The sequence below is a fragment of the Eubalaena glacialis genome, chromosome X (genome assembly GCF_028564815.1).
Source record: "Eubalaena glacialis isolate mEubGla1 chromosome X, mEubGla1.1.hap2.+ XY, whole genome shotgun sequence".
Classification (NCBI taxonomy): domain Eukaryota; kingdom Metazoa; phylum Chordata; class Mammalia; order Artiodactyla; family Balaenidae; genus Eubalaena; species Eubalaena glacialis.
The window spans coordinates 11551611-11695789 of record NC_083736.1 but is presented as its reverse complement, the minus strand read 5'-3'; the positions used below and the strand labels follow the sequence as shown (position 1 = coordinate 11695789).

Here is a 144179-nt window from a genome sequence, read left to right as displayed (position 1 = left end):
TGACCATTTTCTTGATTGCCTCTAAGATTCCTGTCTTAATTCCTGATCTCTGCTCACACACAAGGTTATAGAAATATTTTCCTAAATTTTCTTCTAATACTCAGAAAGATTTCATTTTACATTGGGATTTATTAACCTACTTGGCATATAATTTTACAGGTGGTTTAAGGTCAGAGTTTATAATAGTTTACTTCCAAGTGGATAGCAAAATAATGCCAACAGTTAATAATCTTCTTTTTTCTACTGAATTGTAATGCCAGCTTTTCCAGTATTAACTTCTCCTATATTCTTGCATATGTGTTGAGAGTCTTTACTATGTTCCATTGTTCTGGTTACTATTTCTCATGCCATTGACATTCTGTTTTGATTACTATAGATCTATTATAAGCTTTATATGGTAACACAAGATCCCTCCCCCTGATTATTCATCTTCTGAAACATAAATTCTGTTAGCAAATCTCACTCAGTTCTTCTTCCACCTAAGTTTTTAAAATACTTGTTCTAATTGGAATTAGAAATGTCTTTCTTTTGGATTCTGATAGGAACTGTTCTGCGTTTACGTAAATGTTTGGGAAATAATGACATCTGTATAACTCTAAGTCTTCCCAAAAGTATTTACATGGCATGTTTCTCCATTTATTCAGGTGTTGTGCCATGTCCTTCAATAAAATATTAAGTTCCAGGAATTCTCCAGCGGTCCAACAGTTAGGACTCTGCACTTTCACTGCTGAGGGCCTGGGTTCGACCCCTTGTGGGGGAACTAAGATCCCGCAAGCTGCATGGCGCAGCCAAAAAAAAAAAAATTTAATTCCTTATCCTTACTGAAATAGTCGTAGGTATTGTATAGTTTGAAGTAACATTGTAAATGCAATTTGTTATCCATTTCAAGTTAGAAACTGATGCTTTATACCTGTCTTGTGCCCTGTTCCTACATATTCGTTCCTATATGCATAGTGAGGAACAGGTCAGCAGGTGGACCAGGCCAGTTATTTGCCAGGGAGCACCTCTTCCATCGCGGAGTTGTATAATGTACAGTTTGATTACTGGGTGAGGAATAGTACAAAATGCCCAGGCATTAACACAGACCCCGTGCATTGGGCCCAGTGTCTCCAGACTGCCAGATCAGCCGAGTCTGAGTATTGTCCTAGGCAGAGTTCTGTGCTACCAGAATGGGGACATTTCCCAGAGGCCCCTGGAATCTTGCTAACAAGCCCTAAACTGACTATGGCAAAGGTTCACATCATCTCTTGAAAAAGTCTCTTCTCTGTTGGTTTTTGAAGCTATTAAGTGTGTGTGTGTGTGTGTGTGTGTGTGGGTGTGTGTGTGTGTGGGTGTGGGTATGTGTCTAATATAAAGCCATTTTTCGAATCTACCATAGGGAGAAAAATCAGCAACCTGGTCAAAACTTGATTTAAAAAAAAAACAGACTAAAGAAATTTAACCTAAATGTCTAAAAACATATAAATGTTTTTTAACATTTTTAACATTTTTATGTTAAACATATTTTATGTTAAATAAGCTATAGTAAGTACATCCATATAGAGGAATCTGATACATCTATACAAAAGAATCTTATTCAGTCTATATAAAATATATTTCTAAGAACATTTCATGACATTGCAAATGCTCATGCCAACATATTAAGTTCAATAGAAACCTTTCAAAACTGCATATTTAGTTTGACGTCATTTTGGGAGATAATGTGAGAGACGGAATAGGTGGGAATTACATATATACTAATATGTGTAGAGGGATCATAGTACTTTTTACATGTGTGTAAAAGTATTATACTTCCTTTTATTTTCCAGATTTTCTATTGAATACAATAAACATAATCAGATGGAAAAAGAGAAACCTTATTTAAGATGCACTGCCTTTTACATTCATACTTAACAGGATAGGTAAAGATATTTTTCCTTTAATTTTGTCTTTTTTCCCCTCATTTACAATATATATTAGTTTCCTCGGACTGCCATAACAAAGTACCACAAACTGGGAGGCTTAAAACTACAGAAATTTATTCTCTCACAGTTCTGGAGGCGAGAAATTTGACATCAAGGTGTCAGCAGGGCCACGTTCCCTCCGAACGCTGTAGGGGAGGATCCTCTTTGCCTCTTCTAGCTTCTGATGGTTGCCAGCAATCCTTGGCTTGTAGACACATCACTCCAGTCTCTGTCTCCATCTTCACATGGCTCTCTTCCCTGTGTCTGTGTCCAAATTTCCCTCTTCTTATAAGGACACCAGTCATTGGATTAGGGCCCACTCTAATCCTCTATGACCTCATCTTAACTTGATTCCATCTGCAAAGACCCTATTTCCAAACAAGGTCACATTCACAGATTCTAGGGGTTAGGACTTCAACATATCTTTAGGAGGGACACAATTCAACCATAAGAGTCCACCCTCTGGCTCCCCAAAATTCATATCCTTCCCACATGCAAAATACATTCACCCTATCTTAACATCCCCCGAAGTCTCTTTTTTCTTTTTCTCCCTCTCTCCTACATTCTTGTGCTTGTTTCTATAAACTAAATGCAAGCATGACTGTGATACAACTCTATTGGACAACCAGCGCCCATATAACCAGACTTCTATTGACTGAAATTAAAGCAGAATAGATCAATCCAGACTTTTGCTCCCAGACAAAATCACTATTTCTGTCAGCAGTATAAAGCCCAGGGTGAAGTCCTTACTTGGTGAAGCCCTCGTCTCTCCCAAAAAACCACGGAACAATTTTATCAAGTGCTTTCTAGGCTCACACATATAATGTGGATCAGCCATCCAAGCCACTGAGCATTACTTTGACTATTTGGCCACCAAGCAGTGCTCCCTGATTTTAAAATCACGCTGCTCAGCCAGATGTTTCCATGTCTGCAGAAAAATTAACATCTCCCCTTCCAGAAGGGAGTTATAATTCACAGTTCAGCCCTGACAACAGCATGAGCTAATTAACCAACCTTGGAAACAAAATAGAGCCGTTTTTATTTTATTTTAAACCTGTTTAATGAAAATGATATGCGTAGCTGCTGAGGCAGTAGCCACTGCCAGGAAATTATTATGAACATAAATTAGCAGCGTAGTTTGTCTAACCCAGAGGTAAGCAAGTTTTCTGATTGACTTGTTTTTAAAACAGAAATCAAAGTCGTCGAGGCAAAAATTACATGCAAAAATGCTGAGGCATTGATACAGAACCCGAAAAGTAAAGTTTGGGGAAATTAAGGGAACAGACCACGATGTTGGATTCAAGTCATAGGTCCCAAATTTGACGGAAATGTAGCGTAGGAGGAGGAAGAGTAAACTCCACGTCAGAAAGCACTAAAATCCACTCAGTGGCACCAATTCTATGTGCCCTCGTGTGAGCAAGGCAAGCTCTCCCAGCTGCGCCACCTTCATCACTTGCAGGGCCCAGTGCAAAGTGAAAATGCAGGTCCCCTGGTTCCAAAGCTAAGAATTTCAAAAAAGTTGCAACAGAGCGTGAAACCAAACACAAGGCCCTTCTAAGCACAAGACCCTGTGTGACCGCATGGGTTTTACTGTCTCTAGGTTTCAATCTTTTAATCAGTGAAATGGGAAAACACAAAATTCCATTTGCCTGGCCTCCTTCATGGGGTGTTTGGGATGATGGATTGAGATATCTGTAAAAAAAAAAAAAAAAAAATGCTTTGCAAATTTGAAACCCCTTTATCCAGAGCAGAGGCCATGGAGAGTCTGGAAACACAAGCAGGGGCTCTCCTGGATACTTTCCGTCCACTTCCAGGAATTTAATAAGGACAGCCAAATACTTCACCTATACTTAGTGCTTAATAAATCACACAATTGAAATGGAGCTCGTACTTAAAGGTTTCCACTGAATCCAGAGAAACCAGTTGACTAAATGCAATGTGGTTTCTTGGATTGGATCCTGGAACAGAAAAAGGAGAGCAGTGGGAAAACTGGTGGAAACCCATAAAAGCTCTAGAGTTTAGTTAATAGTAGCATGCCACTCTTAATTTCTCAGTTTTGATAAAAGTCCCACAGTGACGTAAGACGTTAACATTAGGGGAAGCTGGGTGAAAGTTGTGCAGGAACTCTCCGTGCTAGCTTTGCAACTTTTCTGTAAATCTAAAATTTTTCCCAAATAAGAAATTTATATAAAAAGTGAAACTGGTCCAGTTTGACTGAGAGGAAATGATGATTCTTACTTACTTGAAAGCAAAATAACAAGATTAGCTTCTATATTAAAATGTGGAAACCTGTCCTAAGTTCCCTCGGCAATCATTTTAAGTTACATATACCTAAATATATACATACATATAGATAGATAGAAAGAAAGAAAAGGGGGCAGGGGAGAAAAAAGACTGGATGAATGAGAATAACTTGAAATTTTGCTGCAAGTACGCAGTAGTCTACATATTTCTAACTTAGCGGTTCTACTTTCATTCCAGAATCTTCTTCCTTGAGCAGGCATCACTCCATATTCTTTTCATATTAACTTTCTTTTTCTGATTGCAAGATTAATTCATGCTTGTCCTAGAAAATACATATAAAAATACAACCCCCCCCCAGAACTATCTATAATCCTATCACTTAAGTCAACACGGTCAGCGTTTTGCCTCATTTTTGCCACTCTCTTGTGTGTGCATGGGAACATAAGCTATATTTTAGAATAATGGAAGCCATTGTATATAAACCAGCATTTCCAAGATTATGTTCCATGGAACATTGGGATCCATGAACAAAAAATTGGGGAACACAGAAGACCACATCCTCCCTCTAAGAGATTCACTCTGCAAAGTAGCGTAGAGAAAGCCATGAGGAGTCCTGCGTAACTTTTTAAACTCGGATTTCTCAATGTATGAATTCTATTATTAGCCCAGCAAATACTCCTTGGGAAACTCTGGTATAAATAGCTTGGTTCCAGATTTTTTTCACTTAACAAGACGTTATGAGTATTTTCTCATGTTACTAAAAGTTAATTGCAAATATTTTAGGTTTTCTTAATTTTTTTTATTGAAGTATAGTTGATTTACAATGTGTTAATTTCTGCTGTACAGCAAAGTGATTCAGTTATACATATATACACATTCTTTTTCATATTCTTTTCCATTATGGTTTATGACAGGATATTGAATACAGTTCCCTGTGCTCTACAGTAGGACCTTGTTGTTTATCCATTCTCTATCTAATAGTTTGCATCTACTAACATCCCTCCCCCACCCCCCCCTCCCCCTTGGTAACCACAAGTCGGTTCTCTACGTCTGTGAGTCTGTTTCTTTTTCGTAGATAGGTTCATTTGTGCCATATTTTAGATTCCACATATAAGTGATATCGTATGGTACTTGTCTTTCTCTGTCTGACTTACTTCACTTAGTACGATAATCTCTAGTTGCATCCAGCAAATATCGTTCTAATGGCGACAAACATTACATCATATGAACGTTCCATTATTTGTTATACCAGCAATCCACAAAAAAATTTCCAAAAAGAACTAGATAGAAAATATTTGAGGCTTTGCAGGCCTTATGGTATCTATCCAATGACTCAAGTCTGCTGCTAAAGCATGAAAGCAGCCATAGACACCACATAAACAAACAAGTGGGTTGTGTTCCAACAAAACTTTCACATAATTTTCACTTGTCATGAAGTATTATTCTTCTTTTGAATTTTTTTCAACCATTTAAAAATGTCAAAGACTTGTGGTTGCCAAGGGGCAGGGGGTGGGGAAGGGATGAATTGGGAGTTTGGGATTAGCAAATACAAGCTACTATATATAAAATAGATAAACCACAAGGTCCTACTGTATAGCACAGGGAAATATATTCAGTATCCTGTAATAAACCATAATGGAAAAGAACATATATATGTATAACTGAATCACTTTGCTGTACACCGGACACTAACACAACATTGTTAATCAACTATACATCAATTAAAAAATAAGCTTAAAAAATAAAATGTCAAAAAAAATATTCTTAGCTCACAGACTGCACAAAAACAGGTGGTAGGCCATATTTGGCCCACAGGCCATAGTATGCCCACCCATGTTTTTTCCCCCAATTAAAAAAAATACTGTATTAGGTATTTGGAGAAATAAATCTTTGTCTGAACTTCTGATCAATTCCTTTGGCTAAATTCCTAATAAATTCCTAGATCTGAACAACTAAGCTAGGGAATATGAATATCAGGTCCTAAAAGCATATTGCTAAGTTGTTCCATAGAAAAGAAGTACAGCGCTCAACAGCAGGGTCCAAAAGTGTCTGTCTCTCCGTAACCATGCTAGTTTTGACTATTATCATTTTTTAACTTCTGACAATTGGATGAATAAAAATTAGTATCATGTTTTACGATGCATTTCTCTGATCACTAGTGAGGCTTGACAGGTTTTCATATTCACTGACCATGTGCGTTTCCTCATTTGTGACATATCTGTTGTGTGCCTTTATCTCATTTGTTACTGAAATATTCTTTGTTTATGTTGAGGTTGTTTGTTAAAGTCATAGGAGTTCTTTATATACTGAGCATATTAACTCTTCTTATTCTTGGCAAATATTTTCCTAATTTGTTGCACTTTTGATTTTGATGTTTTCAGTCGTAGAGATGATTTTACATTTTATAGATTGATTGTAGATTGAATATAGATATATAGATTATAGACTGATATAGATTTATAAATCTATTAGTTTATCCACTTTGGTTTCTTCCTTTGCTTTTATGCAACAAAGTCATTTCCTACTTAGAGATCATTTGAAAACCAAATTTTCTTCTGAATTTTATTATACTTTCATGTCTCATCATACCTTCATATCATATTCATAACTCTTCATATCATCTGATATTCATTTAATGTATGGTGTGAAGTGAGGTCCTAAACTGTTTTCTTTCCAAATTGTTTTTTTCTGATTTTGACTTTTCTACTACCATTTATTACATAACCCACCCCTCTGTCACTGATTTGTGAATATTCTTTTCTCTTATGTAAATACTGGGGTCTAAACAAGGGTAAAATGGGATGTATTATATAAGGGTAAGTACGGGGTGGGGGCCGTTTCTAAGCCATCCGCTTTATCTGTCTGTCCTTTCTTACACCAGCTCAGCACTATTATGATTTTAGCAGATATTTGAACATCTGTTAGTATTAAAATGTATGATAAAATACCACTCCAAGTTCTTACTTCTCAGAAGAAATTAAAGGGCATCTTGGGAGTATTTATGTTAGGAAAGAAAAACCCAGCATATGACTGAATAATATCAGCAGAAACCACACACAGATACTTAACATCAAGTTTTGAAAAGATCCAGGTGAGAACCAAAAAAAAAAAAAAAAAATTATCTGAGAGTAAGAGTGGCAGACACACGCTGTCTTGGGACAAATTGTCTCCCCATTTCCTTTAAGCCTGTAGATAACCTCAGTCAATTCTTGATCCTTCTGGTTAAATCTGCTGCCAAAATGTGGCTAGAACTCCATGGATCATCAATCCTGTATTAGCCATGACTTTAGCCTTGTCCCCAACCAAACGCATTAGCAGAATCTTAACAGAAAGTGTGCTCTGTGTAAACAGCATCTCTCTCTTCCTTCCCTGGTCATGTTCCTTGGGTGGGTTGTAAACACAGAGATCCTCCATGTGTCAGCAGGGGGAAGAAACACAGCAGCTAAAGCTCAGCTGTGTTGTGTAGACGTGGATGGGCACACTACCACCCGCAGGCCAAGTCTAGCCCACAGCACCTTTGTGGACATAAAGTTTTAAGAACACAGCCCTGATAGTTCTTTCTCTTGTTGTCTATGCAACGGCAGAGTTGAGTAGTGGCAACAGAGACTGTGTGGGCTGCAAAGCTGAAAATATTCACTCTCTGGCCCTTTAGAGAAAAAGTTTGCTGATTGTGCCATGGAACAGCTGCTTCTCCCGTAGACAATCGCCTTGCTGATTGTCAAGACAGACGCTTATTTCTCTTTTACTTCCACCTCAGTAATTCCTATCTGCATTTAATTAGAATCGAATCCAGACCTCAACCATTCACACAGAAGACCTGAGGGTAATGCAGTCACAACTTTTAATTTCCCTCCACTAGTCTGCAATCAGCAATGAAATTCAATCTGATTGTCAAGGTCTGAGACATGTTCAAGCTAGGACTAGGAAAAGAAATCAAGGTATAAAAACTGAGAAAAGGGCAAGGTGCCTCTTTCGTTGTGCTATTTCTGATGTATAAGAGAAGCCTAGTCGAAGGTGAGAATAGCAGTGTGGAAATGTCCAAGTTTCAGGCTGTCTAAAATAGATGCATTATTTTTCAGTGCATTGGTTCTGTCAGTCTGAAACCTCTTCAGGTAAGAGCCGAGACATTTACAGGCCTTTGCCATCCACGAGGTAATTGCTGGCTCTAGTCCAAGAGGTTCAGTTCCTGAGCCATAAATTGAGTGACGCTTTGTACCAATAAGCTTGTGTTTCCACAGCAGCGAATGAGAACAGCAAGCCAAGCGGATGATAACAATGGTCTGGGCTTACGCTCTGTCTCCGACTTCTAAGTTCGAAGCGTGTCAATTGTTATTCAAATCACTTTCTACAAGCTCAGCCACAACCCTTAGTGAACAAAATGATAGGAACACTTCATTTATTCTTCTTTACCAGAAAAGGAGGTATTCCGTATAGGTAAAGTTTCCAAAGAAATAAATGTGGAGTTCGGAATTCTTTTAGTCATAATCACTTTGGAAATATTTTTTTCCAAAATGTACTACTTTACTTTGTACGAAATGCAAAGCGCCAGATTGTTTTTGTGACCAAGGGCCATCACTGGGCATATTTAAGACTCTGTCAAGAACCATCCTTGCCCTCAAGGAGTTTATAGTCCAGGCGTCAGCAAACATTTTCTCTAAAGGGCTAAATAGTAAATATTTTAGGTTTCGTGGACCACATACAGTCTTTGTTGCATGTTCCCTTATTGTGGAGAAATACAATTCTAGCTGGGGGCATTAGGCTTTTTGGAGGATCTGAGTGAGTCCTCAAAGGATGAGTGACACTCTTTGTTTTCACAGGTAAATATATATCCAGAATATATAAAGAACTCTTACAACTCAACAACAAAAAAGACAAACAAACTAACTGAGAAGAGGGCAAAGGTCTTAAACAGATGTTTCTCCAAAGAAGATATACAAGCAGCCAATAAGCACCTGAAAAGATGCTCAACGTTATTTAGTCATCAGGGAAACACAAATTGTTATGTTAGTGAGGTGGCTTTTGTCTTACACCTAAGGATGGGGGCTGGTTGCCAGGAGAAACAACCATGTGACTAGAGGGTTAGAACTTTGAAGCTCACCCCATGACCTCCAGGGATGGAAGAGGGGCTGGGGATTGAGTTCAATCACCAATAGCCCATGATTTAATCATTCGTGTCTAGGTAACAGAGCCTCCATAAAAACCCAGAAGGACAGAGTTCAGAGTTTCTGGGTTGGTGAACACGTGGAGGTGCTGGGAGAGTGGGGCGCTCAGAGAGAGCACGGAAGCTCCACACCCTTTCTCCATACCTTGCCCTCTGCATCTCTTCCATCTGGCTGTTCCCGTGTTATAACCTTTTGTAATCAACCAGTGACCTAATAAGTGAAATGTTTCTCTGAGCTCTTGGAGCTGCTCTAGTAAATTAATGGAATCCAAGGAGGGGGACACTGGAACCTCTGATCTGTAGACAGTAGATCAGAAGCCTAGGTGACAACCTGGACTTGGGGCTGGTGTCTGAGAAGGGAGTGAGGGGACAGTCTCTGTGGGAATGAGCCGTAATTTGTGAGATCTGATGCTGTCTCCGGGTAGACAGTGTCAGAGTTGAGTTGAATTGTAGGACACCCAGCTGGTGTCCAAGAATTGCTTGGTAATGTGGGAACCACCCCCCCCCCAACACACACACAGACACGTTGGAATTGGATGCCAATTCTTTCCCTGTTTTTCTAGGAAGGTTTTACTTTTCCTGTTTCTTAGTCCACCTGGAATTGATGTTTGTTTATGGTGAAAATTAGGGCTCTAACTTTAGAAATAAGGAGGATAGCAGATAAGATTATCGCTGGATTTTGCATTTTGTTTGGTTGGCTGGTTGGTTGATGGGGTTTTCAAATTCGGTTTTGTCTTCGGAGGAGTGAGTTCTTTGTTTTTATTCTAATTTTTTCAATTATCTGCGCCTATGTTGCTGTGGAGAATGGTTTTAACTGCAGATTCACAACACAATTGATTCAAGAGTAATGTTCAGAACCTAATATTATGGCCCCTTTCCTTTCCAAGGACGTCTCTTATGATTCCAGACTTGGTCCAGTGGGGACTTGAACAAGAGTGTACATCCGTAGATGTGAATAAAGTCAAGCTCAAGTCAAAGAAAAGGAAGGGAAGATGCCTGAGTGGTGACACCATGATGGCATGGGCATTTACAACACTCAGCAACAATCCAGATCTATGCCCATAGGACTGGGTTTGGGGCCAAGTTGTTGGGGGTACCATCAAAGTTGTTCTTGGTTTATGGTGCACATAGTGGGGATAAAATGTTGCCTGACAAGTTCATCCTTGTTCATAGTGAGTCTTAATTCACAAGTTTCAACGAGGAGCAACAGAATAAGAGTGACGGATGCTCAGAGACCACAGGAAGCACCTAACTGCTTAGAGCTTTCAACTCCCTGGGCCACTGGCTGGAATCCCCATGCAGACTAGGAAGGTCAGAGAGGAGGAAGTGAAACTGTGCTCAGTCCTTGGGCACATCTGGCCCAGCTGGCTGACAGAGTCTATGTGTCTCTCCTTTATTCCTTCAGCTTATGCCTCCTCCTACGAGATTTAGCTCCAGCCCACTTCATACCCATCTTTTTTTATTTTTTAAATTTCTTTTATTGAAGTATAGTTGATTTACAGTGCTGTGTTAGTTTCTGCTGTACAGCAAAGTGATTCAGTTATACATATATACACATTCTTTTTCAAATTCTTTTCCATTATGGTTTATGACAGGATATTGAATACAGTTCCCCGTGCTCTACAGTAGGACCTTGTTGTTTATCCATTCACTATCTAATAATTTGCATCTACTAACATCAAACTCCCAGTCCATCCCTCCCCCACCCACCTCCCCCTTGGTAACTGCAAGTCTGTTCTCTATGTCTGTGAGTCTATTTCTGTTTCATAGATAAGTTCATTTGTGTCATATTTTAGATTCCACATATAAGGGATATCATATGGTATTTGTCTTTCTCTTTCTGACTGACTTCACTTAGTATGATAATCTCTAGGTCCACCCATGTTGCTGCAAATGGCATTATTTCATTCTTTTTTATGGCTGAGTAATATTCCATTGTGTGTGTATATATATATATATATATATATATATATATATATATATATACACACAACATCTTCTTTATCCATTCATTTGTCGATACACATTTAGGTTGTTTCCATATCTTGGCTATTGTAAATAGCGCTGCTATGAACATTGTGGTGCAAGTATCTTTTTGAATTATGGTTTTCTCCAGATATACATCCAGGAGTGGGATTGCCGGGTCATATGGTAGCTCTATTTTTAGTTTTTTGAAGAAACTCCGTACTGTTCTCCATAGTGGCTGCACCAATTTACATTCCCACCAACAGCGCAGGAGGGTTCCCTTTTCTCCACACCCTCTCCAGCATTTATTGTTTGTAGATTTTTTGATAATGGCCATTCTGACCGGTGTGAGGTGGTACCTCATTGTAGTTTTGATTTGCATTTTTCTAATAATTAGTGATGTTGAGCATCTTTTCATGTGCCTGTTGGCCATCTCTATGTCTTCTTTGGAGAAACGTCTATTTAGGTCTTCTGCCTATGTTTCTATTGGATTGCTTGTCATACCCATCTTTATCCCATTGTCTTGCTTTATCTTCATTGAAGCACTTTTTGAAAATATTGAGCTTTTTTTTAACAGCTTTCCATGTTGTTATGGGTTGAATTGTGTCCCCTTGAAAGAAACAATGAAGTTTTTTTTTTTTTTTTTGGCTGTGTCGGGTCTTCGTTGCTGCGTGCGGGCTTTCTCTAGTTGTGGCGAGTGGGGGCTACTCTTTGTTGCGGTGCATGGGCTTCACATTGCGGTGGCTTCTCTTGTTGCGGAGCAAGGGCTCTAGGCACGCGGGCTTCAGTAATTGCAGCACACGGGCTCAGTAGTTGCAGCATATGGGCTCAGTAGTTGTGGCCTGTGGGCTCTAGGGTGCGCGGGCTTTAGTAGTTGTGACACACGGGCTCAGTAGTTGTGGCACATGGGCTTAGTTGCTCCGCGGCATGTGGGATCTTCCCGGACCAGGGATCGAACCCATGTCCCCTGCATTGGCAGGCGGATTCTTAACCACTGTGCCATCAGGGTAGTCCCAGAAACATTGAAGTCTTAACCCCAGATACCTATGGATGGTACTGGAGTACAGTAGGCCCTTAATCCAATATGACCGATGCCCTTATAAGAAGAGGGACCTTTGGACATAGACAAAAACACAGAGAGAGAACACAGCCATGTGAAGACAGAGGCAGAGATTGGAGTTATGCTGTCAAAAGCCAAGGAATGCCTGAGACTAAAAAGCTAGGAGGAGCCAAGGATGGATTCTTCCATAGAGCCTTCCTGAGGGAGCATGGCGCTGCCGACACCTTGATTGAGGACTTTTAGCCTCCAGAACTGTGAGAGATTGATTTCTGTCATTTTAAGCCACCAAGTTTGTGGTATTTTGTTACGGCAGTCACAGGAATCGAATCCACATGTTTACAATCTACCCAGGCCCTGGCCACATCCGGCACAAACATGAAAACGAGGGCAAAGACAGGTCCTGTATCTCCGATACTTAGAATAGCGCCTAACACATAGTTGGCACTCAGTAAATGTTTCTTGGAAGGAAGGGGCTGTAACAAGCTTTGGCACCTGAGAAGATGTGGTGCCACCTCCTGTGTCTGTACCCCCTTCCTCTTGCCTGTCTTCCCGTCCCTTGACTCTTGGCAGTCTATCTCAAGACTAACAGCTTCGAGCTGTGCTGTCCAATTCGGTGGTGCATTTGGCTTGCTGAGCACTTGAAATATGCCTCAAGCACTGGAGGAACGGAATTTTTTATTTTCTAGCACTTTAATTAATTGAAATTTAAATATAAAAATAAATGCTCGATTCAGTTACTGGAAAATGTTTAAGTATGCTTGGAACATCTGGGATATGTGAATCCACTTCTTCAACTGTTATTTTTATGAAAACCAAATGCAAACTAAGGATGTCAGATAAAAATTCAGCCTCCAAATTGAGATGTGCTTTGAGTGTAAAATACACACTGGATTTTGAGGATTTTGGATGAAAAACAGAATATAAGGGTTCTCATTGATAATTTTATATTGATTACATTTGGAAATGATAATATCTTCAATATATTGGGTTAAAATAGATTGTTAAAATTAATTTCACCCGTTTATCTTTATTTTTTAATGTGACTCCTAGAATATTTAACATTACAGAGGTGCCTCACACTGCATTTGTATTGGAGAGAGCTGGCTTAGAAGTTAACAGTTCTGCAATCAGAGCCTGGTTTGAGTCTCCACTTACTAGGTTTGTGAATTGGGGCAAATAATACACCTTTCTGAGTGTGGTTTTTGTCATCTATGGCTTGCAGGGTCTTTGTTACGCTTGAAAGAGATAAATAAGGCAATTTGTACAATGAATGGCATAGAAGGGCTCAATAAATGGTAATTCATTTTGAATTGTATTATAATTATCACTTTTCCTGATGGGAGCATTAAAATGTTTCCACCTCTTCTGACCTGCTACGGTAACCTCCCTGTTAAAAATTATCTTACCTTGACCCTGGCTGGCTAGCTAATTTGCAGAACTCAGTGCAAAAGGAAAATATGGGAAAAAAAAAAAAGGAAAAAGTGCTCTTAAAGCCATTAACATATAAAAAGTTTTCCTTCCTTCACCATTTCGCTCTCAACCTGTGGCGGTGGTATTTGCTATCCCATGCTGGGCTCCCCCAAGCATTCCTCCAGTATCCATGGGGTACTCGTGATGTGAGTGCAGATCCTCCCAGGTGACGGGGACCCTGGCCTTGTAACTTGGTGCGGTCACACACGTGTGTGCACCACCCCTTGGCTGCCACGTTCCCCCTCGAGCCCGCCACCAGGCCAATGGGACGGGCTGGACCAGGAGCCAGAAAGTCAGTCCATCTCCCCTTCCAGGGAACCACCACCACATCCACAGTGGCTGGGCAATGCCCCTAAGGGATAAAAGGCTCCACGCAGGACACACTCAGCACCCGGATCGTGGCGGATGCAGGGGTGCCCTTCCTCCCCCACCCCCCTCCTTCCCTGTCCTGGGCGGTGATGACAGCCACCAGCTCCCGCCCCGAGATGGAGATGTCGTTTGGCACGACAGGTTCCAAGCTTCCTCCATCCTCCAGAGCTCCCAGGGATCAAGCTGAAGCTGGGGCTTCCTTGTCCTGCATCCTCGCTTCCCACCTCCTGGGAGCACTTCCGTAAGAAATCACTTGCTCTCAAATTCTCGTGTCAGGGTCTGCTTCTGGGGAACATGAGTTAAGACAAACCTTCCTTTTACTGCTTTTAGATAATAATATCATTTTTGAGGACTGCCACGTACCAGGCATGATGCTGGTCTCTTCATCCCATGAAGCAGTCCGTGTATCTTCCTTGGTGTGGAGAAGAGCAAGCAATGATGATTTGCTTGGAAAGAAAAGCACAAATGTAAAAGAGCAGTCATCATTCGCAGAGCAGAATACTTAAATTAAGGGAGTAATGTGACACATCTTCAATTAGCAAGGCTCCTCAGACAGAATTGCCCAGTCATCAGTACACTGTTTTCAGTGTTATTCAGGCAGTCAGATGGCGCTCCTTAGGACTTAAAGAAGCTGAAGATTTTATTTGCTGCCCTTAAGCCAAAATATTCTTAAGATAAACATACAGACCCACTTAGACATGACCATATGTGACACCAAGAAGCAGAATCATTTATTTTGCTCTAATGGAGTAAGTGAAAGAAATTCCACTGGAGAAAAAAATACACTAAGTGTAAAGGCAGAGTGCACTCTTTCTTTCTCTTAATTAAAAGCCACATTTTATTCAGATGAGTAATACCAGTTATCCTAGAGAGAACAGAAGAGAAAAAAAATCCTCTCTTTTAAGCAGGCAATTGGATCATCAAAGAATTTCTTTGATTTCCAAGAGTCTACTTGAATTAGAGAATTATGTCTTAATGCTCTTCAGTCCTGTCATCATCCAGAAAGTAATTTTTCTCTTTTAAAATGAAAGCACGATTTTTCCCTTTTCAACAAGAAAAGTTAGCAGCTGTACCCACAAGAAGGTGAAAATGTTGAAAAAAACGTTTTTTAAAATTGGGCGTAGGTATATTTTATCTAAATCATGACAACTTACAAAAGTTCTGTTATGTTCATCTAATAAGTCTATATTTTAGGAAACTTGGAACATGTAATCGCATGCAAACTGTATGATACAAGGTCAAGACAATTGAAAACCCTATTTAATCCATTAGGTAGCTAAATATAATATTAAAATGTTATTATAATTCCAACTAATTTCCATGTATTTCTATGGAAAATTCATCCAGAATGTTCATATGATATGCCCCAAATCTGGCTTCTTGGCAGTAGCATCCTGAAACAGTAGGTCTAGAAGGGGTACAGTAGACAGGTAGTCCAAGAAAAAATGTTTGTTAATTATTTACATCTGCATAGGTATTACATAGATATTTTTAATGTAGTTTTTTGAATACATACTAAACTTTCAGGGTACTAAGTTCAAAGTTATAAAAGGGCATACAGCAAATGTCTGCACTCACCATGTCCCTACCCACCCATTTCCTCTCCCATGTTATTAGTTTCTTGCATATCATGCAAAGGTTTTCTCTGCACACCCAAGCAAATGTGAATCCATTTTTTCCTTCTCTTTTTATGTCCATATTGTATACCGGAATGTCCCTTGCTTTTTTGCACTTAATGATAATGGTCTACTTTAATCAAAGGCTATTAATGAAGTCTTTGAACCTCAAATTTAATTCGGTATCATAAGAGAAGATTCCCAAAGTGACAACCACCGGACAACCAATATCCAAATTACCAAAAGCAAATGTCTGAGCTCAGCTTAGCCTAGAGACTCAGAAATATGTGCACACCGAAGTGTGTGATCTGAAGATATGAGCAAAAGAGCATTGGCTCTGGGGTCAAGTAGATCTGCGTTAGATTCAAATCCAGTCTCTGTGTGTGTGCCCACCTTGGGCAGTGGGGATAATGGTGTCCACCTCCGTGTCCCTGGGAGGAGTAGAGATGAGATGCATATTCACATTAGGAAACCATATCAGGATCTGATGTGTCAGCCCATAGGCACCCACCCCAGCATCTTATAGCCCTCTCTCTGGAAGTTCTAGCACCTCCTCCCACCAACCTCACTTCTGGCCAAGTAGGGAGCTTCTTTGCTGCCCCTCCCTTTCTTGCCAACTTGTCGCACTTCCTTACCTTCCTTCACGACCCATTAACTGAAGAGATAGCTCATGAGTAGGAGGTCCATGAATAGAATTCTTCCAGCGCATCCATTCAGGGGGGTAACAGACACAAATAAAGTACATATTACCATAAAAACTAAAAAGCAAACAAAGAAGAGATAAAGAAAGAGAACACTTTGGGGATGGTAGCTGAGAAAACCTCTCTGCGGAGGTGACATTTCAGGGTCACCCAAAAGATGACCAGTTAATATCAGACTAATTCTCATGCTGAAAATAATTATAAATGTTGAACAAGGTACAGAAAACAACCATTTGAACGCACTGCAGGGCGTCCAAGCCAAGCGGAACTAGAAGCCTTGAGAAAAGAGGAGCCCAGGAAGTAAGCTCCACATTCACCCCAGCTTTTCCCTGACAGCACTTCACACTCATGGCCCAAGTGGACAGAAGATGTGTTACTGAGCTGACGAGATGGAGATCACAGCTTGGAGCTGCCAAAGTGGCTGGAATTTGAGAGGAAGTTTCAGAGAGACTTTGAGCCCCAAACTCTGCGCAAAATTTCCCCTCAAGTAATTGACTGCCTCCGTAGCTGTCTATGCACAGGATGAGACTCTAGGAAACCCATCAGAAAACAGCAACTGACAGGTTAACGAACCAGGCAGAGGTGGCAGCAGTCACACGGTACTAGGAAGACAGAAGTGGTGGCTGCAACTCTACCAAGGTAGAGGGGCCTTGATAAACACCCTAGGCCTGGTAAACACTCCTAGGTCATGAGCTAGCACATGGAAATATGCTCTAGGATTAAGGGGAAAACTGAAATAGACCATCCCTCACAAAACCTAAAAACTGAGACTTGATAAGACCAAGGTAAGCCACTGGCACTTTATCTGCCTGCCAACAGAAAAGTTAACCCTCTTTGGAAGAGGAGAACATCATTCAGAGCCTCTACTCTTTATTGCCCACAATATCCAGTATCCACTAAAAAATTACAGGCCATGCTAAAAGTAAAAAACAGGAGCAATTGACCAAAATCCAAGAGAAATAAAATAAGCAATTTAAACGGAATGGTGGGTGATTCATGATATTAAAATCTTAAAATAATTAAGATTAATTAAAATCTTAAAATAATATGGAGGGACTTCCCTGGTGGCACAGTGGTTAAGAATCCGCCTGCCAACGCAGGGGACACAGGTTCGAGCCCTGGTCCGGGAAGATCCCACATGCCGCGGAGCAACTAAGCCTGGGTGCCACAACTACTGAGCCCACGTGCCATAACTACTGAAGCCCACATGCCTAGAGCCACAACAAGAGAAGCCACCGCAATGAGAAGCCCGTGCACCACAATGAAGAGTAGCCCCGCTCACTGCAACTAGAGAAAGCCCGTGTGCAACAACAAAGACCCAACTCAGCCATAAATAAATAAATTTATTTTTAAAAAATAATAATATGGAAAAGATGAAGATTCAATAGATGGGTTTAACATTAGGTTAGATACAATTGAACAGAGGATGACAGATGAGTAAATATATACAAATTGATGCACAAAATATAAAAAGATAGAAAAGAGCATAGTAGCTGTGTGGGACATGGAGAATAGGCGTAATACATGTGTAATTGGACTCCTAGAAAGAAAAGAGATAAAGAGAATGGAACACAACCAATGTTCTAAGCAAAGCAATAACAGCTGAGAATTTTTCCGATATTGATGAAACCAGTGAAAGATACCAACCCACAGATTCAAGAAGCTCAGTGAACTCCAAACAGAATAAATACAAAAACAAACCACACGTAGGCATATCATAGTTTAACTGTTGAAGTAGAGGCTTCATGGTGTGTTTTTGATCTCTGGTCAGGACAAACATCTCCCTCAAGGGAAAAGATGAGAGCTAGTACAGTCTATGTGTATCAGATGAGAATATTGCAATAGAACAAGAAGGTTACTATTACATGTGAGAGAGAAGTAGGGCAGGGGGAGGGGGAGCAGACAGATGATTGAAGGAGTGAAGTGTTCAACAAGGTATAAGAGGATGGGATCCAGAGCTCAAGTGCAATGGTTGGAGGGAAGAGAACCACAGCAACCCAGTGGTGGGTCCTATATATTTGTAAGTGTGTGTGCATACGTATGTGGAGTGGGCTTGCAAAAATGGAGTCATTCTATACATACTGTTTTGTATACTACTTTTTTAACTTTATGCATTATGAAGGACTGTAGTAAATGCTTTTAGGGCCTCTAGCCCTTACCGCTTCAATGCCTGTAACCCAACTTCTTACATCATCTCCTGTATCTCTTTTCCCAAAAGGCTCTCTGTGGCATTGTAGTTGCTTTGACCACCCACGGGCAGAAGTGCCAGGGAATTAATGCCTCCTGGGAGCAGCTCTCAACAAATGACTGATGGGAGTTGGTAAGTAAAAATACCCCAGTTCCCTTGCTCCTGAGCTGAGGTAACTCTGAGATATGTTGGGGGTTTTTTTTTAACATCTTTATTGGAGTATAATTGCTTTACAATGGTGTGTTAGTTTCTGCTTTATAACAAAGTGAATCAGCTATACATATACATATATGAGATATGGTTTTATACTGGCTGCCAAAATCTCATCAGTTCCCATTCATGGTACGTAACTTGTTAACCCTTCACTGCCTGCCTCTCCATTCCCTTCTGGTCGCTTCCCCACTCTTTACTAGAGTTTCCTTCACCCTGCAAATAAACTACTTGCATTTGAATTCTTGTCTCAAGAGTCTTCTAAGGGAATCCAAGCTAAGACGTCACCTGTCCATAATAGCAAGGTGAAAAAGGATGTTATAAAGATTAAAGGAAGAGATATGGGAACATATGTATATGTATAACTGATTCACTTTGTTATACAGCAGAAACTAACACACCATTGTAAAGCAATTATACTCCAATAAAGATGTTAAAACAAAAAAAGATTAAAGGAGTGAATATCTATAAATTAGAAAATTGCCAGATTATAATTGGCACTGTATGAGTTTGCTATCATTATTACTATTATTATTATTACTACAATCTCTATGTTTAATGGTTGGGAACCTCACTATTAATAATTGTCCTCAAATGCCTCCTACCTTGTTTCACTAGGGAATAGTTTATTCACCAAGCAACTGGAATGCGCCATCATTTCCATTCCTGTAGGCTACAGCAGGCCTTTATCCTTAGCAGAATTCTTAGAAACTGAATCGCCTGTATCTGAATTACATTTTTTGTTGTTGTAATCATTCTCCAAAGCCGTCACACTCCTCTCTCACTCACATATGAGGCATGCATTATTAATTAAATGACGTTATTATAGCCAGTAATTGAATTACCCCAGAGTTCCTGCCTGCAGTAATTAACATCTATCAAAATAAAAGAGGAGGAGTTCTGTTGCCCTTATTACAAATGGTTTGGTTTCATGGGGTTTTGATCAAATTAAATAGAATCAAACTAACAAGTGATTGAATTAAGTGAAAGGCATCATCCTTGCATTGCCCTTATTTGTTCCCAAATATGACTGAATATTGAGAGTCCACTTTAGAGTCTACACATTTTTCCTTAACAAACTTCTTCCTTCTAAGTGCAGACTCAGGAACGGGACTACACTTTTAAATTGATGAATGGTATTCTCATCAGGCTATATTTAGGAGCTGTTTTACACACAAGAAACTAGTTAAAAGTAAGTCAAGAACAACCAATTAAATCTAAAAACGATTCAGCAGCCACTGTACCAATTATGGGCATAACCAAGGAGCAGTTTGTAAGCAAGAATACTCATAATATCAGAATGGTGTCAGAGTCGGTCAATAGCTATCAATTTCGATTAGTGTAAAGCAAAACAGTAATGCGGGGAAGCGCTGAGCAGGCCACAAACTGAATCAAAGGGAAGTTTTCTCATGAATAGGCAAACAGATGGTCTCTCAAACAGCCACATGATTGTATACAGAAAAATCAGTAAGAAGAAGACAGACCACCCCCAAAATAAAAGAGCTTTCTACCAAATCACATCCCCATGCGTATTCGGAGCATCATGAACCACAAAAATGAAATGAAATCTATATTTGTAACAATATTCATGACAGCTGTGGACTTCAACAGAAACATAGACTACTTTTCTCCTCTACCTGAACTCACAAAGACAAAACCTGCCTTAACTGGAATCTTCCTCTCTTTAGACACTGTTGCGTCACTCCGGTGCACAAACACGCCTGCAACTGCAGCCCTCACTCGTTGGTTGGCTAAAAGCAGCTTAGATGAACTTGTTCTAGCCTAGACTGCCTGGCATACTCCCATTTAAGGCTGTTGTGCTAGCTGAATTAAGAATAGTACCCTTTTCCTTCTCAAAAGTGTCCTCGTTTGGAAGATAAATTATTTGGTCCTATGGTGTCCACATTGAAGGATTCCAACATATATTTTCATTCTCTTCTGATCTGACATAATAAACACTTCTGAATCCCAGTTAGCATTCCTGAACGTCTCCAAATTTCCTTTCAGATGCTAGACCTCTCAGATGCTAGAGCGTGGTAGGCTTAGAGAATAGATTAGGAGAGAAGAAAGGGATTAAGAAATGAAAGAACACCTCCTGATCCTCATACGAATTTGAGATAATTTATACAAGTTTCTTGACAAGGTTTGTCTTCTCTTAATATGTAAATGACAGCCTACTAGATAGAAGGCATGGATGAGTAGCATGCCTTTATTCTGAACTAAAGGCAAAGCATTATTATGGAGCTGAGGTGCTTCCATGCTTAAAATTTCTTAAATAATAAAAGGGGGTTGTCCTTAAAGAAAAGTGAGTTTCACACATACAAACAGCACTTGAATTTGATCATAAATAATTTAAAAATCAAACTACAGAAATATCAGATGATGGAGCAATAAGATCAGGTAGGTATAAGAACATTCTAGAAGTCAGTAACCTCACTTTGTCCTCAATATAACAGTATTCTATCTGGCATTTACCTGCCTCAGCAGGATCTTCTAAACAATCATCCATCAAGATGATAAAGTATTGAAAGAGGCTGGCTAAAGGAAGTGGTGGGCTCTCTATACCCCGAGATATACCAGAAGAAAATAAATAACCACCTCTCCTGAGTGCTATGGACATTAATCTTCTGAACCAGCTGATTTTTCAAGTTACTTTCCAGCCATACAAAATCTATGATTCATTGGAAATTTGAAATCTTCTGTAAGCCATAAGTTAACACAAATGGTATAGCATTAAGTACATCCAGGGAAAATGCGACCTTGTGTAGACCTAAATTTGCAAATGGCCAAATTAGAAAAATAGCTCATGAAATTAAACAATAAAACGCTTTACTTCTTAAAAATCCATTCTCGTTACTCAAGAAATATGTGTTCACTGGGGAAAAGTTGGAAGACACAGTTATAGCAAATAAGAAAATCATTCAATTCCAATATGGTTAACATTTTGGCTTTTGTCTTATGTACAATTGGATGATGAATGTATACTCCCATGTAACTTCCACCAGAATCAAGTAGTAGAATATTTCCATTTCCCCCAAAAAGGTCCCTGGTGGCTCCTTCTGGTCAATCCCCACCCTCCATAGGCAAACATTGACCTGATTTCTGTCACTGTAGATTAGTTTTGCCTGTAAACTGCATAAAAATGGAATCACACAACAAAATGTTCTTGAGATTCATTCATGTTGTTGCATATATAAGCAGTTAACTCATTTCTTTTATTGCTTAGCCATTTTCCACCATATAAATATATTGGTATTCCATTGTGTGGCTATACCCCCATTTTGTTTACTCTACCTCACATTGATAGCCAAGGGTAAGTAGAATGTAGACTCAGTGGTAGAGGAGAGAGCAGTTAAGTATCAGTTATGGCCTCAAACCAGCTGCAGAGATGAAAGCTATAGTACTCACTAACTTTCCTCATTAAGGATTTTGCAGGAAGAGAGACCAACCAGACTTGGAAAGAAGCCGTTCCCAGAACTTATTATAAGATGCAAGGACATCCGGGACTTCCCTGGTGGTGCAGTGGTTAAGAATCCGCCTGCCAATGCAGGGGACAGGGGTTGAGCCCTGGTCCGGGAAGATCCCACATGCCACGGGGCAACTAAGCCCGTGTGCCACAAGTACTGAGCCTGCGCTCTAGAGCCCACGAGCCACAACTACTGAGCCCACGTGCTGCAACTACTGAAGCCCACGCACCTAGAGCCCGTGCTCCGCAACAAGAGAAGCCACCGCAATGAGAAGCCCGAGCACCGCAACAAAGAGTAGCCCCCGCTCGTGGCAACGAGCCCAATGCAGCCAAAAATAAATAAATTTATATATATATATATATATAAAGATGCAAGGACATCCAAGTGGCACAAAGGATGGTGTGGTCTGGCACAAAGGATGGATGCTCTGAGGCACCAGCCAGATCCCCATTAAGGACGGAAGCACTCATTTCTCCAACTGCTGGAAGTGCTAGTGGTTGATAGCCCTCAGCTGAAGAGTGTTGACTCACCCAAGGTTATGGTCCCTCCCTGGGAGAAGCCAGCAGCCAATGAGTGATCAGATTCAGGGTATAAAAGCCAGGCCTCCCTTACCTCATGGCAGGGTAGTTCTAAAGGGCTATCTTGATTGCAAGGTTCCCTGAGAGGCCGACTGAGGCAGCTGTTGCAGCTCTTCAATTTTTCCCTCTGCTTAATCATACTTCCTTCACTTCTTACAGGTATTGTTCCTTCCAGCTCTCTCCCATAAAGCTTCTGCATGCAAATGTCACAGTCTCAGAACCGTTTCCTCGTGGAATATGAATCGTAACAAGCAAGTTTTCAAGTAAGGTAAAGTCCTCCAGTTTTGTTCTTCCTTTTCAAGATGGTTTTGATAATTCTAGGTCTGTTGCATTCACATGTCAATTTTAGAATGAACTCACCTATTTCTACCCAATAGCCTGTTGGCATTCGGATTGGAATGGTGTGGAGTCTGTGGATCAATTTGGGGCTGAGGTTAATCTTTTTCCGTATGGATATCCGGTTGTTCCAGGGATATTTGTTGAAAAGATTATCCTTTCCTTCAGTGAATTACCGTGGCATGATCATGTCATCTGCAAATAAAAACAATACCATGTTAGATGCAAAATATTATATAGAGAGTGGAGAAACAAAAAGGACCTACTGTATAGCACAGGGAACTACATAAACCATAATGGAAAAGACTATGAAAAAGAATGTATATATATGTATAACTGAGTCACTGTTGTACAGCAGAAATTAACACAACATTGTAAATCAATTATACTTCAATAAAATAAATTTAAAAAATGATACAATGTTGAATAGAAGTTGTGAGAGCAGGTATACTTGCCTTCTTTTCAATCTTTGGAGGAAGTGTTTGCTCTTTCACCAGTGAGTATGTTAGCTGTAGGTTCCCCCACCATGACCACCAAGTTGAAATACCATCTTTATTAAATACCAAATTCCCCTATATTCATGGGCCTATTTCCAATGATCTGTCTTTTTCTACAACAGTATCACACTGTTTCATCACTATAGTTTTATTGATCATTTTTATATCAGGTAGAGCAAGTTTTTCTTTTTTATTATTTTCTTGGTTATCGTCCATTTGTTTATTCTTCTAGAGAAATTTTAGAATACTATTTATTTGTGCAATTTTTGTTGTTGTTCCTCTGTTTCTTTCTTGATGTCTATGTTAGTCAAATATTGTTTTATTATTCCATTTTAATTCCTTTATAGACTTTTTATCTATAACTGTATTATTTTTAGTAGTTATTCTAAACATTACGATATGCATCCTGAACTTATCAGAAACTATGCAGATTTAACATTACACCACTACACATAAAATGTAAAAACCTTGTAACACTCGAATTCTATTAACCCCTCCCTTGTTATTGTTGCTATATATATTACACTTATATATATTATTAATGCCAAAGTAAAATATCACTTTTGCTTTAAAGAGTCAGTTGTATTTTAAAGAAATTAAAATTAAAAACAAAAAGAAAGAGCCTTTTACATTTATGCAAATATTGATCATTTCCAGTGCTCTTTATTTCTTCTTCTGTATTTGAGATACCATTTGATGCCATTTTCCTTCAGCCTAAAGAAATTCCTTTTTCATTTCCTGCAGTTCAGTTCTGCTTGGAACAAATTCCTTCAGTTTTTGTTCTTGTCAGAAAATATTTTTAATTTTTTCCTTTCATTTTTAAAAAACACTTTCTCCAGATATAGATTTGTGTTGGGTTTTTATTTATTTATTTTTTACCGAATATAGAATTCTGGTTGAGTTTTTTTTTTCTTTAGGCTCTTTTAAAATGACATTCCAGGGACTTCCCTGGTGGTTCAGTGGGTAAGACTCCACGCTCCCAATGCAGGGGGGCCAGGTTCAATAACTGGTCGGGAAACTAGATCTCACATGCATGCCACAACTAAGAAGCCTGCATGCTGCAACTAAGAGTCCACATGCCGCAACTAAGAAGTCCGCATGCCACAACTAAGACCTGGCGCAGCCAAAATAAATAGATATAAATAAATAAATAAATAAATAAATAAATAAATAAATAAATAAAATGTCATTCCAGGAACTTCCCTGGTGGTCCAGTGGTTAAGACTCTGTGCTCCCAATGCCAGGGACACAGGTTCAATCCCTGGTCGGGAAACTAAGATCCCTCATCCCACATGCCACACGGTGTATACCACACGGGTGCAGCCAAAAATAAAATAAAATGTCATTCCATTGTCTCTGGGTAGCTACTATATCTGATGAGAAGTCAGACATAATTCATACCATTGTTTTCTGATGTATCTCCCTCCCCCAAACTGCTTTTAAGATTTTCTCTTTACCTTTGGTTCTCAGCAGTTTGACTATAATGTGCCTAGGTGTAGTTTTCTTTGTAGTTTTCCTACTTAATGTCCACTGAGCCTCTTAGACCTATAAAGTGATGGTTTTCACCACTGGGAAATTTTCAGCCATTATTTCTTCAGATATTTTTTTCTGCTCCTTTCTCTCCAAGCCTTCTGAGGTACCAATTACACATATGTAAGACCATTTGATATAGTCCCACCTGTCACTGAAGGCTGCTCATTTTTTTTCAATCTTCTTTTCACCTTATTCTTCAATTTGGATAATTTCTATTGATCTCTCTTTAAAATACATTTATCCTTTCTTCTGCCAATTCCAAGCTGCTGTTAAGCCCATCAGTGAATTTTTCATTTCTATTATTGTATTTTACAGTTTTAGAATTTCATTTGGTTCTTTTTTAGGTTTTATTTCTCTGCTTTAGTTTCCCAGCTGCGTACTCATTATAATAATTTTTTATTGAAGTTCTTGGATGTGATTATAACAACTCCGTCAAAGTTCCTGTGTGCAAATTTTCATCTGTTTCTATTCACTGCTTTTTTTCTGACCTTAGGTCACATGTTTCTGCTTTTTTGCATATCTTGTAATTTTTATTATATATTGGACATTGTAGGTGACATGTTTTAGAGAATCTAGACTCTGTTATCCCCTATGAAATAGTGTTGATTTTTGTCTTAGCAGGCAGTTAAATTAGTGGCTGATAACCTTGAACTTCTGGAGGCTTGGTTTTACAGTTTTATCAGAGTGCATCTGTTTTGATTTGTCCTTAGTCTTAGGATTAATTTCTTAGTCCTGTTACAAAGTTTTCACACCCTGGGCACAGCTTTTCTGGAGTTTCAGTGGAAAATCCAGAGTACTTGTCTCCCTTGTTGTGTGAGCAGGAGCTTAAATCTCTGCCCACATTTTTCAGCTTTCCAGCTGTTGCTTTCCACCAGTATGCTTGGGTGCTCCCTCCTGATTCAGGGATCAGCCTAGGATGTCAGAGGAGATTGTACACACATTTGTATGCATATATGAGATGCATTTGTAGGATTTAAGGGGAGATTACATGCAGCCACCTCTGTGACTCCCTCCTTTCTAGAGTTTTACCACTCAAATTCCAGCCAGTCTTGCATCTCCTAATTTGGTCTTCTGACATCTCTAGCCAATATGATGTCAGCTTTCTGTCTGTGTTTTAGCATAGACTGGAGAACGCCTTTAGAGAAAAAGCTATATAAACTTGGATCTTACCCAGTGCAGTTCCCTTGTTTCAAGAGTCAAATCCAATTTCTGCAGCCTTTTTGTCACTTTATATTGCCTTCAAATAGTTATTTTGTTAATATTTTATCAAATGTTTACAATTTATATATGTAGGAGTGTTCGTCCGATCCAAGCGACTCTGCCATCACTAAAACTGAAAATCCTCTATACATACTGTTTGGTAACTTGCTTGTTCACCTAACAATTTAGCTTGAACATTTTCCTTTACGGTTAGGATTTTCTTCCACAATGTAATTTTTCAGATTTAAGCATAATTTTTTCAAACAAACCTCACTACGTTTGTGTCTGAATCATGGAAACTGCTAAAACACATAACTTTAGTTTCCTCATAAGATTATGATGACAGTCTGGTTTGAGGTGCCATGGAGATGCTGAGAAAATATTAGGTAATCTTTTGTGGAAATTCGGAATTTCACAAACTATTCCACTGAGAGTTCAAATAACTTGTTTGTTATTTCTCTCTTCTGGCTGTACATTAACTGATAGACCAACCTTAGGGATATTGAAAAAACTGTGACTCAGATTCTAAATGGAAACCCCCTCCAAAAAAGTAAATGTTCCTTGCACCTCTCAGATATTTTCCATTTCTCAGCATGTGCTCCCTTTACCCACTAGTATTTTCCTCATGGGAGCTCTAGGAAAAGGTGTAAAGAAGAAAAAATGGACACTAATGGCAACCCTTTACCACACATCAGAGCCCACCATTACTTTATATTTCAAACACGATCTATGATTTACAAACACAGTAAAACAAGAGAGCTTGACAGGATGTACTAAGTCTGTGGGGAACTCTTCATATCTAATACTGACTTATAAAACCCTATCTATCTATTTAGAGACAAACTGGGGTGCTTCTCTTAATATACTCTTTGGCAGCTCTCACCACTTAGAGTAGATAAAAATCTCAAGCGTTAGTTATCACCTCTGACAAGATTTATTTTCAGGGTTTTTTTGTGTGTGTTTTTTTTAATTCCAGAGTTTTCTAGGCAATTCCATCTCCTGGAAAAGAAAATATCTCTTTACAGTTCATGCCTGTGTTTATTATTCACCATGGAGAGTAAACAGCTGAAATGAAATGACTACAAAATCAGGTTTCCCTTTAGTCATCAGAATGTGGAACACAGCTTTTCCTGGATTATTATTCTGCTATTGGGGTTTCAGAAGTGGAGCTGTGGTGGTCTTTACTCAGGACACCTGAGCCCTTGCCTTAAAAATCTAAGCATACTGGAAAATATAAGATTGCCTAGGCCTCAAATCATTAAATCCTCAGCATCAGAATCTACAAGCATTGAGCTGCAGTTCTCTGTCTCTTGGATAGAAATGCTGGCTGAAAATTCAAGTAATAAATTTGACAAATTATGCCATCATACTTATACTAGGCTGTTCTTAAAAGAAGCATATATTTTGAGGGACAAAATGCATGTTTGTCTTTATTATGATCAATACACTTTCAGTTAGCCACATATGCTGATGAGCGTCTTGGACCAAACACACCACCACCTAGAGGTAAGGTAGCTGAATTGCAGGTGAGGTGGTCATTTTGTTTTGTTTTGTTTTGTTTATGGATGAATAAAACACTTTTAATTTGAATCTTCAAACTTTAAGTTACCACTTTGTCCATGAGGAAAATCAGACATCTCTCTGGTGACCACTAGAGTAGCCTGTACTCTCTGAATTTTTCAGGAGCTGTAATCCAAGTCCTGTGATTCTTAGAATTTTCCCAGCCTGCTCTCAGGAAGAGGCTTGATTCTTATGTACCAGAAGGATCTATAAGTACTCACCCAGCAACAAGAAGCAGGCTGACATAAATAAGAGAGGTGGAAAAAAGGTGCAAATAACATTTCAGCCAAAGGCAAAATGTACTGAATAGGTAATTAGTGACATTTGAGAAGCAGGAGGAATAAAAATGATTGAAAATGAAGGTCATTATAGGAGAGGTAAGGACAACTGATTGGGTAAACGAGACCCCCAAATAGGTAAAAATAGATGGAAGTTGGGCTCATCAATGTTATGTAATACTCCCACATGAGTTATAACAGAGAGAGAAAAATCTGAGATGGTTGTGGATAAAGATGAAAGACAAGCCTGGGCCTTAGACAGCAACCCAGTATAAATGCTGTACTGCCACAAAGTAGTTCACATCAGTTTGCTTTTCCTGAAAGTGATGCCCATATGTAATTGAGAGAATGGACAGAAGGAAACACCTCATTTTTTCTTAAGGAGTTTCTGGGTCCTGTGTAGGTCTACAATGTAAAATGATATAGCTAACAAATAAGGGTCTGGAAGAAGATTCACTTCCTAAAAAGGAAGGCATATGGCATTTAAGGAATTCCAGCTGTGAACCAGGAGCTTTACATGGTATTTCACTTAATTTTCTTATTAAAAGAAAGTGTGTTATATTCATTTTAAACATATGAAACTGAAGTTTGAGTATCATTTATTAAGCTCTTACTATGTGCAATGCATATGTGCACTTTACAAACATTATCTTATTTTATCTTCACAATAACTCTTCAGATAGGTGGTCTTATCCCCAGTTTACATATAATGCAAGTAGTAGCTGGGATGACCCTTCCTTCTGAGATATATATAAGCTTGGTGTGAACCAAGCTTGGTGTGGTTCATGAAAAACCAATGCTAGTAGCCCCTTGATTTCTAAAACTTCTTTGGGGGCTTACTTTCTCATTGTTTCCCCTGCCTCTGAGCTCCTGCTTTTGCTGGATGAATTTAGCTTAGTGACTGTCTGACCATTCCATTTTTTTCCCTTTTCTATTCAGTTCTACTCTAAACATTGGACCCATTCACTTTACTTAATTCACAGGCGAACACAAACACATACATGTAAACACACACACAAATCCAATCAAGCCATTTGTGTTTACAGCAAATTTCACCAAAGATTCAGAAAGATGGAGTAAGTGTTCAACATGGTAACAGAAGTAAAGGAACTATTACTACCACTCCGTGTTCCTAGAATCCTTTTGGCTACACTTCGTGTAGCCCCAACCTTTCTTACTGGCTCCTCTTCCCCCTTGTTCCTTACTCCTTCTCATCAGGGCCAAAAATAAATTAATAATTTCTCCCAAAATGACTGGCCCTCCCTGTAGTCTGCATTTCCTTTCCAGACCCTTCTCTGAGGCCTATATTTCCATAGCCAAATTTTCCATCAGGGTATTTTCCCAAGCAAAGAAAGTTCTGTCCCCAAGAGGAATTCTGGTACCAGATAACAAGAAATACAGATAAGGGAACCAAGGCTTGAAGAAGTTTAGAAATTTGCCCCAGGTTAAGCAGGTAGTAAGTGACAGAATCAAGATTCTTTCTTTAGAGCTGCACTGTCCAGTACAGAAGCCACTAGCCTCATGTTGCTACTTAAATTTACATTGTACTTAATTAAAATTAAATAAAACGAAAATGTTAGGTCCTCACTCTCACTAGCCGTATTTCAAGTGCTGAAGAGCTCATGTGGCTGGTGGTTATTGTACGGGACAGTCCAGATATAGAACCGTTCCATCATCCCAGAAAGTTCTGTCGGACAGTGCTTCTTCAGATGCTGTACGGTTCCCAGATTCTGCTATCTCTTGCCCAGATGCCACCATTGGAGATGGGCACAGATCCATCGTTTTTATGTTGGACTGCCATCTGCTGTGCCATTAGAAATGCGAAGAAACACAATACAGAGTTACAAGTATGGAGTCTTTGAAAAAATCAGCCTCGTTTCTCTGTCAACGGTGTGAAGGCTGCCTCTCACGCTGCACGGGTGTCCTACCTTTAGGCGAGGAAATCGCCAGACCATGCTCTCCCGACGTTTCCACTGGCCCTGGAGGACAGTTGAGATTACTTGTCCTCCATAAACAAAAGTTTCCCTTCATAATCAAGGCACTGGCCACTTTATGAACCTTACAGAAGCAGCAGGTCTTTTAAAGAGTAGTTGGGTTTCCTGCTCTCCCTACCCCCTTCAATGATCAAGCACAGTGCTCTCTGAGAGGAGGAGCTCTTAGTGGTGTCGCATTGATAATAATGTGCCTAGCCCCTCCCTCTATAACAGTCCGCACTGGATTCTTTCTGCTTTCTCTCAATTCTCTTGAATTCTCTGATTCAGTTACTCAAACTGCCACCATTTCTGTGTGTGTGTGTGTGTGTGTGTGTTGAGTCCGTGCGCACGCGCGTGTTAATCAAGAGGGTGACATAATCAGATATGCCTTTTTTTTTTCACTTTTTTAAATTGAAGGAGAGTTGATTTACAATATTATGTTAATTTCAGGTATACAGCATAGTGATTCAGTCTTTTTATAGATATACTCCATTATAAGTTATGACAAAACAATGGCTATAATCCCCTGTGCTGTACAATATATCCTTGTTGCTCAAGTCTATTTTATACATAGTAGTTTGTATCTCTTAATCCCCTACCCCTATCGTGCCCCTCCCTATTTCTTCATTCTGAGCTTTGATAGCAGGAGGGATGATTCATCGGGATTGAATGCCTTTAAGCCAGTGGTTCTCAACTTGGCTACCCAGGGCAATCACCTGGGGAGCTTGGAAAACTCCCGATGCTCAGGCTTTCTAAAAAGGGAAACTGAAATACAGCTGGCGTCTAGAGAATCCTCAGTTAGAGAATCCCTATGCAGTGGACACTTTTCCATTCATAATACAACTTTTCTGCCTCAAAATGAGTCTTTCTCGCTAGCACCCAACCCATTCTGTAACTGAGTCCATGGTCCCAGCATCTTGCCTTATACACTGTAGGTACTCAGTAAGTGTTTGAATGTGAGTGGCTAATGTGTAGAAGGATTCCTATTTTCATAGTTTGACATTCAAAGATAGTTTTAAAGGTCTACTTTTTACTGTCAAAAAAGTCCCTTTTGTAACAATCAAATTAGTTCAGTGGCACATCTTTGCATACAAAAGTGGTAAAGTAGAACTTAGGGACGTTATTTAAATTAGCAGAAGATGGACCCTGCAAGCTGTCTAATTAATGCATTGGGAATTAATGTCATTCCAATTTTAAGTAAATTTTCTGAAGTAAGTGGAAGAGCCTACTGAAACTTTCTTCCACATATCTGTATGAATTTTGCTCTCAAATACCTATAAACTAACCAGAAGACCAAAGAAAATAGAAACAGATGTTACTTTTTTTCCAAGGGGATTTCCTTGAAGAACCCCCGGCAGTTTCAGAGCTGTGGGGGGCCCTGGCATTTATTAGAACTGCCTGTAGGTGGTTTTTCTCAGGCTTAATCACAGAAGTTTCAGGAGCTCAGAACTGATAATGATTCAAAGATGTGCATCAGGGACCCTGTAGAAAGAGGCAACGGTTATTCCCAAAGAGGAGGATCTTTCCTTCCTCCCTTTTGCTTATATTTTCTGTCATACAATAAAAATCTACTACTAGGTAATAATAAATTTACATCTACCAGCTCAGTAGTGAACACTGGGAGTTCTGTTTTTATTCAAGTGGAAATTAGGACGTTTTCATCTCTGTTCAAAGGTGGATTAAGTGGTCAAACTAGTGCTCACTACTTGTTTGGAATCCTCTTTATTGGGAGCTTTCTGCAAATTTAAATCTTTGATGATAAATATTAATCCATGATAGAATATTTTGTCCATCACACAAAAATTTCCAGTTGTGGATTCCTTTATGCATTCTTCACAGTTAAAGAAAGACTTCAAAATGGATCTTGAAAGTAGCTTAAGAAAACAATCTAAATATTGAAATTCAGTATGCCAGAAAATCTATCGATAATGGTAAAAATGTGGAAACAAACATCCCCCGATAGAAGAGTGGTCTAGCAAATTATACTATAGCCATTTGAAAGAATATTTTGAAGCCATTTTAAATGTCGATTATGAAGGATAGCAACCTGGAAAATGCATATCAAATAATGTTTTTTAAAAACAATATACAATCAACACCACACTGTTATGCCACTTCATAACCACTAGAATGACTAAAATCAAAAAGACAGGTAATACGGGACTTCCCTGGTGGCACAGTGGTTAAGAATCGCCTGCCAATGCAGGGGACACGGGTTTGAGCCCTGGTCCGGGAAGATCCCACATGCCGCGGAGCAACTAAGCCCGTGCGCCACAACTACTGAGCCTGCACTCTAGAGCCCTCAAGCCACAACTACTAAAGCCCGCGCACCTAGAGCCCGTGCTCCGCAACAAGAGAAGCCACCGCAATGAGAAGCCCACGCACCGCAACAAAGAGTAGCCCCCGCTCGCCGCAACTAGAGAAAGCCCGTGCACAGCAAAGAAGACCCAATGCAGCCAAAAATAAATAAATTTATTTTTTAAAAAAAAGGTAATAACAAGTGTTGGTGAGAATGTGGAGAAATTTGAATACTCATACATCGCTGATGGGAATGTAAAATGGTACAGCCACTTTGGAAAGCATTCTGGCACTTCCTCAAAAGTGCCATGTGACCCAGCAGTTCCACTCCTAGATATATACCCAAAAGAATTGAAAACAAGTGTTCAAATACTTGTACACAAATGTTCATAGCAGCCCCATTCACAAGAGCCAAAAGGTGGAAACAACCCAAATGTCCATCATCTGACGAATGAGTTAAAAAAAATGTGATCTATCCATACAATGGGATGTTATTCAGCCATAAAAAGGAATGAAGTACTGATACATGCTACAATATGGATAAACCTTGAAAACTTTATGCTAAGTGAAAGAAGCCAAACACAAAAGACCACACATTGAATTAATCCATTTATATGAAATGTCCACAATAGGCAGATCTATAGAGACAGAAAATCTCCAGAGCTGGGAGGATTGAAGGGAAATAGGGAGTGACAGCTAATGGGTACGGGATTTCTTTGGGCAGTGATGAAAATGTTCTCAAATTGATTGTGGCAACAGTTACACAACTCTGTGAATATACTAAAAACCATTGAACTGTATACTTTGAATGAGTGAATTGGATGCTATGTGAGTTACATCTCAATAAACTTCTTGTTAAAAACACACCTAGTTATATGCACACTATGACTAGAGAAAAGCACACGCGTAGAGAAAAAATTCAAAGTTTAAAATGTTTTGTAATGTGATTATATAATTATAATGACAAAAGTTTTTAATGAATCCAATTAATGGAGAGCAATTAGCACAGGGATTTCCAAGTTAATTTTGTGAGCATTCCATACAGTCTTCAGTGAAGATTCATTTTATCAGTTTCAAGCCAGACTTAGAACATCTGGAGACGAGGACTGAGGGAGTAGGAGACAACTCTCCCTAAAAGTCAAACGTAGGTGATAGATTAGAAAGATGACGGGCAAGCACACACTAGGTCTGCATTCATATTAGCCGAGCAGAGGTTTCTTGGGTTATAACCTGAGCCCCTTCTCTCTTCTCCCTACACCCGCCCTTGCAGTTTCATTCTCTCCTGTAACTGATTCCTTCTGAAGTCATGACCCCCAAATCTATTTCCAGCACGGAGCTCTTTCCTGACTTTCAGACTCCTGTAGCTATCTGCCTCTTGTTAATAATAAGTTTATTAATAAACCGTGTTCATTGCTATTAACCGTCTTCTCTTAGAATCAGCACTTGTAGGAATATCTCTGACTTTTCTTTGACCCAGTGCAAGCTTGTTTATTTGAACACTCCACCTCAACACAAGGGTCATGCTAGTGGTAAGGTGCGAGGGCAGCGTGCAAGGTGGGGGAAGGAATTTAGCAGTCTTCTGGAGGACTCTCCTTTGAATTTCCACTTGGAATCCAAAACGTGTGCATGTTCCAAGACAACTCCACCCTGCAACCTCTTTCCCACTCCTGCCATCAAATCATGAAGTATTAACATTGAGATTGTCAAGAATAGGGTCAAACAAATGATCTCAAGGATGCTGACAAGAAGCCATAAATGCCCCAAAATAGAAGGAGACGTATTTTGGAGATAATTTGCTCCCTGGCACTGTGTTAATGTTTCACATGCATTAGCGCATTTAAACCTCACATCAACTGCAAAGCGAGTGCTAATAATATTCATACTTTCAGATGGATTCAGGCAGGCATAGTAAGTTGCTCAAGGTTACACAACTAGGAAGTGAGAGAATGAGAATTCGAATATAGGCAGGCAGACTCCACAGCCTCACTGCAGATCAGAGTTCCTTCTCCTCGGTACTAGTGACATTTGGTGCCAGATAATACTGTGCTATGAAGGCTGTCCTGTGCATTGCAGGATGTTTAGCAACATTGCTGGCCTCTACCCACTAGAAGTCAAAAGCAACACCCCAGTGGTGACAATCAAAAATGACTCCTAGGGGCTTGCCTGGTGGCGCAGTGGTTGAGAATCTGCCTGTCAATGCAGGGGACACGGGTTCGAGCCCTGGTCTGGGAGGATACCGCATGCCGCAGAGCAACTGGGCCCGTGAGCCACAATTACTGAGCCTGCGCGTCTGGAGCCTGTGCTCCGCAACAAGAGAGGCCGCGACAGTGAGAGGCCCGCGCACCGCGATGAAGAGTGGCCCCCGCTTGCCGCAACTAGAGAAAGCCCTCGCGCAGAAACGAAGACCCAACACAGCCATAAATAAATAAATAAATAAATAAATAAATAAATAAATAAATAAACCCAAAGTTTAAAAAAAAAAAAATCTGCATGTGTGACAACTAGTTTCATAAGTATTTACAATAGAAAATTTTAAAAAATAATAAAAAAATTAAAATAAATAAAATTTTAAAAAATTAAAAAAAAAAAAAAGACTCCTAGGGGGTAAAACTACCTCCAGTTGAGAACCACTGCTATAGATGGGGAAAAGAACAAACCTAGCTTCGAGATTAAATAAATTCCCGATCTATGATAACTAGTAAACAGCCAGCCTGTATTCAAAATCTAGGATGACCTCATGCCATATGCTATTATGCTACATTGATCAATATAGCAGAAAAACCAAGAGCAGAGGGAAAAAAAAAAAGGAGGAATAAAAGAAAACATATAAGAGTATTCTTTTGGAATGATTTGCTTTTATTTAAAGCAAAAGAAACAGAAAGGGTCCCTAAAGACTATTAAACACACTGTTACGAGTGTTCAAGAAAGAGCCCCTAAGCTACTTAAGCTTAACTAAGAGTAAGCAGGGACTTTCTGTAACGCAGTGTTTCCCAAACTCGGCTACATATAAGAATCACCTCGTGAGCTTTGAAAATACTGATAACTGAGTCCCAGCCCCAAGAGATTCTAATTTAAATGGTCTGGGATGTGGCCTGGGTTTGGGGTTTTCTAAAGCTCTCCAAATGCTGCTAGCGTGAATTCAAAGCTAAGAACCACTGCTATAAACGATTCAACTAGTACTTTATTTCTATGGGTCTTACCAACTATGCATATTCAATTGATTGCATTTGTTTAGCTTAAAAGAAAACCAATGGTTACCTAATAAATGGAGTACATACATTATTCTCAACAATTATTGAGCTACTGATCATCAAATTTGTAGATATTCATAGCATTCTATAGGCAGAAAGGAAAGTATTCTCTAGTTCCTAACCTTTTGGTCATCTTGTCTCCTGTCATCATTTCCAATAGAAAATGAGCAAAAAAAGATGGAAAGGTTATTGAGTATGTCATAATTGTTTACAACACTGTAAACATGTGATGGAAGAATTTTTTAATTATTGGGTAAAATGTGGTTTGGAATTTTTTCAGGGCTCTAAATACTTTCTTTTCGATTATTCCAATATGTTTGATGAAATTATTTTTCTAAAAATTAACCTTGTCCCCACCATCATGAACAATCCGGAATTCAATAGATGTATCAGTTTCCAATGTGCGATTTAGTCAGATAACAACAGGAGATTGCAGGTTTTCATTAATATAGCTTTCAAACTATGGAAAAGATAACCATGAACTCAACTTTCTATCGCAATGAGAAGCCAATCTTTTCTAATCTAGACACAACACTGCTATTCACTCCAAATATACACCCTTTCATTCCCTGGACAATCTACACCTGCCCATAGTAAGCAATAAAAGAATACAGACCTTCCCATCATTTCTGCAGTACTCATGATCATTTCTAACCACGGTGAACAAAAATTTGTCCAGCAATTTGCATTGATGCTTAGAAGATGGTCACTTCTCATACACTCATCTAAGTGTAAGTCGCTTCTCACACACGATCCATGGAGTCTGCAAGGTTCTTCACAACTAAGCAAAGGAAACCAAAAATTAGGTCCCATTGCAAGTTCTCTTTCAACCACTACTCTGAAGATTACAGGGTGGGTTTGCTTATTTTCTCTCATGGTTATTGACAATTTTGTTGTGTATTTTTTGGAATAAAGAGAAGGCTTGGAAGTATAATAAGTTTTCCCAGACCCAGGAAGTCCATAAATACCTTCAAGAGTAGGGTGGAATTCAAAAATTATGGTAGAAACTCTCTTCAAAAGAATGGCTATACACCCAGTGTGGCCACCGTTGAGTTAAAGTCTTACTTTAGACACAAGAACTAAAAGAAAATAGCACTGGCCCTGGGTAGCAGAAATAACTGAATTTATATGACACATATATTCCCAGAGAGTTAAGTGTTATTTAATTTAATTAATTACATTTAATTCCATTTTAATTGAACAAATGGTCCACTCTACTACAGTTCGTTATTTTGCAAAAAAAAATCAGGGGAGGGAGCATAAATGCGTAGTTCTTTTGAGTCTCCATGGCATCTAGCAACCTGCTTTGTATGTTAAAAATATGCCTTATATGTTCAAAATCTGTGCTATTTATTAGTTGGCTAAGGGAAAAGATCCTTGAATCATGTAAATTATTATTCTCTAATTTGTTTTGTACAGTTTCTGCTTTGCCTTGTTCCATTGTTCCTTTCTAAACTGGAGGTAAATTTGTACCAGGATGAAGTCTATGAATGGAAAGGATGAAGTGACACAGGAAAAGAATGAAGCAGATGCAAGGGTGGGCTTTTGATGACTATTGATGGAATGACTCTGCTTTCAGTTTCCATTGAGTTGTTGGCATTGCCTGGATTTACAACTACTGTGCTTTGTTTCTTTTTTTTTTTTAACTGAAGTATAGTTGATTTACAATGTGTTAATTTCTGCTGTACATCAAAGTGACTCAGTTATATACACATTCTTTCTTTTTTTTTTGTATTCTTTTCCATTATGGTTTATCCCAGGAGATTGGATATAGTTCCCTGTGCTATACAGTAGGACTGTGTTTTGTTTCTGAGAGCCAGTATTTTACTTTCCCTGTAGCAACATGTCTCTTGTGCATAGGTCATTTCCCTGAGACCTCAGTGTATCCAGGAAACAGCCAAGAGCTGAGAAAGAAGCCAAAATACCTTTGAGCAACCAAAATAGATATGGCTGTGTCTCCACTGTCCAAACACTTACACAAAGCCAAAAGCCCTTTGGAGCTCTCTGCACATAATTGCAGTAAACTCGATTGTGTGATTTTCTAACAGGGCATATTAGAAGCAGCAAATCTGTAGGGAGATTAGGAAAGAAAGGCTGCCAAAGACTGAGACACTGGCAACCACAAAAATGACACCTGATAGCCTGCAAGAGAGAAAAAGACCAAACAGCAAAAAAGAAAACCCATCAAAACACGAATCAAGGAAATCAAAACTCAGCAGAGGTTAGATCATGCCATGTAGAGGCAAATAACCCTATACCTGAACTACACACGAAGACGTCATTGTATTCTAGGGTGGGAGAGAAATTGACATTCATCACGGTAAATGTGAGATAGAAAGAAAAGAATAGGATATGTGCAGGAAACTGTAGGAGAAGGCAGGAAAATATGCAATACGTTTTAGAAAGATTTCTAGCCAAAATGGTTTTGTTATTGTTTTTGTGTTAAGAGGAATAAGAATCAGTTAACAGAAAAAAATCAGATTCATAAGTCATTTATGTATGCCACTTCTTCCCTAGCATACTGGATTCACTAGGCATTACTGTATTTCAAACAAAGCATGGAAATCTCTTTAGACGTGTCAGGTTCTGCAAATATCACTATGACAGCAATAATGTCATTTAGGAAGGAGAGAGGCACACACAGAGATAGAGATACAGAAAGAAAGAGACTGCTAACTCTCTGACATGTCAGGAGTTAGTACCGTTCCATCTTTCTTGCCATTTTTTCACAGCCACATATGCTCTCGATTTCAACATAGTTATTAACATGACACATAATTCATTCTGCTTTTAAATATAAAAGCATTAGGGCTTCCCTGGTGGCTCAGTGTTTGGGAGTCCGCCTGCCAATGCAGGGGACACGGGTTCGAGCCCTGGTCCGGGAAGATCCCGCATGCCGCGGAGCAACTAAGCCCGTGCACCACAACTACTGAGCCTGCGAGCCACAACTACTGAAGCCCGCGCACCTAGAGCCCGTGCTCCACAACAAGAGAAGCCACCGCAATGAGAAGCCCGCGCACCGCAACGAAGAGTAGCCCCCGCTCACCACAACTAGAGAAAGCCCACGCTCAGCAACGAAGACCCAACACAGCCAAGAATAAATAAATAAATAAATTTATAAAAATTTAAAAATTAAAAAAAAATAAAAGCATTATTATCATTCACTAGACCATGCACTTATATAATATTCATAATGTTCTTTTTTTTTTAATTTTTTTTTGTCTGCACCACGCGGCATGCAGGATCTTACTTCCCGGACCAGGGATCGAACCCATGCTCCTTGCAGTGGAAGCGTGGGGTCTTAACTACTGGACCACCAGGGAAGTCCCCATAATGTGCATTTTGATGCCTGCCTGATATTCCACGTTCCTAAATCGCTTCCAATTTCACTAATTATCCATGAACAGTACTGCAATAAGCATCTCTACATATATAGCTATGATGGCCTTTTATTGTTTTGAATTCCCCTCAAAATGCAATTAGAAATAGATCTAAAGTAAAGTAAGAAACATATGTGAAGAGTGACCTACTTTACAAGGCTGCGGTAAAAAGAAGGTTGGGACACTCATCAAAGCCCTCTTCCCAGATAAGCAGAAATCTAACCTCTCACCTGGAGCCTGCTTCCTTCCACTGCCCTGAATTGTCCAAGAACCTAGAGACTGATTTCAGTCAACCTCTTCACAGAGAAAACTAGAGACTCTGGCCGCCACCTGGTGGACACTTCATGACAGCGGCTGTTGCTTCAGATCTGCTGTCCTGTGGCACAGATGATCCCATGCATCTAAGGAGCACGTATCTATGGCTCTTACACGTTAAGCACACATTGCCCAGCTGGGAAGAGGGTCTGGTGGGCATCACTGTTCCTCTAGTAACAGATGAAGATAGACTTGGAGAAGTAGTGACGTAAGGTCACACAACCAGTAAGGGACAAAGCCAGATCTTCTGTCCCCTAGAACAATTCTTTGTCCATTTCATGAGCTCTTGTGTACAATATCCATGCCAAGCAAAATCTGAAAACGTTGGGAGGGCACTATGAACCTGATTTTCTCTAAGTCTCTAAGAGGGATAGTGCACAGTATCTGTAGGTGGATGTGCTTTACTGCTGTGTCATGACCTGTAAGATATCTTGTGAGAACAGAAAACATGCCATATGTGAAATGATGCTCTCAAAAGCCCTTACACATTGTTGGGCGCCAATGATTTTAGCCGGGTGAAGTTAACAGTATTATTTAGAGATTAACTTTTACCTAATCCTGAGCTTGTTGAAGATAAAATAACTTTTAAAAACAATGTGAAAGAAGAGAGTTGGAAACTCAGTCAACAAAAAATATACTATGGAACTTTTGATGTACAGTTACACTCATTTACGTGTGATGACATATGTCACTGTAGCGTGTGGCCGTGAGAATAACACACTTCCTTTTACTTTAAAAGTGTTTCTCCGTCAATAACTATGTACAGTGTGCCCTCTGCTGGATGAAGATGGGTACTATTTTGTAGGTTTATCCATAGACATAATACAGTGCTTTATAATCGTAGCTATTTAAACAAAAATTTTTATTACTTGAATTCTGGATTACCTTTCAGAAATTAGTTGGTTCTATCCCACACCAATCCCCTGGTCCTCTTTAAAAATTACTGATAAAGAATCTCATCTACCAAAGATTCAAAACACCATTAAAGGTAAGCTCAGGAAAAATTAAAGGAAGTTTCCCACATCTCAGAAAATACATAAGAAGCCCTTCATTATAGTATTTAAGTTTGCAAATATCCAAATAACCACAATTATTGTCCCATTTCATTTCTTTTTTTAAATTTTATTGATGTATAGTTGATTTACAATGTTGTGTTAATTGCTGCTGTACAGCAGTTATCCATACATATACATTCTTTTTCATATTCTTTTCCATTATGGTTTATCACAGGATATTGAATATAGTTCCCTGTGCTATGCAGTAGGACCTTGTTGTTTATCCATCCTATATATAATAGTTTGCATCTGCTAATCCCAAACTCTCCCACTCCATCTCTCCCCCACCCTGTCCCATTTTATTTCATTCTTGCATTTAACCAGTATTCATTCCCAGGTAGTATGGTAGGCTGTGATGACACAGAACCAAATGAGGCCCGGCCCTAATTCTTAGGAGTTGTACCATTGAATGGAAGATGGTTTTATGTGTTCTTATACACAGGAACGAGAGTAGCATACACATGCTTAGATGGATTAGTCTAGAACAAAAATGGGAGGACATACACTCAATATAAAGAGTGGTTATTTTTATACCATACGATATCACTTATATGTGGAATCTAAAATATAACACAAATGAACTTATCTATGAAACAGACTCACAGACCTAGAGAACAGACTTGTGGTTGCCAAGGGGGAGGGGGGTGGGGGAGGGAAGGACTGAGAGTTTGGGGTTAGCAGATGTAAACTATCATATATAGGATGGATAAACAACAAGGTCCTACTGTATAGCACAGGAAACTATATTCAATATCCTGTGATAAACCCATAATGGAAGAGAATATTTAAAAAAGAATGTGTATATGTATATAACTGAGTCCCTTTGCTGTACAGCAGAGATTGGCACACCATTGTAAATCAACTACACTTCAATTTAAAAAAATAAAATAAAAATAAAAAGACCTAAGAATAAATCCAAAAAAAAAAAAAAGTGGTTACTTTTAAGTAGTGGGAGTATCTCTTGTTGTTTTCCTTCATGCTTAAGCACATGTGTTTTTCTAGCCTTGTATTTTTGTTCTTGTGTTTGTTTTCTTGTGTTTTGTGCATTGAGCCCAGGTTACTTTTGCAGTTTGGGGAGGGAAAATGTGGTAATTGCAAAGAAGGAGGCAATAGTATGAAACACTGCAGAGAGGCCAAATGAGAGTGGAGAGTAAACAGGAAAAAGTCCGCAGGGAGCCTGGGTCAGACAGTTGTCCTGTAACGGACGCGCCAGAAGAGAAATGGAAGTGAGTTGAGTGGAAAGAAGGCAAGAGAATCAAAGTCGCCCACTTATTACAGAAGTAGGACCAAAAAGAGAAGCAGAAAGAACAGGACGGAGCGAGAGATGAAAAATCAACCAAGACTATTGTAAAGATCAAGGAGCCTGAGTGAGGTTGCTGCTGACGGGGAAGGGAAGAGAGGGATGCTGATACAAGAGAGAGGTGCGTAACTGAGGGAGCGAGGTGCCTGTGAGGACGTGGGCCTGGATCCAGGGAATAAACGAATGGACCAGCTTAGGCGGAAGCCAAGATACCTCTTTCTCTAAAACAAGAGGACAGTGAATGCGGAGTTCAGATGGCAATATATTTTGAAGTGATGGAATCCGCACCTGGGCATCTTCATTTTGTCCTCCACTGAAAGGGAGAGTGTGGGTGGCTTTCGAAGGAGGCGAAATCAAAGGGAAATTGGAGGAGAGACCTCAGAGGGGCCGGAAGCCGGGTGTGCTAGAGGATGCTCCTGGGAAATAGACCTTTCCTTTTCCCAACTTCCAGGAAAAGACTCGGGACTGTTTCCAGGCAACGGAACTGGCTCCCAACCAGTTTCTCCACAGTACTCAGGTGACAGAGGGGTGCCCGAGGGATCCACAGAGCCCCACAAGATTAGCTATGGCTTCCCAAACCTGGCGGGATCATCCACACCTGCGCATCCCTAAGGGGAACTCTGGGGCTGAGTGTCACCCTCTGGGATGATTCTGAGCTACTTCCGGCTTTAGGCGTTGGCGTCTATAGATTTCAGCGCCATGGGGTTTAAAGAAAGGCTACACCCTCTCACCAGGCCTCTTGGCATCTCTCAGTCAACCTCATCTCCAGCTCTTGGGACAAGCAGGGGCAGAGCTGCCCAGAGTGTCCACGACAGAACATGTCATGCTGCAGCTGGAGCTGGAGTCTTCTCCCAGCACTGTCTTCCCATCCCTCCCAGGCACGCCGCTCCCACTCCCAGGATTCACTGACATGAGACTGCCATGGCATATGGCTTCATAGATGGTGGAATTTAGATACTCTCTTTCAAGGAGTGGTTCTCAACTGGGGGCAAATTTGTCCCCCCACCCCAAGGGAGATTTGGCAATGTTTAATTGTCACAAATGGTGCTACTGGCATCCAGTGGATAGAGGTCAAGGATGCTGCTAAAAATCCTACAGTACAAAGGACCTCCGAAGGTCAGTCATGCCAAGGGTGAGAAACCCTGCTTTGAAGAGTCCCTCCTCTTAAAGGACCCTTTAAAACTTTGCTAAAATCCAGTTAAGGGTTATTTATAATTTGAGGTTTAGGCCTGAGACTAATGAAAGAAAATACCAGACAAGAGGGTGAGGAACGGTAGGATTTCTACATTTCCACCAGATGGCGCTAAAACACAAGTCAAAAATCCAACCTCCAGCCTCCGTTTCAGAATCCAGTTTCTCTCCATGGTCAGCTCTCTGGAGTAACAATGTCCATCCTTTCCAAAAGGATTGTTACTTTTTAAGTGCTTAGTTTTCCTCACCATCACTATTTTCATGCAAGTGAATTACAGTGAATGATGATGAAAACTCTGCCTGGAAGATGAAAAAAACAGGGCCACCTCCTCAATCAGCTATGGAATTTCCACTCCCTGTAGCAACCAGGGTGTGGGAGAATCAGCTAGCTTCTCGCCTTCTTCTTGAACTCACTTTTAGCTGGGTACCTGGCCAGCAGACAGTGCCAAGATTCCTTTACCCTTAGGATGGCTGAGTCATGAAGTTCTGGCCATCAGCGGGATTTGAGCAGAAGTGTTGTAGGAAACTTAGTAGTTAAAGCAGTGGTTCTCAACTGCTGTGGTGCAGAACGTGGCATGGACGTGATGTCAACCGCGGGGGGGGGGGGTCATTTTGCCCCCAGGGGACATTTGGCAATGTCTGGGGACATTTTTGGCTGTCAAAACTGGGGGATGATGCTACTGGCATCTAGTGGGTAGGAGCCAGGGATGCTGCTAAATATCCTACAACACACAAGAGAGCTCCCAGAACACAGAATTATCCAGCCTCAAATGTGAATTATGCCAAGGTGGAGAAACCATACCTTAGACGGAAGTGGCATGCCCTGGCTTCACCTTTCTCCCTTCCCACCGGCTAGAAGGCGCAATGGAGCACCATCTTGGACCATGTGTGCCAAGGCATCAAACCAGGGAGTCTGGACCTCCAAGGTAGGCGGAATTTGAGTCCCTGGCCTGGTGGGTCTCCCTTTCGACTCTGAACACCTTACACCCAGAGAGAGAGAATATATACACACACTCATAGTACTATTGTATATAAATCATAGTACTCCAGTAACTACTCGACCTGAGACACATCCACTCCAGGCCTGCTTTGTTCTGCTTTAACCAGGGGCCCCCTAAGCTCTTTCTCCCTGGTATCTTACCCCTCTTCTCTCTTCCCTTCCTCCCCTGATGTGGTTTCTTCCCTCTGGCAAAGACTCCACCAGGACCCAATTCATTTATCAGCCTCAATCCATCCCTGACTTCTCCTAGAAGACACCACACCCCTGCTATCCCCCCACCCTCTATCCACAAATATCTTAGTTCCTCCCACATCCACTTTCTGGAGGCTGAATCTTGTCTAAAATAACCACGCTCAATATAAACACACTTTCTGGCCCTTACCCTGCTATATTTTCTGCAAAGAGCTTACCATGGTGTACAATGATGCTATTTACTGTCTGCACTCTACTCAGTGGTGCTCATTTTAGGAGGTCAAAAACTGTCTTGTTTACCACCATATATCCAGTAAATGGAATACCGCTGTCCAATAGACATGTATAATTATATATTGCATGCCCCATATAGAAAGCTGAATGTTCTAGTAGCCACATTAATAAAGTAAAAAGATAAAGATGAAATTAATTTTAATCTTATATTTTACTTAACCTAAACAGTCCTTCCCTAACATGTTGTTACTATTTTAAAATGAGGTATCTCACATTCATCTTTTCAAACGAATTCTGCAATAGCCACTGTGTAATTTACCCTTCCAGCCCACCTCAGTTCAGACTACATCTCAAGCTCTCAACAGCCATGTGTGGCAAGTGGCTGCAATGGACAATGCAAATTTGGAATAATACTTGACACACAGTAGGCATCCAGTACTAATTTGTTAATATTCTTCTATAGTATTTGATTCTTCTTGAGTATAGGAATAACATGGTAATAATGTTCACACCATTGATAAAGTCTAATTGAGTTAGCCATTTACTCCTATTAGGCATTTAAGTTGTTTCCACTTTCCACTTTTTGAAATAATTCTGCAATGAGCATCCAGTTTACGTCTGTTTTTCCTTGGAATAAATTCTCGGAAGTGAACATTCTAGTACAGAAATATGCCCCCTTTTCGGGCTCTTGGCGCAATTTGCCAAATTACCCCAGAAAGGATTATGCCACTTAGGCTTTGAGTGATTTATGCTTGGTTATTATTGATCCTCTGCGATGCTAACAGAATAGGTATTGCTGATAATGATTGTGATGATTTAAGAAATGTTAATTAATAGGCACCAATTTTTGTCAGCTATCACGCACCAGGCCCTGTGCACCAGGTATTTCTCACCTCTTCGGGGCGAGAACCCGAGGCTTACGGACGTTAATAAACTAAGCGCTAGAATCGCACTCAAACTCATATCTGGGTGACTATTTTCAAAGCCTGGGCCACGACCACCCTCCGTTTTAGTTTTTAAAAAAAGCAAAGGCTAACTAAACACAAGGGAACGGAAGTGAGAAAGTTCAGAGCGAAGAGTTAAATGCCAAGGAACTGTAGCGGAGGCGGAAGCCGTGCAGAAACGACCGTCGTCTTTCCGACCACTGTCCGACCACCGCCCGACCCCGGGGCACAGGACTGCCCCCACCCGAGTGCCGCGATCCGGTCACTACACCCTGCACCGGCCGTCCCCACGCTCCGCCCCGAGAGGCGGAGCCCCCATTTCGCGCCGCTCTCCCTGCGTGGTGCGGAACGCGGCGAGGACGTGACGTCAACCGCGGGGGGGCTGGACTTCCTGCGCGTCATGGCCACGTGACCCGCGCCGGCCGCTCACGTCTAGTCGCCCCGGCAACAGCCTTTCCCACGCACCGCGTCTCCTGTTTCCCACCGGAAATAGGTCCCTGCTCGCCCACCGCCCAGGATTCGCAAGCTACGCGCCCTCGAGGTGACTCCGGGGGCGGCTGGGTTTCATTTGGGGAGTGAAGGAGGCCGCTGGAGGCCCCTGAGCCTGGCGGCCCCTGAGCCTGACTTTCTCTGAGACCGGGAGAGCAGAGGGCTTGGCTGTCACGTTATCTTAATTATCAGCATCCAGCTAATTGTGAGAGGGAACTGGTTCCAGAGCCCCTCTGCTCTGCCGTGCGCCAGAATCACTGGATGGCTTTTAAATGCCCGGGCCTCCATCCCAGACCAGTTAAATTCGAATTTCTAGAAGTGGGGCCCCGGCATCGGTATTTTTATGAAAGCTCCCCATTGTGATTCTGATGTGCCAGGTAACACTATGTCAAGCTAGGTCTGGAAGGTGAATTCGGGCTTTGCCCATCCAGCCCAGAATCAGAACAGATCACCCAGGTCAGCCTCATCCTTAGAGGGAAGTCTAGGATATTGGCCCGTCTATTCAAAAATTGGGGTTTTCTTTTCCTCTCTTTTCCCTCGCACGTTGACCTCTGTGGGAGGTCAGAGGTTTTGATGGCAGTTATCTGGAGAACATTTGGCACCTGCGGTCTTCTCTGCGCCTTACCTGTGAAGGTGGAGAATGTCTTTTCCCTCTGTTCTTCCTCAGTAGTTAAGTGAAGTTGCACCAGTGGCCAACGAAGTACCTTTTAGCTCTGAAATCCTGAGAGTCCCTTAGTACAGACCAGATGGTTCTGAACAATTTTATTTTTTTCAGGAATGATTTTTAAAGTTGTTTCACAGGCTAGATTCTGTGTTCAGCTGTTTTGCACCTTAAGTCAGAATAACATTACTTGAAAGTTTAGACTGAAGATTAATAACACAAATAACATTTCTGGAGTTACTTACTCTCAGAGTTCCCATGAATTATGGGGTGGGGGTAACCTTTACACGTACAGTTTTTACTAATATAGTTTATAGGAGTAACAGCCCCTTTGGGATGGCAATGTGAACAGAAACCGTATATTTTCCAAGACTGTTAGCTAGTAACTTTGGATAGGCATAACTGAAGGCAAGTTCACAGTAAGGTGTACAGATCTCCTCTGAGTATTCGTTGCTGTGCTGGGAAAGTATATAAACTAAAGCTCCAGAGAGAATTTTCATTCTAAAAGTGTTTTACAGAGGGTGAAGGATTATTTTGGTTTTTAGGGTGCAACATTTAAGGATAGGGTGAGATGAGAAGGATAGGGAGGAAAACTGAACAAGTAAGCATAGAGCAGAGGTTGGAGAATTCACAAAATAGGTGCGGAACTCTTGAAACTTCCTTCCGCATTCGCGGATACGTAGGGCCGACTCTACCACGCCATTTTATATAATGGACTTGAGCGTCCGCGGATTTTGGTCTCTTGCGGGGGGAGGTCCTGCAGCCAATTCCCCACGAACACCGAGGGACGTCTGTACTTCTCTACAATAGGAAATCCAGCTATAGAACGGTGTAAAAAAGTGAACAGGTGAAAAAAGAGCATAACTTGTTGATCAAAGGTCAGATGATTTGAAAATATCTTTGAAAACATATGAATGTATTTAGATATCTACTTTCCGAAAAGATTTGGAGCTTTATAGCCAGAGTTATTTGAGTTACTAGCTACTCAATGATTTTAGGGAGGGTAGAGGTTGGAGGAGAGTGTAACAGGAAATGGCGATCCCAACAGCATCCAAGGGCAGGAAATATTAGCTATGATTTTTGTATGCTGGAAGGAAAAAAGGAAATTTAAAAGGAACAGATGGCAGAATCCAGGCCTACAAGTAATTGATTAAATGCCCAAATGAGAGGGGCATAGTGAGTGCCGTTTAAATTCAGAAAAGAGAGATTAACGTGGAATTACCCTGTACGTGTTTATGGAAGGAAAACTTGAAATAAGGCTCCTGACATCCAATGGTGACTTTAACCACTTTAAACCAGTCGTGGTTTATGCTCTTAGCTTGTATTACCTACCTGGCCAACCCTTATTCCTTCATGGTCACACTAGGTTTTGCTGTTTGAAGAGTATACTTGCAGTGAAGGGAGCTTATCTGTTTCCTCTTTTGCGTTGTATTCTGTCCTTGTCGGTTACCCCAATTTTCAGCTTTCACGTTGCCTGTTGTGTTCAAGAGTCAGGGGGTAACCTTGTTTTGGGGCTGTCCTCATATTTCACTTCTGATTCTTATGTTAGTCACATGGGGATTTGGTGAACTTGCAAATAAATCCATTCCCAAATCCATCACCCTTGCTGACAAATTAAACAGTGCCGTTCTATGGGTAGAATATGGTTTGTATGAAAAAGAAGAATTGTTAACTACATCCTTTCAGCCTTCCTCCTTCCCCATGCTGTGCCTTCATCGTGACATTGCTTCTTATTGCAACAGCCAGAAGAGTAAATTGGGGCTTGGGGTCGAGAGAATGAAAGGGAAATGAAACTCAGGTTTGAGGCTCCCTCACCCATCAGTTTTAACTGTTATAGGCGGACAGAGGCAGGCCTTCTAAACACAGTAGCTTGTGCGCTTGTAGGAGGCCTGTGTCTGGAGGAAAGATGGAGCTTGGACTGCTGAGGGTAAGAAAAGGCCATTCAGACTTGAGCCATCTCTGATGTCCAAATCACTAAGCCGGGACCACGCCAAGCCACAGGAGGGAGCCTCTGAGGGCAGCAAGCCAGATGTACTTGCCAGCCTCAGATCGAAGCTGGGGGTGCCGGCAAGAAGCAGTACTCTCCAAAAAACCGCATTTTCTCATTTGTCTTAGTTGAGGAAGTTCCTACCAGTGTGTGCGTTTATTGGGAGACATCTTCTCTGATAGGGTTGTTACCGCATATACCGAGATTCCGTAGAACTGCATATGACTCAATGTAAGTAATTCAGATTTCTCACCATACCGTCATTTATTTTGAGCCATCTCCAGCAGACCCCGTTCCTTCTACCTTGAAACTGTGTATACCGAAGGCCTAATTAGATCCCTCCAATTCTCTGGTTGGCTCAGAGAACCAAATTAGGGAGAGCCTTATGGGAAAGTTGTGTATCTTATTTAATGACCAACGTTGAATGTGTTTCTATGCAAAAATCAAAGCCGATGAGTTTTCATGTATTTAATTTTCAGAATTCTAGTGGAAAAGGAGGATAGAGAGGAAAATCCAGTTACAGAGGATACATTATCATTTCGAAGGGAATTTGTGTTTTATTTATCTGGTTGCTATGAAGCATCCTAGATCCTATATTTATAAGAATCTAAATAGGCAGTAAAAAGAATTTGTGCAAGGAATTCCTTGGTGGTCCAATGGTTAGGACTCTGTGCTTCCACTGTCTGGGACACAGGTTCAATCCCTGGCCGGGGAACTAAGATCCCACAAGCTGTGCAGCTCGGCCAAAAAAAAAAAAAATTTGTACAATGTCACTACCTTTCAACAAAGCCACATTCCTTATTGGTGGAAATGTTTAATGACTCAATGGAAATAGTCACATTTTATCCATTGAAAACCACAAAGCTCATGTCTGTTGTTGTTCATGTATCTTTATGCATTTAAACATGTGTCTCCCAGGATAAGCAGAGTCATTGAAGAATGAGTGCAGTTTTTAAGAAAGGCTATATGGAAAAATATATCATTCGAGACTCAGAGGCACTGCCTTTTGCCTGTGGGCCTCAGCAGTGTTTCGTGAATGACCTCAACGCTGTTTTTTTCCTCAACGCTGTTTTTTTCCTTCCTCTTCTGGTGGCTGAGGACAGACAATGAATTCGGTCTCTGTACTCGCCCAGGCTCAGCTGGGCAGTGACTATCGTGCCATTGTCCTCCCTGGAGAGGGCTGCCCGGTTGGTAGTGCCGTGAATCCTGGCCTTCCCTGACATTGACCCTCTCTTTTCTTTCATCTCCACCATCCCATTAGGAGAAAAGTTGCTGTGCAGTACACGAAGCCAGGTGCCAGAAAAGAGTAGGAGCTGGTGGTGGTGTGTGACAGTACTGCTGCAGTGTCTAGAATTATTTTAATGTTGGCTTTTCAGAAGCCCAGGCATTTTTATTAGGTCCTTAAGCTCCTTTGTGGAACCCAGCTTTGAAAAGCTAACAGGGCCTATTCTTAGAGTAGGGTCTCACCTTCCCTTGGGTGCTAACTGATGCGGTCAGCCGGGAAGGATATGGATTCCTTCTTCCAGGGAATAAACACTCGGAACTCTCTCCTGCTTCCCGTCCTTGTTGGGTTCCTGCCTAGCCCGGGGCAGCTAGTAGAATCTCCATCAGAAATCATGGCACTACATATGCTTTCTAAGCCCTGTTGATTGATCCTGTTTTGCAGGAGTTAGGGTGGGGTTTTTTTTGTTTTGTGTTTTTCTTAATTAAGTCTTTAAATGTCTATGGAGCTCTTTAAGAAATGGTCCAATTTGCTTATTTAGTCACAGAGAGGATTCTTTTGTCCCCAGTATTAGGAACTGGTCACCAAATTGCTGTTGGTCATAATCACAGTTTTCTTGCTTCCACTAGTCTTATTCTGAGCCTAATAACTTATAAGACGGATGAGAATCTCAAAGTTCCTCCACTGATTTCCGAGTGCAAAGCGAGGAGCAATTAGGATGCTCAACGTACTGAGGGCAGAGTCTATGGAGCCTCGTAATGGATGAACATAAAGCAGGGGTGGGCAGGTGATGGCCCACGGCTAAGAATGACGTTTACATTTTTAAAGGGTTGTTTTTTTAATTAAAAAAAAAAAAGAGGACGGCTATGTAACAGTATATGTGACACACAAGCCCAGAATATTTACTATTTGGCCCTTTAGAGAAAAAAATTTGCTGGTATAAAATACCAACAGTAATACTGGAAATAGCGAGCTAATAATAAAGTTCTATGCAAGCTGCTCTTTCTTTAGATGTGTTTTTCTATACTTTTTCTTATTTGATTTGAGAGAGACTGATTAATTTGTCATTCATTCTCAGGAATATTTTGTTCAACTTGAAGAAAATTTTGTTTTATTTGTTTATTATTTTTATTGAAGTATAGTTGATTTACAATGTTGTATTAGTTTCAAGTATACAGCAAAATGATTCAGTTATATATTCTTTTTCGGATTCATTTCCCATATAGGTTATTACAGAGTGTTGCGTAGAGTTCCCTGTGCTATACAGTAGGTCCTTGTTGGTTACCTATTTTATATATAGTCGTGTGTATATGTTAATCCCAACCTCCTAGTGTATCCCTCCCCCACCTTTCCCCTTTGGTAACCTTAAGTTCGTTTTCCGTCTGTGGATCTCTTTCTGCTTTGTATATAAGTTCATTTATATCTTTTTTTTTTTTTTAGATTCCACATATAAGCGATACTCTTTTTAATTGAGTATCTATAGGATTTTAGGAATCTTAAAGATACTTAAAATGTAAAAGGATATGATACATAGGTTTTGGGATTTGGGGAGGGAAAATAATAAATCCAAGGGTGAAATGAGCAGCATATTGAACGTAGAGCCTGAGGACTCTAAACGTGCTAGAAGATGGCAGCAGATTTGATTATAAGTGTCCCAGTGGCCAAAGCAATGAGGAAAGCATAATCAGAAGAAAATCGATGACAAAGGTGCCTGTGTTCCATGATTAATGTAAATTCATCTTTCCTTAATGGCCTGGGTCTTAAAAGAGGTCAGCATCTCGGCAGATGAGTTGATATGCTTTATAGGTAGTCAGCAGCCTGCGCTGAATCTGAACGGCTTCTGGTCCAAATGCTGGGACTGGCTTTCTTCGGTCATCCCAGCTCCTAGTCCTGGCTGCTTTCTTGCAAAAGTGCCCAGAGTGGCTGTCGTGATTTCTGAGGCAGTGGAACGTGGCAGCCCTTCTATCAAATTATTTGTTGAATCAAAGGCATAAGTAAGTAACCACTCCTCAAATTAGCATTCCCATCCCTTTTTAATCACAGCCATTGGCATTTGAACAGCCTGGGGAACTCGTTGAATTACACTTGAACCTCTTAAACAGTTGTTTACTCTACCACGCATGCCTAACTTCTAGCTCTGCAGAGGGGAGCCTCTCATAAGCCATCTTGTGCATTTTCAGAATACTGGTACTACTGCTTCTAAAGCCAGGCTGGATTTTCCCAATTATAAATAAAAACAGGATTGTCTGAGGTCTGCAGTAGTGTTCAATCACAATAATATTTATTACATATCTGAAGCTGTCAGATCTCCCAGTTCGAGATAATTAATATTTACATTGATCTGGTTCTAAGTACGTATTTTATAAGGCATAGAAGTCTGGATTCAAAACTCTTAATTTCCCCAAGATGCGCAGATGTCTCATAGGCTTTTTTAATTTAATTCCTATGCTAATTGTTAATCTCTAAAACAAATTTGATTAAGATACACATGGAGTTCACTTTAATGTCATTTTGTGCTTCAGGCACTCAGAAAGCTGTTCAGATTTCAGTGGTAGACATATAAAACCTGGCTGGAGTGAATTAGCCACTTAAAGGCTGCACCTTACACTTTAGCACTCAAGTGTATACTGATCTCTACTGTAATTTCTTTTGTGTTGGTTTTACTTCTGTAGGTGGTTAGCCCCTTAGTTGTATTGACTGTTTTTATATGTATTTCTTCGGTAGCCTATAAAGCACATAGCACTTAGCCAGATTTTCAGATAATTGTTTATGTTTTAAGCCTTTAAATTATGGTTGTAAAGTGATGTGAACAATAATTTACACTTGTATTTTCACTGTACTTGTTAGCTTTTCCCCAGTTTACATTCACTGCATGTGTGTGTGTTTGTGAATTTAGAACAGGGAACAGGAAGTGTGGGCTGTGTTTAAGAAAAATTTACGGAAGACCATGTCAGCCCTCTCGGAAATACCCTCTTTGAAAGCTTATTGTATTTAAAAAGAATGTGAATCTTTCTCTTTAGGCTAAATCTTAAAAGATGTGGTCAATTTAACATCTCAGTGTTCCACATTAACCATAGCAGAACATCTGGTGGAGATTACAAAATAAGTCAAGTTTATTTCTTAAGGCTTGGAGATTTTAAAATTCTACCCTATGATTAAGTAAAGTAGGAAAAATAGGACTCCTTCGGTATCTGATTTCCAGAGTTTCAAAACCCAAGTACCTGTTTGCTAGCATCACATTGTGTTAGGGGTTTTGTCTCATAGCTGCTTAAATTCTCATGCATTTTAGGCTATTGCTTTTGTTTAACTTTTTTTTAAAGTACATTCTGGTGTCGGCTGGCACTTGAGCATCTCTGAACCCTTGAACAGAAGGGAAAAAATGGAAGTGTGTTTTAAATAGGTTGTAAAAGGTGCAGATGCAGATTAAACTTTACCTTGAGGTATTTCCTGCCATATCAGTAAATCACAAGAGGTAGATAGCACGGAAGGGAGTAAATCCTGGCAGAGCAAGGCTGTTGGGCAAAGGTATCCTACGCGGTCACTTGGTGGAGTCCCCAGGTGACCAGTTCCTCCTCCCGCAGAGACGCAGCGTGGGTAGGCAGGGAGACTGTAGTGTCACACGCTGGCTGAAAGATGCTTTTAGCAGTCAAAACCAAAGCAAGGTGCATTTGGGGGGCTTAAAGCCCAGGGTACAACCCAGCCGAGAGAGTTGTTTTATTTAGAGAGGCTTCTCCAAGTCCCAGGCCTGCAGCAAGACCCAACAAAGGTTTCCAGTGAGTTGGCAAGATGTATTCTATTCTACTCAGGCCTCTGGGAGATCCAGGGTTAATTTATTATTTTTTTTATGAACTTTTTTTTTAATGAACTTTTTTTTTATATATAAATTTATTTATTCATTTATTTAATTTTTGGCTGCATTGGGTCTTCGCCGCTGCACGCGGGCTTTCTCTAGTTGCGGCGAGCGGGCTTCTCATTGCGGTGGCTTCTCTTGTTGCGGAGCACGGGCTCTAGGCACGCGGGCTTCAGTAGTTGTGGCACACGGGCTTCAGTAGTTGTGGCTCACGGGCTCTAGAGCGCAGGCTCAGTAGTTGTGGCACACGGGCTTAGTTGCTTCGCGGCATGTGGGATCTTCCCGGACCAGAGCTCGAACCCGTGTCTCCTGCATTGGCAGACGGATTCTTAACCACTGCGCCACCAGGGAAGCCCTCCAGGGTTAATTTAAATAGGCATTGGCATGAACTATGGGTTAGTAAATAAAGTAATAGTTGTACATTTTTAGTTCATGTTCCGTGTATTATTTTTTTACATACATATGACTAGCTATTTATGTGATTACTCTCGTGGACTTTACTTTCAATAGGGAAACAAGTACTATACTTGAAAAATGCAGTGTCCTTTGAGCCACTGAGTCACACCTAAGGGGATCCCTCCTTTTCAGACCACTAGCCCAGGTGTCGGTCCTGTCGTGGTGTGTTGCGTGAAGCTCAGGCACCGTCCTGGGGAGAGAGCAGCCTCTGAGGAGCCGCTCTGCAAACCGCAAAATAGCTACGAATATCACAGCCCTGGACTGACCAGACGTCTGCACTGTGCTTGTTCTTTCCTAGTTTCGGCGCTCGTTTGGACCGTCACAATCAGAGATGGCAGCAGAGGTAAGATTTTTTTTTTTTAACTGATGAGAAAAAAGGTAAGTTTTAGTCCTTAAGGTCTTGGTGTCTCATTGCATGATGGAGAAGACCAAAGAAATACATCAGAAAACTAAAGGTAGAGCGCCATCGGGTGTGTTGCTCGTCATCTTTTGTCCCAGGCACTGAGGAGTGGGCCGCCAGCACGTGTTTAGGGGGCAGAGAGGGAGGGACCAGAGAACGTCATGCTCACCAGTTCATGTGGTTCTTGGCAGGCGTTTCTAACTTGGAATTAGTCATTTAATCACAGTGGGTAGAAAGGGCCAAGATGATAGACATCGGGTCCTCTTGCCCCCTGCGTCTCATCTAGAAATGATCATTATTAGCCTCTGTCCCCACTTTATAATGGGCCGTAACCTCAAACCAATTGTTCTGTGTGTGCCTCGTGCGCATGTACTTCAGAGCAAGTGTGCACACGCCTGGCGCCCATCGTGGGCGTGGACCCGTCGTATATTCTCCTTGGCCCCGTAGCACCCTCGTGCAGAGGAGATATTTAGTAGATACCCAGTAAACACACGGTTAGTTGATTGAACGTTTGAAGGTTTCTCTTGAGGCTGAACCGCGTGGTGTCTAGCCTACATTTCTTTGTGTTTTGTAGCCGGCAACAGCGCAAGCTCTGGAGTCTTGGTCCTCTCATCCGGTCTACGCAAGATACTGGCAACATTACCATCAAGCGATGGCGTGGATGCGCAGCCACCAGAATGCCTATCGGAAGGCCATGAAATCTTTCTGCACTTCCCCGTGGTACTTTTCTGCCATGGGCCTTCCCCAGAGCGCTTATGCTAAGAAGGGCAGAAGGCCTCAGTCCTGCTACAAGCGTCCCCCAGCCTCCCGGGACTCCCACCACCGTCATTCACGTGCTGGCGGGCGTGGACCACATCCACGCGGCAGAGAACAGCCAGCTTGGTCCGCAGAGGAGGAGAAGGAGAAAGAGAGCGAGTCCGACGATGGCGGCATAGAATGCGACGTGAGCAACATGGAGATCACGGAGGAGCTACGCCAGTACTTCGCCCAGACCGAGAGGCACCAGGAGGAGCGCCGTAAGTGCAGCCCGCCCGCCTCCGTGGCCTTGCCCCGCCCCGCCTCTGGCCTTGTCTCCTGCCCACGTTTATTTTTATTTATTTATTTATTTTGGCTGCCCTGGCTCTTACTTGTTGCACGCAGGATCTTCATTTCAGCACTCGCTGGCATGCGGGCTTCTTAGTTGCGGCATGCATGCCGGATCTAGTTCCCCAACCAGGAATTGAACCCAGGCCCCCTGCTTCGGGAGCATGGAGTCTTACCCACTGGACCACCAGGGAAGTCCCGTCTGGCCCTCATTTATAACCTTCTAAGTCCTCCCTTGGGTACAGATAATATTTCAAACCCAATCCTAAGCCTGGAAAAGCTCTGGTCATGTGGTACCTCACTTATATTAGTTTCCAGGGTTGTTTTAATATAGGACTTTTTTTTTTTTAGTTCTAGAACAAAACTTATCCTAATAGTACCTCTGCCATTTACTGAATTTCAGACACTACACCAGATGGGGTGTGTGCATGCGTGTGTGTGTGTGTGCATTCCCTAGTCTACACAGCAGTCCCTCAAGGTTTTAAGCCCATTTCACGTATAAGGAAAGTGAGCCTTCAGGAGCTTCATTGACTTGTTCTGTGGTATCAACTAGTGATTTGCTGTTAGGATTCAAAGCAAGGTCTGTGTGACTCCAGTTCCTGTGCTCGTTCCTCTAGCACAGACTCAGGGCTTAGGACCACTAGGTTCCTAAAATGCTGTTGCCACCTCACTGGTACACAGCTCAGAGACTGCCCTGGTGTTGCAGAGCTACCAAGTCTTAAATCTCAAGCTCCCTTCAGAGTAGACACCAGTGTGAACCTAAAAAGAATAACAAAATGCCTGGTATTTACCCTCTCTGGTTTGATCCTGTGCCGTGGCTGTCTGTTCCTGGGGTTAGAGAATTACGATAATGGTCTTAAATCTTCAGTCAGAAAGCAGGAATTTTATTTTTTTAATTTCTTACTAACTTGCCACAAAAAACTAAAACTGCTTTTTGTGCTTTCCTTACTGTTAAGATTCACCAGCCCATTTACATTTTAAGTGTCTCTAACAGACATACAAATGCTTTTCTCCCTATTACAACATGCCGTCTCAATATTGTTTTTATTGTTTTTATTGAGTTCTAATTATATATTTTGCCTAGAATTTTCTAGTAAACGGAGACATAGAAGCCTGGGGATGGGTGCATTTCATTTACATCTTGATTGATCTGTGTTTTCCTAATGATGGGCGAGCATTTATTGATTCCCCCACTGGGTGCCAGGAACTGAGCGGTGGGCTGTGCATAAAGTCTCAGGCCCTTTAGTGTCTGCCTATGATTCTTCACTACTCATTCAGTTTTACTTCCCTTCTTTTGATTAAACCTTTGACTTCTTTGATGCATATTAGAAAGTATATGCAAACAAGTATTTTTAAAACAGTACTTTCTATTACACATAGAATGCATGTCTTTCCTTGATCTTCGGAAATAGATTTTACCTTTTTTCAAAATACATTTGAAATAACTGTTAGTCTAATTTAAAAGTATGTAACAGATGAGGGAGAGTTGGCATTGGAGCATGTCCACGTGTGGTTGGAATGCTGTTTGTTACAGCTTTTGAAAAAGAAAATATGATGGAGACAGGTCTTGTTTCTGTTGTCCGTACCCAAAGGCAGAAGAACATGTTTTTCCCGCCAGAGAGAGTGCCACATTTATGATAGAAGTTGTAATTAAGGATGGGAGCAAACCCCAGCCATCTAAAAGGCTGTTTTGAATGACCTGCTAATTTAAAATAAACCTGACAGAGTTATTCAATGAAAAATAGAGATGAGTGACGTGAAAATAGAATAATGAAATGCGTCCATCACTTGTCAGCAGTTCAGTTATAGATGTCTGGTTAAGAACCATCCCTGTTTCTCCGTCTTGCCTTTGTCAGGTAGAATTCTAGGTAGGTTAAGAAAAAGTCATGAAAATTGCCTGCTAAGTTTTGCCTGGCGCTTAATATTATTTTGAATGAATGAATGAAGTCTTTCAGTATTAATTATGAGCCTTAAATCAGAACTTTTCAAACCTTATCCCATGAAGTGCTAAACTTGCTATGGTTCTTTGGGCCATTTTACAAGGTGAGGTAGGCATTGAATATTTTATAAACTTGAGGAACTGCATGTTTCGTTAGATATCATCCCTAAATCTGCTTAGTTTACGTCAGGGCTCCGAGTCCTATTATTATCGTCACTGTTATGGGTTGAATTGTGTCCCCTAAAAAAAGATTTGTTGGAGTCCTAACCCCCACCCAGACCTCAGGATGTGACCTTATTTGGAGAGAGGGTCTTCACAGAGGTAACAAGTTAAAATGAGATTAGGGTGGGCCCTGATCCAGTATGACTGGTGTCCTTATAAAAAGAGAAAAATTTGGAAACAGAGACAGACGCGCACCTAGGGAGAACGGCACGAGAGGACTGGAGTTCTGCTGCCACAAGCCAAGAACTTCCAGAAGCTGGGAGAAAGGCCTGGAACAGACCTTCCCTAGCGCCTCTGGACGGGCACGGCCCTGCCGACAGCTTGATCTCAGACTTCCGGCCTCCCCAGCTGTGAGACAAGACATTTCTGTTGTCCTAAGGCACCCAGTGTGCTGCACTTTGTTACAGCAGCCCTAGGAAACTAATACAATCACCCTGTCAGAATTTTCTTTGTTTCCAAATGCAGTCTGTGAGTGGGACATAAGTGAACCACACAGGTCTTGTCATTGCTGTGAAGAAAATCTGGTACATGTTTGTTTTACCGTGATCTAGATAGCAAACCAACAAAAGAGGGAATTTTATGGAAACCCTTACAACCTCCATGCCTACTCACCAATACTTACATTATTGTTAGTAGAATTATACAGGGGTAGCTGTGGCAGGACCGCTGGAATCACAGGCTTCCAGCCCCGCTCCAGCACTTACTAGCTGGAGGTTCTTATCCTGTGCACCGCTACCCTGTGCCTCAGTCTCCTCATCTGTGAAATGGGGATTCTAATGAATGGGGTGGTAACTATGAAGATTAACTGAGATAAGAAAAGTTATACAACAGTGCTCTGTACAGAAGTCAATGCCCAAGAAGTGTTAGTTGTTATGGTTTGTTGCTAATAATTCATCCTTTAACATGGATTATTAACCATAAACTGGTTTTACTCTGATACTGTCTTGATTAGTGCTTGATTGTTATTTTTTTAAATTGAAGTATAGTTGATTTACAATGTCATGTCAATTACTGCTGCATAGCAAAGTGACTCAGTTGTACATTTATATATTCTTTTCCATATTCTTTTCCATTATGGTTTATCACAGGATATTGAATATAGTTCCCTATGCTATACAGTAGGACCTTGTTGTTTATCCATCCTATATATAAAAGGTTACATCTGCTAACCCCAAACTCCCACTCCATCCCTCTCCCACCTCCCCTCCCTCTTGGCAACCACAAGTCTGTTCTCTATGTGAGTCTGTTTCTGTTTCTTAGATAAGTTCATTTGTGTCATATTTTAGATTCCACGTATAAGGGATGTCATATGGTGTTTGTCTTTCTCTGTCTGACTGACTTCACTTAGTATGATCGTCTCTGGTTGCTGATTAGCGAGTGCTTGATTGAGATTCTGCATATTTTTAAGAAAGTGTTCTCTGACTTCGAAAAAAAAAAAAGTCATATATTTCTGCCCTAGGCAGCACTTTTCAAACTCTTAAATTGATTTAGAATATTTAAAACATAAAAGAATGAAAAGCTTTGATATCTGTCGAATTGAGCCACTAATACAATTTTGTCAAAGTAGTCATTACCACAACTTTTAGTTCTGTTTCGAGGATATTCTTGCTTGATGTAAGTTAATATAGTAAACAACACGGGCTGGGGAAATGAACCTGCTTCCATCTTCCTCAAAACAGCACTAAACGCATTGAGCTTCCGCTACTTTGTGCTTTAAAAATGTGTAATTGTAGCATAATTCAAAATTGCTTGTGCTGGGATCTCTGATGCTCTTGTGTCCTGCAGTCCGCCCTGAAAGCTTTATCAGGTCCCCGGGAGACATGAGAGTTGTCTGGCGAGGGTGAGAACAGGCTTTGGTGTCGGAATCTAATCTTCCTGCGAAAGATGCAGTCTCTGTGAGAAGCAGCTGCCAGGGCCTGACGCTGCCCCACCAAAAATAATGGGCAGCACTTCACCAGCGCTAGGTTTTTCACCAGCACTTTCAGTGGCATAGGATCAATTCGTGTTCCTTGGAGCAGTCATGAATGATGGCATTCAGACATAAGTAATTGGAATGCCCATGGTACTTTCCAATCCATTACCTTCGCTAGAAATGCTCACAGAGGCTTAGTTACATACACAGTTGGGAAATGTTTGAATAAAGAGATGAGGGACCTGAGTCATGTGAATACTCGGTTGAAGTTGTTTTGCTCTTTGAGCCACTAGAAGCTACTTATTCACTTAGGAGAAATTCAGCCCTGAACATGAATCATTTAGAGAACACAGATTGTATAAAATATTACTAGCAAGGGAAAATGTAGCTGAACTTGAAAGATTTAGCTTTTCAGGACTATTCACCTCCACAGGAATGTATACGTTATATAATTCATCATCATCTGAGTCTTATTTAATATTTTCTTGGGATAAAATCCTTTAGACTGGACAGCGTGTTCTTGTTTGTGATTACTATTCCTCCAGACAGTCTCTAATTTCACATATTTCAGCAATAAAAACCAAAAAAATATTAAGTAGGGTAAACAAAGAACTCTTTTTTGTGCAGCGGTAACAGGCATGCTTTTGATTATATTATATGTCATCGTTTCCTAGCGAGATATTGCTGTTATTTAAAACTTCACTGGTAACATTACTTACGGGAAAGTAGACAGTTGTGAAGTTTTAAAAGGTCAGCTGTGTTGTCGGTTATTTCTTAGGAAAAATGTTTATTGTTAGGTTAAGGAAGGTATCATTTTTTAGTCATAAATAACCATCAGTTGAGACTGCGAGGTCCTCGTCCTAACACTTAGAGGGAAGATGAGTGAAAGTTCTCATTCCCCGTAGAGAAGCAGGCCCCCCGAAACAAACACTTGCCACTGTTGCCTCGGCACGAGCCAATCAGATAGTTGTCACCTGTGTTTTGGGGGTAGATGTCGGGCCCAAACAGGGACATTTTCTCAAAGAGCATAAATGGGGGCAGTGCGGAATGAGGGGGAAAGAAAGGGCTAAGTGCACTCCCCACCCAGCACTCAAAGTGCCGTTCTTACCAAGGGCCCAGGTGTACTTTGTGGACATTTGATGGGCGACATCTGCTTCTTTACGTTGTGTCTACCCGAGCAGGAAGGTTTAGACTCCAGTCTTCCTCGTGAGCCTTCCGTCAGTCTGCTGGAACCCGTCCCGCTCTCCCTCATGCCACCCTCCACAGAAAACCTAGAAGATGTAACGAAACCTACGGCCCAGTGTTTAGGGAGCTAGCTTAGTTTCGTCAATGAGATTCAAGTGTGGAATCGTGCTGATTGAGCACAATTCCGCCATGTGTGTGTTTCATCTAGTCCAGATGTTCGGGGCATCAAACCAGTCCGTGAGAAGATACGTGTGAATGGCCATAGAAAAATGGAAGGGAGGGATGGAAACGCACTGACTTGGGGATTACATCTGTCGTGGAGTGAGGGACGTGGGGTGAGGATGGAAGGCCCGTCAGTAATGGCTCCAGCCCTGCTGGCAAGCACCTGTGTTCTGGGTGTGTTGCTGACAAGCCAGAAACGAGGCATTCATGATATAAATCAAGTCTGTGCTTTCGCTCGGTTGTGCTGAGGTCATTAATTCTGGCAACGCAGCAGAGAATATAATCAGACATGCTAATCCTAGAAAAATGGGGGGAAATCACATTCTTTAACACTCATTTGTCTTAGTGCTTTGTCCTCCAAAATGTTCTGCCTTTGAGCTAATTATCTTGGAATACTGAATGAATGTTTTCCTGCTATGTCAGGGTCTCTGAAGTCCAAGTCACTTCCCATGATTGTTTTTTCCTTTATAGACTTTAAGCCTACATTGGTAACACCATGTAAATGTATAGATTGAGGCAAAAAATATCAAGGTTATATATCCTGAACACAGATGGAGTCCAGTAGAGTTTCTCCTTAATAGTATAATACTGTTTTTCCTGTTTTAACTCTGTATGCATGTTAACCCCTGAATTAGTTTCCTAGTACTATTGTAACAAATTACCACAAACCGTGTGGCTTAAAACTACAGAAATTTATTCTCTTACAGTTCTGCAGGCCAGAAGACCGAAATCAAGTTGTCGGCAGGGCCATGCTTCCTTCCAAGGGCTCTAGGGCCTGCCTCTTCCAGCTTCTGGCAGCTCCTGGCAGCTCCTGGCTTTCATTGGCTTGTGGCAGCAAGGCTGCCATCTCTGCCGCCATCTTTATATGGTTTCCCCCTGTGTCTGTATGTGTCCTTTTCTGTCTCACATAAGGACACTCTCACTGGATTTAGGACCCACCCTAATCTAGAATCATCTCATCTCAATCCTTAATTACATCCCCAAAGACCCTATTTCCAAATAAGATCACATTCTGAGGTTCTGGGTTGATGGAAATTTGCGGGGAGGCTATTCACCCCCACTACAACCCTGTTTTAAAGCTGAAATTGAAAAAGATACTCTGATTTGTATTAACACAAATTGCCTTGGCCGAATATCCTACAAGAAAAAAGTGCTTGGTAACATTGAGTCCCACAGCTGTTTTCGGGAAAAATGACCGACCTCTGCATGACAAGGCCCCTGTTCAGTTATGTCTGAAGTGTGTCGTTCGACTTCTCTGCTTCAGTCAGATGACTTTCCATCTGGCTGGCTGAGCCCTCACCTTGTTTTGACAGGAAGAAAAACTGCCAGTGATTGAGAATCCTTTCTTTCATTGGGAGGGAGGAAGCAATAAATAGAACCTAGAATAAGTGGATGCCCTCAAATGAGTATTGCATCCTAAGGCTTGCTTGGTCCCCTAGGTCGGTATACACTAAAGCACTTTCACGTGCTACCTGTAGCCTCCAGCGCCCAGCTAGTCTGAGGGTATTTAGTTTTAAGCTGACTGGTTTTCAAATTTATAGTCTAATGTTAGAACTTTTTTTTGTGTGTGTGTGAGTAAGTAGAGGCAAAGCAACTCGAATGTAAGGGAACAAAATCAGACCCCCAACTCAGCGGTGCCCCTTCCTTCCCCCTCCCCCAACCTCTCCCCCATGGAGACTCAAGGACCTGCGGGAGGGGGCCCTACCCAGCGCCTTTTGAGAGTTCAGCATCTCTTTCTCTATCCCTGGGTTGTCATTTTTCTCCAGTAGCATCTGGAAGGAACAGCTGTTTACAAAAAATAATGTCTGGCCTTTGTCTGAGCTTTCTCTTGACAACCTCTGAGCACCTGCTTTGGGTCGGGCATTGCGGCCTCCCCCAGGGCTGGGGAGACAGGGTGAGTAAAAGCCACAGTGCCCTCCCCCGTAGTGGACTCCCGCAGGTGGGCCACTGGTGCCAGGGGACCCGCTTCCCGGCCCTCCGATCTACGTTTGAGAGCAGCTACCCGCCGTGCAGGAAACCAGGAAACCTCCACACTTCTTGTGAGACTGGGAGGGGACCAGGGTTGGGCCTTAAATTTTCATGAGGAAACCTGGATGGGAAGGAGATAAAAATAGAGAACCGAGAGCAGAGGGCCGTGTCTTTTATTCTTTTATGCTTACACCGTATAAAGTCTGTTAAGAACTAAAACCCTGTGACGGTCGCTGTGATGAGCACATGCTGAGTGCAGACTCGGAAAACAGCACAGGCTTCACTGACGGCCGGCCAGCTGGGGTTGCTTTGGCGTCACGTAGCGTTTCATCCGCAGCTGTCAATAAGAGGAAAGGGCTCTTGGCGTGTAAATTGTTAGACCGATTTAACGTCTGCAAGATAGTTTTTGTCAGAAGGGCAGCAGAAAGAAGCGTCATTATAACCATGTTAAGTTATAAGGAAAAGAAAAATAAAGATGCAAAAGTAAAAAGGTTAAATTCACATATCCTAACGGCAGAGAGCAACACTTACTAAGATAGCAAAGATTCCAGTGTTTATTAAAACTTTTAAACTGAGAGACTGATTTCGACAGGAAGTTGAACATCTGTTGTGTCACTAAATCTGTCAGTGAGAATGATGATAGTCTTGGGACAAATTCGAGAGTGAAAGGCCTGTGGCCTGGGAGGCTCTGTCGTCTACATGCAGAGGCTCTGAGGGATCACGTGGGATAGTCTCCTCGGGGCCGAGGATTGGTAACGTGTCACACGTGGCAGAGGGGCTCTTCTGTCCCTGGCTCGGGTGGAGATGCCAAGCCTTTGGAAGAGTAGTCCCCAGGGGAGGAGGGGGTAGAATTCAGACACCCATGAGAATTGAACATCTTAAATCCTGAAGCTTCAGATTTGCCAGAAAGACCAAAAATGAGAAACAAATGCTTGTTGACCTCCCATTCATTTGCATATCAGGCCAATATTTTGGTTTAGTTCTGCCTTTCACAGTAGGTCAATTCTGTCTTTTTCGTGGATAAGGTAACAGTTACATTGCATTTCTTTTGCTTGACAGTCATTTGGCTTATTCCCATAGCACTTCCTTGTATAAAAACAAACTGCAGAAGCGACGGTGGAGGTTAGTCCCAACCTCCTGATTTTACAAATGAGAAACTCCAAATCTAGTGAGGCAAAGTGCCTTTTCTAAAATTGTAAGCAGTAAAGCTTGATGTAGAGCTGGAACCTTTTATCTTCATGTCCGGCATTCTTTTCTCTGTTTGCGGGGGAGCCGCATCACCAAGTGTAGGGAGAAGATGGTGGCACTGACTCCAGGGGGAAAAAAATTTTAAAAATTAAAAATAAACTGCAGATGTGCTAAGAGACAAATGGTCATATGCATTTTTAATAATGTTTCCAAGTGTGTAAAACTCCTTCCCTCCAGCTCCAAGGTGCGATTTATAAAGAACGGGATTTGTGAGTGTCTAGGCCTAGCCACATAAATAGCATAGCCATGTAAATATCTTGCCATTCACTTGATTTGCTCACCGTTGTGTTCCCTTCCATACTCAGCTTTCATTCGGCTACTTTTTTTTTTTTTTAACGAAGGAAAGAATGATTTATATCATTGTTTTATTCCCCTACAACCATCTTCACTCCTTAGTATTTCTCTTGCTAGCGGTGGCTACAGATGTGTGCATTCTGCTACCAGTTTGTTCTTGACAGTCACAAAAATCTGTAAGTTGGCTAAATTTGACCTTATGTTTTGTTGACATTTCTATGTTGCTTCTATTTACATAAGCATACAAGTTACGATACTAGGACTTGTTACAGTAAAAATCGAGAGGGGAGAATAACCTGAGTAAATCTGTCTTGCTTTACAAGAATCCATTTAAATTCGTAGGATTAGAGCATATAACCGTCCCACCTGAAGTTTAGCCTAAGCTGACCTGGGAGGTGAAGGGGCAGGTCCCATCCCTCGGTGAGGAAGGGGGCCGGCTGCTGCGGGCAACACAGCAGCAAGACGAGGTGGCCAAGGCCTCCCTGCCATCCGCAGAATTATCCTTTCTTGGCCCCTTTACCTTCGACAAGGGTTGAATCGGTTAACCTTTCCTTGTGTGGTGTGATTTGCGTTTGGGACGCACGCAGGGGTCCTGATCATGGAGTTCTCTAGCTGCTAGCCTTGCCCTTTTCCAGATGACCTCAAACCCATACCTCTTCCAAAGAGGTCACTTTTTTCCCCACCATCTCATTTGTGGTGGCAAGTACTACTTCTTGCAACACTGGACTTTGCGAGAAGCGTTTCCTTTCCCTGCCGGCCCGGTGCAGTGTTTGAAGCCATGTGAGCGCCACCAGCCATGCCCCGCTGGGCAGCTTGTGGGCAGCGGTGTAGACGAAGAGGGAGACCCACGTGGTTGCATTTCTCTCCTCTGTTTTCAGGGCCCGTTGCAGAGGTTGGATAACTTGGGCTGACACGTTTCCTGGTGGCTTGTTGCCACTTCTATTTGCGTGTAGCCCTCTGATAAGTGAGTGAGCGATGCGCCTCCTAACTAAGGAGATAACGATAATCCAGCGCAGGTCACGCCTTAGAGTCCAAGAACCTCCCAGCCGGCGGGGGCGGGCGCCGGGCACTTAGAGGGGGAGGGCGGAGGGGGCCGGGGGCCAGGCGAGATCACCCGGCTCACGGCGTCTCCGGCGCGCGTGTCGCTTGCTTCCCAGGGCGACAGCAGCAGCTGGACGCGGCGCGCCTGGAAGACTACGTGAACGCGGACCACGACCTGTACCGCGACACGCGCCGCCGCTCCGCGCTGCCCCCGGCTGAGCGGCCCGGCGAGCGGCGCCGGGCCGAGATGCGGCACCTGTACGGGCCCAGCGCCGCCAAGATCCAGGCCATGGAGGCGGCCGTGCAGCTCAGCTTCGACAAGCACTGCGACCGCAAGCAGCCGAAGTACTGGCCAGTCATCCCGCTCAAGTTCTGAGCCGCGCCCCTTCCTCTCGCGCTCCCCCTCTCCCCCTCTCCCCCTCTCCCCCTCTCCCCCTCTCCCCCTCTCCCCCTCTCCCCCTCTCCCCCTCTCCCCCTCTCCCCCTCTCCCCCTCTCCCCCTCTCCCCCTCTCCCCCTCTCCCCCTCTCCCCGTGGCTCTTCTCTGGATAAGGCTGACTAATGAGCACGTTCACCAAAGTCCCCTGGGGGCGGGGGTAATGTCAGCCACCTGGAGGTGAGCGGGACTGTCCTGCTGCCAACATGAGAGATCTTCTCTTGAGATAAAATGAGAATTTCATATACATCCCACTGGTTGTTAATGTCAGTAAGAGCGACCAGTTCATTAAAGTTCTCGCTTGGAGATACTGCCTAGTTGTTGCGTTTCTGTTTTCTTGTATCTTTAACCCAACCAAACTAGGCAAAGGCCTTCAGTGAGTCAGGTGTCCTCTCCTACTCCAAGTCCTTTAGCCCCGCAGAAAAGGATGCAAGCCCGCCGGACGAATACCGCTTCTCCAGCACAGAGCTCGGCGTGCGTGTTCTATCAAGGGCCTGAGAGTTCCTAGTTTTGGCTTTCAGGCCAGGTGGTATGTGTCCTGACTCCTCCGTTCTGCCCTTGCAGCAGGAAAGCAGCCAGAGATGGTAAGTAAACAAGTGGGCGTGGCTGCATGCCAATAAAACTTTATTTATAAAAACAGGCCGCAGGCCAGGTTTGGCCTGTGGGTGGTAGCTTGCCAACTCCTGCTCTAAAGGAATGAGAATCCCTGTCTGATGTCCTTCTGGTTATCTGCTTGTCTCTACAGAGCTTGAATGTCATCCAGAATTGAGAGCCAAGGACGGTAGTTCCCAAACCTGCTCACCTCTGCAGTCTCCTCTGTTGTAGAAAAGGTATAATTGAGCTCTTACTACAGGGAGCGAATATTGTTTTGATAAAAGAATACATTTCTGAGAACGAAAACCTAAAAAGGGACGAGACAGTCCATTTGTAAAAGCCAGCTGCCTTTTAAATAAGTTATTACAGTGCGTTGCTGGGGTGAGCCGCGCTGACCTGAGAATCTTACCACGTCCATCAAAGGTTGGTGAAAAGATGTAGTATTAACATGCTTCTACCTCGGAACGCTTAGCTGCACATTTCAGCCCCTGCCCTGAGACAAATGCATTACTTTCATCAGCCCTGGGTGCTTATTTTTCCAAGTTCCCGTTTTATTACTGGAGTTGCAGTTTGTGCTTGGGTATTGCAGACAAAAATCACAATTAACTTCCCCTGAGGTGACACGTGACCAAAATTTCAAATCTTTACCAGTTCTCTTTTTTTATTTGAAACCCGTACGCCTAAATAGAAAATTAACGTGACTGAGGCACATATACAAACCGAAGTCTATAATTGCAGCAGGTTCTTAGCTATTTGAGAGTGAAGTGTTTCTCTTTACAAAGGACTCTCCTACCTTCCCCCAGAGAAACCACCAGGCTGTTCCCACCCCTGCTGGCTAGTTACTTCCACCTCCCAGTGCTTGGTGTTCCTCACTCTTGAGGTGGGTATTCATGATTCCCCCACATGGGGTCCTTGTGCGGACCACCTGGAGTTAGTGCCTGGAAAATGCATAGCGCTGGCCACACGGTATATACTCAGTCAAAGTTGACACTTATTTATTCCCTGTCTTTAATTTTTTTTTTTTTTTGGTTGCTCTGGGTCTTAGTTGCGGCTCGCGGGCTCCTTAGTTGTGGTTCGAGGGCTCCTTAGCTGCAGCTTGCCAGCTCCTGAGTTGTGGCGTGTGGGCTCCTTAGTTGTGGCCTGCGAACTCTTAGTTGCAGCATGCATGCAGGATCTAGTTCCCTGACCAGGGATCGAACCCGGGCGCCCTGCATTGGGAGCACGGAGTCTTATCCACTGTGCCACCAGGGAAGTCCTATTCCCTGTCTTTAAAAATTGCCAAAGAGTGCCAGCTATGGAACTTCTTCCAGATATGGAGACATGTCTCCCTGTCAGCAATTGGAATGGACGGACTGGCTCTTGACACCTGAGTCCCACCTGTCCTTCTTCCCTGATGTCTCATTTGTGATCATTTGTGATAGGAGGGACCCATTTACACAGCAGGTGTTTAGTCCTCTCCATCCCAGTTAGCTGGACCATGGCCTCTTCCCTCGGGGCAGTGGCAGCCTGGGAGGGGCAGACAGGTGTGCGATGGTTGTAGTTGCAGTATGTGCACAGTGGAGAGAGAGGGCAGGCTTTGTCGGCCTCAGCATTGGTGACATTCGGGGCTGGATCATCCTTTGTTCTAAAATAGTACATACCATGGATGCATACATATGTACTCAAATTGAGAAACTCTCTTCAAAAAGATTCACACACACCAGCTTCAGAACAGAGGTTAGTTCTGAGCAGGGAGAGGATTGGAGTGCCACTCCAAAGGGGTTTTTCTGTCTCCCTGATGTAATTTCTTTATAACAGAAAAGCTATGGCAGCAACCCAGCTTTGATGGAGGCCCCCAAGTTCATCAAACTTCTGACACAAAATAGTTTCTCTTTCACTTCATTTTTAGGGTTAACTGTAACATGAAATGTTTATTTATCAAACACTGATATAAGGTTTACTATGGGCCACATACTTTTCTAATTGCTTTACAAATATTAATTTCTTTAGCAATCAACCTATGACACACCTATGAAGTAGCTATTATAGGTATACAGCCTGTTTTCCAAAACTCTTAGGTCAGGTGTGTTTCAGAATTCAGACATTGTACTTTTGAAAAGTAGAACAGCATATTGTGGAACTTGTCCCAGTGGGCTGGGGCAGCAGCCTGCCATCAAAGCCAGTTGTTGCAGTAAAATGGAAGACTATTCTAAGTGGGATAAGTAAAGACCATAAATATCCCCAATTCCATTCACGTCAGGTTTTGTCATCAAATCCTTATAGTCAAGTCAGGTTTGGCTGCCAAACAAATTATTTAAAAACAAAACGTAACACAACTTCCAGTTTCCAGAGCTTTGGGGATTTCAGGAAAGTGGTGAAGGAATATTATTTCCATTTCACAGATGAGGAAACTGAAGCACAGGGAAATTAACCAACTTAAGTTTGCTCTCAGTGGTGGAAGTGAGGGTCAAACCCAGATGTTCTGACTCCTGAACTCCCCACTTTTAGCTGCTCCACCCTGCTGAACTTGGCCTCTAAACCATATTCACAATACGTGTAAAGCACAGTGTATCCAGAGCACGGTGAAGAATCTGGAGCTGATTATGGCCCTCAGCAAGATTCCAGTGTGTTCCATGCTGGAGCACGGGGTTAGGCTCTAGTCCTGCTGGAGAATGTGTGACTCTGGATAATGTACTTGTTCTTTGTCTGAATTTTAGAAATGAGCCTATAGCAGCAAGAAGAGGGGACACAGTCGAGCTATTGAAGAAATGGATGTTCTGGGGCTTGGCAATTTGGGGCAGGTGAGGAAAAGTCTAGGATGGCTCGGGTTTCTGTCTTGGATAGTGGTTCTCATCGTTGAGCTAAAGAAAACACTGAGAAACAGGCTTAGGAAGAAGGATAATTAACTCCATTTGGGGACACAGTGAGTTTGAATAGCTCACAGGATATCCAGTGACATCCTGTCGGTCACTGGATATTTGGGCTTGGAACTCAGTGGAGAGGGTCCGCATCAAAGATACAGACTTCTGGGACTTCCCTGGTGGCACAGTGGTTAAGAATCCGCCTGCCAATGCAGGGGACACGGGTTCGATCCCCAGTCCGGGAAGATCCCACATGCCGTGGAGCACCTAAGCCCGTGCGCCACAACTACTGAAGCCCACGTGCCTAGAGCCCGTGCTCCGCAACAAGAGAAGCCACTGCAGTGAGAAGCCCGCGCACCGCAACGAAGAGTAGCCCCCGCTCGCCGCAACTAGAGAAAGCCCGTGTGCAGCAACGAAGACCCAACACAGCCAAAAATAAAATAAAATAATATATATATAGACTTCTGAGTCCTCAGCCTTACGAATATGGAAAAGGGGGCCATATACAGCCTAGGAGGAATGGACCAGTGACAGTGGGTCCCTGAAGACAGTGACTTTAACATGCAGGTAAAGAGGAGTCTGTAAAAGGAACTGAGAAGAAATGGCAAAGACAAAGAAGAGGAGAACCAGGAGCCAGAGGCGTTTCAAAAGGGAAAATTATAAGTGGGACAGGTGGACAATATGGCTTCTACTGTGATGCATTAGGAAGCTGACTTACCCACCAATGAAGTATTTTTGCAAAAAAAAATATATATATATATATAAAGATGGATATAGATGATAAATTGATTTATGTATCAAACATATTACAAATATTTTTGTAAATATGAAAACAATCTAATTAAGACTTTATATCGAATTACCAGTTTATAGGAAGTTCAAGGACTAGACTAATATGTTACAAGACACCGTGAAGACACAATCAGCCAAATCCAGAATTGGGAAATTTGATAGGACAGAAAACCCAATTTCTTCAACAAATGGACTTTTAAAAAGTGTGTGTTGGAGAAGGGGTCATGGCGGAGGGAGGGACTGTCAATGAGATGTAATGTATGGCATGAAAGAATGCTCAACATCATTAATCATTAGAGAAATGCAAATCAAAACTACAATGAGGGATCACTTCACACCGGTCAGAATGGCCATCATCAAAAAATCTACAAACAACAAATGCTGGAGAGGGTGTGGAGAAAAGGGAACCCTCATACACTGTTGGTGGGAATGTAAATTGATACAGCCACTATGGAGAACAGTATGGAGGTTCCTTAAAAAACTAAAAATAGAACTACCATACGACCCAGCAATCCCACTACTGGGCATATACCCTGAGAAAACCATAATTCCAAAAGAGTCATGTACCACAATGTTCATTGCAGCTCTATTTACAATAGCCAGGACATGGAAGCAACCTAAGTGTCCATCGACAGATGAACGGATAAAGAAGATGTGGCACATATATACAATGGAATATTACTCAGCCATAAAAAGAAATGAAATTGAGTTATTTGTAGTGAGGTGGATGGACCTAGAGTCTGTCATACAGAGTAAGTCAGAAAGAGAAAAATACCATATGCTAACACATATATATGACATCTAAAAAAAACAAAAATGGTTCTGAAGAACCTAAGGGCAGTACGGGAATAAGGACGCAGACATAAAGAATGGACTTGAGGACACAGGGAGGGGGAAGGGTAAGCTGGGACAAAGTGAGAGAGTGGCGTTGACATATATACTCTACCAAATGTAAAATAGATAGCTAGTGGGAAGCAGCTGCATAGCACAGGGAGATCAGCTCGGTGCTTTGTGACCACCTAGAGAGATGGGATAGGGAAGGTGGGAGGGAGATGCGAGAGGGAGGGGATATGGGGATATATGTATGCGTACGGCTGATTCACTTTGTTGTACAGCAGAAACTAACACACCATTGTGAAGCAATTATACTCCAATAAAGATGTTTAAAAAATTAATTAAAAGATGTAATGTGTGGACTTTGTATGGATCCTAACTTGAACAAATTAATTATTAAAATTTGGGAGGAAATTTGAATATGGACTGAGTATTAGAGGATATTAAAGAATTATGAATTTTGTTAGGTGTAATCATTGTTTTGTGGTTATATTTTTTTTAAAGTTCTGAGCTGTTGAAGACACAACTCTTTACAGTTGAACTCATATGATGTTCTTTACAGGTGAACTCATATGATGTCTGGGGTTTCCTTCAAAGTTTGTATTCCAGTGGCAGAGCATGGGAGAGGTGAAACAAGAGTTGAAACAAGGTGGGCAAAATGCTGAGAACTGTTGAAGCTGGGTGATGGATATATGGAGATTCATTATGCTCTTTTCTCTAGCTTTGTTTATGTTTGAAAATTCCATAGTACATTTTTAGAAAATGAAATGGAATTTGAAAGACAGAGATTAATAGTATTGTCACAGAAAGGTCTGCAAACTAAGAACAGACAAGTAGACTTTGGCCTGACAATCTGGAAACCATTGTAACATAAAAGACCTTAAAGCAATTTCAGTGGATAGGTGGGGAAGAAAACCAAAGTTTACATCACAAAGCTAAGATACTGGGGAAAAAAAAAGGATTGCACCATGTCAAAGGGACATGGGAGCCGGTCTGAAAGATCTCCCACTGGCCAAACTGGAGCGATTCAAGCAACAAAATATATAACATAGAATTGGATTATAACCCAAATTATAGAAGAAATACAAGTCCATACTGATAGGTGATTAAGTAATAAATGGCAAGAAGAGACAAATCTTCCGGAATTCTAAATAATGGCTGTAGATACTGCCCCCTCGAGGGGGGCTGACCTTACTCTCCCTCCCCATTGAGTAGGGGCTAAACTAGTAACTTACTTCCAAAGAACAGAGTACAGAAAAGGGAAAATAACAACCTTCAGTGGAGAAACTTTGCCGACACCACATTATCCAAGTGTTCGAGGTCAACATCGCCAGTGATTAGTTCTACAGGTACCTTGTCCTACCACCTGATGTGATCTGACGTGATGAGAAGGGCACTTCACCCCCGTGGTAGCCTCAAAACCCATAACTGCAGTCTCATCATGAGAAAACATCAGATAAAACCAAACTGAGGGACATTCTACAAAATACCTGACCAGTACTCTTAAAAACCCTCCAGGTCATGAAAAGCAAAGAAAGACAGAAACTGTCAGAGGAGACTAAAGAGACATGATGACAAATTGCAGTGTGGGAGTCTGGTTGGATCTTGGAGCAGAAAAAGGGTATTAGAGGAGAAACTGGTGAAATCCAGATAAAGTATGTAGTTGTACTGAATAGCGATGTGCCAGTGTTAATTTCTTACCTTTGACGAATGTCCCATAGTCAGGTAAAAGGTTAACAATGGGGGAAACTGGGTGAAGGTTCACAGGAACCGTATTATCTTTACGACTTTTCTATAAATCTAAAATAATTCCAAAATAAAAAGGGGCTTAAAATAAAAACAAATTTAATACAGGTTTTTGCTGATGGTCTTTATAGCAGTTACTCTTCTTCCACCTTTCAAAGCGGGGAAATACATTTTTATTTTTCTAAAGAAAGGAATTTACAAAGCCTTTTTTCTTCTGAATGCTGTAGACTCTGACATCTAGGACACCAGAATGACGAGACCGAAGGCAAAGTGAAGGAAGGATCCGACCTTTGCTAGGTACCTGATGTGTGTAGCGCTGGGCAATTTATACACATTACCTGGGTTGTTTGTCCTAACAGCCTGATAAAGCAGGATCCCCAATTTTCTTAAGAGCAGATTGATTCAAAGTAAGAAGTAGTAACATGTCTAATGGCTGGGAGGTTGGATGGAAATTCCGGGGGGACTGCAGATGGGAGTAGGCTTTCCTTTCGAGGTGAGGAAGATATTTTGGAACTTGAAAGAGGTGGTGTTTACACAACACTGAGAATGTACTAAATGCCACTGAATTGTTCACTTGAAAATGGTTACTTTTATGTTATGTGAATTTCAGCTCCGTGAAAAAAGATGTAATATTTTTAAAAGGGTGAGAAGCTGTGGTCTGAGGATGGGAGAAACACTGTGGAGAGTGACGTGCAGAAATCACGTGGTGTGTAATAGTTTAATTTTCATTTTTTTGGCCAAAGAACAGTCCCACAAATAAGCATTAGTATATGACAGAACACTACTACTCCATAGAACACAGTTTGAGAAACACCTTTTCATTGAATGAGGCCTCATTTTAACAAAGAGAACAATGTAGGGGTCTTATTTGGCTGCAAGTGCCATAGAAGCCACCCATGTGGCTTCAGGAAATAGAAGAGGACCCAAGACCAGTTTGAAGAGAAGCTGTACTGGGGCTCATTCTATTCCTAGAATGGATATGTCAGACAATACGGAGATGGCACGGACACACACTCCAGGTAGAGCGACCAGCGACAGGCAGAAATTTTGGTTGTGTATGGGAAACAGAGTGGAGATCCATCTGCCAGACTCCTAAGGTTCTCAGACCTGGGGGCATATTAGGGTCACTTGGATCCACGCCAGCCGATTCCATCAGCATTGCCGGTGATGGGGGCCGAGGCACCGCTATTTTATTGAAAGCTCTCTGGGTGATCCTGATGTGCAGCCGGGGTTGAGCCCACTAGTCTGGATCAGCTGTTCTCAAAATATGATGTAAGAACCTAGTGATGTTCGATTTGCGGTGTGATGTTACCCACTACGTCTCCAAGTTTAGCATGTGTAAGAGTCACCTGGGGAGCTCGTTACAACACAGATTCCTGGGCCCTACTGTCAGATTCTGTTTTAGCGGTCTGGGGTGAGGCCCACAAACTTGCACGGGTATCAAGCTCCCAGGTGATGCTGCCGGTCCGTGGACTCCACATCGCGCAGCACTGATGTAATAAGCACTGTGATACAACAATAAAGGAAGTTTGCCAGCGGTTTGCTTTCTTCAGGTATATATAACGAAGATAGATTAAAGTGAATGGGAGACAATGTGGTGGTTTAAGGGTCACCGTGCCAGGATTTGCAAATATCCCACAGCTTTTCATCCTCCATAGTAGGTACATCATGATGGCGAGGACGTGAAGCCCTGGGCGAGAGTGATGGGTTCATGAAGGTGAGTAATGACCCAGAAGTGGGGGAAAGGGCCAGTTTATGAAGGGTCTTCCACGCTAGACTATGGACTCTGTAAGCAACTGTAAGGTCTTTACAAAGGCCTGGACTGAACAAAGCCATTTCTCAAGAAGAAGACGTTTGCAGTACCTGTTTGAAGGCAATTACAGTAATGAGAATTAATGGGGCGTGACTAGAGAAGTGGCAGTGGAACTGGAGAGAAGATGGGTGTGAGGGATGGGGCAGAAATGGCAACTCCATCCCTCCAAGTGCTCAAGTGACTCTTCTCTTTCACTCCGCCAACCAATCCATCAGAAATCCTCTCACCTGGGTTCATTCAGCGGCTTCCTACCCACCTTTGCCCTCCTACAATTTGTTCTTAACACAGCTCCTGCGGAGATGCCTTTAAAACATACACCAGATCACATCACTTCCCGGCCCCCATGTACTTCACAATGACAGCGCAAGTCCTCACGGTGTGCTCTGAGGCACGGTGAGATCTGGTCCCCTATTATCTTTCTGACATCCGTTCAGTTTACTTGCCCACGCTCTCATTTTGCGCCAACCCCGCCGATGATCTAACTCTCTCTAGGACCTTGCTTCTCAAAGTGAGGTCCGTGGACCAGCAGCACCGGCATCATCTGGGAGCTCATTAGACATGCGGTGTCTCAGGTCCCATCCAGACCTACTGAATCAAAACCCGCATTTTAACAAGACCCCCAGGGTATTCCTCTACACAGCTCTGTGCACACTGCTGTCCGCAGGATTTTCCGTTTGTCGTTCCTCTACCCAGACGGCTTCGCCTCTGAGTATCCACAAAAATCATTCCCTCCCTCCTTTATTCATATGGCACCTTTTCCGTGTCCTATTTAAAGTTGCAAAACCCGCTCCACCAGGAGGGCACTCCTTAAGCCCTCTGTTGCCTTTCTTTCCCCGACGTCACTTATCACCACCTAAAAAATTGTGGCCTCTGGGGAGTGGAATCAGGTGTGGAATGATGGGTGCTAGGTCTGTGACTTTTTTGAGCCTGTCTTGCAGGATTATTTGACTTTTAAACTCCGCGTGTATACACCTTTCATTTGTTTGTTGAGATTAAAAACTGCAGAGAGTCTGGTTCCACGTGTAAGGAGGCTGGGAGTCCCCACTCCATCTCAACAACAAGTAAAACCTGAGCAGCCTGAAAGATCAACAGCTCTTCTTGGATCTGTAAGAGAGGGGAGGAAGCAGAGCAAACCGCTGCCCCCAGGATTGGAGAGACGAGCGAATACAAGGAGTCACGGCTACCGCAGCAGAGACTCGGGGGCCGAAACCTCGTGGGAACCAGTGCCGGGGTAAGAAAACATGAACTGCAGCTGACAAATTGCTGGAGGCTCCGTGTGGACAAGTCTGAGGGTTAAAAACTCCAGGGGGTCCAGTCATAAGGGGGTCCCCACACTACATGGTGGTATTTCTCTCCAGAAGCTTGACCAGATTCCCACGGTAAATACTGGAGAAGGATCCCCTCGGGTTTCCAGCCGGGGAAGAGGAAGAGGAACCGTTGTGAAATAAGCCAGAGTACTTTGTTTTTCTTTGCAAGACCTGCCCTCAGGGCAACGAGTTAACCAGAGCCTAACCTGCTGGGGTGTTATCAGAGCCTAACTGAGCTGGGGATGGGAAATAACCAACTCCAGCCATCTTGTGCACCTACAAGGAGAAAAAACTGAGGAGGAGAAAAAACTGAGGAGGAGAAAAAACTGAGAAGCATTTGTGAAGTTCACAGTCCAGAGACATAGGCTCATTGAAAGACTGAGACCTAATCGCAGGGCTATAGAATGCTTCCCCTCCCCCAACTCCTCACCACATTGCTAAAGGCCCACTTACAGCATTTCCTTTTACCCGGTACATCATGTCCAACTATCAAAGAATTAACGAGGCGTACCAGAAGGCAAAAAACATAGTTTGAAGAGACAAAGCAGCCATCAGAACCAGACATAGCAGGAATATTGGAATTATCAGCCTAGGAATTTAAAACAACTCTGATTAATATGCTAAGCACTCCAATGCATAAAACAGCATGTAAGAACAGATGGGCAGTGGAAGCAGAGAGATGGTAATACTAAAAAGAACCAAAAAGAAATGCTAGAGATCAAAGAACACTGTAACAGAAATGAAGACTGCCTTTGATGGGCTTGTTAGTAGACTGGACACAGCTGAGGAAAAACAGCTCTGATCAATAGAATCCTCAAACACCAAAAAGCAAAGAGAAGAAAGACTGAAAAAAGCGACAACATAATATACAAGGACTGTGGGACAACTAAAAAAGGTGTAATACACACGTAATTGGGAATACCAGGAGGAGGAGAAAAAGGAACAGAAGAAATATTTGAAACGATAATGACTGAGAATTTCTGCAAGTCAGTATCAGACATCAAGCCACAGATCCAGGCAGCTCAGAGAACACCAAGCAAGATAAATACCCCCCAAAACGACAACTTGGCATATCATCTTCAAATTACAGAATATCAAAAATATCCTGAAAGAAGCTAGACGAAAAAAACAGCTTTCCTATAGAGAAACAAAGATAAGAATTATGTCCAAATTCTCTGCAGAAACCATGCAAGCAAGAAGAGAGTGAAGTGAAATATTTAAAGGATTGAGAGAAAAAAACTCACCACCTTAGACTTCTGTACCCAGAGAAATAAAGAATTTCTCAAACAAAAATTGAACAAATTTGTTGCCAAGGTACCTGCCTTGCAAGAAATGTTAGAAGTTTTTTAAGAGAGAAGGAAAATAATACAGGTCAGAAACTCGGATCTACATGAAGAAAGGAAGAGCATCAAAGAAGGGATAAATGAAGGTAAAACAAAACGTTTCTTTTTCTTTATTTTTTTTCATTTCATAGTTGGGTTATTTTGATGCAATTTCCTTGTTTAAGGTGGTATGGCTATGTTAAGTGGTTCATTTCCATCCTGAAGAAAATACTAACAGCCTCTATCTTATGTAATTTTGTCAAATTCAAACATGACTCTTTGGCCAGTTTTTAAAAAATATTTTTTTTACATATCGATAAGATTTTTTTTTTCTGGAACTTTTTTTTTTAATGTTCATGGATCATTTTTTAAGCCTTCAAGTAGTTTGGAAACATTTGCCGATTTGCTCATTCCTCTGGCTAGAGCCTGTCAGAGCATTTATCCCACCTGTACTGAAAATCTCTGTTCTCCCAGCTGGTGGTAGGACAGCTTGATGGAGGTGATCAGGGAGAAATGAGGAGTGAGCAAGCTTTATAAACTGCTTCTAATTCTCTTAATCAGTAGGCTCTGATCCACCCCAGCTTCTGCAAAATCAGACCTGAAAATACTTGGCCAAAAAGCAGGATTCTAACTAGTACCGAAATAAATTTTAAATAAAATAGAATCTCTATAGGAAAGAGAATTAGATTATGCTTCCCATTCCCACTCTTGCTTTAAGATATCTGTATATTTAAGTCCAAGGGGGACTTAGAAAGCTGTTCTGCCCCAAGTAAAAATTCGGAATGTCTGAGTACATTTATTTTGCAAAGTTACAGGGAAGTTTCTTTGGGAAATGCAGCATGTCCCCCCAAAATGGTTGGTGATTAGCAATACAGTTGGTGTGCAAACAAGTGACATGTAAGACATGTAGGTCAAAGAGGATGAGGCCTAATCATGGGCTAAAAAAACAATTCTGAAATGTGATCATTTGAAAACTTGAGCTGATTATAAAGCATCATCATTTAACAGCAGGTCTTGTTAAGCTATCCAGCTACCTCTTTTGCAAGCTGAATTCCAACATGGATCTTACTTAGAATTTTCTTTTTACTTTTTATTTTACTTAAAATTTCTAAAAATTTTTAATTGCGATGTAGTTGATATATAACATTATATTCGTTTTTGGCGTACAACATAATAATTTGATGTATGTATACATTCCAAAATGATGACCACAGTAAGTAGTTAACATCCATCACCACGCATAGTTACATTTTTTTTCCTTATGATGAAAACTTAAGATTTATTCTCTTAGCATATTTCAAATATACGTATAATATTATTAATATTACAATTAATAAATGGTTAGCTACAGTCACCATGCTGTACATTACATCCCCAGGACTTATGTATCTTGTAACTGGAAGTTTGTTCCTTTCGACCCCCTTCACCCACTTTGCCCAACCCCCATTCCCTGCCTCTGGCAAACACCAATCATTTCTCCGTATCTATTAGTTCATGGGTTTTTTAGATTCCCCATATAAATGAGATCATACGGTATTTGTCTTTCTCTGTCTGACTTATTTCACTTAGCATAATGCCCTCTAGGTCCATCCATGTTGTCGAAAATGGCAGGATTTCCTTCTTTTTATAGCTGAATACTATTCCATTGTATATTTATACATTTTCTTATCCATTCATCTGTCATCACGTAGGTTGTTTCCATGTTACAGGTATGATGAATGATGCTGCAGTGAACATTAGTGTGCAGATATCTCTTCAAGATAATGATTTCATTTCCTTTGGATATATCCCCAAAAGTGGGATCCCTAGATTATATGGTAGTTCTGTCTTTAATTTGAGGGGGGGAACCACCATACTGTTCTCCATAGTGGCTGCACCAATTTACATTCCCACCAACAGTGCACAAAGGTTCCTTTTCTCTGCATCCTCGCCAACAGTTGTTATTTCTTGTCTTTTTGATAACAGCCATTCTGAAAGATGTGAGGTGATATCTCATTGTGGTTTTGATTTGCATTTCCCTGATGATTAGTGATGTGGAACACCTTTTCATGTGCCTGTTGGCCATTTGTATGTCTTCTTTGGAAAAATGTCTATTCAGATCCTCTGCCCATTTTTAAGTCAGATTGTTTGTTCTCTGAGTTGTCTGAGTTCTTTATATATTTTGGATATTAACCCCTTTTCAGGTATGTGATTTGCAAATATTTTCTCCTATTCAGTAGGTTGCTTTTTCATTTTGTTGATAGCTTCCTTTGCTATACAGAAGCTTTAGAGTTTGATGTAGTCCCACTTGTTGATTTTTACTTTTGTTGCCTTTTGGTGTCAAATCCAACAAATTATTGCCAAGACCTATGTCAGGAAGCTTACACCCTATGTTTTCTTCTACAAGGTTTATAGTTTCAGGTCTTACATCCAAGTCTTTAATACATTTTCAGTTGATTTTTGTGTATGGTGTAAGATTATTTTACCTTTTACTTTTATTTTTTACTTTTACTTTTTATTTTTCTTATTCTTAATTGATCTAAGAGATAACAGTTCAAAATAAGAGCAACAATGTATTCAATTACATATGTCTGTGTGTGTGTGTATATATATATATAGATATATATCGTGTGTGTGTGTGTGTATATATATGCTTATGTATGCTCATGTATGAGTGAAATGAATGACAGCAATGATACTAGGGATGAGAGGGAGGAATTAGGATTATTTTGTTATTAGAAGGTACTCACACTACGTGTAAAGTGGTATAGTGTTATTTTCAAGTGGATTTGGAGTAGTTGTAAAATATTGTAAACTCTAGGGCAACCACTGAAAAAAGTAAAAAACAAAAAAAGTGGTATAGCTGATATGAGAAAGTAGAGAAATTGGAATCCTAGAAAGTGCTTCGTTAAAATCACAAAAGTCAGAAAATAGGTGGAAGATAAAAATTGGAACAAAGAACTCTAAGAAAGAGAGGCACAAATTACTAATATCAGTAATGAAAGAAGGCACATCACTCCAGATCCTATGGAAATTAAAAGGATAATAAAGGAATACTATGAACAGCTCTCTGCCCACAAATATGATAACCTAGATAAAATGGACCAATTCCTTGAAAGACACAATCTTCCAAAACTCTTAGAAGAAGAAATAGGTGATCTGAATAGGCCTGTCTATTTAAAAATTGAATCAATAATTAATAACCTTCCAAAGCAGAAAGCACCAGGCCCAGATGGGTTCAGTGATGAACACTATCAAACATTTAAGGAAGAAATTATACCAAGTCTTTACAATCTCTTTCAGAGGATAGAAGCACAGGGAATACTCCCTAACTCATCCTATGAGGCCAGCATTATCCTAAGGCCCAAACCAGACAAAGACACTACAAGAAAAAAGAACTACAGAGCATTATCTCTCATGAATGTAGATGCAGAAATCCTCAACAGAGAAGATATACAGATGGCAAATAAGCATATGAAAAGATGTTCCACATCATATGTCATCAGATAAATATACACATCGGAGAAATGCAGATTAAAACAATAATGAGATACCACTTCACATCTGTTAGAGAATGGCCACAGCCTAGGCCACTGACAACACCACCTGCTGATGAGGATGCGGAGCAAAAGGAACTCTCATTCATTGCTGCTGGGAATGCAAAATCGTACAGCTACTTTGAAACACAGTTTGGTGGTTTCTTACAAGACTAAATGTACTCTTACCATACAGTCAGTCCAGCAATGTATTGGTATTTACCCAAAGGAGTTGAAAAGTTATGTCCACACAAAAACCTGCACTTGGATGTTTGTAGCAGCTTTATTCATAATTGCCAAAAGTTGGAAGCAACCAAGATGTCCTTCAGTAGGCGAATGGATAAATAAACTGTGGTACATCCAGACAACACAGTATCATTCAGCACTAAAAAGAGATGATCCACTGATCCAGGAAAAGACATGGGGGAACCTTAAATGCACATTACTAAGTGAAAGAAGCCAATCCGAAAAGGCATATACTGTGCGATTCCAACTATATGACATTCTGGAAAAGGCAAAATTTTGGACACAGTTAAAAGATCAGTGTTTGCTGGTGGGAGTGGTGGGGGCAATGACTAGATACAGCACAGAGAATTTTTAGTGCAGTGAAAATACTCTGTGATATTACAGTGATGGATAGATGTCATTATACGTTTGTCCAAACCCATAGAATGTGCAACACCAAGAGTGAACCCTAAGGAAAGCTGCAGACTTCGGATGATAGTATGTGTCAGTGTAGGTTTATCCTTGGTAACAAAGGTACCACTCTAGTGAGAGATGTTGATAATGGGGAGGCTGTGCATATGTGGAGGCACGGGCTGTAAGGGAGATCTCTGTACCTTCCTCTCAATTTTATTGTAAACCTAAAACTGCTCGAAAAAAAAAAAAAAGCTAAGTCTTTTGAAAACCTGCCAGAGAATGGATACCTCTAAGGACCTCTGGTTCCAGCAGAAGCTGGAAAAGGGACAGTTCCACCACTATGGCACTGCTCTGGCTATCATGAGCTCAGGCATTGAGTGCCGTGACAACAAGGAAGGAGCAACAGCCTGGAGGCTCAGTGAATGTCAGTCTTCACGCTTATAAAACTGTGAGAAAAAGAGCGTAGCCAAATGTGGGATGTCCATACCCATCGAACTGCAGAAATGGAAGAAAGGAATGCGCACAGTTGGTTGGACATGGGAAGGAGTGTGTGCCTCATCAGTGCCGTGCACAGATATTCCCAGTCCTCCTTCCACCCAGCGTAGGACTGGAAGGTAGCCAGGCCACGTGATTGCTTTGGCCAATGAAATGCAAGCAGAAGCTTTTCAGAGCCTGTGCACAATGATTCCTTCTTCCTGGGCCCCAGCAACGCTAGTGCTTGGATGCCGTGGGGCCCCGGACGGTGAGCCCCATCAGTCTGCGTGAGTGAGGATGTGGAGTTCAGCCTGCAGCCGCCCACATGGTAGTGCAGTCCCACAAGGGGCATGGAGAGTGAGCAGGAAATAAACCTTTGCTGTTTCCAGCCGTGACCTTTTAGAGTCATTCGCACAGCCCAACCTAACTTCTCCTGACTGGTGCAGGAAGGGACGGCTGAAGAGGGAGATGCAGCTTTCGAAAGGCTCAGTAGGATGAGGCTTAGTAAACGGTCACAGCAGTGCCATCTCCTCTACCTGGAAATCATAACTCAAATTTATAGGATGCACACTCTTGCTGAAGGGCTGCAAGTAGCCCACAGATATGCTTTGTTTGGCCAGGTTAGTATAATATTAGTTTAAAGGTTTAAATCTGGGAGATGGGATGTGAGTGTGATTTATTTCCTTCTTAACTATAGTCCCCACTGCTCCCTATTACTTACAGCAGCCTCGCTTGACTCGTGTACTTGCCTACGTAGCCCCTGAAGGCCTTTGGGTTTGCAACCCCTGGCGGTCCGTGCATCAAACCCGTTGAGAGAGACTAGGATAGGCATGACCATGTTCACCTAATAGACATGAAAACAGAGGCTCTGAGAGGTCCAGAGGCTTCAACAATGACCCAGCAAGTCAATGGCAGAGCTCAAGTGTGAACCCGGGACTCCCGATGCCTCTGTGCAGGGCAGGCTGCGGATGCCCGACCCCGGAGACTCCTGCTGCTGCTGCAGTCATCCCAGGAGGTTAATCCATTGATTGCATCCTCTACTTTCTCATCAGCCCACACACTGCCTGAGTTTATCACCAAGCAAATTCCCACTTGTTTTTAATGAGAAAATCACGCCATCCTGAAATGCCTTGAACCAAGCTCTGCAGTCTCAACAAACAGCTTGCCTTCTAAATCCATAAGCTAAACACAAATCTCTTTGCATTCTTTCAGCCAAGCCATTGCAGCTCTTTTTCTCTTTAAGTCCGAACTTTTTTGTGATGAAGACAGCCAAGCGGAGGAAATTAAGGAAATGACTACAAGGAAATATCTCCAGGATATATTGTACTATTAAGTGCAAAAAGCAAAGTGCAGAAGAGTTATGTATGGAATGGTCCCATCTGTATAAATGAAAAAAAAAAAAAAGAAACATGTTTTTACATATATTTCTATTTATAGATGCAAAAATGTCCTTAAGGATATGCGTGAAATATTACGGTAGTATCTGGAGAGCAGACTGGGGTCAGGAGTGGGAGAGGCAGGCAGTGTCCATGCCCCAAGCACTCAGGCCTTGGCAACCCTAACCACTGCCCTGCATGACCCGGCCGGAAGGCTCCCTCTGGCTACAGAGCCTTCTGAGTCCATGCTCTGGACAGGTGGAAGTGCCCAGGAATGAACACTCCTCAATCAATCCTCAGTCAATGACTGATGGGATGTGGTGGAGAAATACACCGACTCCTTTACCTCTCTGGCGGGGTGCTTCTGAGATAATCGGTGTGTGCTCTACACTGGCTCCCAGAGTGCGGACATGCCTTCCTTTCCTGTCTCACCTTCCCACTCCCTCATCCTTCCAAATCCATGCCAAACCCTGTGTCGGGGCTGGTTTCTGAAGGAACAACACCATCTAATAGAACTGTCTTCGATGATGGAAATGTTCAGTGTCGGCACTGTCCAGTCCAGCGGCCACGAGCCAAGTGTGGCATCTACCTTTAAATTGCTTAAAATTGAAAATGCAGTTCCTCAGTCACATGGGCCACATTTCAGGTGCTCCGCGGCAACGTGGACAGCACAGAGTGGAACACTTCCAGCATCACACGAGGTTCTATTGGACAGTACTGGTTGGCAGTCATCGTTGGAGGAAATGAGTGTAGATCTGTACCATATGCATCGAGAAGCAAACATGTTTTTAAAGGGGGAAAAGATATGATCTCACCTCTGTGAGGCCCTCTGACATCTATGTGTGGGGTCTTTTGGTGAAGCCTGATTCTGACCCAAGCATTCTCCTGTCTACTGCCTAAACCTAAACCCTTTCCATTCTCAGCTAAGGGAAAGGCTGCTGCCAGCCCATATGGCAGCTTTATGCACATAAGACCAAAGTGCCCCTCCCTCCCGGTGGATGTGAGCCCATGCCAGTGCACGTCAGACCTCAGCAGTGCCACCAAACAGGGCAGTGAACAGGGCAATGAAGAGGTTCTTCATCGTTCTTCTTTCTGCATTTCAAGCCTTCCCTTGGTAATGAGAACAGGCAGAATGGCAGGGCTTGCATGTACAAATTGGCAGGAGGAAATACCAAGAGCAACAATTTTTAAAAAACAACACTAATAATACTACAAGTAAAAAATATGATCTTGGGACTTCCCTGGCGGCCCAGTGGTCAGGAACCAGTGCTTCCACTGCCAGGTGCCTGGGTTCGATCCCTGGTCGGGGAACTAAGATCTCACAAGATATGTGGCACGGCCAAAAAAATCGTTTTTAATAAAATTTAAAAAGTATATATGATCTTATCATATTACTATTTTCAAATAGCTCAGATATTCTACTAAAGGAATTAATGGTTGTCTCACCTTTTTTCATGTATGCCTTGACAATGGCCTGATTATGTGATTGTGCCCATTTAGTGACAAATGTAGCTCTCTCTAGTCTGTTTAACTGTAGCAATACTACTTATGAGGATGATGAAATTCACGGCCACATACAGTATCTGACTATTATGTAATCCATCCATATGCAATGTCCAGAATAGGCAAATCCATACAGACAAAAAGTAGATTGGTGTTTGCCAGGGCTAAGGAGATTGAGGGGGAAAGGGAGTGTTAATGAGTATGGGGTTTCTTTGGGGGGGGGTGATGATGAAAATGTTCAAAAATTGATTGTGGCGATGGTTGCACAGCTCTAAATATACTAAAAGCCATTAAATGGTACATTTTAGATCGCTGAGTCATATGGTATGTGAGTTATATCTCTATAAAGCTGTTATAAAAATGCTAAAAAAATATATAAAGAAGGTCTTATCTACAGTGAGAAGGAAATTTTACACTAAATCTCTATAACTCCAGTCTTTGAACATCTCAACATTTTGCTAAGTTTCTACCGAATATAGTCAATAGCTTCCCTATCCTCCGTGTTACGAGCTTTGTTCTTAGTAAATAAGCTTTACCTCCCAAGCTGCTCTTAACTCGGAGTGTAACAGTTGGCACAGATTCAAGGGATTCTATAACCCAGTTCTACCACCTTTCTGTTGGGCATCATAGCACTGGAGATGGTCCCTCCCATCTTGAACACTTTTCAACTCTAACACTTTCTTTCCATGCCCTTCATGTGTGAAGCAGGCATGACTTATTAATCCTGTAGTGACTCCGATAATATTCTAGTTACCTTGGCTTAAGCTGGTACACCTCATCTTTCTGATCTAGATATTCCCTTTCAGGAAAATCAGAAACTTCGGGGGACCTAAAATGTCATCTCACTTGACTTGTGAATGCACAGGTTAGTGTTCAAATCTGTTGACTTATTTGACAGCTCCCTTTCCTGCCCCTGAGAGGTCTGTATTGCTTGAGTGCTTACTGACAGTCACGTGCTAGGGGTACAAAACCAAGCTTCTGCCCTCAAGGAGCTGCAGGCTATCCTGGGGACCCAGATGAGTATGACGAAAAAATATTCTCCCCTGTCACCCTACCCTACCCAGTCGTTCATTAACTCAGGGAAGGGATGGGGACCAGAAATAGAGAAACTGAGTCATCTATGGGCTTTTGAGTTCCAAAAGCCTCACACTCAGAAGGGATAAATGGAACTCGTGTGTGCAAATACCATCGATGGTGGAGAATATGAGACAAATTAAAGCAGTGCTTTGTCACCCTCTCTCAGCCACTCTGCCCCACTAGATAATTCCCAGGAGGGAGGGAATTGGCTGAGGGGCAGTTATATGTGCAGAGATACATTTTGGGTTTTACACCCCCTCCCCCAGAAGAGCGTGGAGCAAAGAGAGGACAGACAGAAGCTGTGGCAGACACCATTGTAACAAGGTGCTGAGCCCCAGGGAATGCATCATGCTTGTTCTAAACCAGCCAAGGTAATCCTGCTCCTTGCCAGTCGGTGGTTTTGGGGGTGCCCTGTGTCCCAGTTCTGCCCAGTGAGTTGTTAAGGAGCAGGGTTCCAGAAAGGTTTCTCCTCCTCAAGAGAAAGCAGAGGACCACTGCTTCCTGCTTTGGATGCAGTCATGGGAGAATGTGATACTTAGCGCCGCAGCAAGTATTTTATGACGAAGAGAGGGAAGCCAAGAGAATGGCAGAGAATTAGCCTGTCTACTTCTAACCTTCTTGTCATGTGAGATGATTCAGTCCATACTTTCTGCCTCTCGACATGCCGCCAAAAGCCTTCTAACTAATACCAATCCCACACAGGGATCCTAGAGGAGGTGGGAACAAGACCCCAGAAAAATATGGCTCCATGGTCTCTGGCAGAGGGGTCTCAGGGAGCCAGTCATAGGCACCACAGGCTGTTCCCCATGTGTTTGAGGGTGGCAGAAGTGGACAGTGTCTCAGGGAGCTCTACAGAAGTTCCCATGGACAGTCGCTTTTAAAAAAAACTATTAAAAAATCACCACATTGCACAAATTTGCTTACATTTCAGCAGAGCCCAGTGAACACTTCATTGTGGGTTGGCACTGGTTCTAAGGACCAGCATTTGGGAACAACACATGGAGGACACATCCCACTGATCAATTTCTGGCTCACTGTGGCAGAGACTCTCAGTTGTACCCCAATATGCAACCTTCTTTCTTCCATAGTAATAGAAACCCTGATTTTTAGCTGGATGCATGGAAAGACTACATTTCCCAGCATCCCTTGCAGTTAGGTGTGGCCATGTGACTGTGTCCTGGCTAATAAGGTTCCATGATTGCTGCCAGGTACCTCCTTTAAAAGACAGCTGGCACATTGCCATTGTGCAGCTTTCTTCTTCATCCCTTCACTCTTCTACTGCCCAGAATTCCAGTGTGGTGGCTGGTGTCCTGACCTTCATGTTAGACCGTAGGTGGAAGGTCACAACACCCTGGGGGTTGGGGAGCAGTGAGATGAAAGGAGTCTGGATCCTTGAGGACGTTGAGAAGCGCAACAGCCACATCAGCTCTGGACCACCCTGTCTTGACTTTTACGTGAGAGAAGTAAATTTCTATCTCCTTGACCTCTTATGATTTAGAGTCTTTGCTACCTACAGCTACACCTAATCCTTTCTGATACATGCACCCTGCAGCCATACTGTGAGAAAGCCCTATGCCAGGACAGTCAGGATCTGGGCTGTTCAAGATGGAGAGCAGCCATGGTAACTTCCTCCCATCATCAGCGCACATCCTCTGCTCCCCTTAATCACGTTTATAATAACTTACTTTGTCTGACTTTTCTATTTCCCTACACATAGTTACTTTCCTTTCTGTTTTCTGTTAGAACCATTTCGTGAGATGCTTCAGGCTGGTTTTTTTTTTTTTTTTTAAGTACAATAGAAATAGAAGTAGTTACCAAATAGAAGCAACACAAGTAGCAGAGAATCTCATTGTGACCATGCATGCAGTGAAAAGCAAAGGCGTATAAAAATCAAGTTTCTAAAAAGAAACCATAAAAGGCATTACTGTTCTCTCATCTGTGATTCCTTCTGCTTTCCCTGGGGTAAATGGCACTCCCTGTGCAAGTCTCTCTTGATGGTGGACATGCACATCTGTTATTTCTGTTTTGGAATATGATATGTCTCTTTGGGTCACAAAAGGCGATTGTTGCCCAAGTGATGAAAAGTAGAATATTAATCCATCATGAGCATTTTCCAGCACATAGAACTTTTCTGTCATCTTTCCAGCAAAACAGTTTTGTGTACTAATTAGAAAAACAGATTTTTGATACACCATTCTATATTCTGTATTTAGTCTTGTTTCATATAAGGAAATAAATGTACTGAATAAATATAGCCGCAAGACACCCATTCCTCAAATTGGGCATTGTTTCAGTCTTCCACAGTAATTTGTTAGGTTGTGTTAAGAACCTAAGGAAGTAAGTTAGTGCATAGAAATAATAATTATCTGTGGTGTTTAAGAGCCTGATCAATTGCCACCCTCTTTCCACCCAAGTTCAGAACCAATTGAGAAATAAATTTAGGAGTCCAACCGATGGAGATGGAAATATCAACTTTGTTACTGAAGAGATGATTGAAGAATGTGGCCTTAAATCCAGGGGCAAGTGGACTTCCCAGTACATTCCCACTGACTTGAACTCTGGGCTCCACTGTTTCTGGGGCAACGCTCACCCCATAAGCAGCTCCTCTCGTAGTGGAGAGCAGACCTACTCTATGGACCCTCTATGTGGGCAAGCAAATCTGAAAGAGAAATAACTCAAGAAACCCTGAGCCAAGCATGTTCATCTTCTTCTTCCAAATTCACCAAACAGATGTGCCACTCATTCTTCTCTGGGGAGAGGTGATTAGTCAGGTGGGGGCATGGAGAGAAGCTGGACTTGTCCACATGTCCTTTTCCCTCCTGTAGCAGACCCTGTTCCTGCCCTGCCTCTATCCATCAGGATTTACCACTCAAGGCTGACTTCCAACTGCCTGTATTGCTATCTTTTTGCTCAAGGGATTTCTCCAAAGTGAGGGAAGCAGCAGCCCACAACCAGTGACTGATGGGAGTTGAATACCCTTGCTCCCTTGCCCATCACATAGATAACTCTGTGGTACATGTTCTCTGCTGCTTCACAGAGCTTTCTGGTGGGATTAAATCCCAGTCACCCACAATGATAGTCGGCCGACTCAATAACATACTTTTTTTTTTTTAAAGTTCCAATGCACTGTTTCTTTTTTTTAAAAATATATTTATTTATTTATTTATTTATTTTTGGCTGTGTTGGGTCTTCGTTTCCGTGCGAGGACTTTCTCTAGTTGCGGCAAGGGGGGCCACTCTTCATCACGGTGCGCGGGCCTCTCACTGTTGCGGCCTCTCTTGTTGCGGGGCACAGGCTCCAGACGCGCAGGCTCAGTAGTTGTGGCTCACGGGCTTAGTTGCTCCGCAGCATGTGGGATCTTCCCAGACCAGGGGTCGAACCCGTGTCCCCTGCATTGGCAGGCAGATTCTCAACCACTGCACCACCAGGGAAGCCCTACTGTTTTTTTTTTAATTGAACTATAGTGGGTTAACAATATTGTGTTAGTTTCAGGTGTACAGCAAAGTGATTCTCACACACACATATATATAAAACGTAGTTCCCTGTGCTATACAGTAAATCCTTGTTATCTATTTTATATATAGTGGTGTGTATCTGTTAGTCCCATATTCCTAACTGATCCCTCCCCACCCTCTCCCCTTTGGTAACCATCAGTTTTCTTTCTATGTCTATGAGTCTGTTTCTGTTTTCTAAATAAGTTCATTTGTATTATTTTTTAGATTCCACATATAAGTGATATCATATAATATTTGTCTTTCTTGGTCTGAATTACTTCACTTAGTCTGATAATCTCTAGTTCCATCCTTGTTGCTGCAAATGGCAATATTTCATTCTTTTTTATGGCTGAGTAATATTCCATTGTATATATGTGCCACATCTTCTTTATCCGTTCATCTGTTGATGGACACTTAGTTTGCATCCCTGTCTTGGCTATTGTAAATAGTGCTGCTATAAACATTGGGGTGCATGTATCTTTTCAAATTAGAGTTTTCGTCTTTTCTGGGTATATGCCCAGGAGTGGGATTGCTGGATCCTATGGTAACATTTTTTTTAGTTTTTTAAGGAACCTCCATACTGTTTTCCATAGTGACTGCACCAATTTGCATTCCCACCAACAGTGTACAAGGGTTCCCGTTTATCCACACCCTTTTCAGCATTTATTATTTGTAGGTTTTTTGATGATAGCCATTTTGACTGGTGTGAGGTGATACCTCTTTGTGGTTTTGATTTGCATTTCTCTAATAATTTGCAATGTGGAGCATCTTTTCATGTGTCTATTGGCCATCTGTATGTCTTCTTTGGAGAAATGTCTATTTAGGTCTTCTGCCCGTTTTTTGATTGGGTGTTTTGTTTTTTTGATATTGAGTTGTATGAGATGTGTGTATATTTTAAAAATTAAGCCCTTGTTGGTCGCATCATTTGCAAATATTTTCTCCCGGTCCATAGGTTGTCTTTTCATTTTCTTTATGGCTTCCTTTGCTGTGCAAAAGCTTATGGAAATATGCGGAGGGGAGAACAAGTGCCCCCCACTCCATAAAACAAACACCTGTTGAGCACCCACTATGTGCCAGGTGCTGCACTAAGCAGTTTGCCTGCATCAACGCTTTTCAGCCTCACAGCAACTTTATGCAGCACGTCCTATTTTTATCCCATTTATAGGTGGGTAAGTTCTGCAGAGTGACAGAGCTAGAATGGAGTGATCGAAGAGTAAAACCCAGAATCCTGACTCCACAGCTTATGTTCTTAACCACTTTTTCATACTGCCTTGCCTCTGAGAATTTACATATAATTCTCCACACCCCCAACACAACCCATCTAATGCAGACAGTGTCATGCTGCATCAATTTCTGAGCATTTAAGATCTGGCCAAGTAATCTTTAACCCTTAAAAATAAAATTCAAAAAAATTTTGGGGACTTCCCTGGTGGTCCAGTGGTTAAGACCTGTGCTTCCACTGCAGGGGGTGCTGGTTCAATCCCTGATTGGGGAACTAAGATTCCGCGTGCCACGTGGTGTGGCCAAAAAATTTTTTTAAATAAAAATTTTGAAAAAAATTTCAAACAATATTCACACAAAGAATGTTGCAGACAAACCTTTTCTTTAACTAGAATTAATCACTTGTGCTGAATATAAGTGAAAACTCAAGACTCAGGTTGGAAAAATGATATAACCAATATTGCCTTCTTCTTGCTTGCTTTCTCAGATGAAACAATGACAGTGAAAGTCAATAAGGAAAGGGGAAAGGAAGGAATCAAGTGTTAATAAAGCACCTACTATGTGCAATGCATTACAGCCTTTATTTCTTTTAAGCCTGACCTCAACCCTGAAATGCTTGTTATTAGTCTTCTTTTGCAAATGAAACTGTACTTAGAAAGTTTGAAAAGCCTGCAAATTATCACCTAATATCTGTTCTCCCCTTTTTCCTGAATAATAGAACACTGGATTCCTTCAGGGTAAAAATATGATCAACTAAAAGACCACATTTCCCAGTCTTCCTTGCAGCTAGGTGTGGTCATGTGACCATGTTTTGGCCAATAAGAGCTAAGCAGAAGTGTTATGTGGGACTTCTTGTGAGGCTGCTTAAAGAAAGCTAAATCAATCAAGAGTTACACTTTTTGACCTTTCTTCCTTACACCTTCCTGCTATTTGGAATTCAAGCATGATGGCAGGAGCTCCAGATGCCACCTTAAATCACGAGGTAACCTTGAGATGGAAGCCACTTGCTAGGAGGATGGAGCAAGAAGGTGCAAGGGCTTAGGTCCCTGATGATCATGGAGCCACCATACCAGCCCTGGAGTGCACAACTCTGGAATTATTAATTTTTTTTGGAATTACCTTTTGTGAGAGGGAAAAATACTCTCTTTAAAACCACTGTTATTTAGGATTTGCCTCATATATAGCTTAATAACTATAAGCTATATATAGCTTGTAGATGGAGAGGGATTAAATAACTTTCCTAGGTCACCCTGTAGTAATAGATTGAGAATGCAAACCTGGCTGTCACAGTCTACAGTATGCTTGGGGCTAATCATTTACGTCTTTTTTTTTTTTTTTTTTTTTGAATTTTTGGCTGCGTTGGGTCTTCATTGCTGCGTGCGGGCTTTCTCTAGTTGCAGCTAGCAGGGGCCACTCTTCGTTGCAGTGCACGGGCTTCTCATTGCAGTGGCTTCTCTTGTTGCGGAGCACGGGCTGTAGGCGCGCTGGCTTAGTAGTTGTGGCACGTGGGCTCAGTAGTTGTGGCTCGCGGGCTCTAGAGCGCAGGCTCAGTAGTTGTGGCGCACGGGCTTAGTTGCTCCGCGGCATGTGGGATCTTCCCAGACCAGGGCTCCAACCCGTGTCCCCTGCATTGGCAGGCGGATTCTTAACTACTGCGCCACCAGGGAAGTCCCTCATTTATGTCTTTTGATTGGAAAGTGGGGATGTTACTTTAGTTGGGAGATGAAGATATCCTCATATGACCTCGTGGACTTTGATCTTTATTTCATGGATTCTCTTTTGATTCCAGCTTCCAGCCTCTGCAAAGCTCTTTTTGTTATTACTAACAAAGATAATATGAGTGAGGAGTAAACTATCTTCCATAGTTGAACTTCAGTCCTCTACAATAAGGACAATTTTTAGAGTGTAATTTAACTGCTTTTTTTTTTATTGTTATAATACATGTAACACATGCACATTGTAAGAAATGAGGACCAGAAAGGGGCTATAAAATGAGAGGCAAAGTTTTCCCTCCCCCAAGATAGACCCAACTCCCACTACCCAGAAGTAACATTATGGATCTTTCCAGAAAGTTTTTTATACATGTACAATAATATATACAGATATCTATTCTATCACAAATGGAAATACACTACACATGTTGTTTGCATTTACTATATCTTACATCACATAATCGCATATAAGATCCCAGGTCATTTATTGAATAGCTATAGAGTATTCCATTGTATGGATGAAGAATAGTTTATTTAATCAGTGATTCTTTATTGGACAATTAGATTTTTATTTTTTTAATGCAAACAGTGCTACAGTGTATATCCTTGAATATACCTCTTTTTTCACTTGTCTCTATAGTACAGATTCCTAGATGTGGAAGTGCTGGATCAAAGAGCATGTCTAGCTTTAATTTTCACAGAAATTGCCTAAGTGCTCTGCAAAGAGGTCGCTTGAAATTACCCTCCCCCAACAGTGGGTGAGAGCACCGACTTCTCTTCCTTGCCAGTAGCAGCTATTAACAGATTGCTGGATCTTTGCCCATCTGATATTGAAAAAATGTATTTTCTTGATATTTGAATTTGCATTTTTAAAGTCATAAATGAAAGTAAGCATTTTGTCACTATTTATTGGCCATTGGGATTTCTTGTTCTGAGAGCTGCTGATTCACGTCCTGTCTTATTTTTCTGTTAGCTTCTTTATCTTTTTCTTATTGATTTATAAGAGCTTTTTGTAACTTTAGGAAATTAGTCGTAAGTCGTATAGCTTGCAAAATTTTCAGTAGTACGTGTTGTCTTTTTACTCTGTTTTTGGCAATTTTTCCTGCAGGGGCTTTGTTATTTTTAGTGAAATATATTAATCCTTTCTTACATATCTTAATTTTGTGTCTTGCATAGAAAGGCCGTCCCCATGATTACAAATTAATTCCCCCCAATTTTAGTGTTGGATTTTTTGTGATTTATTTTTTACGTGTATATCTTTGGTCCATCTGATGTAAGAGACATAGAGATTTCATCTTATTTTGTCCAAGTGACTGGACAGGTATTCCAAAACCATTTCTTGAGTAATCAATCTTTTTTTCTTATTTTGATTTCATATGTGACTTTCATTATATTTTAAATTTTCATGTGGATTTAGGTCTGTTTCTGAACTCTGTTCTGTTCTTCTGCTCAATCTGTTCTTCATCCAGAGACCAAACTGCTTTCATTATTGTTGCTTTATAACGTTTTACTATTTAGTAAGCTAATAAGCACCTTTTACCCAGTAATCATTCCCCCCACCAGAGTTCTCCTAGCCATTCTCACATGTTTATTTAAACCAATAAATGTTGAATGAGCACTCACTATGTGTCAGGCTGTGATCTAAGCACTAGGGATGCAGCAGTGAATGAGAACAGGGAAAATCTCTGCCCACATTATGCTTCCATTCTAGCTGTGAGAGAGAGAGAGACCAATTAGTCAAATACAAACAGGGTCAAAGTGTGGTAAATGAGATGGAGAGAGACAAAATAAAGAAGGAAGATAGGAAGTGGGGAGAGCGCAAAACCAGGTGGTCAGGGCAGGCCTCATTGAGAACATGGCGGTTGAAGTGAAGGAACAAACCACGCAGATAAGTAGGAGCAACGTGTGCAAAGGCCCTGAAGTCGGAGGCCAGTACGCCTGGAACGAAGTGAATGAGAGAATGAGAAGGAGATGAGGCCAGAGGAGTAACAGGGAGTGATCAAGGAGGGCCTTGTGGGCGAATGAGAAGATGTGGGCTGTTTCTCTGAGCAAGGCGGGGAGCCACTGGGACAGATGGAGCAAAGGGGCATCATGAACTGACTTGATGCTCTAGGTATTTTGGTTGGGCTCACTTTGAAATACTACATTAATTTATGGAGGACAATATCTTTATAACCCTGTGTCCTCATATCCAAAGATAACATATGTGGCAATATTACACATGCACAGAGTGACAAATTGATGTGCTTCGGGGAACGTATTCTACAGATACAATCGCATATACAAAATGACTTATGTACAAGCATTGTTTATGATGGCAAAAGACTGGAAACAGTGCAGACATTCAGCCATCCACCAATATGGGACTGGCTAAGCATATTTTGATGCATGTACACAATGGAATAATATGCCACTTTGAAAAGAATAGGAGAATCTTTATGTACTAATTCAGAATGATCGCCTAGATATACTAAGAATAAAAGCAAGGTATGGAGTGGTGTGTATAGTATGCTACCATTTGGGTTAAAAAGGGAAGTGTATATTATGTATGAATTTGCTTTGCTAAGGATAAAATATCTCTAAAAGAATACATAAGAAACTGCTAACAGTAGTTGTCTCTAGGGAAGGGCACTAAATAATTGGAAGATAGAGATATAAATGAAGTTTTTCACTGTATCCCCCTTTCTATCTTTGGACTATTGAGCCATGTGAATATACTATCCATTCAAAAAACAAGTAACTATAAATTTTAATGAAATAAAGTATATCTTTATATTAGGGCCATGTTGGTAATGTATTCGACAATGACAAACAGAATTAGTAGAGACCTAAATCATATACAGTGACCTATATGATGTATCTTTACATGTCCAGTTGTAATAAATACACAAATAGACAAATGTTAGGCCAGATACACAATGTGCTCATTTCTCTGCCCCCTGCCCCAGATTTGCACATTGTCGCAGTATAAGTGAGCTAGAGAGTTCAATCTCCTGACCTACCAATTACAGGTTAAGGCCCATGATGAATAAGTGGAGTGTGTAGTGTGTTAACAGATGATATGTCCTTTTCAAAGAAAAAATGATATCTAGTAGGAGGGATCAGGAGTGCAGGGTGGATGTCTGAGACGAGAATGGGGTGTACAGATCTGCGCTGGACGGTTAGGAAGGCTCACTGAGAAGGTGACATTTAGGGCAAGATGTGAAGATGGAGAGGGAGCTGGTATGTGAGAGAAGAGCCTTCCACGCAGGGGAAAAAGCCAGTGCAAAGGCCCTGAGGCAAGGACAGGGAGGAGGCCAGCGTGGCTGGAGTGGCTGGAGGGAGGGAGCGCGGGTGGTAAGGAGGAGGCAGCAGATGCCACGGGGCTTTGTCAGCTCTGCTAAAGACCCCACCTTAATGAGGTGGGAAACCACTGGAGAACATTGAGTTGAAGAGTGAAATTTGCTCTCATTTTAAGAGCATCCCTCTGGCTGCTGTATGGAGAACAGGCGGTAGGGAATCAAGGGTCGAAGCAAGGAGGCCAGTGCCAGAATGATTCCGTTACTCCTCACTTCACTCCCGGAAACATATCCTTAGAGCTGATATTCAAAGTAGGTATTTGTGAACTTATATTCAGCCCAGAAACAGAGTCTTTAAACGCCCATTTCTTTCTGATTTATAAGAATCATACATACTCACTGCAGAAGAGTTGAGAAAAGCAGAAAAATATACGTGGGAGAAAAAATTTCCCTATGTGCTACTTCCCAGGCACAGCTCCTCTTGACATTTTGGTGTGTTTCCATCTCATCTACGTGGTTTTACGTAGCTAGCTTCGTAATACGCACATGCATTGGTATTCCACTTGATCTCTTAACCTAATATAATAAGCATTTTACCACTAAAAGAATTATTTATTCTAATGGAAGCATAATATTCTATTTTACAGCTGTCTAAAATTGAACTCAACCAGTCCACTAAATAATGCATCAGTGAAGATTTTTATGCAGAGAATTTGATCTGCATTTTAGATTTGCTTTCCCTAAGACAGATTCCAGAGGCAGAGCTAGCAAGTCAAACAGAGAATGTATTTTAGGTTTTTGATACCCATTGTCAAACTGTTCCTCGAAAGGGTTGTACCTGTATAAATTCCCATAGGTTTACTAAAGCCATAAACAACCTTTAAGAAAAAAAATATCCTTGGTTAGCATCGTCCTCTTAAAGAAAAAAGAAGTCTTTAATGAGAAAGTGTCAGAATTTCACACATCATATGCATAGCAGAGAGGGTGAAAAATCAGATTCTGAGTATGAAGGAATCATTAGCGTTTTTAGACCAAAGCTGCAGTTAAAGTATGATCCAGCTCGAGGTGTACATATGAAACCAAGTGCGTGTGGGGTGTGCTTTATAGGCAGAGAAGTAGTCATCACTAAATATATGTGGTTGCTAAGAGACTAAACTGGGGACTAGGAATTAAATTTAACACACGTTCCTCAAATTGAGTTATTCCAGGACTAGCCTCCTCTTCTTTCTAAATGGTATGACATGGAGACATTTGTGACAAATTGGTATTCAGCCAGAAGGAAAGAAATATGTAGAGATGAGATAAGGAGTAGGAAGATGTGAGTTCTAGAACAATTCATTACTTCCTTACTCCAGGTCCATCACTTGACCCTTTGAGTCAAGTGGGAATAATATTGCCTGTCTTGTCTCGTCTACCTCACAAAGCTTTTATGAAGATCAAATGTGCTAATAACAGTAAATTGTAAATAGTCAATACATAACTGTATCGTATGCAAATCTGTGACTGTTGCCAATGTCATCTCAGAAGAACAAATAAATAAAGTTTACTTACTATATAAAAAAAATGCTAATAAATGGCAAAGTGATATACAACCATAGGGTGTTATTACCATGTTGAAGTCTCAGGCACTCTGTCTTGGAAACTTATATATAATGAGGTGCTTTAATTCCTCTCGCTGGGTTTGCCTTGTATTCAATTATAGCAGATTCAACAGTCTGCTTTTGGGGAAATCCATTCAAAAAGGAAAGCATGGTGATCCAGGTCATCATTCTGAGCCCCCGATGAGGCTGAAATTTCCTAAAGAGTAAGGATTGTGTCTCATTCACCCATGTGATGTGTCCAAAACTCCTGTGTGAGGAGGAAACAGGATTATACACCCCTGTTTTATCTTGTTTCTTAATGGTATATTAGAGATGAAGGCAAGATGGAGGCCCATGGAGTGATTTCTTTCTTTCCTGCCTCTGAGCCTACCCTACCCCCATCTTGCTATTCCATCTCCACCCTGAGCTGCCAGACAAGCTACTCCTCAGCCCTCAAGTCTCAGGAAAGTCATCTCTTCTAGCACTTTCCCTGATGCCGTCATCTAGTCCCAAACCTCCATTTGCACCCAGGACACCTCGTTACACCGTCTCATTGGATGCGACTATGCCCTAGTCCCCCACAGCCTGGCCGGGCTCCACGGGCTTACTGTGTTTTCTTATCTTCTGTGGACCTATTTCAGCACCCAGGACAGTCTCAACACATGTTCCCTGAATAAAGGAAAGGATGAGTTTTCAAGGGCCCACGTCACAAAAGGAGGCAAATGCCTGTGATAGAAATGAAGCCATTATGTACTTTGGTTCTAGAAACATAGTGATTAACCAATCTCTTTGCACGGATACATGACTGTATACTATATATTTAAATGTGTTCATGCATATGTAGAACCAGTAATTCTCTTGGTAATACAAAATGTTGAGAAGAGCAAGAAGTTGAGGTCGGGACTTCCCTGGTGGCGCAGTGGTTGAGACTCCGCGCTCCCAATGCGGGGGGCCCGGTTTTGATCCCTGGTCAGGGAACTAGATCCCACATGCATGCCGCAACTAAGAGTTCACATGCCACAATTAAGGAGCCGGCGAGCCGCAACTAAGGAGCCCGCCTGCTGCAGCTAAGACCCAGCGCAACCAAATAATAAATAAATAAATAAAATACTTCCAAAAAAAAAAAAAAGTTGAGGTCGCTGAGCTTGATACTGATCATGCCAAGGTTTTATATCTCAATAGAACTGGAGTCTACTCAGAAGAGCAGGGGCTTTTTCAATCTGGTCCTCCAAAATCCTCTACCAGAAATCGAATTCAGTGGTTCTCAGTTGTCTGGTGATTCTATAGCAATGGGAAATCTAATACATACTGATGTCTGTGAACCAGCCCCAGAGGTTCGGATTTCATTAATCTATGGTAGGGCTTGGACATCTGTACTTTTTAAAAAGCTCCCCAGAGGATTCTAATGTGCAGCCAGGCTGAGAACCGCTGCTCTGAAGTGTCTGGGGTTGAGGTGACAGATCTGACTAATTAAACCTCAAGGCTGAACACACGGGGCTTCCTGGACATCCGCATAGAGTCTCTTGCTCTCGCCCACGTTCTCACTCTCTTGTTCCCTTGCTCTCTCACTCTTTGTTTTATTTATCCAATAAATTGCTTTGGAGTGACTCTGCTGCTTTTCAGCCAGCTGGGTAAGAACTCAGATCCTGACGGTTCACATTGAAGCATCCTGAGATCTTTAAAACCCAGGCCATCGTGGGGTGAATCACAGACTGTGAAAGGAGGGGACAAGCCATTGGGTCCCCTTTCCTACTTCAGCTTGTGTTATGCGGGTGACCTCATTAATGGGAGGGGACAGAAGCAACCTGGAGAAAACACTCCCATACCGGGATTTGCCAAACCTTCGTAAAATTTCACTCTCAGAATCGGGTATGGACCCAGTGCAATACCATCTGACTCCCATGTGATGGATGCCACAGAGCCAATAACCATCCGAAGATTCTCTGAACCAGGCAGTTCCTGCTTTTTTATTACGAGTCCCAGGATCCTAAAGAGCTGTGACTCTTGGACTGAGGTGTCTCAGTGTCAGTGACACGAAAGCGCTCTTTACATAAGATCATCCTTGCGTGAGGTGAGTCAATCGAGGTACTTTTTCAAAAGCCAACCTCTGATTGTAAGTCCCCGGATGGCTGGGTTCCTGTTTCCTGACCCTCACTGCCTTTCACAGAGAGATGGCCATCTGGCTGATGCTCAGTGAGTATAGAAGAGATGCCCTCCTGCTCCTCAGTATTTCAATAAGCCACTGAAGCCCCCTGATTGGCTTCTTTGCGGCATCAGAAATTGTTAATCTAGAGACAGACAAGCCCTGAGGTTTCTTCCACGGACCTTCTTAGAGCTGTAAGGTATGACACACAAGAGTACAAGAGACAAGACTAAAATAACATGGGCGCCTCCCTGGCCAGGAGTCACAGCATCCCCACACCCGATCATCTCCCTGACAACCAGCACGTCCGCCTGATTCTGATGCATATTACTTTGAAAGCTCTGAGCTCGACAATTCTCCTGGAGCTGCGTTATCCCGGGAGCTGATTCAACTGTTACTCCACTCGACTTTGATTGCTACAATCAGGGCCTCAACCATCATGAGGATGAAAAGAAGTAAAAAGCCGGTCAGATCATGATACTTTTCAGAAAACATCAAATAGAAAAATTGTGCCATGCCTTTTATCTCAGCGTCTTGGGCCCATTTTTTTCCCCTGTTATTTCTTTTGTCATTGTTACATCGTATAACCAAGACTTTTATGCTAAAAAAAAAAAAAAAAAGTTCTAAGAGAATGCTGTTTCCACTCTATGAAAATGGAAGAAGCTAATTGTAAGGCTTCTGCTGGAAGGAAGCCCTATTTCTATTTTAATTGGAAGGTTCTCAAAGCAAGATAATGAGGATTTCTCAGGGCCATGATGTTCCTTTCCCCCTCTTGCCCTGTGTAAAATCAGCAGATTCTCACACAGATACATTTCATACATTTCATGTAATTTCATGAAATAGATACATTTCATGGAACCTTTTGCTACAGCATCATTTCTTGCTAATTTTGAAACATGCCATTCCCCCGAGAGATAACACAGATAACACGGCTGTTAATAACACCGGAAGGCCGGACTCAAAGCCCCGTGAGCCAGGGCTAAACCACAAAGAATGCCAGGGGAGGCTCCTTGATATCCACACTCATTTCTGAATTCGATATCGCACCAGCTTTATGGCTCCCAGTTTCTGTTTTTGAGTTGGATTTTGGTTTTCATCGTCTGCCAGAAATGAAGCCAGCATTTTTGCAGGGTAGGAGTCTGTAGCGTTTTAGGAAACTCTGCCCTGATGAGTGTTAGGAAAACTGTCAGACAGAGCAACGCATTGGTTTCCTTCTGTCTGATACTGAATTTAATTCTGAGATTTTAGACTATTGAATCAGCCTAAGTTAAACAGAGCCCTATATAGATTTGCAGACATTGCTAATTGTGATAATAATAATAACATTTCTCAAACATCCCTTCATTATGAACTAGGCGTTCATATGTGCAAAAATCCGCCATCTACAGTTCTAAGTAGATAAAAATTTTCCAAACCTCACTTGGCCAAATTTTACAAAACGAAAAGAAGAAAAGACAAAAGAAAGAAAAGATGGAAAGGAACCAAACCAATAATTCAGGCCTTTCTCCCTTTTGCTATTCTTTGAGTTCTGTGACTGTCATTTTTCTTCTTATCATTAAGTGGGAAGGATGGAGAATTTAAAAAAAAAAAGAAAGACACAAATGGAAAGCAGAGGCACAGGAAGGGGAGAGGCAGAAAGGAAGAGCCAAGCAGTGAGGCGACAGAAGCAGCGGCCCCCGGGCCTGCTGTTCCCCTCGTCTGCCAGCAGCCCTGCCAGCCGTGGCCACACGCAACCATATGAGATGCTTTGAGCTGACCCAGCGGCATTGCCCCCTCGTCCGGGCCATAATGTAACTCAGTTTAACAAACACTTACAGATGTCCTCCTTTGTGTATAAGGAACGACAGCCTCAGGCCTTAGGAACTTGCAGGGAGATGGGGAGACAAGTGTTAACAGAGAAAACAGTCCGAGGAAGCAGAGAGTTAAGTCCAGAGTTGTGTGGGAGGCCAGGATGCTGTGGAGGCAGTTAGGGTTAGGGTTAGAGCAAGGCCATGTATGTAGGCTGATGGGGGTCTGGGGAGGATGCAGGAGAGAGGTAGGACTTGACCGAACTTGAGGGTTGGGTGGCAGGGATGTGTGCAGACAGGGAAGAAGGGGAAGGGCCTTCGAGATCCATCTTTCTCCTGACACTGCTCTGTTATATGGCAAGGGCCTTTGGGGGACAGCATCTGCACTTTTCTTCAGATGCTCAGCTATCATTTTAAATCAACCTTCATACATGTGTCATTAGTTAAAAAAAATCGGCACTTTTCTTGAGAAAGGACCATTTGTCCAACACATGGAACATTCCTATTTCCTGTCAATGTGGGGCTAATTTCCTGACACATTTTATTATTTTTTTCCATTAAGAACTTATTCTGCAGTAGATTTCACCAGGCGCAGTTGATGGACTCATCCTCCCATTTGGGGTATTACGTTGTTGTTTGCAAGATGATCCTGCTGAAATGTGGAGGATTTATTACTTCTTTTTGCCATTCCTCCGTTTCTGGAGAGCTATGTTTAGGTAGGAAGGCTAAGGGGGCACAGGAGGGAGAAAATAAATTCTCATTTGTGGTGTTGCTTCCGTTTCACTCACTGTAAGAATCAGACCCTCCTAATCAGACAGACAAACAGGTCAGACAGGTCTTCTTCTGCTCTGGGACTCCATTTTAAAATGCTGCTTAATGTCTGGATTTAACACACGCACACACGTGTGTGTGCACACCAGAAATTTATGGTTGAAAGAAAACCAAAAGCAAATTTCTAAATGCTGTAGCTTCTTTTATGTGTCGACTAAAAAACGTGTACCAGTGAAGACAACCCACAGAATAGGAGGGAAATAATAATAGACATAGGATGTGACATCATAGACATCATAGGATGTGAATAGACATTTCTTCAAAGAAGATAGACAAATGGCTAATAAATAATGAAAGATGTTCAACACCATTAACCGTGAGGGAAATGCAAACCAAAATCACAATCAGGTACTACTTTGCACCTACTAGGATGGCTGTAATATAAAAGACAGACAGTAACAAGTGTTGTTGAAGATGGGGAGAAAATGGAACCCTCATACACTGTCGGTGGGAATGGAAAATTGTGCAGCTGCTTTGGAAAATAGTCTGGCAGTTCCTCAAGAAGTTAAACAAAGAGTTACCATACCACCCAGCAATTCTACTCCTGGATATCTACCCAAGAGAAATGCAGACATACGTCTGCACAGAAACTTATACATGGATGTTCATAGCAACATTGCTCATAATAGCCCCAAACTGGAGACAACCCAAATGTCCACCATCGGATGAATGGATAAACAAAGCTGATCTCTCTATACACTGAAATATTATTCAGCCATAAAAAGAATGAAATCTGACACATGCTACCACATGGATGAACCTTGAAAACATTATGCTGAGTGAAAGAAGCCAGTCACAAAAGGCCACATATTGTATGATTCAATTTATAAGAAATATCCAGAATAGGTTACTCTCTAGAGACAAAAAGCCAATTAGTGATTGTCTGGGGGATGAGGATGGGGGAGGCTTGAGGGACAATTGGAAGTGACTGCTATTTGGTCTAGGGATTTTTTAGAGGTGATGAAAATGTTATAAAATTGATTGTGGTGATGGTTGTTATTTAAAACCATTGAAACTGTACACTTTAAAAAAGGGGGCGCCAGAAAAAACCCAAATCTTTGTCCCACTTTTGCTTCCTGATAGGTGTGAAAAATGAAGGGACGTATATAAAATAGATAACCAACAAGGACCTACTGTATAGCAACAGGGAACTATACTCAGTGTTTTGTAATAACCTATAAGGGAAAAGAATCTGAAAAAGAATAGATATATATGCATAACTGAATCACTGTGCTGTACACCGGAAACTAACACAACATTGTAAATCAACTATACTTCAATTAAAAAAAATGAAGGGATAAAAATCAAATGATGATGACTTAACCACTGCTACTTTCTAATATGATCCATCAAAACAGTTAAAAATGGCACCCATTTATTTCCATGAACCAGTCCTGTTGGCGTAAACGATCAATGGGGCAAGCATACCTTATAACCCACTTTGTTGCGGAATAATGCTGACAGCCGAGGACGCTGTCTTAGAAAACAAGAATCCCAGGTTGGGAGCGAGTGATCCCTCACAGCAGTGTCACCAGGCATCGCCTAGAGCCAGAATCATTTTGACAGGCTGAACCCAGGCCGAGTTGTTCAAGAGACAGAGGTGAGACATCACTCTGTTGCAGAGTCTAGATGGAAAAGATTACATTTCTGTGCTCCCCAAACAAGTTCCCGGTTTACACACACACACACGCACACACACACATGCACAAACAATGTACCGCTGATTTCTTAAAATGTGCTTTTTTTGAAGTGTGTATTACCAAGGACCCATTAATTCCACTTTTGGAAATCCACTCTAAAGAAATAATCTTCAATTTAGACAAAAGCTATATATGTGCACAAAGACATTTATCACAATATTCCTTAGATTAGTGAAAAATTGCTCCAAATTGGGGAATGGTGAAATAAATCATTCCACTCTCATAAAGCCATTGAAGTAATGATGGTAAAATTGTGGTTTTCAGACTATGATCAGTGAAAAAACCTTTCAAAAGAATGAAGAGTGTCGGGGGCTTCCCTGGTGGCGCAGTGGTTAAGAATCCGCCTGCCATTGCAGGGGACACGGGTTCGGCCCTGGTCCGGGAAGATCCCACATGCTGCAGAGCAACTAAGCCCGTGCGCCACAACTACTGAAGCCTGCATGCCTAGAGCCCGTGCTCTGCAACAAGAGAAGCCACCGCAATGAGAAGCCCGCGCACCGCAACGAAGAGTAGCCCCACTCGCTGCAGCTAGAGAAAGCCCGCGCAGCTACAAAGACCCAGCGCAGCCAAAAATAAATAAATTAAAATAAATAAATTAAAAAGAAAAAAAACATTGGCAGGCCTACATTCCTTTTTGGAGGCTCTGGGGAAGAACATGCTTTGAAGTTCATTCCTTGGTTGTTGTCTGAATTCAGTTCTTGTGGTTTTAGGATGGAGGTTCCCATTCCTCATTGGCTGTCAGCCGGGAGCCTCTGTCTCAGCGCTGTAAGGCAGCCCACGTTCATTCTCACCTGGTCCCCACCATCTTCCAGCCAACAATGGCAAGGTGAGTTCTTCTCAGGCCTCCAGTCTCTCCACCTTCCTCTTCTCTCACCAGCCGGAGAAAGCTCTGCTTTTTTTTCTTTTAATTTTTCTTTTATATTGGAGTATAGTTGATTAACAATGTTGTGTTAGTTTCATGTGTACAGCATCTTGATTCCGTTATACATATACACGTATCTATTCTTGTTTGGATTCTTTTCCCATGTATATTATTACAGAGTATTTAGTAGAGTTCCCTGCACTACACAGTAGGTCCTTATTGATTATCTATTATATATATAGTAGTGTGTATATGTCAATCCCAATCTCCCAATTTATCCCTCCCCCACCTTCCCCCTTTGGTAACCATGTTTGTTTTTGAAGTCTGTGAGTCCGTTTCTGTTTTGGAAAGAAGTTCATTTGTATCATTTTTTTTAGATTCCACATATAAGTGATACCATATGATATTTGTCTTTCTCTGTCTGACTTACTTCACTCAGTATGATCATCTCTAGATCCATCCATGTTGCTGCAAACGGCATTATTTCACTCTTTTTCATGTCTGAGTAATATTCCATATTATATACATACCGCATCTTCTTTCTCCATTCATCTGTTGATGGACACTTAGGATGCTTCCATGTCTTGGCTATTGTAAACAGCATTTACAGCTTATGAGAATACAGATTCTTGGACCCCACCCCTGACCGGCTGAATCAGAAGCCTATGTTTTAACAAGCCCTCCAGGTGATTCTGATATACACTACAATGTGAGAAGCACTGTTCTGATTGGAATAAAAAGGCTCCATCGATGGACCACAGCAAAGTCATCCGCTATGTGGCTTTAGTCAGAATGGCTGCCTCACACGGCCCTCATCACGTGTCAGCTCTGTGAGTGTGGGCAAGTCAGTTATGTGCCCAGTGCCCTGGTTTCCTCAACTGATTTCCTCAACTGACTGTGTAATAGGAATGATCTAACAACCCTTACGGCTCACGGGATTGCCTGAGGAATCAACAGGACAATCCATGTGAAGTGCCCAGAACAGTGAAGCGCTTATTCAACGGGACCCTCAGGGAGTCCCCTCACTCACCTCTGGAACTGCATGGGTTAATAGGATGCATAAGCGTAATAGGACCATAAACACTGGTCCACTGGTTGTCAGGTAACAATTATACATTGACAAGGACTTTGTTAGATACTGCCTGTGGAAGGCTGAATAATGCCCCTCCCCAATATGTCCACGTCCTAATCCTTGGGAAGCTATGAATGTTACCTTATATGGCAAAAGGGACTTTGCAGACGTGATTAAATTAATGGTCTTGAGCTGGGAGATTATCCTGGTGGGCTCAATGTAATCACAAGGGTTCTTATAAAAGGGAGGCAGGAAGATGGGAGAGAGGTGATGTGATATCAGAAGCAGAGGCTGGAGTGATAGACTCTGACGATGGAGGAAGGGGCCACAAGCCAAGAAATTGACAGGCCGCCATGAGAAGCCGAAACAGGCAAGGAAGTGGATTCTCTCCTGGAGCCTCTAGAATGAATGCAGCCTTGCCAACTCCTTGGCTTTATCTCAGTGAAACTGATTTCAGACTTGTAAGCTCCAGAACTGTAAGACAATAGATTTGTGTCATTTTAAGCCACCAAGCTTGTGATGATTTGTTATAGCAGCAAGAGGAAACTAGCACACTACCTTACCCAGCCTATCATTCGCAGGCATCAGAATCACCCAGAGCCCCAGGCTTTGCCTCCAAAGTGTCTGATTCATGAGGTCCAGGATGAAGCTGTGAATTTGCATTTCTAACAAGCTCCCTGATGAGGCCGATGCTGCTGATTCCAGGTCCACTCTCTGAGTAGCAGTGGCTCAAGAAACTTGTTAAAATCCATATTCCCTGGCAGATAACTTTCGATTCAGGAGGTCAGGAGCCTACCCTTTCACAAGAATCCCCAGCTGATTGTACCGAGTGGCTGCCAGTCTCACTCAGGCACACAGACTTACCCTAAGTGGCCCCGAGAGTGGGAACTCCTGCCTGTCTAGCAGGTCAGGGGCAGAGAAGGACTTTGCGGCCCTCTTGCACGTACTAATTCATCAATTCATCGCATCACTCACTGTCCTGAATCGGTTAACCCGAATGACCATCAGATTGGTCGCTGGGGCCACCAGGGCTTTGCCCACTGGCTACGCAGAGGAGATGTTCACACAGAGCATGGACTGCCTCTCCTCAGGACCACTGGACACACACCATCACTTAGACTCATCCCCCAGAAAAGCAGAAAGGGCTTGGAAGAGTCCACCCATGGCAACGCTACCGCAGGCTCCATCCCAAGGAAGAGCCTGAGAGGGCCGCCCAGCTCTCTCTGCAATGTCGGCCTGGTTGGCATGGAGGGAGTGTGGCAGGAGACTGGGAAACTTGCCAAGCGAAGCATGTCATCAGCCTGGGGCTGGTGGGAATCAGAGGAGCAAATGGAAGTAAAAAAAAAAAATTGAGGAGGTGGAGGAATAAGAAAAGGAAAATCAGAAAAAGACAGATTGAGAACAGTCAGTGATAATGAGTAAGATGTGGGAGCAGCAAGGCAGACAACTGCCATGTGGTCCGAGCCAAGGACAGGGTGGGCGTGGGAGAGCTGGTTTGTGCAGCCAGTGGCTTCTGTCAAAGCCACCAGGCTGCATCAGGGCGCTCATCCCCCATCTCAAATGCCCCTTTCTACATGCAAGGACATGCCTGCTCCCTTCCCCCACTGTGGGCAGCCGTAAGCTGCTGGATGGTTTGACCTAGAAGAGAGACAAAGCTCTCCAAAAGAAAATTGAAATTAATGCTGGCTTTAGAACTTCGCTCTAGAAATAAATCGCTGCTACTTGTGATAAAAGCTTAACGAAATGAGACAACCAAGAGAAACACCGTTGGATGCTAACGAAAGGGAAGAGTTGTCGATATACGTGTAAGTACATACACTTGTACCCATCCCTACATAATCTCCATGTACACGGAGCAGAAGTGGGCGGGCGCCGTCCAGCAGGAAGGTGTCCTTGGGCCACACACACACACCCACACACACAAACTAAAGTGCACCAATAAACAAAGCCTTCTGAAGATGCCAGGCATAAGGAGTGAAGATGAGGCAGGATTCATCTGCACTGGGTCCGCCCAGGGCCACTCCGGCTGCTGTGGAGATGTAGTCAGTGTTTATGGAGCACTTACTGAAAGCGAGGCTGTGCACCGGGCTCTCTAAGTGCGTTAACTCACTGCATCTTCACAACAAATCTTCCAGGAGAGGCGTGATTCCCCTCCCATTCTGCAGGGGAGGAAGGCCACTCAAAGTGGGTCAAGTCACTCATCTGAAGTCTCCGCAGCTTCTATGAACTGGATTTGTACCCAAGTCTACTTGACTTCAAACCCATGTTGTTGGCTGAATCACCGGGTCTCACCTCTCAGCTGTGCATATTTTTCACCGGCACCCTGTCACCACTTGCCCTTCTTACTAAGGTGTGACATTTAACTTCTCCAAGGAGGGAGCCAGGCTCCACTGGACCAGCAGAGAGGTGAGGCAATGCAACAGGCACCAGGAAGAGGTGGGGAGATGCATCCTCAAGGACCTGGCCACAAAGACAGACCTGGGGAGGCAAAGAAACCCTGTGCACAGCTGCTGTGGAGGGGAAAAGGAGCCTGGCTTTTTAAAACGGCCAATCTGCTCCCACCACCCACAGAAGACTCCTTAAGAAAGTGGATACCAAATGCAGAGAGAGGCTTAATCGTACCTCAGCAGCCGCACGCCTACATATTTTTTTCCTGGCCCTTTGCTGTGGCACAAAGACATACACACTGGAAGGTCGATTAGCAAATTGGCTCCTAGATGGCGTTTTGCTTGATAGGTTTAAATCACAAAACCACTGTTTTCAAATGCCAGCATGGCAGGCAAACACAGGGAACTATGAGGGGTAATGGGCGTGCTATTCAGTGGTGAAAAATAATGCATTGCTGTATAATTGCTTCAGAATCAGTCATTGGACTATACAAAGAAAAGAATTAACTGAGCTAAAATTCCCTTTCGGGGAGGTAATTATGATTATTCTAAAGCCATCATTATTCATTTTACATTTTGGGAAATTGCTCCCCAAATATGACCTGTTTGGAGATAAAGAGAGACTTCAATGTAATTCTCCTAAAGGATTTTGATTCTTTATCTCAAATTCAATGGCATTTTAAGAAATTAAAAGAAATGTAACAGTTTTTAGAATTCGAATTAAGGTTTTTGATTGCCTTGTTAAAAAAAAAAAAGGACGTTATGTAGGTGGAGTGATATGCTAATATTTTAGCCTTGTGTGTGCTCTGCTTTTATTTGTGACCCACAAAGCACAAAGGATATTTTTCAACTCCTGACTAGACAAAGAAGGGACAAAGGCTGGAGAGAAGTCCGGTTTGGGACAGATCTGATGGCAGAGAGAAGGCAGAATATCTACCTCCTAGTTTGCTTCTGCCTTTGACAAGGAGCAAAAATTGAAAAGAAAGAACAAAATGTAAAGCAGATACCATTGTGAAAAGGGAAACTGAGGGTGAATTGAATGTGAAAAAGAGAAGAATACCAAGCAGCTGATATTGAAATTCTCCTCCCAACCCTGCAAGGAGTGGATCGTCTTCCATTTGCAGATTGGGAAACGGAGGCTCAGCTAATAAAGGTGAGGTTTGATCCCAGGTCCGCCTGCTCTTTATATTTCTTCATTCATTCATTCCTTCATTCATTCAACAAACATCAGTGAAGTATTGAGGACACAGAGAAGAGGCGGAAGAGTCCAGCTGGTCTTTAGAGCATCTGCAGGTGAGCTGGGAATGAACACCTCCTGTTCCTTTATCATGAGTCCTGATTTCGAGCCTGTCAGTTTACATCCCTGGTCTCTTCAGGGCTTTGTAGATATAATCACAGACCCTTTGGGTCACGTGAAGATGCACCAGAAGATGAAACTGGATTGAAGCAGGAGTCTCCATCTTGAATAAAGAGAGAGAGAGAGAGATCGACTCGACCAATCATGACAAAAACAAGAAAAATAAAAGCCTGGTGGCAGTGCTTTATCTTAAACCATGTGTTTTCGAATACTTTCTGATGAGCCTCCTCAGAATTCCACAAGGTTGGGACTTCCCTGGTAATCCAGTGGTTCAGACTCCACGCCCCCAATGCAGGGGGCCCGGGTTCGATCCCTGGTCAGGGAACTAGATCCCACATGCATGCCACACTTAAGAGCCCACATGCCGCAAGGAAGATCCTGCACTCGGCAACGAAGATCCCGTGTGCTGCAACTAAGACCTAGCACAGCCAAATAAATAAATAAATATTTAAAAAAAAAAGAATTCCACACAAGGTAGCATGGGCCAGTAGTATTCCTATCTGCCTCTCAAGCGTGGGGAAACAGTTTCAAAGGAGTTAGGTCACTTGTTCCAAAGAAAACAGCAGGTCGCCTAGTTACTGCGTCACACTTCTACCTGGATGCTTATAGTGGTAGGTGGAACAGGAAATTGCCAAAGAGTCATCATGTGCTCCAGTCAACAAGTTCTGGTTCTAATCATCCACAAGTCTTATATGCATGGCTGAGGTGCTCCAGCAGTCCTGGTCTCAATGATCTCTTCTGCAAAAATTTGCTAATGCTTACCCTGCCTACCTCTATTTCATGAATCCATTGGGGGAATATTTGGCAACATGGACAGTGCATCTACAAATGTAGAGTTACACTTAGTATGATGATCTCTAGGCCCATCCATGTTGTGCAAATGGCATTATTCTTTTTTATGCCTGAGTAGTATTCCATTGTATATATATACCACGTCTTCTTTATCCATTCATCTGTGGATGGACATTTAGGTTGCTTCCATTTCTTGTAAATATAGTGCTGCAATGAATGTTGGGGTGCATTATCCTTTCGAATTATGGTTTTCTCTGGATATATGCCCAGGAGTGGGATTCCTGGGTCATATGGTAGCTCTATGTTTTGTTTTTTAAGGAACTTCCATACTGTTCTCCATAGTGGCTGTATCAATTTACATTCCCACCAACAGTGCAGGAGGGTTCCCTTTTCTCCACACCCTCTCCAGCATTTGTTGTTTGTAGACTTTTTGAAGATGGCCATTCTGACCAGTGGGAGCTGATACCTCATTGTAGTTTTGATTTGCATTTCTCTAATAATTAGCGATGTTGACCATCTTTTCATGTGCCTGTTGCCCATCTGTATGTCTTCTTTGGAGAAATGTCTATTTAGCTCTTCTGCCCACTTTTTGATTGGGTTGTTTGTTTTTTTGATATTGAGCTCCATGAGCTGTTTGAATATTTTGGAGATTAATCTCTTGTCGGTTGCATCGTTTGCAAACATTTTCTCCAGTTTCTATAATTAGGATCTCTGATCATTTTTAAAAGAAATGGTCATAGGGAGCCAGCATGTATTAAGGCACGGTAGTTACTGCCCCCTCCCCCCCCCCCCCCGCTTTCCCCGCCACTTCCAACTTCATTGCTTTCCTGGATAAAGTTTCTAGATGGGAGAATAGGGACGTGTTCCACACCGTCTTTGGATTTCAGGAAAAGCTGAAGCAGAGGGCTAGCCATTCCCGGGAGAGGAGAGAAGGAGAGCCCTGAAACCGTACTGTTTGGGCTCATGAGAGGAGCAGAAACAGTTTCACTGTGGGTGCTCCTTGACCTTGATTTCAGTGTAGCACGAGATCTGGTTCCTTCCCCCGGAGGCAGTTTCTGGTCATTGAAATATGCAGGGGTTGCATAATTGCTACATCTGCTTCTCCTTCTGGGATTTTTTAAAAAATAAATTTATTTATTTATTTTTTTGGCTGCGTTGGGTTTTCGTTGCTGGGCACGGGCTTTCTCTAGTTGCGGCGAGCGGGGGCCACTCTTCGTTGCGGTGCGCAGGCTTCTCATTGCGGTGGCTTCTCCTGTTGTGGAGCACGGGCTCTAGGCGCGCGGGCTTCAGTAGTTGTGGCACGCGGGCTCAGTAGTTGTGGCTCGCGGGCTCTAGAGTGCAGGCTCAGTAGTTGTGGCGCACGGGCTTAGTTGCTCCGTGGCATGTGGGATCTTCCCAGATCAGGGCTCGAACCCGTGTCCCCTGCATCGGCAGGTGGATTCTTAACCACTGTGCCACCAGGGGAGTCCTCTTTCTGGGATTTAAATGGGCCTTGTTCACATTGCATTTTGGAAATCACCCTATTAACAGGTGTCTGCCCCAGCTGAACAGCTGACTCAACCTAGAACTTTGTGTGTGCAAAACTCATGATGGCCTTTTTCCACAACAGAACTTGTTATTTCCTTGTGGACGACGTAGAGAAATGTGTGCTGGGTGTCAACACAATCAAGGATTACCCTGTTGGCTGAAAACAGGCATGCTCAGAGAATGCTGATCAATGAGTCGAGGTCAACCTGAAGGAAGAAAGAGTGCCAGAATCAGTATTTTTATCCCCAAGATGGAGGAAATTGAGAAAGAGTGTTCACCAAAACTAGTTGGGGTAGCTAATATATTAGGTAGAAGAATCAAAACTCAGAACGATACGTATAAGATGTCATCATATTTTTTATACAAAGAAGAATTTTAAAGATCCTCAGGATCAAAATTATATAAGTTCAAATGGAGAAGATATTCATTCATTTAATAAAAATGTGAGCATCTGATACGTTCTGTGCATGGAGGTTAAGCAGTGATCAAGATAAACAAGGTTCCTGGCCACCTGGAGTATCCAAGCGACAGGGTAAAACTGAAAATAAGAAATAAACATAATCATGACAAGATAATTTTAAGTACTAACAGAGGAGACTGAGAAGTTGCATGCAGTGAAGGAGAAAGAAAACCAGAAATGTGCAGCTTCATGGAAACTGAGATAAGAACATGTTTCCAGAAGAATGGAGGCATCCACTGGAAGAGTCCCATCTAGCCACATGGCAATGATTTGTGTCCTTGACAAGAACAGTTTCAGCAGGATGATGGGGACACAAGGCTTATCAGAGCAGGCTTCAGACAGTGAGAAGTGAGGAAGCACAGGCAAGTATGGACGGCTCTCCCAAGAGGTCTTGCTAAGAAGGGGAGCAAGAAAATAAGGCAGTGGCTAGAACATGTGTGTGAACCAGTGGGAATGATCTGGGTCAAAGGGAGGTATTGATGATGCAGGAGAGACATTGTTGGAATAGTGTCCTGGGAAGGAGGAGATGGGACATGAATTTTAAAACTTTATGTTCAAAAGACTTTCAGACTTTAGTTAGCCGTAAGTTCAAAGTCTCCCAAGGTTCCTCAAAAAGTTTTTCATTCATTAATCAGCACATTTAATTTACTCCCGCTGTAGTCATGGCCCAACAGAGGAGAAAAATATATTCATATAATCCGGAGTAAATTGCAACTGTAGTAGGTCCTAGGAAGGGGAGGTGGATGGTGCCATGTGACTGTCATTTGGGGCATTTGACTGATTGGGAGATCAGAGAGGGCTTCCTTGAGGAAGTGATGCTCAGGTTTTGAGCCAAATGGTGAGTGGGCTGTAGCCAGGCAAAGAGGCTGCGGGAACAGCATGTGCAAAGGCCCTGCATTGGGAGGGAGGGCCTGTGAGAGCAGTGAGGCTGGAGAGGGAGAATGGGGGCATGCAGTGGGAGATTAGGGTGGGCCTAGACAGGGCCTCGGAGGCCACGTCAAGGAAGTCTTAAAAACTAGATTTTTTAGAATACCACTTCATTCCCACTAGGACAGTTATAATTTTTAAAAATTCAATTAAATTTTAAGAAGTTTTAATGGAAAATAAGTATTGGCAAGGATGCAGAGAAATTGGAACCCTCAGACACTGGTGTCGGAAATGTCAAATGGTACGGCTGCTATGGAAGACACTATTGCAGTTCCTCAGAAAGTTGAACATGGAATTCCCACATGACCCAGCAATTCTACTTGGTATATACACCCAAAAGAATTTAAAGCAAGGACTAGAGCAGATACTTGTACACCAGTGTTTATAGCAAGATTATTCACAATAGCCAAAAGGTGGAAACAACTCAAATGACAATGGATGAATGGATAAACAAATTGTGGTCTATCCAGACAATGGATATTTTTGGATATTCTATCTCTACAGTGGATATTCTATTCATACAATAGAATATTAATCAGCTATTTAAAAAAGGAATGAAATACTGGAACGTGCTACAACCTCACGCTAAGAGAAAGAAGCCAAGGTACAAAGGCCACCTACTGTATGATTCCATTTATAATGAAATGTTCAGAATAGACAAATCCATAGAGACAGAAAGTAGATGAGTGGTTACCTAGGGGGACGGGGAGTGACTACATAATGAGTGCAGAGTTTCCCTTTGGGCTGGGGAAGATGTTCCAGAACTCTCCCCTTTAAAATGGTTAATTTGATGTTGTGTGTATTTTACCTCCACAAACAAACAAAAAATGCCTATTACTTAGAATGTTTTCAACTCAAGAGAAGAAAGAGTTCCAACCTAAGCAGCTGGAGATTTACATCTTACTCAGAGCCCACTACTTGAAGAGGAACTTTGCAAAGCTAGAGAATGTCACCCATAGGACAACCAGGATGCTGAGAGATTCTTCAAACTTTCGTGAAGAACAGTCAAAGGAGCGGGACCCAACTTGGAATAAAAGGAGCCTCCTTCACGGACAGGCGATGGAGGTTGAGGCACACAGTAACTTGGAGTGGAAAACATTTTAACAATCACATTTGTTGAGAAATAACAGTAGTGAGCTTCCTGTCCTGAGAAGTATTGAAATATACCTAAAGGGCTGACAGCCACAGACGGGGCACAAGGGATTCCTGAATGTGGATGACTAGACTGACGGACTTATAAAATTCCCTTTAACTCAGAGATTCTGTGGTACATTTACAAGAATCAGTCGGGAGGAGAGAGAGGAAAATTCTAGCCCAAAACAACATTATGTTTTCCAAGAGGCTACCCAAAATGTTGTTACCAGGCAAGTGGGAAGTGTGGGATGGTTAAGAGAAATCATTGTCAGCTAATGAAAATGATGGGCTAATTAAACAATTTTGAGCTGGGTACATTGTTGCATTTTAAATTTCATCTGCAGAAGCAAGGACATGCCATCAGATTAGCTATATTCTTTGGTGTTCGCTGATGCCACCCTGTGAACTCTGATCTTCATTCATATATGTGGGGAACTCAGCCACAGTCCGAAAGCAGAGTGTCCTGTGAAAGACAGAGGTGGACATAACCCAGGTTTATGGATTGAAATGCTCAGTACAAGCCAAAGGAAAACCACCTGCCTTTCGCTCTGCCTCATAAAAAGACAGAAGGAAGTGTCCTGTGTATTAAAGGCAGGATCTGCTTTCAGCCAGCTTTGAAATCCAGGGCCCCCTGGGATGCTGCTCTTTTCTGTTTTACCTGCATCCTCCTCCCCCATTCTCTAAGCCACAGCTGAACTGGAGACTGATTCTGAAAGAAGGCCCCAGAATGGAGCCCTGCTGAGGTCTTGCACTTGTTCCTCGTAGCCCAGACCAGCAATCTGACAATCCAGGAACATTTTCTATGGATGGTAACGAGGTGGAGGGGACGGATTTGCCATGTACTCAGTGTGCGACCTGGGACACATGACCTAATATCTCTAAGACCCCGTTTCTTCATCAAAGGAAAAGTGAGGAAAGGTCAGGACGCCAAAGTTAACCAGGGAAGTGTGAGAGGGAATGTCGGGACCTTGCCCTAGGTGCTCAGGAAGAGGACCTCGGGAGAGGACCAGGGGCACAGAGAGCTGGGACCCCTCCGTCTGTCACCTGCAGGTGCCAGAAGACCCACTCGAAGAGTCACACAGGCTCAGTTTTCTCCCACCCTGGGGGTGATTAGCCCCTTAAAAATCAGGCAGGCAAAAATCACATCTTCTCTTCCATCCCAAAGTTGAGTGTGGTAAAATGTAGGAGGGGAAGGCAAAGTTGAGCATCTTGGGAGTGCTTTAATCTTTATCTCAGCTTTGTCTCCAAGATCCGGGCAGCTCTTCCTTGTGGGTCTTCCTCGCGGGCTGCAAAAGGTCCCCCCAGCCCCGCCCCTGCTGCCCCCAGGCTGGGTGCTGAGGGTCCCTGCCTTTAGAGTGCTATGCTTTTCACTGTACTTCTTGTCTGCCCTTCTTCCATTCAACCTGCCTGCTCTCAGGATGGCTGATCACATGTAGGGCAGTCAGAAAACCATCTAGAGTCACACTCAAGGTTCTGAGTGATCTTTAGTCTTTGGGGGCATTTGTAGTCTTAAAAGATGTGCATTTAAGCTTATTTTTTTCCTAATGAAATGATGAACTGTCCAACTACATAGGAAAGTTAATTTTTGTTAATTTCCTGTTGCTTCTTGCTACATTGGGCTACATTTGCTTACTACTCAAAGCCACCTGACCCCCATCCCTCACCAATTAGTAAATAAACATCCAAATAAAACACAGTGTAATAGAAGGATGGAAATCAGTAACCTCCCTCCACCCTCTAGCACAGATGGGGAGCCAACTGAGGGCTCCCCTGCCTGCCTAAGAGAAAATAAGGAAAAAATTTGGACCAACACTTCCAATCCCTTTTGGCACTGCAGGATCTCGGAATGCCCTCCCCTTAAAGCTGCTTTCTGGCTACCTCAGGGACCCATCAGCCTCCCCAGGGTAAAAGGCAGAGATAACAATACTGACTTCACCAGCAACAACGTCTGCATCAATACCTACCATTTATTGAGCCTCCTTTAATCCCTACCACAACTATACGAGGTAGGGACCATGATTATACCCATTTTACACATGGGTATGTCTGGAAATAAGGTCTCAGGAGCCCAGAAATCATAGAACTAAACACCCAATGGACATAGGTGCTTTACTTAATTATGTATCTGTATTTATATCTATCTATAAATAATACATAACATACCTGTGATAACAATTAAACAGAATAGTAGGGCTTGATGAAAAACAGCCTCACGGCCCTCCTCTCCAAACTGATGGCTTCGCTCCAAGAAGCAATCTCTCTTAACTCTTTCTTGTTTGAGTTCCTCTGGAGATGCTTCCGCAATCTAGACGCAAGGAGGTGAGACAGTTTGGATACTGGTGTGGGCGTTTGGGGTTGTCACTGTGATGGGGAGGGGGCGCTATTGGTATTTAGTGGGTTCAGGATGGGCTGACAGGCGTGCAAGGCACAGGAGAGCCTTGTACAATGAGGACGTGTCCCCATTTCTTCATCGATTTTTTAGTGTCCTCTGGACATTTATATAGCTGCTTCTAGTTATCAGCACCTAAGAAATAAGTCCATCTGACATATAAACACAAGATACTTTGGGGAGGTTTTAAGAAATGTAGATTTTTTTTTTCAGGACTGCAATTGCCATGTCAATTGAGGGAAGACTGCACTTTGTTTTGCTTGAAACCTTACCAAGTTGTTCGCCATTTTGGAATGTCACGACACTGATGGCAAGACCACCCTTGGTATTTGGATGACCAATACAATACATCTCTGTAGGGCTGGCGTCTTAGCTGTCCCACTCATGGGGATTCTACAACTCAGTTGCTCATTGGATGACTTCATTCCGTCTTCCGGTGCCTGAGTGTTTACACATCGAGAAAACACTATTCATTTTAAATTACTTTCAGTTCTCCTTTATATTATAATTGAGGTGTTGTATTGATCTTTTCTCTCATTTGGATTTCATTTGTGGAGTGCCAAAGGGGCATTATAAATGTTTGTTTATAAATGACAGCAGATCTGATGGAGTTGGGAACAATGGCTCTGATCTTGATAATATGCTTAATTCTCTCTTTCTTGATTTATCAACTTTAGACAATATCTACTGACTCCTTGACATGAATGATGAGCATCTGCGTCACTTACATCATCCCTCCTCACAAATCTCTATTTCTTTTTCCATCAAAGTTTGACTGTATCCTCTGATCCCCGCTTGAGCAGCTGAGGATATCAATAGTGCTGCTTTTTCATTCATATTCTCCCATGTCCCGCTTTGTGTCATCTATGCTTTCATTGGCATAGTCAAACATTGTCAAGGTTTGCTAACGTTTTCATTTAGTTCTGCAAACAGAACTCAGTCTTTTTTTTTTTTTTTTTGCTTTGTCATAAGGTGACTATAAAAGTTGAAAACCAATTCATGGACTTCCTATTAGTTTGAGAAAGCAGCTGTCTTTCTGAGTGACAGGAGAAAAGGCTAGAAAGGCTAGAAATTATGCCTGATGTGCTGAGAAAGTAACTAGAGAAGCAAGAAGCTGAGAGGAGATTTTAAGAACCAAACATCGAGGAAGATTCTGCCCATTAAGGAGATTTTTGCTGGAGAGACAAGCCTCATGAGTAATTATGAAACAGGAAGCAATGATGTGCACACATGTGATTAAATGCCCCCAAAAAGATCAGGGCAGACAAAATGTGTCCTTACAGTTTGTAATTAGTTGTACTCCTAGATGAGGCACTGAGGGTCAGTAAGAGCTCAAATTGAATAAAATCAGTTGGAAATATGATTTCATTAATACTCTAAAATTAAATTAATAGGAGACTATCTCTACTGTGGAGTAAGATACAACTATATACTTTTTCCCCTTGATTATAAAAGTAATCTTGCTCTTTGTAGAAGTCTGGGAAAACACAAAAGGGTATTAAAATATAACTAAAAACTCCATTAATCCCAGAGATAAACCCTGTCAATATTTTGGTATATGTTAATATATTGATATATTAGTAAGAGTAGGGCCACTGCTATAACAAATAAGCCCCTGAATACATAATGGTTGAAACATCACAGCAGTTTATTTCTGGTTCACATAAGTGTCCAAGTCAGTTGCGGGCTGTCAGTGTATTGGGAAGGAGTGAGCCTCTGCTCCACAGAGTCATTCAGTCACCCAGGCTGGCAGAGGCAATTCCATCTTCAACGTGTGGTTTCCGAAGGCACCCTGGGTGTCAATGTCACGTTTCAGCTGAGAGGAGGGGAAAGCATGTAGAAGCACATGCTCTGGAGATTCTGTGGGTAAGGCCTGGAAGTGGCGGACATTACTTCTGACTTCATTGGCTAGAACTCAATCACTTAGCACCTAACTGCTAAGAAGTCTGGGAAATGTAGTCCAGCTGTATGGCCAGATAGACGATAGATGTTTGGTGAATAAGTAGTAATCTCTACCATAGTGTATTTTCTTGCAGTCTTTTCCAGTACATATATGTATGTACATATGAATATGACTAGGATTATATTGCACATTCAGCTTTTTACTCTGCTTTAAAAATAATAAAACAATCTCTGAGCACTTTCCCACATAATTCTTTGCAAACATGGCTGCATGATATCTGATCGTATACAGCAGGGTTTCTCAACCTCAGCACTATTTTTTAAAAATTTTTATTGGAGTATAGTTGATTTACAATGTTGTGTTAGTTTCTGCTGTACAGCAAAGTGAATCAGTTATACATATATCCACTCTCTTTTATTTTATTATTTATTTATTTATTTATTTGGCTGCACCAGGTCTTAGCTCTTTAGTTGCGGCACGCGGGATCTAGTTCCCTGACCAGGGATGGAAACTGGGCCCCCTGCATTGGGAGCATGGAGTCTTAACCACTGGAGCACCAGGGAAGCCCCTACCCACTCTTTTTTAGATTCTTTTCCCATATAGGACATTACAGAGTATTGAGTAGAGTTCCCTGTGCTCTGCAGTAGGTCCTTATTAGTTACCTATTTTATATACAGTAGTGGGTATATGTCACTATTTTTTGACATTTGGGGCTGGATCGTTCTTTGTTGTGGCGAGGGCTGTCCTGAGCATTGTAGGATGTTTAGCAGCATCCCTGACCTCCACCGACCAGATGCCAGTAGCACCCCCTCCCCAGGTGTGACAACTAAAACTGTCTCCAGACATTGGTAAGTATCTCCTGGGGGGCAAAGTCATCCACGGCTGAGAACCAGGGAGCTAGCTCAATGATAATTTATGCAACTGCATACCTTCTATCAAACAGTTGTTGCTTCCTTTCTTGTTTTTATTGTTTGATTTGCTATTACATCTTGCTCTGTGCTAAACATCTTTTTACATTAATTTTGATTGAAACAGTCATTATTTACTCAGGAGCGAGTCCCTGAAGCAGATTATTAGGCCTAAGGCTATGAATATTTTTAAGTGTGTTGATACATCCTGCCAAATATTTTTCCAGAAAGGCTCTACCAATTTACTCGTCCACCTGCAACGTAGTCTTGCTTTATTTTTTAAAGGTTTCAGTTATATGAGAAAAATGGGTTATTATTTTAAAATAGCATTTCTTAGACTGATAGTCAAATATGTACATTTGCTCTCTTCTGCACCCGGTCAGTAGTAGCCTTGCTAATTTCCCAACTGCTGTTTTGTTTTTCTTAAGGGTTTTAGGGACAACTGCTTGTTGAAATCGGTCCATGACATTTCCAAAGTGAGTAAAAGTTTCTATTAAAATGTGGCTTTCCTTTGACAGTGTGTACACAATGGCTATAACTTGGTTTTTAATCACAGCATCCCATTGTGACTGGCTCCAGTATTTGGACAGCTGTTATTTCTTTTCTTTGGTTTAAAAAAACAAAAAATTCAAGACTTCTAGGGAATGACGGAAAGTGGACCAAAGGGTTTACTTTCATCTCAGTGCACACAATCTTAGAGTTCTTGCTTCCAGAGTGGCTGAGGGAGGTCATATCTTGCCAAAAGACTATTTCAGATTGTGCGCCCAAGTCCCGTTCTGTTGTTTTCACTGTCTCCTAGGAGCCTCCCAAGATGTAGGAACCAACCAAAGCGAACGCTGTTCCCTAAACCAGGACTTAAATGAACTCCTCGTGGCCTTCACCCACTTGCAGGTGATCCCAGTTATTGCAACTGCAGTTGGATTCCTGCATGCAGGTGCTTTCAGGCCTCGTTCAAATGGATTACTTTTCTGTAACAGGAGGACAAAAAGTTAAACCTGTGAGCTCCCTGCTGTTTTATTACTGCATGAAGATTGGTTAGGAATGAGTGTTCCCTGTGGGATTGTGAAAATGAGCCAGTGATCTGCCTAGCACAAATCTCTGTCCTTTTCTGCAAAATACTATTAGGCTTTCTAGAGCTTTGCCTTGATAAAATCTTTCCTAATCCAATAAATTTCAATAGATGAAATGTTTGCCTCCTGCACCCTTTCTCAGTCCTAAAGCCTCCTTCTTCTGGCTTAAATGTCCCTTAAGTGTACTATCTACTGTTACTGTTTATGTAACCCTCTGTTCAAGTAACACGATGTATTTTCAGAACAATGAAAAAGCACAACATAAACTATCAGGGGGGAAGGTTGGGCTCAGAAATGTCTCAGAAAGCATTAACCAGAGTAAAACTGCAGGGATCTCACAGCTTTGCTAATACCTTTGGAGACAGGAAAATTCTTGTCTAAGGAGACAGAAGGAATTTAAGACCTGGACGCTGTTAAACCATTAATTCACTAACAGGCTCAAGCAGGAGGCCTGAGCCGCAGGAGAAGGGGTGCCTTGGGTGGGTCTGCAGAGTCTCCCGGAGCCTGCCAGGGGTGGGCTTCCAGGGATCGAGCGGGCAGATTACGGACACCACCAAATCTGTCACCACCCCAGATGGGAGAGTGCCGTCTGTGCCCTTCTAAGCCATTTGTTACCCACAAGTCAGTGTTGACGACCTCGGCCGCACATTGGAATCACCTGGGGAGCTTCTGAGGCACGAATGCCTCGGTCCTGCCCGCTGAGGCCCAGATGAAATCGGGTTTCAGAAGCTCCCCAGCTGATTCTAATGTGCAACCAGGGTGGAGACCCACCGAATTAAGTAGCTCCCCGCAGCCCCCGCGTGAACAAAAGGTTCCGGGACTGTGGATTGGGGCAAGGCTGCTCAAACACAGGGGTCCTTGGAGCAGCGCCTCGGGCCTCGGTTTCTTTATCTGCACAATGGGTGATGACTAGGACTGCAAAGGCCCCTCCAGCTGTAATAGTTCTCTTCTGGGACGCGGATCGGCGCCTCCGAGATCCTGGCAGCCCGCTCCCCTCTCTCCCCATCCCCCCGCTGGCTTTTCCGGTTTCCGCGCCCCTTGGCGCTCGCTCGGGGGTCCCAGAGGAAGCTGCGAGCTTCGCCGCCGCCTCGGCGCGCGCGCTGCCCGGTTGGGGCCCCGGCTGCGGGCGCACAAAGCCCCCGGCGCTGACGTCAGGGCCCCTCTCGGCACGGCCGGCCCCCAGTGCAGGCGGAGCCGCGCCGCGCTCCCACCCCGGCCCGGAGCGAGGACCAGCAGCCAGCCCGGCAGCCCAGCGCAGCCCGCCCGCCCGCGCACGTGCCCGCCGGACCTGCAAACTTGTGCCACCGGCTCTGCCCGTCCCCGAGGAGCCCGAGCGCCCGCAGCCCGCGCCTCCCGCCCGTCTCCAGCCATGGGTAAGCCAACGCGCTGGCCCCGCGCCACCGCCACTAACACGGCCACGGCCTCGCGCCCCCGCCCCGCGCCCGCTCAGGTGGGGCCTCCTGCGGGCACCTCCGCGACCCGGCCCGGGTGGGAGGGTGGGGTGCGGAGGTGGGAGGGGCGCGGCGCAGGTGTCCCGAACGCCCAGGTGCGCGTCCCAGCCCCATCTCGGGGGCGTCCCCACCCCGGCGGCGCTCGGCTGCGCCCGAGGGCGTGCGGCTCGCCGGAGGGGAAGAGAGGGAACCCCGGGACAGGGAGCCCAGGGCGCGGACGGAGCGTCCCGGGCTGCGGGCTCCTGCTTTATTTTCAGGGGGTGGGAGAGAGTAGCTTCTCGCCCTTTTCCCGGGACGCCCTCCTGTCGCCCGAGCTCCCAGCTCCGAGTCCGATCCGGTCCCACCGTGCCGGGGTCCTGTTCGCCTTAAACCCACCTGAAACCAACGCCCAGTTCCCCAACCCTGGGGTCTTCCGAGAGCTCGTTTGGGAACCATGACCCTTGAAACCAGGAAGGTGGGAGGGAGAGGGACAGGATGGGACCGAGGGTGAGCCTCTTTGTCCCCCGTTTCAACTATCAAAATAATGACCTGGGGGCAGGTGGAGACGCTGATGCCCCGCGGGTTTCGATGCAGTTGGGGGATCGACCACTCAGGGTGAAAAAGCCGAGCTCTGGGGAGTGAAAATCTCCCACCTGGCCCGGGGCAGATAACAGGCGGCTGTAGGATTCTGTCTGTCACCTCCTGACACCCCCGAAATCCTGCTGTCAGCAACATGTCGTTAAATGGGGACGCTGTATCGCTCGGAAAACTCGTAAAGAGTGCGTTGGAAATCACCCTCATTCCTCTGCACCCCTGGAAATGTGCCTAGGAAAGGGTTTTCTTCTCCCTGCTCTATTATCCTTCTCTAGTGGCAGACAGACTCCAGCCACAAGCGCCACAAAAGCCACAAGGCTGTCAGGAGCCCCTCGGAAGTATTCCTAATGAGGGAGTCAGCGCGTTTAACCATTGCGGCCCCTGGGGAGGGCTCGGGAATTCCTTGCGGAGCCCCCGGCCCCGGCCCTCTACCCCCATCCTACATTCCCTGTGCTATTGATTGTGTAGGTGGTAATTTTGTACCGATTAACATTTCGGTGAGGGTTAGTAAGGAGGGCACATCATTTCGCATTTAAAGGGAAGCTCAAAGAATTTGAGTTAAACCTTTTTTTTTTTTTTTGGTTTTTTAAAATTTACTAGGTGATCAAAATCTGAAAGGAAATAAGGCCCCCCAAATCCAACAGGACAATTTCTTACCAAAAAGTTAGGGATGAGATAGGATAAGATCCTTCTAGAAAGGGCAGAATTGCATGACCTGTATCTCTGGTTCCTGATTCTCTTAATGCCCGCACTGAGTGGTCACAGCCTGTAACTATTTGGGCAGTGCTTGGCACAGACATGTTGAAGTTACACAGAAGTGCAGGCTTGAGAAAAGCATTAACTAATTTTCCTGAAATAAAGTTATCTCTGGTTTTTTTTGTTGTTGTTGTTGTTGCTGTTTTTTGTTTTGTTTTTTAACGCTAGGCATTCGGATTCGTTCGGGTTAGAAATTGAGCGTCGAATTACCACTTGGGGACCTTCTTGGGAATGGCTTTCACAATACCCTGGTCTTAATTGGGGGCGGGCTTTATTTTTAAGTAGGCGTGGAAGTTCCATGCGGTACTCATGAAGCAAATGCCCAAACCAGAGGCCTGTTCTCAAGAAAGTACCTTGTGCCTGAGACAATTGTTGCTTCTACACTTCAATTACCAATTTATGTTAATTTGTGCATACCTCACTGGTTCTGGCAGTCTCCTTGGCTTTAGTTTTTAGTTTTTACATTAAAAAAAAAAAAAAAGTTCCCCTCCCGTCAGAAGGGAAACATACTGATTTCCTTTGGTAGGTTCTCAGTAAATACACCACAGGGCCATGAACTGGTTTTATTTTTCCAGATGTATTTAATTACCGAACATACCCTGATGAATGTTGTAATTGAAATGATTTAACGCTGGGAAAACTCTGACCATTTGTCCACTGGCTGGGACTTTGGTTCTTATACAAGTCACTTAATGTGGTATCAGTTAATTTACTGGTAAAATGGGTGAGGTTTGTGGAAATAACTGATAAAAGTCCCTTTGGACTCAAATTTTAAGGTATTCAAAATCTTTAAGTTGACAAAGAAAATAATGAGCAGTGGTGGTGCATGCAGTTTTATCTTTCAATGCATCTTAAAAGAAAACATGTTTTTCAAAAATTGTTGAGCCAGTTGACTTTTTTTTAACGGCTTTGTTGAGATAGAATTCACATACCATGTAATTCACACATTTAAGTGCGCAAAGTCAGTGATTTTTAGTATATTCAGAGTTGTGCAACCACTGCCACTAGCTATCATTGTCATCACCCCAAAAAGAAACCCTGTACCCATTAGAAGTCCCTCCCCATTCTCCCCACCCCCCCAACCCCTAGCAACCACTAATCTACTTTCCGTCTCTATGGACTTGCCTATTCTGGACATTTCATGTAAATGCAATGAGCCAATTGATGCTTGAAGTGTGTTTGACTATTCAGTACCGTTGGTTGTTTTGCACAATGGGAAGATGTCGATGTACTTTTTGTATGCTGTACAACACCTAAATGAGTCAGTTGAAGCTAATTATTTCACTGGCTCAAGAGTTCCACATTTGGCCATTGTGCACGAGTGTGCTCCCACTTGCCCCCTCGCGCGCGCGCTCTCTCTCTCTCTCTCTCTCTCTCTCTCTCTCTCTCAGTCACCGTTACTCTGATGGGAACTCAGGTTGCCTAATAGAATTTTGAGTCTGTTACTTCTTCATAGGCCTGAAGACACACCAACTAAATGGATGCCCTGCAGTAACCTCTTATGAGGCATTTGTAGACTATCCACCCAGCTTTGATATGGATCGTGTATTCAGAGAGAAGTGCCGATTTTGTTTCATTAGTTGCCTGTAATTTTAAATGAAAATTATATGTGAAATGATCAGATACAGCAAAACAGCTAAATAATTGTTTTGATCCGTTTTTGTGATAGGGAAGTTTTTATGAGGATTATGAATTTAAACACAGTCAGTCATTTCACTAAATAGCATTAAAAAAAACTGGTTGAGAGCAGTTCTTTAACTGTAATGTGCATACAAGTCATCTGGTGATCTTGTTCAAAAAGCAGTGTCTGATACTCTGGGCCTGGGTGGGGTGTGAGTTTCTGCATTTCTAGCAAGCTCTCGGGTGGTGCTGGTGCTGGTGCTGGTGGCCCCCAGGGCCAGGAAATAGAGGGAAAGCAGAGCAAGTCCGAGGCCCGGGGGCCTGCCCCAGTAATTCCACGAACTTACCATGTGACTGTGGGAAAATCATTTTCTCTTCTTAAGCTCAGTTTACTGCACAATACAAGGATTTGGTGAAATCACTTCTTTGGGCCCTTACAGATCTAAAAGGATGTAATTTAGAAAAAAGAAATGAGAGGGTCATGTTAGGCTTGAAAAACATGAGAAAACAGCTCCCTAATTATTTAAACACTGTTTGTTTTCATGAAGCCAGCATCACAGGCATCACTGGTAGTTGCGTTGAATGCTGGCATCTTGACGTGCCCGCCAACAGGACAACTGGCCCTCCTCCAAGGAGACTGGTGGAGGAAGTTTTCGCCCTCTTTAGGGCCTCCAGCTTTGGCTTTTCCTGCCCTCTTGTCTTTAGAGCTGACCGTTCCAGAGAACCTTTTTTTTTTTTCTTTAATTTTTATTTTTTATATATATTTTTAACATCCTTATTGGAGTATAATTGCTTTACAATGGTATGTTAGTTTCTGCTTTATAACGAAGTGAATCAGCTATATGCATACATATATCCCCATATCTCCTCCCTCTTGCGTCTCCCTCCCAGCGTCCCTATCCCACCCCTCTAGGTGGTCACAGAGCACAGAGCTGATCTCCCTGTGCTATGCGGCTGCTTCCCACTAGCTATCTATTTTGATAGTATATATAAGTCCATGGCACTAGAGAGCCTTTCTTGATTCTACACACACGGCCCAGGCCATCTTCAGAGGCCAGACTCAGAAGGAAGCACGTACACTGAGGACCCACACATACAACATTTGCTTCTGGAAGTTTGCTCAGGAATTCAGATGCAGCTGGAGACGAAGGAATGGTACCCTAATGAATAGCTGGGCAGGAAGTATTCCCAGAATGGGCTAGCCTCCCTCCCTCGGAGTGTTAAGACCTAGTAACAGCCCACCCTCGGGTCCAGGAGAGAGCGCCCTTCAAGTCTTGGGTTGTGGACTGAAAGTTTGAATAAACCTCTAGTCCAATAGCACAGAGTACTGTTTGTGACAAACAGGAAGTAATTAATTACTTGGAAATTAATTTTTTGCTCCAGCAAAACACTTGCCCAAACCACTTGACCCCTCTAAGGGGTTCTTAGAGGACATCCTTATCTGCTGCATCCGGGGTCAACCAGTTAGATGGTTTATTGAAAATGCCAAAGTGGTGAATCATTAAAAGTACCATATATGTGTCTTACACATTTTATTTAATTTTAAACATTAATTCACCAGAATTTTGTTGTAAAGTCAGGGTCTTTGAGTGTGAGCCCTGATTGAAATTCCTTGAAGTCCTTCTTGTGTATAAATCACAGCCAGAGTTCAGTGGCTTTTGATTTCCAGTTTGATCCTTTTAGAGTGAGAGCCAATCTGTGTGCAGCATCCTTTTAGATCACCAACCCCACTCCCCTTAAACCTTTAAAATTGTCTTGCCCATACTTATTCTAGCAACTGTTTTTCCAAGTGACTCATCTTTTAAGGCTTTTCAAAGCCAATCAACTTGGTTTTCAAAGAAATAAAAACTCTTTCTTTTGGCACTAATTTTATTAGTTTGTGTAACACCTAATTAAATTTCATAATTCTAGTAACAAGTACAACTGGCATAAACAGGTTTGAGAGTAAATATAACAGGCTCTTCTGAGGTACACAATTCAGCTGGTGGGAGAAGTAGTACATAGATGTCTTGGAGAATAGCCTAGAAACCAAGTTCTGTGGGCGATGGTCATTATGGTTTACAAAAAGAATAGAGAGTATGGGGTAATTGGGTGGGTCCATTAGGTGAACATTGGTAAGAGACCTCTTACTGTATCTTTAAGCCAGTGTCATCCATTTACTAACTTTAACATAATTTTTCTGGTTACTATTAGCTGGCTTGTTAGTGTTTATAATATGGCTTTTCTGTTCAAATGTCAAATTTGTCAAGAACAAAGATTGCTTTACTCGTTGTTTTATCCCAATGTTCATTCAAATAATTGACGTATTGTAGGTACTCCACAAATATTTGTTGAAGGGATAAGGGTTTTATCATATAAAATGCATTTTATTAAGGTCTGTCTATATTATAAATGTATAGATTTCAAAGTATATAAAATTATATTTATGTATGACAAACTATGATAAACTAGACTAAATTAAATAGGGCAAATTACATTAATTATTGTTCTTTACTAACATTAATACATTGAGCACAGATTTGCACAGAGTAACAGAATTTCACAGCTTGAAGTCACTTTAGAAGTAAATTGGGGACTTCCCTGGTGGTGCAGTGGTTAAGAATCTGCCTGCCAATGCAGGGGACACGGGTTCAATCCCTGGTCTGGAAAGATCCCACATGCCGCAGAGCTACTGAGCCCGCGTGCCACAACTACTGAAGCCTGTGCTCCTAGAGCCCGTGCTGCGCAACAAGAGAAGCCACTGCAATGAGAAGCCCGCGCACCACAAGGAAGAGTAGCCCCCGCTCGCTGCAACTAGGGAAAAGCCCGTGTGCAGCAACAAGACCCAGTGCAGTCAAAAATAAATAAATAATTTTATTTTTAAAAAAAGTAAATTGATTGCTGTAGGCATATACAGACACAAAAACAATTTAAAGAACAGTGTGAATGTTATTTCATTACTGTTTTTTGCCTTTAGCTTTTTTCTTTTAATGTTATAAAATATTTTCCTCTGGTGAAGAGTACTTCCTTCTTGTCAGATTTCTGAAGTGCAAAAAAACTTGGAGTGAAACACTTTGTTTCAGTGAAATTCATTATTTCCCTGAGGATTAAAAGGCAACAAGGGTCTTGAGTTTTCATTCTCAGCTTGTGTAATTGGGTTAAATGAATACCTACCACAGTGCCATGCAACAAGCACGTGCCAATCTCTAAGTGTTTGAGTTCCTGTTACATGGCCATCACCATGAAGGCTTTTGGGAATATAAGACAGCTGCTCACTCAACAAGCATTCGGAGCCCCACTCAGATGAGCGAGGTACTGTGCTAAGTCTTGAAGCAAAAATAAAAAAACAAAACCCAGTCCTGTCCTTAGATCACCACAGTTATTTTGGAGATGCGGATAAACAATTATAATAGAAGTACAAGGTCCTGTCGAATAATTTCCTCTGTCTGAGGGAGAAAAAAAGGGTGGGGTGGTATTTCTGAGAGGGATTTTCTGGGGAGGTGGTTATCCTTGATCTGAGTCTTGAAGGATGAGTGGGATGACAGGAGTCAGTGTCCGGGAGAGGACATCCCAGGCCCTGGGTACAGATGTGCAAGAGCAGGAGGTGTGGCAGAGACCCCTGCATGGGTAAGTTGAGGTGGTGGGCATGGCCTGAACGTGGGCGAGTGGGGAGAGCTGAGGCTAGAAGAGAGGCCAGGCCAGACAGGGAAAAGCCAGGAAAAAATTTGATCGTTACCCTGTTGGTCACAGAGAATCACAAAGGGATTCTAAGCAGGGAAGTGACAGCTGGAGAGAAGTGACAATGTACCCGAGGAGATAAAAGAAACCCAGACTCGGGTAGCTTGTAGGAAGCTTCTGGGGGAGACTTGTATTTGAGGTGTGTTGAAAAGGGTGGAAAGGATTAGGGTACACGTGGAAGAGAGGTAGGAGTGAGCAAGGTTTACTGGTGGGATCCTGAAGAAACTGGCCTGGCCATAGCAGAGAATGGGTGTGGGGAAAAGTAGGAAAGGAAAAAAAAAAAAGATGGGGGGAGGGGCACTGAAAGACTGGATGAAGAGTAATGCTTTAATTGATTACACATGGACACACATAGGTGACTCTTGCAAGAATATTTATAATCTTGTCTATTGCCTCCTCCCTTTCAAAAGATAAAGTGGAGAAGGAAGGAAGTGTGAGCCTTTTGGGGATGGAAGGAGTCTCTTTGGTGCGACTCCAGAGGGGTTAGGCATTGAAATGAAACCCAGTTCTTGTCTATTTATACATTTGATTATTTTGAAAGTGTCATTATTTCTTCCTTAAATATTTGAAAGAATTCACCAGTGAAGCTATCTGGGTCTGGAGTTTTCTTTGTGGAAATGTTTTAAACGATGAATTATATTTCTTTAACAGAGATAGTACTATTCAGATTTCCTATTTCTCTTTGTTTCAGTTTTGATAAGTTGTGTTTTTCAAGGACTTCTTCATTTTATCTAAGTTATTAGCTTTATTGATATAAAGTTCATAATATTTTTGTATTATCTACCTAATCCTGTTGTCTGTAGGATCTGTAGTGATGTTCCACTGTTCATTCCTAGTGATGTAGGTAATTTGTATTCTGTTTATTTTTCTTGATCAATCTTGGTCATTTATTTTAAAATTTATTTTAGTAGGTTGATATTACATCTGATAACTACATCTGATAGATGAGCTGATCACTTAATTAAAAAGGAGTACATTTTCTAGTAATCGAAAAATAGGATTTTAATGTCTAGAAGTAAAAATTGCTTGGTTAAAAACAGAATCTGCTGAAGGAAAAAGTATTTAAATCTGATCTTTTGAATTTTACTCTTAATGGCTCTATAACTCGTGTATTTGAACTTGGTTTGACAAGATCTGTTGTAAATGATCTTGCATTAGAGTTATTGCTTAGTATCTGCTTGTGTATTCGTTTTCTGTAGGACTGTTAAATTCTACTTTCCTCTTCGGAGCAACTGGAGACAGATACTGAAACAAAAGAAGTCTTCTTTCCTTCCCTTTCAAGTGTACTTTTAGATCAGTGTTTCTCAGCCTCAGCACTTTTGACATTTTGAGCTGGATGATTCTTTGTTGTGAGGGACTGTCCTGTGCAGTGTAGGATATTTAGCAGCATTCCTGGCCTCTACCCACTACATGCCAGTAACACTCCCCAAGTTGTGACAACCAAAAATGTCTCCAGGCGTTGCCAAATAACAACTACTGGGGGGTAAAATCACCCCATATTGAGAGCCACTGCTTTCAAGTAAGAGGAATTGAAAACCTTTTGTGTTTCACAATATTATAAAATCTGAGTAATGGCATCATTGAAAACTTGGTTGAGCACACCTACAGAATAGAAAAATCTCTGGTTCAAAAGATGTTATCCTTCCAAAAGGGATACTTGATTTTTCAAGTTAAAGGAAGTTGTGTTTTTTTTTAAAAAACCTTTTTTCAACATCATCAGAATCTGGAGATATAGTGGGGAGCCTTGCAGACCACCTAATTCACTCTTTGGAGTAAAATGGTACCTAAACCATCTCAACAGTGAGAGCAAACACAGAGTGTCTGGCTTTCCTTGGTAAATTGTTCTGATGTTCAGGATGCTTTATCTCTGAAAGAACTGAATCTATGTGAAGTTCGTTTTGCTTGCTAAAGTTGGTTTCATCATCCTTTGTTCTCTTCATTAAGTAGAAAGACCTCAAGGATCTAGTCACATTTCTTAACATCCTTAATTACCTTGATGGCCTTTCCAAATTTAGAATTCATCTCCTTAGCTATAATCAAATCTACCCAGATTAAACCTTTAAGGCAGCCTCCTGCACACTGTTTCATCCTTAGGATCTGTAGTAATGACTTCATTACATTTTTCCGTGTGTTTGAGAAATGCAGGAGTTAAAGGGACTGATTTCCCCCTTCTTGCTCACAGAGATCCTTTTTGAACAGCCATTGATCTCCCTGCCCCCTCCCCATCCTTAACTCCTCCCCTCAGATGGAGACCTTAAGTTGGTGTTTTCTGAGGGATCTGAGCACACTTGCAAAATAGTTCTAGTGTACAAAGAGCAGGAACCTTGGAAGCGAAAATCAGAAGGAGCCTACAAAATCTGCTATTTTGTGTGTGTATCAGGTCACCCTTTTAGGTTTAGGACTGTGGTGTTTCACGACTCCCTGAAAAGAATGTTTAAATGGAGGCTTTTAAAATGGCAGCTTAAATTCAGGCATCTGTTCCTTCACACAATGAGCAAAGAATGGAGATGTAATTAGCAAAGAAACTCACACCCTTAGGATGACCTTATTTGATGCAGCCGTCTATTTTACATTTTCTTTTTAGTTTTCTCCTGTGGAATAGTCTGACAGTATCCATAGTTAAGTAAAGCAGAATTCAGAACATTAAAGAGATGAGTTTTCATTCCACGAATTACTGTCATTTTGCAAAGCCACTGTCCTGGATTACCAAAAACTGTTTTGGGCTCTATTATATAACGATATTTTGTCACAGATATTTTTAGATGTTTTGCAAGAGGCACAAATATTATAAAAATCACTTTAAGATTCGGTATTGAAGTATAATATACACATAAAAAGTGGGCAGATCGTAAGCATACAGCTTGATAAATTTTTGCAAACTTAACCAGTATATAAATTAAGAAGCAGAATATTACCAGCCCCTCAGAAATCCCCTGCAAGCTCCACTTCAGGCAGCCCCAACCAAGGGTAATCATTCCTAATTTCTGCCAACATACTTTGGCCAGTTTGTGCACTTTATATAAATGGAATCATACAGGATGAACTCTTAGGTCTGGCAGCTTTTGATCAACATGAATAACATTATTTTAAAACTCAGTGATGTTTTCTGTCTGGAAAATAGACCTGTTTCTGAATCATTATGGTTAAAAGCATTTATTAAATGCCTTCATGTGTAGAGCTGTGCTAGGGAATACATCAACCACTGGTTCCTACCCTCTGTTTTAAGTAGAAAACATTGACACAGCAGGTGTGAGAAGGACTTTGAAAATAATTGATGGGAGATGAGATGGGTACATGAAAAAGCATACAGATGACGGGATTATAAAGATAAGGTACCCCCACTAGCCACCTGGGAAATGGAAAAATACATCATGAGGGTTTGTGAATAAAGAGGAAGTTGTCGATGTGTATTTGTTCAGGATACGATCATTACGAGTATTTTCTGGCTTCAGGGTATAAGGATGTAACAGATGTTAAGACCTCCTCCCAATTAATTTCCTGAAGAAGATAGAGTTTTAGGAATTGTCTGAATTAACAGTAGTTAGTGAACTGTTGGTGAAGTGGGTGTTCCAGGTGTAGTGCAGGTTTGGAAAAAGGGTTGAAGGCCTGGGATGATTTCTGGTTAACCTCCTGAAAACTCTTAGAAATAGATATAAAACTGTTTTTGCTAAATTACCTTTTCTTCTTGCGTTGTTGGGACTTAGTAATAATCTAAGTAATAATAATCTTAGTAATAATCTTAGTAATTCATCCCTTCAGTGAGGAATTTTGTCATCTTACTGACTGAAGTCATGATATAGTTGTTACCGAACCAAACTTGGGTCCTCTCGCCTGCACACAATAAAGCCAATCTACTGGCCCTGGGCTGTGGTGAAGCAAAGTGCAGCATTTATTGCAGAGCAACAGGCAAGGAGTCCGGGACAGCTAGTGCTCAAAAGACCCGAACTCTCCAGTGGGTTTCAGTAAAGCATTTTTAAAAGGCAGGGTGAGGGAGGGGAGTCCCAGGGTATGTGATCAGCTCTCGCACGGTTCTCTGATTGACTGATGATGAGGGAACAGGGCGGTGTCACAGGGGTTAATATTATCAGTCCTTAGGCTACAGGAGGCCTGGGGGCTATGTGCTTATGGGCATCAAGCAGTTAACATCTTCCTTTTGGTGGGGAGTTTACACATCTGTAAAACACCTCAGGAAATGTGCATCAGGTACTGTTATCTAGGTACTTCTGAGAGGAGCCAAAGCAGAGGACTTGGGGGGAGGGGTCTGTCCCGGGAAGGCCCCATAGGGTCCTGCTCAGTTACATAGTCAGCAGAATGAATGCTTTGTCATCACATGGAGCTGGCTTTAAATTGTATAGTGTCACCACTGCTTCCCAAGTCGTGGTAACAACTTACACTCCCACCAGGAGTGTCTGAGCATTCTAGTTTCTCCAAATCTTCTCCAGCATCTGGTGTTCTCACCGTTTTTAATTTTTTCAAGAATCTGATAGGTATGAAGTGGTATTTCATTGTTTTTTATATTGAATTTCCCTGGAGAGGTTGAAACTTTTTGGTAGGTTATTGGCCATTTGGGTTTTCTCTTTCATTTATATCCTTATTTATTTTTTTCTATTGATTTGTAGCAATTCTTTATACATTCTAGATAATAACCCTTAGTTAAATGTGTTGTCAGTATCATCTTTCTCTCTGTGGCTTATCTTTTAATTTTGTTGAGCACATCTTTTGTTGTGCTGAATATTTTTTATTATAATAAAGCTCTAATTATCAGTCTTTTCCTTTATTCTTCTATGATTTGTGCCTTTTATTGTAGCCTTGTTTTAAAATTGTTCCTATCTCCAAGGTCATGAAGATGTTCTTCTACTATATATTCTCTTTTAAAGCATGCATTTCAGGGACCTACTGTATAGCACAGGGAACTATACTCAATATTTTGTAGTAACCTATAAGGGAAAAGAATCTGAAAAAGAATATATACACACACACACACACATACAGATACATATATATATAACTGAATCACTGTGCTGTACACCTGAAACCAACACAACACTGACTGTAAATCAGCTATACGTCAATTTAAAAAAAGTTTTGCATAAAAAAAAGAAGAAAAAAAACTATGCTTTTCAGTTTTCAGTCTTTATTCCATTGGGATTTTAGTTTTTTGGTATAGTATGACATAGAAATCTATTTATATTTTACATTTCCTATACAGAAACCACCACATACTTAATATTTCCTCCTTTCCCCACTGATTTTTATATATGATCTCTAGTGTATTACATTTCTCTACTGTACCTATGCATACATCTCTGGACTCCTTTCTGTTCTCTTGCTCTATTTTGCCATCCATCTGCTAAGATTGCACTGTCGTAATTAGTATAGCTTTAAAATAAGCTGGGATATCTCCTAGAATTTTTCTCCTCTTGTTCTTCTTTCAAAGTGTCTGAGATATTCTTCATTTTGTGATTTTGGAATCAGCCTTTGATGTTCCACAAACGTCCCTGTTAGGATTTTGAGTGGGATTACAGTGAATTTATAGAATAATTTTCATGATAGTGTGTTCACTGTATTGAACCATTTGCATACATGGTGCATCTTTTCACAAATCACATCTTCTTTTTCATCCCCCAGTAATGTTTTTGCACACCTTTAAAAAAAAAAATCTAGTGAAGGTCCCTCATAGTTTTCTGTGGCTTTTCTAAAGAGAAAAAGTAAATCAGTCGGGGTCAGAACTAATTCCATGGAATGTCATGTTTTCCTTCCACAGACCTGTGGCAAGTTGCAGCTGAATGTACAAAATGGTTCAGATTAATAGAGGCTGTAGGGAAATCTGATTCTGAGTTATCACCTACCAGCCTGGTCATAAGAAGTGAAGTGAGGTACTCTTACTTAAACCAACCCTTGATATATTATAATAAGATAAAATATAACCCTCAATAGGTTAAAATGCAGATTTCTCCTAAAAGAAAAATATGGCCCTATTTGCTCCACTGCAAAGAACAAGTTTACATTCAAGATGCAAACTCTCAGTTGAAAGAGAAAGAAAGCAAGCCAGTCTTCCACTCATATCTTACAGCAATGCAGCTAAGGTTACCCTAGAGTGATTTAACCACGCCTCTTCTGTAGGAGTGTTACTTCTACGTTTGGCAGTGTCACTCATGAAAATGAACTTTCCTTGGTCGATTCAAGATTACCTGGTTTCCCGAAGTGGTTTAATGGAAAACTTTTCCTGGAATGTTTTTACATAGCTGCTCACCCTGCTGAGAGGGGGCCAACATCAGGCTGGGGTGCGAGCTTGATTTATTCCGGAAGGCGGTTTATTCAGCTGTCAAATGAGATTACATGTGTGGCTGTTACCCATCACTTGACAGAAATATTCTTAGTCCTCCACAAGGCCTCAAACTTTTATTTATTTATTTGGAGGCAACAGAAATCACAAATGTAAATTCTCCTAGAACACATCTTTGGAAATGCAGTTTTTAATAGAGTGCAGTTACCCCCTTACTATTAATGATGATGATGGCCAGAACGAGACTGGACCATTTCCACACATGCCTGCTGTCCCAGGACACCATCCCCCACCAACCCTCTCCCCCGCCCCCACGATGCACACACAGACTTCCATACGTTTAGATTTGAGTGATCTGGCAACGCCCCAGTCACATGAATCCGTTCTTAAAATTCACTTCTTTTTGTTACATGTCTTTGTCTTGGAGTGGTCTCTCCTTGTAGAAACTCTGGAATTTAAAATTGAAGTCTAATAGAAAACAAACTTATGGTTACCAAAGGGGAAAGGGGGTGGGGGAGGGATAAATTAGGAGTTTTGGATAAGCAGATACTAATTACTGTGTATAAAACAGATAAACCACAAGGTCCTACTGTATAGCACAGAGAACTATATTCAGTATCCTGTAAGAAACCATAATGGACAAGAATATAAAAAAAAGAATGTATATGTGTAACTGAATCACTTTGCTGTACAGCAGAAATTAACACAATAGTGTAAATCAACACAACATTGTAAATCAACTATACTTCAATTAAAAAATTATTTTAAAAATTTTAAAAAATTGAAGTCTATATTTAGACATGGAAGTTAAGTTCTTTTTACTTTTTATCGTCTTATTTTAGCCCTTGGGGATTTGAGCAGAAATGGTGGTATTTCTACTTTGTGATTGAATTGCTATTTCCTCAGCCTAACACGACGAGTAAGATATCATTTAAAAGAAAAAAAGGGACTTCCCTGGTGGCGCAGTGGTTAAGAATTCGCCTGCCAATGCAGGGGACACGGGTTCAAGCCCTGGTCCGGGAAGATCCCACATGCCGCGGAGCAAGTAAGCCCGTGAGCCACAACTACTGAAGCCTGCACTCTAGAGCCCCCGAGCCACAACTACTGAGCCCTTGTGCCACAACTACTGAAGCCTGCGCTCCTGGAGCCCGTGCTCCGCAACAAGAGAAGCCACTGCAATGAGAAGCCCGCTCACCGCAGCGAAGAGTAGCCCCCGCTCGCCGCAACTAGAGAAAGCCCGCGCAGCAACGAAGACCCAACGCAGCCAAAAATAAATAAATAAATGAATAAATTTTAAAATAAAAGAAAAAGAAAACTTCTGACCAAAATAACTGTCATAGCGTGGGTTGTTGACTGGAAACCTCGGTTGGGGGCTTGAAGAGGTGTGACTTGCCCCCTGGGCAGACTCTTTCCTCACAAGCTCAGTGGTAATATTTGCCAAGTCAGGCACTTATTCTTTCAAGGACTGGTGAGAAATGGAGGTCTCACATTCTTTAAGAAGTGACCATGATTTATTTTTTGTTTGAAGAAGAGTTTGTCAGACCACTGATTCTCCGCTAGGATTGATTTTTACCCCCCAGGGGACAGTTGGCAATGTCTGGAGACGTGTTTGGTTGAGACAGCTGGGGTCTGGGGGAGGGTGCTGCTGGTATCTGGTGGGTAGAGGCCAGGGATGCTGCTGATGTCCTGTGATACCCAGAGCCCCCCGCTCCCCAAACACACAGTGATATGGTCGTCACATCGAGAGTGCCAAGGTTGGGAAACACTGACTTAGACTAAACTTGGTGTGTGTGTGTTAATCTGCTATACAGCAAAGTGATTTATTTATGTACATATATACATTCTTTTTTTTCTTTTTCATTATGGTTTATTACAGGATATTGAATATAGTTCCCTGTGCTATACAGTAGGACCTTGTTGTTTATCCATTCTTTATATAATAGTTTGCATCTGCTAATCCCAAGCTCCCAATCCTTTCCTCCCCCAACCCCTTCTCGCTTGGCAACCACAAGTCTGTTTTCTATGTCTGTGAGTCTGTTTCATAGATAAGTTCATTTGTGTCATATTTTAGATTCCACATATAAGTGATATCATATGGTATTTGTCTTTCTGGCTTCACTGAGTATGATCATCTCTAGTTGGATCCATGTTGCTGTAAATGGCATTATTTTGTTCTTTTTTATGGCTGAGTAGTATTCCATTGTATATATGTACCACATCTTCTTTATCCATTCATCTGTCGATGGATATTTAGGTTGTTTCCATGTCTTGGCTATTGTGAATAGTGCTGCTATGAATATAGGGGTACATGTATCTTTTTGAATTACAGTTTTGTCTGGATATATGCCCAGGAGTGGGATTACTGGATCATATGGTAGCTCTATTATTAGTTTGTGAGGACCCTCCGTACTGTTCTCCATAGTGGCTGTATCAATTTACATTCCCAGCCACAGTGTAGGGGAGGGTTCCCTTTTCTCCACACCCTCTCCAGCATTTGTTATTTGTAGGCTTTCTAATAATGGCCATTCTGACTGGTGTGAGGTGATACCTCACTGTCGTTTTAATTTGCATTTCTCTAATAATTAGCAATGTTGGGTATCTTTTCATGTGCCTTTTGGCCATCTGTATGTCTTCTTTGGAGAAATGTCTATTTAGGTCTTCTGTGCATTTTTCGATTGGGTTCTTTGTTTTTTTTTTGTTATTGAGTTGTGGACTAAACTTTTGAAGTCATGAAAGGCAATCTTTGCAAACCTTTAAAACACAGAGCCTGTGGGAAGTTTTGGGATTTGGCCTGAAATAGAGCAAGAGATTCTAGACACCAAATAAAGGGACCCAGGTGTAGAAGTTGCTGAGTTCAGAAGGTGCCTTTCTGAAGGGAAGCCTTCACGACAAGCCTGTCTCTGATGTGGACAAACCTAGTCCTGGTTGTCACTAGTTACTGGTGCCGATCTGGACCTACTTGTTGAATCCAGTTGCAATCCATTGAACTCTTACCTTGGACAAGGCCTTCTTTATGATAAGAAGGAAACAAACAACAATAGTGTGTATGATCTAAAACCAAATCGTAATCAGCTTCAGAAAATTCTTTTTGCCTGAAAGGTTTTGTTTATTATTTCAGCCTCTGTCTAGCAAACTTGCAAATATTCCTGTAACAAAAGAAGATAGCATGGAACATTGCAGTGAACAATTATTTTTTCATTCACCATTTAGTTTCAAGCAGTAGATTTAACCTTTTTATTTTCTTGTAAGAGCTGCTAATGAATAGTACAGTGGCTGGGTTAAGTAGCATATTTCCCCAACCTTGGTGAAGATATTAATTTGAGACACTTGAAATAGACAACATTTGGCCATTTGGAGGTATACAATGTGGCATTTTCATATGGTTCAGTCTAATATATAATATAGCCTAGCTGCCCAGGAAGCTAAAAAGAAGGTAGTGGCCTAAATATTCCCTCCCAAGGGACTTTTCCAGCCTGGAATTGCAGTGAGAAAAAAGAAGTGCCCGTTCATTTTTTCTCTGAGACTTTGCAGATGCTACTATAACCTCATTCTGGTGAGTCTTCAGTGGACTCTGGCTTTAAGTGTCTCAGCCCCAAACCTGGGGTTTCCCTCACAGACACTTAAAAACCAAATACTGCTGTCCTTCAGCAGCTCATTTGGCAAAGCAAAGAATCGTCCCCCAGTTTATCTACCCTGTAAATGTGGATTTGTGTGCTGCGTTCCCTTTAGGTGTGTGATACACCTGTCTGGGTAATTGTTAAGCAGGAGATGTAGGAAGCTCTTTAGTATGTTTGGTCCGTTATTTCACTTAACTTTAATGAATGCTTCTCGGTGGTTTAATATTGGCGCAGAAAATTCACGATAGCTGATATCTGTAGGAACGTTTGTCCTCCATATTTTTAGCTGAAATGGATAAAAATGTGGTCATTTCCAGGTAAGGGTCAGGTTTTTATGTCCATACAGTTGAGTTATTCCTAAACATATTTATATCTCTATCTTACTGTGTATTTGCAACCCGTGCACCTTTGATATGTTCGTGAGAAAAGTCCAGTATAATTCCTCATACTGAGGCTTCTCCACAGGTTGTTGGAAAGTCTTATTCTTTAGTAATTTTTCCCTGCTCAGCATTCCTGAACATTACTTGAAATATAAAATTGCTCTTTGAGGATGAAGTGAAGAATGGGGAAATCTCTATCTTAGTTTCCTAGCATTAAGAATTTATCCTAATATGAAACAGCAAGCCATCCGAACCCTGTTTATTATAGTACTTATCCTTGTCTTTGGAAGCAGGTGTTTTATTATGAAAATATTATCGAACAGAAACCCTAGAGCCACATATTGGCCAATGAAGAAACTCTCTCCTTCCTGCCTTCCGCCCCCGCCTCCAGTGCATTTGCCTGATGCCTCTTTGTGCTGTCCGCCATACTGGTGTGCTAGTATTTGAAATCTCTGTGATAAAAGGTTTGGCCTCTCTTGGCCCTTCCCCGAAATTGAAGAGTTGAGACGGCTTCTCCAAATAAGTAAATCAAGGGAGTTGAGGAGTTAAGGAAGTAAGTGACCACGAAGGAAAGAAAGATTCGCCCCACTGTAGCTCATCTGCCCAGGTAACTGGGAGTTGTGTGTGCTTCCATTCTCATGAGGAAATGTCTCTATAATGTTACAGAGAAGGGCTACTGTTTGGTCATTGTCACAGTCAGATGCCATGCTGCCTGGGAAGAAAGGAGACTGGTCCAGCTGAGCCCAAGCTCTGAACGTCCACGTAGTTCTTTGCTGTGATACGACTGCTTTTGTTGATCTCATCAGAGGCATCATGTGAGACATAGCTTCTTTGACCAGCCAGCTTCCCAAATTTCATGGCACACTTTCATTGCCCAAGTGCAGCTGTAACTGCAAAAACGATGGTGGTGAATGAGAGAGTCCTTGGCCTTTGAGGAGGAGTCTGCAGTCTGGTGGGAGAGATGGACCTGTGAGCAGAGAAATTATGATAAGATGAAAAGAAAGCAACAGAAATGTATTCAGAAAAGGATTTTCTTCCGATGATAGGATGGTGCCAATTCTGCTCTGCGTGCCTACCACATATATTACCATCTGGGGGACATTTCTCTCTTCTTTCACAAAGTAACTGGCTATTGTAATGACAGTATGAACAGATTTCAGATTTTGTTATATCTGAATGTTGCTGCTTTTGCAAGTGGACATCAGAGGCCTGGTGACACCATCACAGGAACCTGAACATTAATTAAGGTGTTGCTTGAATGCCTGACGAATTCTAATCTCTTATATACTTTAGTCTTCAATGGAATGCTTCATTTAATTATTTCTATAATTTTATTACCTATGAAAAGTTATCTTGAGGGTAGAGGAGATAGGGTCTATGTTATCGTTGCCATGGTGACTTTGTACTTAAAATGGCAGGCTGTGCTTACTTGGTTTAAAAATATCTACAGTGTGATTGCTGTAAAAATCTCTGCAAGTAATTTGCTCACGTCCAGTGAGTCACTCCTCGTTTCACTGGCATTTCAGCGAATGACTTGATCACAGAAGTTGTTGGGAGAAATGCCAGAGGTTATTACTATAAAGCACTAAAGATATTTTCAACTTCCACCACTAAAAATTTGAATATTGCAAAATAGCTTATATGTGACCTTGCCATGTTTACCTGAGTGAAACAACCTTAACAGATCATGTTGAGAGACTTGAGGGACTCAGGGATGAATTGTACTTGGGCGGGATACGGGGTGTCTTCAGTCGGCCGCCTGTTGTTGAGGCCACGTGCCCACTTTTCGCTTGAGTCCCTACGACACTGGATTGGAATATTTCAGTCGATTGCTCTCTCCCTTCTGCTGTCACAGAGGCCCCATGATAGCCAGTCGGCTACCTGATTTTATTTATTTTTTGAAGATGGAACCTCCTTAAAATACACACACACGAATTAATAAACAAATATGTGTTCTTTGTAAACTAACTTAAGCAGCACAGAAAGCTGCATTATTTTGCAGGCGACAGCCTGGAGTGGGTGCCTAGGAGCTTTGTGGATCCTTTGTGGAGTGGGCTTTGTGGCAGCTGTTGACCACTCAGAGTCTCTCCACTTGACTGTTTTGCAGATGACGAGGCTTCGGAACATTTCAAGTCCTGGGTAAGTGGGGAGTAACAATTGATGTAGATGCATCCATGCATTCTGTATCCACGTGGGTGATATAAACATGTCGCTGCCCCCGCGGCCCCCCCCCTTTTCGTAAATATCCATTCCAGTGCCTTGGGGGCAGTGTGGGAAAGAGTACTGCTTCAATTGTGAGCGTCCCTTTCATCCATTCCTGCCTGCACGGAAATCTTTCATTGGCAGAGTGTGTTTGTCTTTCTGTATTAGCATCTTTTTTTTTTTTTCTCTGATGGCTCAAATCAGCGCCCTTGGTCACTGAGAAAATAAAATTATAGTCAAAGCCTCGTGAGGCAGGTCTAGAGACGGCTGCCTTGGACGCCTTGTCTGCTCTGTACCCACAGCTGCCTCCCGCCCCTGAGGTTGGTCCACAGCAGCTGAAAACCCTGCTGGCCTTTCCGAGCCCCTTAGGGGACGTGTAAGTGGCAGATGCACTTAATTATTAGGTATATTACAAATGCAGGAGATTAAGCTTTGACAGGGTTTTGGACTTGGGACGGAGGGGCACTTTGTTTTTATGATCTACTTGGTTTTCAAAAAAAATCACAAAATAGATGTATATCAGTCAAGAAATGGAGATACACAGATACATATATACATATATAGACTCATAAAATGAATATATGTTAAATGTAACATACGCATCTGTAGACAGACGTGTGTGTATACACGTGTATAACATACATATCTATTACATGCAAATATACATATGTATATGTACATATGTATATGATACATATATGAAACCTTTACTGAGTCCTTACTATGTGTGGGCAGTGATCTAAGTGCTTTACCTGCATCAACCAGTGTAATTCTCACCATTTCACAGGTATGACCACTGAGGTCACAGAGCCAGGAAGTGGCAAGGCCAGTATTTGAACGCACGCACTCTGGCTCCATCTCTGTTCCTTACCTCCTCCTGATGGAGGTGGGTGCAGTCAATACCATTTAATAGTATGGTTGATTTGGTTTGTTGGGTGTTGGTGCTTATAACCACGGGGACCATTGAACTGGTGGTGGGCGTGGGAGGGATGTGGAGAATGCCATTTCTCCCACCTATTTTCTTCTGCCAGCACAGGAAAGGGATAGGAAAACATGGAGCTCATTTGTTTTAATGGTCTCAACGGTGGCACACTTTTGATGGTGGGTTAGATTTTGGGGAAGTGGTCACAGTTGATTGGGCCAGATCCAATGAGTAAGGGGAGTGACCTACTTGAGGACTGCCATTTGGAGACCCAGTAAAATAATGTAAATTGTTTATCTTCTCTGGAGATAATTCAGCAGCACCATTGGATGCCAGGTGGCTTGGAAGAACAGTTCTTTATATGTACACTTTAGTAATTATTATTATTATTTTGTTGAAGTATAGTTGATGTACAATATTATATAAGTTACAGGTGTACAATATAGTGATTCACAATTTTTAAAGGTTGTACTCCATTTATAGTTATTATAAAATATTGGCTGTATTCCCTGTGTTGTATAGTATATCCTTGTAGCTTATTTTAAACCTAATAGTTTGTACCTCTTATTCCCCTACCTTTATATTGTCCTTACCCCCTTCCCTCTCCCCAGTGGTAACCACTAGTTTGTTCTCTATGTCTGTGAGTCTTTTTCCTTTTTGTTATACTTACTAGTTTGTTTTATTCTTTAGATTCCATATATAAGTGATATACAGTATTTGTCTTTCTCTGTCTGACTTATTTCATTTAGCATAATACCCTCCAAGTCTATCCATGTTGTTGCAAATGGCAATATTTCACCCTTTTTTATGGCTGAGTAGTATTACATTATACACACACACACACACACACCCCTCCCACATCTTCTCAGTCCATTCATCTGTTGATGGACACTTAGGTTGCTTCCATATCTTAGCAATTGTATATGATGCCGCTATGAACATTGGGGTGCATGTAACTTTTTGAATTAGCATTTTTCGTTTTTTTGGATATATACCCAGGAGTGGAATTGCCAGATCATATGGTAGCTCTATTTTTAGTTTTTTGAGAAACCTCCCTACTGTTTTCCACAGTGCCTGCACCAATTTACATTCCCACCAACAGTGTAGGAGGGTTCCCTTTCCTCCACACCCTCGACAACATTTGTTATTTGTGTTCTTTTTGATGGTAGTCATTCTGACAAGTGTGAGGTGATATCCTACTGTGATTTTGATTTGCATTTCCCTGATACTTACCGATGTTGAGCATCTTTTCATGTGCCTGTTGGCCATCTGCATGTCCTCTTTGGAGAAATGTCTATTCAGGCCTTCTGCCCATTTATTAATCAGTTTTTCTTTTCTTTTTTTTTTTTTTTGGATGTTGAGTTGTATGAGCTGTTTATATATTTTGGATGTTAACCCCTTATCGGTCATATCATTTGCAAATATTTTCTCCCATTCAGTAGGTTGTCCTTTCGTTTTGTCAGTGGTTTCCTTTTCTGTGCAAAAGCTTTTGAGTTTAATTAGGTCCCATTTGTTTATTTTTGCTTTTATTTCCTTTGTTTCAGGAGACAGAGCCAAAAAATTATTGTTATGATTTATGCAAAAGAGTGTTCTGCCTATGTTTTCCTCTAGGAGTTTTACGGTTTCCCGTCTTACATTTAGGTCTTTAACCCATTTTGAGTTTATTTTTGTATATGATGTTAGAGAATGTTCTGATTTCATTTTTGCATGTAACTGTCCAGTTTTCCCAACACCACTTATTGAAGAGACTGTCTTTTCTCCATTGTGGATTCTTGCCTCCTTCGTCATAGATTAATTGACCATAAGTATGTGGGTTTATTTCTGGCTCTCTATTAATTATTTTTTTAATAGAACAAAACACACAGATAATTTCATTACTTTGTCATCATACAAATTAGCTGGGATATAGGTTTACTATAATGAACCCTCCCCAAAATGTTAATAATAACTTTAGCATGTCAGAAGTTTCCACCCCTCTGATGTAAAAATGCCAGATGGTATGGTGGCTGTCCTCCAAAAAAAAAGTCAGAGACCTGGACTCAGTCTGTTTTATTCTGTCCTACTCATGACTTGGCTTCCATTTCACGGTTCAAGACAGCTGCTGCAGCTCCTGCCATCACCTTCACATTCCTGCTAGTAGGAAAAAGAAAAGGTTAGGCAAATCCTT

The 144179-nt window shown here is 42.0% G+C and overlaps 1 protein-coding gene and 1 long non-coding RNA gene across 4 annotated transcripts; both read left to right on the top strand.

Moving 5' to 3' along the window:
• Positions 1–45903: 45903 nt before the first annotated feature.
• GEMIN8 (gem nuclear organelle associated protein 8) lies at positions 45904–66126 on the top strand. Of its 2 annotated transcripts, XM_061178736.1 has the most exons (5): positions 45904–46050; positions 48775–48877; positions 54473–54517; positions 55149–55590; positions 65805–66126. In XM_061178736.1, exons 3-5 carry the CDS (start codon positions 54506–54508, stop codon positions 66062–66064), a joined length of 714 nt encoding a protein of 237 aa, XP_061034719.1. In that variant the 5' UTR covers positions 45904–46050; positions 48775–48877; positions 54473–54505; the 3' UTR covers positions 66065–66126. The 2 variants fall into 2 exon arrangements, with proteins under 2 accessions (XP_061034719.1, XP_061034718.1); XM_061178735.1 differs by lacking the exon at positions 48775–48877 and having other exon boundaries at positions 45905–46050.
• An 11280-nt stretch (positions 66127–77406) lies between these two features.
• On the top strand, positions 77407–104046 carry LOC133081543 (uncharacterized). Of its 2 annotated transcripts, none has more exons than XR_009698862.1 (3): positions 77407–77477; positions 85684–85742; positions 103965–104046. It is a non-coding gene; the product is annotated as an uncharacterized LOC133081543 (long non-coding RNA). The 2 variants fall into 2 exon arrangements; XR_009698863.1 differs by lacking the exon at positions 103965–104046 and adding an exon at positions 86221–86265.
• Positions 104047–144179: the final 40133 nt, after the last annotated feature.

What these genes read in the sequence shown, in the direction of transcription:
- GEMIN8 (XM_061178736.1), top strand. An exon ending in GAGGCACCAGGAGGAGCGCC is followed by an intron (nt 55,591 to 65,804) that starts GTAAGTGCAGCC and finishes CTTGCTTCCCAG; the next exon opens with GGCGACAGCAGCAGCTGGAC.